General features: G+C 39.8%; 1 protein-coding gene across 1 annotated transcript; it reads left to right on the plus strand.

The window, feature by feature from the left end:
* The first annotated feature begins 46,675 nt into the window (after positions 1-46,675).
* Positions 46,676-121,669, plus strand: cspg4 (chondroitin sulfate proteoglycan 4). The gene is made up of 11 exons (XM_028584677.1): positions 46,676-46,797; positions 84,164-84,327; positions 85,753-89,304; positions 90,816-91,004; positions 91,181-91,456; positions 97,065-97,241; positions 109,991-110,189; positions 111,249-111,380; positions 113,316-113,476; positions 116,538-116,721; positions 117,559-121,669. Exons 1-11 carry the CDS (start codon positions 46,731-46,733, stop codon positions 119,427-119,429), a joined length of 6,972 nt encoding a protein of 2,323 aa, XP_028440478.1. The 5' UTR covers positions 46,676-46,730; the 3' UTR covers positions 119,430-121,669.
* Positions 121,670-126,238: the final 4,569 nt, after the last annotated feature.

A 126,238-nucleotide genomic window follows, 5' to 3' on the forward strand; every position in this document is an offset into this window, starting at 1 on the left:
ACCCTTTTATTAGTCTGTGAAACTTCCATCAATTAAGAAAATAATCTTGGAAATAGCATCTTTTTAGAGATAAACACTCTACAACAGTGATTAATGAAATGCCCTGATACATGCATTTGCTGTTGTATCTACACATTTAAAGTTCTTTTGTGGCATCTTAGAAGTGAAATTTGTGTTGCAGGGACTGAACGATAAGAACAGCGATGTCCTTCAGCACAGCCAAGTAGCACTGATCTTTTAGATGTTTACTCTGTAATCTTCTAATCAGTACAGCTTGGGCACCCGTATTCATTTTGTCTGTCTGTTTGAATGCTGCTCTAGCAAGCAGCAGCGTGGAATTTAAAAGGCTTCCCTTTCATTAGCGATTCTACTTGTCACTTAGCTACCTGTCTAAGGGTTTGTGCATCCGTCACCTGCTTTCTCGTTAGGGTCCAAATCCTTTGTCACAAGACCATGGCTTTATGAGCAGGTATCCAGCTCGGTTTTTGGATGTTGATTTAATGGCGGCGGTGGATATTGATGGGATGTACCCAGAGTCTGTCAGAATTCATTTAAGTCGTGGGTGTTTTGATGTCTCCTCCCGCCGACGAGGTGTGGAGTTATTACCTCCTCGTCACAGGCTGCCCCCCTCTCCCGTCATTGCTCTGCCCCTCTGTCTCTCCATTTGTCTGTCCTTATCAATGTGTCTGCTGTCAGAGAGGGTGTGAAAGGAAGGGGGAGGAAAAATATCTCAATACAAAGTAGCCTTCAAAATCTCAGCTCCACTAAAAGCAATTCCACCATGACGGCAGCAAGGCTGAGCTCTACTGTATCAAAGGTGTCAGTTGAGTGCTTGACACAAGCCGTTGGATTTCTGATGGGGTTATTTTCCCAAAGACTTACTTGACAGTGCCTGTTTTCGCCGTAACATTTACAGCCTAACTAGCCCCAAACTCAGGATTTTTGGTAGGCAGATACAAGAAAGGGCTGCTGAAAACACTTCCTCTCTGAGTTACTTTTGTGGGCATACTTTTCTTGAAGATGTCAGCAAGAAAAAATGGTAAACAATATTTCTGGCTTTTTTCCACCTCGTGTCTTGTACAGGCATTCTCTGTGCATTTGAAACAAATCAAACCTTAAAAACAAATGTATTCCCTCATTACAAAACAATTGTTTTTGAAAATGAAAACAGAAAGAAGGATGAGCTATTATTTTGGCCTTGATATACTATATAATTGCATAAATATATGTGAACATGTCCTAGAAATACTGAGAATGAAGTCCTTCAATCTATTTCACGCTGAACAGCTCTTGCCTTACACAAGCAAAGTGACAGAACATATGTCCTGTGTTGCTCATTCTAATCTTACTGAAGACCATTAAACCGCCTTATATACTAGGTCACAGTTGTCCGTCATACTGGCAGAAGAGAGAGGAAGAAGAGAAATGAAAAATTGAGGGGAGTGTTCAGGATGACTTAGCTGTCCTCGCCATGATGAAGAGACTTTGATTAACTCAAATTAAGACATAGACGCCTGGCCTTCAGTTTGCCACTATTATTTTGCTAAGCGCAAACAATGCCTGGTAATTCCTTTACACAGTGAAACATAATATTGTTGTTTTAGCACTACAGTACTTTTCAGTGTCCATGAAATACAACAGCTCATAATAACTACAGTAGGCGTCACTGGATATGGGCTTTGAAAGCAGTGATTTCCGTCAAATGTTAATCTATACTAGTAGAGTTCTGTGGATATTTATGTTTGTATATACTGTAGTTAATAACAAGTTAACGCAAATTCCTTTTAACGCCACACGATTTTTTAACGGCTGATTAACGCACACATGTTTTGTTGTTTTGTGTCCCATCCTTTGGGAAATCAGGAAGCTGCAGCAGTAACATTGTGAACAGTGTTGCCAACTTGGCGTCATTCTCGCTAGATTTAGCAACTTTTTAGACCCTCTTAGTGACTTATAAATATATTCCAATATATTTCTATTGTAATTCATTTCCATGCATGCAGTCCACAGATCCTCGGTTAAACACAAAACAGCGCAGCTCCCCCCTGTCCACTGCAAATTGAGCTACCACCGGAGTACGTCCTGTCTCAAATACAACTTCAGCATTAAAAACTTGAAAAATATGTGCGATTAATAGCAAATTAATCGTACATATTTTTCAAGTTAACTAGGACACTCATGCGATTAATCGTGATTAAAAAGTGTAATCGATTGACAGCCCTAATATATTGTCAAACATTACCAACAATTGTAATTGGAGTAGACCTTTTAATGATTTTTTACCGCCTATTAAAGGAGACATTTTCCTTAACCGAATCATCTCTTACAGCTGGAACACACCGGGCGCATAAGCATCGTATAAGCGTCCTGTATAGTAGCGTAGCACAGCTTTTTTTATTTCGCCGCATGTTATCCAATCTGTCCGTTCACACCGGGCGCGTAGCGTCAGTATCGGCCTGCACGCTGCAGCGATAGTTTTGGCATCTCCTCTTGAGCAAGACGCGAGCGTATGTGTCAAGCCAGGCAGGTAATCACATACCGGAAGACCACAGTGCAGCCGGATATTTTACAAAAATAAAACATTCAAAATAAAACACCTAGGTTCATGGAGATTTTGGCTGTCTTGACTTCTTGCAGCGAGACTCGCGATCAGGCACACGGAGAGAGAGACCGACGGACAGACAGAGAGAGTGACACACACACACACACACACACACACACACACACAGCCAGTTACAATTACCACAGTTTTCCCCACTCATCCTGTCTCTTTCTATCAGAGAGAGAGAGAGAGAGAGAGAGCCAAGAGGTGACTGGCTCTGAATGAATGGCGAGGCGCACGATCAGGCACGTATTTACGCTCCGCGACACTTACGTGCCCGGTGTGTTCCAGCTCTAAGGATAAAAGGTGTCGTATGCTGTACAGATTGTAAAGCCCCTTGAGGGAAATTTGTAATTTGTGATATAGGGCTATATAAATTAATTTGACTTGGCAAATAAATTCACTGTAAAAGAAAATCTTAGTTTCATTATAGGTGACAGAACTGTGTGTAATTAAGCTGATAAAAGAAGCTCCACCTTTTGAAACCACACTTAATCTTGTGGTTGTTAAGTCTTCTAATTAATGGTGTAGTTAGGAATTGATTTGTGATCAAATCTATATGTAGAGAGCTTGGGTTTACATCCTTCTAAACACCCAGTGTAATAACAATATTTTCCAGCACATCATGACCGTAAACCTGCAGATGGAATGTACTGGAATTATTATAACGAAAACAGAGCTATAAAATTAATAAAGACTGACATATTTATATTAAGCAGTTATAGGGTTTTCCTTTTGACTTACTGTATTTCCCTCCCAGAAAAGGCTGTTGGTCTGCGCTCATGTGTGGCCATAATGAGATGCCATAGTGATGATGGTGCATTTAAAAGATAACACTTTCATTAAGCTTAAATAAATCAATTTAGGAAGACAAAATTAAAATTACCCAGCTATGAACAATTTCAGGCAGTTGCGTATTAGCAATCTGTAATTAAAGTGAAATGTAAAACCAGTTAGTCATGGCTCATTAAAGGCAAGAAACCAGCTTGAAACTTTAGTTCAAGGAGGGTTCATTCTTTCAGTCCAGATATGAGTGTCTAAATACTAAATATTGGCACTGCAGAGGGCATGACCAAGTTTTCAAGTAGCAGTTTTTGATCAGGCTAAGTGAACATGATTTGCTGTGATCTTGATGCAGACCTGGCCAAGCAGCTTCATGATTTTCTTTCTCCAAGAAAGCGTGAAGCTGCGTTTAATTCCTTTAATGCTCTCTAGTAACCACATCTAATCCTGCACTCTTAATTTCATAAATTCTTGTTTCTCATGAATCATTGACTGCTTATCCCTCTGAGCCATTTTGTCAGAATGAAATATATATATATATATATATATATATATATATATATATATATATATATATATATATATATATATATATATATATATATATATATATATATATATATATATATATATATATATATATATATATATATATATATATATATATATATATATATATATATATATATATATATTAAAAAAAAAAATTAAAACGCTGTAAACACAGAGTTGACCCCAGTGTTTGTTTTGGTCATACAGGAAACAAAAGACTCAATTTAGTGTTGAAAAGGGCATTTGCGTATTTGTAATACCCAGGGCACTGCTCTGACTAGCCATGCTGGAAGGACGAGAGCTGGGCAATAAAATGCAAGGACACTGGGCCCCTCCCCACCACCCCCCACCCATCATCCCGCTCTCCCCTCCCCACTCACAATGAGGAGGTAAATGATGCGTTAAACACGGTGGAGCCACTCATTCTATAAAACCGGCCATGAAGGAGAGGAGATACTGCCAGTAAAAAAAAAAAAAAAAAAAAAAAAAAAAAGGCAGAAATGACAAGTTGTTATTCACAGTTCTCAGACACTGTGCCTGTTGTTTTATGACTATGAGCTCTGCAACTGGGCACAATGATGAATCTGCCCACAAATCTCTAGCAGATGTAGACTAAAATCATCGTCTGAGTCGCTGGTCAAAAATTCATCATCACTAATACAGTAAATGGACATGAGGATGTAGCTACTATACTGTAGTAACTATTTCATAATTTATGAAAATGGTCTTGGCAACATCCCCTTGACACACATCCATATTATGAAAAAAGCACGTTTTCTGGGATTTGGGGTGTTATTTTGTGTCTTTGGTGCTTCCACACATACACACAAAAAAAAACTAAAAAAACATCCATGCTGTTTTGAGTGAGATACAGGTTTCTGAATGTATCCTGCCTTCAGTCTCCGGGTGAACTGGTCAAAATCAGCAGGGCCATCTACGTCATTGGCCAAAACATTTGGTGTGTGCTAACCACTTTAATACCACATCAGCTAGCTGTTTCTCCAACTTCAGTCAGTACAAGGCAGGATTAGCCAGGAGACTTCTTCTAAACGAGGGCGCACTTCCAACTTTGCGTGGAATACCTGAAGAACAGGGACATGTAAGTAGTTATATCCAATTTATTTTTTAGATTAGGTTGAACTCATGTGTGTTGCCATTGAGAACAAGGTGGCTAGCCGCTAACCGCTAGTACTTAGTACCTAGCTACTGTGCATGTGCGACTCCCAACAAAGATGGGATATGATGCCTCACTCTGTAGCTAAAACAGAGGCCTGAACACACAGGGTGAAAAATGTGCAGTACATCAAAAATATGGTGTTTTTTGAAAATTAAACCATGTAAACCTATTCTGGTACAACCTCAAAATACAATTATGAACCTGAAAATGAGCATAATATGGCCCCTTTAAACGCAGGTAAAAATAACTTTCAGCTCGGCCTACACCATGTGGTGCTCTTAAAGGATTCAATTGTGTAAACAAGCAATCGTAGCTTAGTAAAAAAGATCCTTAAGAGTCCAAAAGCACCTGGGAAATGCAATAGTATTAAGTGAGAATGTTTTCTACTGCGGTTAATCTTTTTGTTCTGTGGACCATTTAAAAGAATCTCCTGAAGCACCAGGTATATTGCAGAAATCTTCTTCATACACATAGACGTACACACACACAAACACACAACACTAATATGCACCATACCCACAGCGTAGAGAAAGCACAGTTGACATAGAAGAGATTGAAGTGAAAATTGAATTGCTAAACCCTATTTGTCAGCGAAGAAAGAACAGAGGAGGCGGAAGTAAAAAAGAAGTGCAGCACCAGTCTGAGATTCGCTGAAATTCTTCTTCTCCTTGTCTTGTTTTAATTGCTTTTTGCTTCCTTTTATTCCTCCCACTGGCAGATAACAGTCACTTCTCCTACTTCTGTAATATTCTGAAATCTGTATCTCTGTAAAATGGCTGTTGCAGAGCAAAACTATGATGTTGATATATGTAATTTCAACTTTTCCCCGTGCATCCTACATATGTAAAATGCATCTCATTCTAAATGTTTGTTTTGTTTATCAAATGTCCTTTTTATGTACAAGAGTTAAGTGAAACACAGTAACTAGAGATGTTCTGAACGAACCCAAAGATCAGTATTGGGGCTGATCCAGGCATTTTTTAAAGGATCGTATTGGCTAAAATAAAGCCGATCTAAATGTGATCCTTACCAACCTCCACTGTGTTTGCTCCCCCTCATCCTCATCCTGCAAATGTTGCAGCCTCAATCTACTGCCAGCCTCTACAGTATGAGCCTTCTGTGAGAAAAGAATGTGTGAATGTATTTTTGCGGACTGGGATTGGCAAAATAACCTCTGACTCTGTCTTTCTCATGAGCGAAGACATTCAGGTAACAGCTTATTTTAATTGTTAAAATGACAAACGTCCCCAGCAGCAGGTCGTATCAGTTGTTTATTATCAGTAATTCCGTAAGTAACTTCATGGCTGGCCAAAATTTGTTTGTCTGTACTCAGCTAAATATCTTTTGTGAGGGAAGAACCACCACTGTATTACAACCATGTCACGTTAGTTTCAGGAGTGGTATTCTCCAAGTTAAACCATTATTTATATCATATCAATAATTCAAGCTCATCAAGTAGATTGTTTTGAAATAGGACCTTCAGTATTTAGATCAAGTAGTGGATCAGAAAACTGCACATCAATGTTAACTTAACGCTAAAGGACTTCGGGATCTGGACCAAAAAAACTTGATCGGGACACCCAACTACTAACAGTAAATCAAAAAGAAATATTTTGAGTTGATGTCTGGGGATTTGATGATGCAACTGTACAAGGGTCCAACTGGACAACAGGACAAAATGTTATAACTAAGGACCAGGTTGTAAAAACTGAATTTAGTTTTATTCAATACACCACACAGGGTGCGATTTAGATTTTTCTGCAGGATAGCGCTTCAAATTTTTCCTAAGCAACATCAGGTTGTCCTTTGTCTTTTGCTGTCAAAAGCACAATTTGAGCTGAACAAATGGAAAAGACTAATTGCCCTCAGGGCAAAGTAATAATGATCCGTGCCATGCTGTTGTTTTGTGTATGGCACCGTTTTGCCCAAGGGCAACAAAGTCGTCATTCAGCTGTGAACAGACAGCGTTATTAAAAATGTTGCTCAAACACACCAGGCCAGCTGATGAACCTGGTCATGGCTGAACGCCTGTGCAGAATCACAGCTCATTTAAAGTCTGTTTCCTTCATTTGTGCATCCTCCAATTCAGTAGATGTGACATTTAAGATGAAAACAACCTGGTGACCAGCTGCCTGTGCAAAAATGAATCCAAATAATTTGAAAATGCATTGGTAGAGACATTTCATTTCACAGAATTGTGAGTTAGTTTGGACAGACTGTCTGCTGCTTCCAGAAAATACAGGTACGTGAAAACTCGGGTGTTTGTTGTGCACACAGCGATAGCGTCAGGGTCTATTGATTTAGCAGCCAGCTCCAGTCATAATCAAAGCCTATCCCAGAGGCAGCGGCGTCACTGCTCCACTGCACTCCAATCATATTTGCGCTTGATCACATCCCAAAGAGCTTGTCACCTTAGTGTTTTGTGACACTTAAACCCAATAAATACACCCCAAACTTGTAAACTGGAAGTTGACCTTCTTCTCCTCAGGTAAACTGCAGGTTCCAGTGCCCTTTGAATGAGATGTTGTTTCACCCTGCCACCATGTAGCGCTTGTTAACACCATGCATGATCCTACTAAACAAAGAAGCATGAATCAAACCTCACCTGGTGTGGCCAATTTAAGTTTAGTAAGGGCTTGTGGATTAAGTATCTCTAAGGGTATCATCTGGCAGTTTTACTGACTTCACGTGGATTTTCACACACATATTAAACCACAAGCAAGGCAAAGTAATCAACAGCATATTGCGGCATCACTGAACAGACACGACCCTGTTAGGCACCTGCAGCGAGCGGAGAGTGGAAGCAGGAATGTTTGCATTACATTGCCATGGGGTGAGCCAGGCCTGTGAATAAGCAGTGCCTTTGGGGATTCTTCAACTTACTTAACTTAAGGACATTGACAAAGATCGTAGACATGAAATCATGCGATAGCTCTACTTCAACCCCCAGCCTCCTCTAAAAATGATCTTGTGAGCGCCCTGGTTAGTATGACAATCATGGGAAAACAACTTCTTTATTGTATGGGTTAAAATAACAGTGCACAAGGGAATGAGGCTTTGATGTGCTACGCAGTGAAGTTAAGTCAAAACTATATGATTAATTATCAAAGAGTGTTTTCTAGATGTTCTATAATTTTAAAGTGTTCAATTATGAATGTTTACTATGCAACTTTGCATTATACTGTAAACTATTAGGCCTTCACATTTAATATCCGCATGCCCTGGATGCATTCATTTCATTGCTGTATGCCCAACTGTAAACATGAATACATGTCGTCTGGGGAAATGGAAGAAATACCTATATAGTGGAGGCTGAGAAAACTAGATTTGTTGAGAGTTAGCTCAAGCTGTCTGGAGTGTTCAGCATCAGTGCGCTTCAACCAATGGAAACTCCTCAGAGACAAAGCAGTATCTCTCTCCTGTCTATCCAACTGACCTCGACTGGCATTGTTTAGCTTCTGGTCGTCTTACAGTCTATCCTTCAGTCCTCTCTTCACTTGCCTTTTGTAAACCATTCTTTCACATTTATAATGCCTTGTCTCCCAATCTGCATGGTAGTGTATAGGCTTAAGAATAGACAAAGTTTCAGAGGTTACTCAAAGTTTTTCTCTATCTTAAGCATAAAGAAAGGTTTATTGTATTGTCTGGTGAGTCATGATTATGATTTGTTTTTGGTTGCAAAGTCTGGTGTGCTGTTTGTTGGACACTTGCAGTTTTTGTTCTTCAGCATGTTGGCTTAGAAAATATCAATGAAGCAGTGCCACAGCTCCGTAACATCGTTGTGAAATGGAGCATGTCACACACAGGCTTGACCCTGGACAAGTAATTGATTGATATATGGTCGGATGGATTAATGACAGACAGCATTCCACCAGAGACTGGCTGGCAAAAAGACATCTCCGGTAAACTGTGTACGAATCACTATTCTAGCCAACGTGGCCCTTCCTGTCAACCTGCATCTGGCTGGTGGGGCGAGTGATTGATGACAGCTGTCAGTCTGCTACCCGCTCTACCTCGTCACCCCCAGCTGGATGCAACTTCTGCCACGGTAAGAGTCCATCTCCCTCTCCTGGCAGGTTTGACAGAGTAGAGCCACATCGAAACTAGGTCTCATCCACCCATTCAACAACAGCTGCCCTGTCTTTCCCTTCAAAAACCCCGTGCCAGAGAACTGTGGAGAAGTGTCGGGGCTCGCAAGAATAATGTAGATATATTCTGATTGAAGTGATCAGTTTTCTAGGACAAATATCACATTTGGACATTTAGACATGCCCTCACAGCCACCACACTGTAGGGAGAAGCAAGCAACTAACTGGTGGTTTAGCTGCTGGAACTGTAGGAGCGAAAGTAAGACTGACAGAAAAAGAGAGAGGAAAAGTCAGACAGGCAATGTCAAATGAAAACCAGAGCTGCTGATCATTACACACCAAACGTGGTTTGGCTGTAAGTAAATCTGCCAGGATGATGACTGAAAGGCTTTGAATGCCATTAATTAATTAGTTTAAGTAAGATCACAGGCCTCAACAGCTACATCAAAGAAAGTAGCTTTACTTTCATTTTGCTAGCAGTGCCGGAGAACAGGATGCAGCAGTGTGTAAAGGTTATGGTTCCTCGCTAGTGGAGTTCAAACTTACAAAAGGCAGTTCCAGAAAAACATAGAAATCACCAATTTTGGCTATATATCAAGGCACAAATGTGTCGTATAGATTGCAGATGCACTGCATCTTTAATGAGGCACCAGAGGCTAGTGAAATCAACCCTGACCTGGATGGTAAGCATAAAAAAGAAAAACATCTGTTTGGGTGTTAAATGAGGATAGATTTGGTGCATTTATATGACTCAAGAGATCCTTGCTTATTTTGCATTTTATATAGCTTACTTTCAAATAAAAATGGAATCTTCATTTTCTCAGCAATTGCATTCCCAGTAGGAAGTGACATAAGCTCATTCTAATAACAATCTTTATCACATACCTTGAACATTTTGCAGGTATGAATCATGGCACTTGGTTTACCATCTGTTTTGTACCCGCATCGACCTCATCAGCCACACAAGTCCTTTGGCTGCCAGCTGCCCATTGGCTGAGAGCCACAGACACACTATTAAAAGCTCAGCATCTGCATGACAACATACGTTATACTGTATCATAGAAACTATTGTGACGACCCCTCCCAATCTGCCTGCCATTCTGCTCCTTTATCTGCAGGTACTGGGATTGGGCGGGTAGGTGGAGCTGGGAGGGTTGTCTGTACCTGGTCATCTGGGCGTGGCTTACAGAAGGCATAAATGACTGCCCTCCTGGGAGTCTCACTCTCTCTCAGCTGGTCCTACTGCAGCCATCCACCATTTTGTTCTTTGTTTGGTTTGTTGCACCTTACAACACACATCACACCATTCATTCACACATCCACACATGGCAAACATGACTGATGTCTTCTACACTTACACACCCCACCATTACACTTATGTTGAGTTAAGTTGTGTTATTAGTCTATTTAGATAAATAAACTACTTTTTGACTAATCTATCTGTATGTGACCTCCCTTTTGTTACCGTCTGGCCAGCAGTCCTTTATGCCTTCTGTAAGCCACGCCCAGATGGCCAGGTACAGAAGACCCTCCCAGCTCCACCTACTCGCACACTCCCAGTACCTGCAAACAAAGGAGCAGAAGATGACAGGCAGACAGATTGGGAGGGGTCATCACACTCTACACCTGAACATACTGATGCTATCTTCAGAGGTGTCAAAAGTATTCACATTTATTACTGAGGTAGAAGTATAGATACTAGGGTTTAAAAAGACTTCTGTAGAAGTTGAAGTATCAACTCAAGCTTTTTACTCAAGTAAAAGTGTAAAAGTACTGGTTTCAAAACTACTTAAAGTATAAAAGTAAAAGTAATGTAAGGGGAAAAAAATAATATCAATATGCTTTTTCAAATTAGACGGCGAGTTTTGGAAACAATTAGCTCGTGGTACTTGGGTGCGCAGAGCTTGCAGCGCATTCGAAAGGACTTGTTTTTGCATTCAACCATTTCGAAAAAAAAATGTCAGGTACGGCCAGGGATGTAGAAGGGTTGGCTGGTCTTCCTGTCTACCAACCTCCTTGCTGGTGCTTTGTTGGGACATTTCGTTTGAGTTCTCTTGAGTCTCTGCCACGGACATCTTCGTACTAGCCTACATAGGTCTGCTATTTCCTCCTACAGTGTGACATGATTTGTGTCATGTGCGATGGATCGTGTACAAACCAATAGGGTGTCGCAATGGTATATGTTTATGCTTCTCATCCAACCACAATCAAAAAATAAAATAATAAATAAAATGTAAGGAGTAGAAAGTACAGATAATTGCATGAAAATGTATGGAGTAGAAGTAAAAAGTCTACTGTAAAACAATTACTCCAGTAAAGTATAGATACCAAAATTTCTACTTAAGTAAGGTAATGAAGTATTTGTACTTCGTTACTTGACACCTCTAGCTATCTTCAGGAACCTTTCTTAGAGCACAATGTGAGCATATACGAGCAATGATATGAAGGTATCAGGTAGTGTCACTCAAGTGTTGTTGCTCGTAACTGTAATGCTTCAATGAACTTGATGATTCATGAAACTGATGATTGATGAAACATCTCCATATACTCCATTCCTAACTGACTGTAACAGAGCCAGACTGCATCATGATTAATCTACCAGTCTATCAATAACTCATGACCTTCCAACTGTGTGCAGGCAAATTCAATTATGCAGACTTGTATATGTTCGCATGACATTAAGGAAACTTAACATGATATAAATGTGTAAGACATGTCTTCTTAAGTAGATCAAAAACAAGGAGGGCGCCCATCATGGCATATTTATTTATTAACTATTGTAGGGCTCAAATGTGCCATAGTTGAACAAATGCAGAGGAAATGAACACTGTGTGATGTATTTGAATGTTTACATCTATGTTTAACTGTTATACTCCAGCACCTACCTACTACATCACTGTGTTTCCTCTTTTTACTCATCAACACAAATCATAAAAAAACCCCACTGCAACAGTGAATAGTGGCCTATCCCTATTGATTCGGACTATTAAAGATTGACACTATTTTTCAGTTCTAATTTGATTCCATGAAATTAATTCCATGCACAGGCAGCGGTCAAAGAAGAGAGGAAAACCAAGTCTTTCTCTATTAAAGTTGTTCTTGTTTTCTTCTGGAGCAACCCTCGTTTGAATATTCCTGGTGTAGCTTTACCTTTATCAATTATTGAGTAAAACATAATAAATAATACTGTAGACCATTTTTTTGAACTACATTATTAACACCTCATCAGCTCCATCCTCAGATTGCTGATATTGAGGTCAAAACTGTTCTTTGAATAGTTCCATTTCTTCTTCAACATGTTTAAGTGCTTGGCTTGCCATTATCAACACATCATGAGAGATAAAGCTTTGCAGGTAAGGAACAAGTGAAGCCCTGAGGGGCAAAATTATAGGCTTTCATTTTCCAGACGAATGATTATTCAAAATCCTCATATCTTAAGTTTGTCAGTTCAAGTGCTGTGCCGTTTACAGTTAGAGATAGTGACAGTTATATTTCCTGTGGTGCCAAACAGCCATACTCAGGGCAATCTAAAATTAACTGGGTATATCTATGTTTCATGAAGTCAAAACAAACTTGTACAGCTATTTATTTCAAGGCCTCCAGCCGTATTGCTCTATATATCTGAAGGTAAAATGAAGCAGATTCTTACTGGACCCGGTGGTTAGCAGCAGATATGGCTGGTTATATGTGCGTGTTCCCTCTGGTGACTTTTGTCGCAGGGGATTAAAAACATAAATATGGTCGGGGAATCCAATAACCATGTGCAGTGAAGGGAGAATATGCATCATCTACACCTCGCAAACACAAAATGTCAGCAAGCATAGCTGCAGCTGTAACCTTGACAATGACAATAAGGCCTATTAAAATGGAAATAATGATGGCTTTACCCTGCGGGATTACCATGTCTGATCTGTCTGTGCAACACTGTTGGAGTCATCAGTGAGTGGAATCATAAACTCTGTTACAATGTGATCATAATGCCATCGCAACCTGAGATTGATTACCTCGTAAACATAGTTGTGATATTCAGTTTCAACAAAGGCTTACAATGCTAACATGAGGTACAGAGGGACATCTAAACCTACATTACAGTCCATACAGGATGAGCTTTTGTAGTGACCACGCGGAAGCTATATTTAGTTTCTATGAGCTACATCATTAGCTATATCAATAACATAACAATACATTTAAACAGGGGCAACCTCTATTTGAAAAATTACTGTTTCAAAATGTGTATCTAACAAAAGATAATAGTGGAACTTATACACCAATTTACCCCCCAAAAGGTCCAAGTCAATTGATAGTTGCTTAGTTCTGCTGGCTGTTGGCATTACCAATAACTTATTTCTTGTAGTTAATATTGTATTTATCTTCTGTTATGTTGCAGTGGCAAAACCGGACTGATGTTGTTAAACTCTAGCTAATGCAGCTAGGACACATAACATACATCATTTTAATCCAAAAAAACATTGCTGAAAGGTGTAGTTTGCTGATTTTGCTGCAAATTAATAGGAATTTAGAATTGGTCTTGAGATAAATGAGAAAAATATTGTTAATTAATATAATGTAATGGTAAACCAGTTAACAAGACTGTTCTTTATAGCCTTTAATATGAAGCCTTTGATTTGATCAAGCCTCAAGGTCTACTCATCACTGAATTATAATTGGCTGCAGTGTGAATGAAGGGAACACCACTACTTTTAGGTAAACTCCTTCGCTGCTTAATGTCTATAAGTGATTTCTTTGTTTCGGCTCATGCTACTTGTTTAGCTGCTGACAGGATATTTTTGACTTGGATTATAGAAACTGAAGCCGATGATCTGTGTGTGTATGTTTATGTGTGTGTATGTCCAGGGTCATCTGCTAACAAACCAACGATGACCCCTCTGAGTGGCAAGACAGATGAAATTCCTGCATCCGTTTCTGCGGTTTCCAAAATGCTGACTTCTGAGAAATGTACGCTAAGCATGCAATGACGCGCCCAGTGCCCAAATATAGGTCTGTTGAGGACAAGACTAAGAATGCATGACAGGGGATACAGAGGGCTCTTGGCAGACTCTTTGGTCAAATCAATACAAATGAAGATGTCATTTTGAAATAGGGCAATGGGCCCCTGCTTCTTCCAGTTTTGACTCCGCTAACGGATCAATCTGACGGGGTTGTGATAGAGACACAAGTCACTTAAGCATAAAAACTGACGCTGGCTGTGTTCCATCCCAGAGATTTGTTCATTTAATCGCGTCCTCCCTCACAGATCTTAGGTGATTGGACATAAAGCCTTTCCTGTTTTATACCTTATTATTTACACTCAGTACTTCTACCAGATCTCTCAGGGCGGCGGGAAAGTAGGGTGTGTGTGTGTGTGTGTGTGTGTGTGTGTGCGTGTGTGTGTGAAGGGGGGATTTAAGCGCCAGTAGAACAAACAAAGACTGAATCCTGCACATGTTTAATTAGGTGCATCAGCTTTAATGGCAGTAAATATTAAAGCTTACATCAGTTTGAATTTGGATTAGAGGTATTATCACGAGAGGGTGCACTGCGGTAATCAATGGGAAAATCAGTGTTGGAGGTAATTACAACTGCAACATATCACAGAGTTTATGCTTTTATCTGTGAGAATTGCAGAGCTCGCAGTTCATAATGGCATATCATTGTCTCAGTTACAGTAAAAAAAAAAGTCAGTTACTGTTCTAAGTTTAAAAGGAGGGAACACCATATTCTTAAATTAATTAAGTTGTTGTTTGGATCGGACAGTCTAATCAGTTTTTGTGGGCACGAACAAACATATCACATTCAATTCAATTCCGTTCATTGCATCAGTTTACAGACTAACACTCCTCCACTGACATCCTTTGTATTTTAAATGGATAACAAGTGCAGGCAGTTAATTTGTTGGCTCTTTAGTAGATCATATTTGTTGTGGTGTTTTGTTCTTGGTATGTGTGGGTGCTTTTATTTTAAGCTAGGAAAAACAAGGAAAATTCCCCTCAGGGAGCAATGAAGTAAATTTTATCTCAGCCTCATTATCAAACCTAAGTGAATTCATACAATATTGTGTCTTTATCTAGATGAAAAGAGAGTTTACAATAATATGTTTAATAGGTATCAAACTGAAAATTGTACTGTATTATAATACAAAGAAAAAAATCTGCTTTTTTTTTTTAAAACAAATCTGATTTAGTTTTGCAGCCAATCCACTACTGGATGTGTTAGATCAATGAAGTGAATCAATGTTTGGTTTTCAGCTTGTCCTTGTGCCCACAGGAGACTGAAAAACATAATACTGCTTTAAGGTCCCACCTTACATGTCAAAAGTTAGTTTGCATCCAGTTTGAGCTTCTATCAGTGCAGTGTAGCAACTTTGAGAAAGCTTTAAGGTTTGGATGAGTTGGTGAAAAAAGTAACTGAATCCACATTTACGCTTACTGAACCAGCTAATTATTTTAAAGCGACACTAATGAAAATGTTCATATTTATGAGATTAAGTGACTAGATGTATGTGAAAGATTTTTCTTGCACAGTGATGAACTCACAGAGAATTATTACCAAACTCTGCAGTTCCCATCAGTTCAAAAGAAACTTATTTAGGCTCCTTATTTTGTTTTTTAGGACCACAAACTCCATTGAAATGTGTCTGCTAGATGTGTTAGTAGGCAGTTGTTTGCTAACATAGTAATTATGTTACTATTATTACATAATATTGACAATGGTGTGTTTCAGCCTTCTTCCGCTGCCCTAAAGTGCCCAAAACCATGAAATGTAGCTTTAAACTTGGGCTTGCTGAAATAATCGTTGCAATAAATAAGGCACCAGTAAATTTTTTGCTCAAATTTAAAAAATCCCCACCATTGTTGTATTTTACGACTAAAAAAAGCAGTTTACAATACAAAAAAAATGTTTTATTGTAGTTTTTCTTCTTAAAAAGTGTTGTACAGTGTGGATGTATACAGAAGGTGTCACATCCTAGCTAAGACAGCAGTGTAAGAAGTTTTCCGTTCTGACTGTAAGAGGCTACAGAAAATGTTCACTAACACAGACAGTTTTCTTGGAGTGTAAGAGCAACACACAAATATAAAAATCAGTATTATCTCCTTTTTAAGCCCTTGTCAACTAGAGACAAGCAATACTCCATCAAGCTTCAGGGAATTCTAATACTCCCACACAGACTGTGCAGTATTGAATAACAGCCTGATTTAAGTGCCTATCACTGTCCTAATTGGTTTCCTCTGGCTCTGTGTCTACTCTCCTTTCTCAATCTCTCGCTAACGTTCTGACCATCTCTCTATCTGTCTTTCTCCCTGAGGCACTTACAGTATTTTCCTTCTTGGTCTTATATCTTGCTGGCTTGCTCTCCCTCCACAACGACTGTGATTAAAGTGTAGCCAGGTACCACTCACATTGATAAGTCCTCATTCAGCCATTTTTTGGACACAGACCAGCATTACCCAACCGTATCAAGGGCCTATTATATTTTGACGGCTGCTTTAATCACCACAGTTGATATCCCAATGTCCTGTATTGATTTTGTTAACAGGGAACTTAATGATTGAAACTGTGCTAGCAACGCCGAAGAAAAATAAGTTCTGTGTTTTAGTGTACTCTCTTTAAAGGAACACGCCGACTTATTGGGAGTTTAGCTTATTCACCGTAACCCCCAGAGTAAGACAAGTTGATACATACCCTTCTCGTGTCCGTGCGTGTTGTAACGCTGTCTGACGGCTCCACCGGTAGCTTAGCCCAGCACAGATCCTGCAGGTTACTGATTCCAACCAGCCTACTGCTCCGAATAAGTGACAAAATAACGCCAACATGTTCCTATTTACATGTTGTGGTTTGTATAGTCACAGCGTGTACAAAAAACAACGTAACATGAGACACAGCCATCTTCTAACTGTAAACAAACCAGGAACTATACTCTCAGACAGGCTTGCTGCAAAGCAAATCATTCCGCCCAAGTACTATATTCTTCCGCCTGAGAATATAGTTCCCGGTTTGTTTACGGTTAGAAGACGGCTGTGTCTCACGTTACATTGTTTTTTGTACACGCTGTGATTCTACAAATCGCAACATGTAAATAGGAACATGTTGGCGTTATTTTGTCACTTATTCGGAGCAGTAGGATTACTGGAACCATTCACCTGCATGTTCTGTGCTGGCCTGATGCCGCTGGAGCCGTCAGACAGCATTACAGCACGCACGGAGATGAGAAGGGTATGTATCGACTTGTCTAACTCTGGAGGTTACGGTGAATAAGCTAAATTCCCAATAAGTCGGCGTATTCCTTTAAAGCTACATTGTGTAAGAATTTCTCCCATCTAGTGGTGAAATTGTGAGTGCAAATCTGCCGGCAGTGAGTCGCGAGTAATCTTCTCCCCGTCCTTGGCATCCGTCACAGTGCCACTGAGTGTAAAAGCGCAAAAGGCGGAGGTATGTCCCTCTTTGGCTAATGTATTTTAAAGATGGAGGCGCAACATGGCGGCCGTCATTCGAGCAACTCGCTCATAAGTATTCTGAATGATTCTAAATGGCAGATTCTACTTGTATGGGAATACTTTGATTAGTTGGTGGAAGTAATTACACATGAATGAGCACAAATTTGAGAAAGAACAAAGGTTTTTTTTGCTAAGAATCAACTCAAAAAATTACACAATGGAGCTTTAAAATATGAGTTTGACACAGTGACCAAATGAGCATGTAGCCTACATGAATTAAATGCACATGCAGTATAACTATAGTTCCTGTGGTAAGATTTTATCCTTTTGACACAATGTGTCACTTCTGTGTGGGTAGAAAAGGTGACAATAACATTGTATAATTTTCTGGGTGCATGGATATATTTTATTAAAATTAAACATTGGCATATCTGAATTGATTTCCCTGGCCACATGCAGTACAATGCCTGTAAATGGATATGGCTTACAAGACCTATGTATTCCCTCTGAAAATAAGAAACATTGTCATATCTTACATATAAATATGCCAATACTTAAATTAAAGTATGATGGTGTGTGTAACATCAATGCATAGCAGCAGACATTGTGCAACTCACATGCAGTTCAAGAGGGCAACATCTTACTTACAGACATCAATATAATACCACTGCGTGTATTGAGGTAGCATGGCATACAGTGTAAAACAAGCAAATAAAACTCAGTCAAGTGTAAAAAAAAAAATCCCTCAAATAAACCTTCTGTGTCCCAAAAGTCAGTCTGCCCTTCATAAGGGAACAGAAATAGTAACTACAGCAGGCTAAGTCATAATAACCTGAGGTACATTGTAAATATTAACATACATTTCTCAGCTATTACTTCTATCTTTTTTCATCGTAGCTTTAGCATTTCTGTCGCTGGTGGCACCCTAAGGGGCTTATGTGCATTTGCAACCCAATGCACTAATCGTGTTCTCACAATGGTTCTTTTATTAAGATATTTTTTGGGGCATTTTAGGCCTTTAATTTATAGGAAAGCTGAAGACATGAAAGGGGAGAGAGAGAGAGGGGGAATGACATGCAGCAAAGGGCCACAGGTTGGAGTTGAACCCGCGGCCGCTGCTTTGAGGAGTAAACCTCTGTATATGGGCGTGCGCTCTACCGGGTGAGATACCCAGGCCCCCCAATGCTTCTTTTTACTGTGTGTCTGTACCATAGACTGTTATTTACAGTCAATGGTCTGTTTGAAATATATACTGATATATATAGAATTAGAGTTCCAACTAACAGCTTTCAATATTGATTCATCTGTTAATTTCTGACAATTAAATGTCAGAAAATAGTAGAAATTGCCCATTACAATTTCACAGAGCCCCATCTTCAAATGTCTTGTTTTGTCTAACGGCCAAAAATATTAGGACTTAAAACAGCACATATTTACAGATGTCAAAGCCATGGGATTTTTGGCACTCAATCAAGTAGCAATATAGTTGCTTTACAGTTGCTACTTAGAACTATAGCATGCCAAATGTATTCAAAGAATAAATATACTGACATTTTCTTATGTTGTAAGCTTCTAACCACAAACTTTATGTTGTTAAACCTATTTTAAAATGAACTGCTGCTCCAGATAACAAAATAATGAATGTGTTAATAAAGTATGTTATGTCCACATGCTAATAAAGGCTTCCAGTTCTTCCTGTGGGTATCAGGTGATTGACAGGAAGTAGAGCATAACATAATGCGTGCAATGATGTAAAAAAGCTCTAGCACAATAAAACAGCACACATAAACAGCCACAAACCCAAATTTAGGCTTAGTGTTTGCTGTGATGGATTATTTCACTCCGGTGGAAGTTGTTTTTGTTGCTGTTCATACTGTACAAGAATGAATGGCAGCAAAAACATTCTCTACCACATCCAGACGAATATATGCAGATGACAACAGGGAAAATAAGGACATGAGCAGCTTCTCACAATCTTAGTATCATACTATAGTAACCATACTAGTAATATTAGGAAATAATAAAGAGGAAAAATAACATCTTAAAACAATGCATATTAATGGATATTAAGATATAATGTAAAACCCCAACATACTAAGAAAAACTGTGCAAGATTTATTATGAAATAGTAAAAAAAATGGAATATGCCATGGGTACTGTGTGGAAAATAAGAGCATATATTATTTTTGCAAGAAAAGTCATTGTTTAAACATTGCCATTGTAGCAGTAACACTTAGTGATGCCATGCCTTTTCGGATAGATGTTCTTTCTTGCCACTGTCTTTTTAAGTGTGTACGCACTTGTCCTATTGTAAGATGTTTGGTGGACTTTTAAATAATTGCAGATCCTAAGTACCCTGTCTTTACATATTTCATTGAAGTGAGGTTTCCTAACATTGGTAAGAACAGATCCATGGTATTTTTAGAGACTGCACAGAAGATCTCATGGCAGTGATCACAAATAGGAATGCTTTGTTGTAGCCTAGCAGACAAACAATTATGTAGCCTAAATCCAGGGGCGGACTGGTACATAAAAGCAGTAACACCACAGGTGTAACCAATCGTTGTCCAGGTTGCGACAAATCTTGCTGTATTTTGCGTTTGTATTTTTGTATATTGCTTTTTTACGCAATTAATTGGTTATATAGCCTAAAATACTAATGGCTAAATGTCAGTGAAAGGGTAAAGTGCATCAGTTCAAAATGATGGCCTGAATTAATGCCTCTGCTGAATACAGTAGGCTACATAAACGAATGCCAACACACAGCTCAAAATGGATGCAAAACTGAACAGATTCCTGCCAAAGATGCAAGATGAGTGGAGGTTGTAATCTGCGTCTAGCAATGAATACAGACATTCAGCAAAAGAATTCATACACTTCAATTTACGACTATTTTCCCCTGTGTAAAGACACTTAAATGGCAGCCTGGGTCTATGATGGAGAGGTTTCCAGCAGTGCTGTCAGCCATGAATATGACTGTATTTTATGTAGCAGCCAAAACACTATCTTCACATTGAAACGTGGCAGATAAAATGGGATTACCCATGATCACTTCACATTATGGTCAACTAAAGTCATCCTCAACTCTGTGTGAGGATCTCCTGCTGGCTTTACCATCCATATCTACTCATAACTTAGTATTGGGCCTTCATGTCAGATTTATTACATAATGGCAAAATACTGTATATTGAACACTGATCTCTCAGGTTTTTTTAGGTGTTCTTCATCCTCTTAAATCACAATCAGTCAAAAAGGCGTTCAAGTTCTCCTACCTAGTTGTTACATGTTTAAAGTAAAAAGTGGCATTAAAGGATGAATCTGGTTTATATGGGAGATAAAATCAAGAGGAACGGTAAAATAAGTATCAAAACTTAGAGCCTTTTAAGACAGAAAAAGTCGAATGGAGTTTTCATTTAAATTTCATATTGTTATTAAAATTCATTATGTTTTTAATATAGTCATATAATGCCTATACACGGATGTGAAAATGAAAATTTAACTTTAAACTTTATAATAGCCATTTAAATAATGTTTATAGACAGTTTACAAAACAATTATTAACCACTGACAAAGTATTACCTATCTATCTGAAGTTATAGTTATTATTGTATTGTATATGACACTAAATTAATGATAAAATAACATTAATTATAACATTACTAATATTGAGTAAACATTATAAATCATCGTTTCATTGTCTTTTAGCAGTTAAATACCTACAGTTTAATTAACTATCAATTTACCATTTATTAGTGATGGTTATTAGAAAGTGTTACCCAATTTTATTATTCTCACAACAATTTACAAAAAAGTAAAACACAATGTGAAAGGAGTCGCTCATAGTGATGAACCTACAGAGAATTATCACCCAAACTCAATCAATCAACCCAAATCTCCCCCTCGGAACAAGTTTCAGCTCATTGTGGAGCATTTAATAGCTAAAGAGCCAGTGACTCCGTCACAAGTCTGTAGAGACCAAAAACAGAGCTAAAACAGCATAAATACTAGACTTACTTTTGCCAGGTTGCCATAAACACGACTCCAAATGAATGATTATATTGCTCTGTAACTGCTGGATGTGTAAATATTAACTCAAAAGGTGATGTTATGTTTCTGCTGCCTCCAAGTGGCCAAATATATTTAGCAATTGCAGGTTTAAGTTATCCTAGTCTCGCTTTGCCAGACCCTCCTCCAAAGCGCACTGGAAGAGGGTCTGGTTACTCCACATAGCATTCTGGAAAGCTCAAGGAAGCCCAAGACAACGGATATCCGGCCTAAATGAGTAAAATCCGGCGGATTTTCCGGCGCCAACGGAGCAATCCTGGAAGTGGAACATCAAGGATATAGACTAAAGTTATCCTGACTTAGACAACCTCGATTGGTGAGAAGATCTCCAACCTTGTGGTGGCAAATGACATTACAGTAATTATAATGTGACAACTTTATGACAAGAATTAAGCCATCTTTTTGTAGCAGCAATGCATTATCAATTGGGAGTTATGCTGTATATCACAATATATAAGAATGTGTTAATACTTGTTTGTCATATATCTAAGTAAAAGTTTGATAAGAAGTTTTGAAAGCCAGAATCCTGCTGTACCTAAGCAGAAATATTGTCATTACTTTGTCACTCAGACATTATAGTCCTTATTGCTCATGGTTACTGCACTTTCATTAATTTATTAATTTAAAGATGATGTTTCCTAAGTAAGGTTCCAAGGCTTTCAAACTCAAATTTACTTTCTATCATGGAGAAGATGCATGATGGAAATGTGTCTCAAATGGTTTACTTCTTTTTTCCCACAGAGCTGAATATGGAGATGCAGCATGTTGTTGTTGTTCACACAGTAGAATCAGACTTTGACTCAAAAGGACAATCTCCTTGAGACTAAAAGATGGCAGCTCTGTTTTTTTTCAGTCTTTTTGAGCTGTGAAAGAAAAGTGCAATCTGTTTCAGTGATTACCAGCTGACTCACAACAAACTGCCAACACTGAAGTGCTGGTGGTGTCTTACCTCCATTTTACTGGAGCCTTTTCTCCAAAATGTCTCCAAAAAACAGAAACACCCAGGTCTGTTTTGTCACATTTTGTCTATTACTGTACGGTATATACAGAAAAACATGTAATACTCAACTAATTTCTCCATGAAACGGCTTAATAATGTTTACATGAGCTGTAGGAATGAGATGATGTTACATTTTTGTGAAACCACCTGTCATGTCAGGGAAATGGCATATTTGTGGTTTTATTCCCATGCGCAAAAGAAACCCTAATATGTATTTATATTTAAAATCAAAAAATTTAGAATATAATTGAAACTACTACTGAACCAAGTACACTTCCTAAACCAACAAAACCCAGAATAATGGCCAGGTTTTGATGTATTCCACCTTAAGAAAACGATAGATATTGTGATTCAGGGAAACAGCTGTTCTCACTGTAGCATTTCTTCTGTGAAAGTCCCAGGTCCGTGTAGGAAAAGTCACTTGTCATGCTTTGGGACCAGATATTTAATTCAGCTGAGTGGATGAGAAGCTCGAAAATTTGTCATTTACATATTAATTTGCATGTCACAGTAGATCTGTTTCAGTGTGATTTTGTTAAGCTGCAGTGTCTCTGGTGTCTCAGCACACATTGTTAAATGTGAATGTCACTGCCTGTTGGTAAAGGACCTTCGCAAAATGTGTTTCATCATTGGGTCACTTCAGGAGCAATGCCGACTCCTGTTTATTGTTTTATTGTTCTTTCATCAATCCATTCATTTAGGAATGTTGTCTTTACTTTCACATGGAGGTCAGAGGTCAAACTGAGCCACAGGACAGCTCCTGAGAAGCTGGTGGAGATTCAATTCACAACTTAAGGACACAGGGATGGGAATCACCAGATGCCTCACAATACAATATCATCACGATATTATTGCGATTTTAATATTCTGCGATATATTGCAATTTATTACCTTTTTTCCAACCACAAAAGGAAACTTTGTCAACCCTTTTATTTAAAAAGATACATTTCTATGTTTGTTCATCTCACTGACCAACACATATATAATAATAGATCGATACTTGGCGTCTGTGTATCGATACGGTATTGCCACGGAAATTATCGCGATACTATGCTGTATAGATTTATTTTCCCCAACCCTATTCAGCAGCACGGCTGATTCTTGCTGTCACTCAGGCTTCAATCTAAACTGGGTAAACCCAGCCCGATCTGCCGGCAATTTGATTTCTCCCTGCAGCTCAGGCTGGAAACCTGTACCTATCCTGCTTCCGTTACAGTTTTGCGGGGACCAATCACAAACTGGCTTATCCACCTGCCACGCTATTGGCAGGTTTAACACAATGACGATAAGAGAAGCGAGCAAGCAGCTTCTTGTTTACATTCGGCCACCGAAGCGCAGCAACCCGTTGATGCCACTGTTGCTGCTACGTCACCCGGATCGTTGGTCTGATTGGTTGAAGGACTATCCAATTGCGTACAGAGTCATTTAAACTATGCCCATTGATCACAACTCTTGTGTAGTAGAAAATACAGAGCAGACTCCCCAGACTAATCTTAAAAGATTGAGCTTGGTCTGGTGATAGCCAGACTAGCTTCAACCTGAAATAGTATCAGAATTAAAGCAGGTGTGTCTGATTCACTATAACACTATAACACACAGACATTAAAGAAATAACTCCAGTATATAAATGTTTACCACTTTAGAGCAAATCTTTGTTTAGCGTCTTTTAGCTTGTTGTTTTGGTTTTACAGCACGTTTGGTGACTGCTTTAATGGATCTTGTTTCTGTCAGCTGGAGGCGGATGTTTTTTTGTTTTTTTTTTACATTTGTAGGCTAAAGCTTAGCAGACAAGCACAGTTAGCAAGTAGTCATGGAGAAAGTCAAACATCCGACAAGCTCAAGGCCCACAACTTTAATGTTTCTTAATTTCTGCATAACGTTTTGAGGTATATTGTGTTATTTTTGTGAAATATAATTGAAAGTCTTTTCATGTAGGCTTTTCATGTAGTTTTAAGTTTTAGTGGCTCAAATTGTAATTATACAAAAAGTAATTTAAGTGTAGTTGTGATTGTAATTTTTTTTCTTCCTTTTGAGGGCTTTTCTTACATCAACAGATTCATTTTTTTTTTCAAGTTTAGAAAATCAAACAGTTGTCAAATGAGTAGTTTGCCATTTGTTAAAGCGACAAGGCTTTGTATGTAGATTCTGAAAGGCCATAAGTCTTATAGAGGGTGTGGATCTTGTGGTGAGCTGTTGAGCTATCTCCATCAGGTTAAGGGCCTAAACTCCTGACAGTCTGACTGCAAATGAGGTCTGTGAGATCCCATGAGCTGGTGTGACAAACTGTGTCTCAGCTCAGCCAAGGGCAGGGCTAGAAGGGGGTCACAAGGTGGCACTGCCCCCTTGATGATATGATTGGTACCCCCCAATCTACTGGGCTGTCAATCTGTCAAATGTATTTCCATTGGATCAGAGTACTGTCACTTGGCTGCCTGTTCTGCCAATTTTCCCAACCCTTGTCACATGACCAATTAATGTTTCCATGATGACTATCCAAAATTCTGATTTTTTTTAAAGTGGCAGACTGAGCCAATAGTATAGGACATGTGTATTGTATTCAGATATATAATTTATTTATACATGTATAAATGAAAAAAAGTGAAATTAATAATGAATGTGATGTTTTATTTAGCAGAATTACATTGTGTTGTTCTATCCTATCCAATATTTCCTATATTTCTAAACAGATTTTCTATGCTGTATTCTGATAAAATGTCAGAATGCGGGGCTCTGCTGATTACGACGTACAGGTATTGAGCTTTAAGCAACAGCTTCCCCTTCAGAGCATGGTTAGCTCTGAAATTTGTCTAAAGAATGTAGGAGGAAGTAAGGCCAATTAGTGTTACGACTATTGAACTCCACTGTTCAGACGTGCCCTAAGGGGGAATATGGACTGTAATATTCTTCTCTCCCTCCTGAAACAGAGCAGACAGCCATGGAAATCTGAACACATACTACATCTTTGTACTGACCACACAGTGTTAGACAGATGGGAGGCTAATCTGTGTGCAGACTGAGTCTTCAGTCTTTATCTTATTGTGGGCCTGTTTTCTGTAGTTGTGCTCAGATTCATGTGATTTTTAGAAGTTATGTGTGTGTTGATCCTTTAACACATACCAACTACTGTAGATGTCATTACCTCTGGAATATGCTATCAAGTGCAGAGTTAAATTCAAAATTTTCTCAGATGAAAGTTGCACTTTTATAGAGAAAAAATGCCACTAAATGCACACATCATTTAAAGTTGTAATACATTTGAATAATGTTATTGTGCGTGTAAACTGGACCATTTTTTTTTAGCCAAACTCTTATATGGATGAGGTTAAAATAAGTCATTCGGTTTGAATATTGTCATTCTGTTTCATGAGAAGCAGGTGTCATTTGTGATGGCGATGGCTAGGTAAACTTTTTCTGTGTTATGTCAAATATCTATTTGATGATGTGTCATGTATATATGTGTACATATGTGTCAGGGGTTTTGCAGGTTTGGACCCCAAATGTACAGACAGCAGCAGGCAGGATACAGGAAATAAAGATCAAACTATTTATTCTCCAAACAAGGAATACAAACTGGACAACTAGGACAGGCTGGACATGTGCAGCAACGCATGAAATCACAATATACAAACTGACAAAGAACAGACAGGTAATAATACACATGGAGCTAATCACATGACAAGGCACAGCTGGAGTGGGCAGGGAACAGGATTAAAGTGGGAAGCGCTGATTGGGTAACCAGACAACGAGGACTGGCAACACAAAGGCAGGCTGACGAGGCTAGACACAAAACAGGTGTCCAAGGAGAGACATGCTGGCAGGGCAAACACATCAGGAACACAGAGCAATCACAGAAAACTCAACATGACACATTGAATGAAACAAGGAACATGAACAGAAAAGAAACCTTCAAGAAATAATCACTGGAATAAAGGCAACTAAAGATATACCGTCACACTGACACTAAAAGTCAGAAGGCCGCTCGCCACAGAGCAGGTCTGTGACAATATGATTGTTTCAAGAGTATCTGGACCAAACATAGAATAACTTTAACATTGCAGTACAATACATATATATATATATAAATGTAAAAAAATGCCTCTCAGTACACTGCACTTTATGTATTTTAGAGTATAAAAACTATTGTGTGTTTAACATGTAACATACACTGACACTCATTGTTTTCATCCTTAATGAGCAAAGGAAGACCCAAATGGATTTTAGATCCTACTAGCTGTAAATATCAAACCACCGTTTCAGTTCCTAATATCAGAGCAGTTCAGTCGCACGAGCTGCTCCTCCTGAGATACTTATGCTTTAGTCTGCCAACGCTACCTGCCCTTATACGTCCTTTTATTCCTCTGTCTCCTTGTGTCTCGTTCCCCCCCCCTCTCTCTCTCTCTCTCTCATTCTCCCTCCAGATTAAAGCTGAGAATGTATTGTGTCTCTCTGAGCACCTCTCTAACATAATTCTCCCAAACATTATCTCTGCTATCTACTAGTATTTGCCTGATTTATTATTTTGTCAATCAAATGCCTTTCTGAGAATCAATACTATAAATATCATTAGCTTCAGGTTATTGCAAACCACCACGGCTGCAATTTGAAATCTATTCATGTGTTGTTGTCAGTAACATCAATCTATCTGTGTTTATGAACGAACAATTGCTTTTTGTTTTCTTATATCTGTTGTAGCTGTAGCCTTCATATGTGAAATTAAAGTATCCTGCCTCCTCGGTATACTTTTTACCACCTGCTGCATGGCAGGGGTTTGTTTTCGGAAAAGAAAAGAAAAAAATCTTTTTCACTACAGCAACATTTATTGTGCAGTAATGGATTGTGGATGCAGGCTGACAAGGATGGAGCTGCAATCACTTTCAAAGCTGAAAAGAATCGTGTGAGCTTATGTGACTTTGAATTTAATGTGCTGGGACAAGCTTTGCAAAAATCTAGGTGGAGTGAGAATGGTGCAGATAGATGAGTGGAAAAAAACCTTCTTAAGTCTTTATAACATCAAATTTTATTCTGTGCACCCACTGGCATTCAGACATTAGAGCCTTTGAAAAACTCTTTGAATGGCTGCATAGGTGTATGCTTGTGTACATACGACTGCACAGACGTAGCTATTTTATCACCATTTGCAAACAAAATGCTTTTGAGGGATGTAAAATAAGTATAGTCAATAGGGAAGTACTAAAACTAAGCAATCAATACTACTTTGCAGTCATTAGAAAGTAAAACAAGTTCTCCACAGTCTGGATAGGTATTGAAATAGGAGACCTGTGTAGCGCTGTTTGATGTTTGACATGTCTACAGTGGAAAGCAGAATGCCAAGTAAATAACAATCCAGTTAAAAGAATACACAAAACAACTATGGAGTGCAGATTCTTTCACTCCATTCTCAGAAGAGAAATAATCTTTCATGTCCTTCTTTAGAGATCGCAAAGCAAGGAGAGCAGATTAACAGATGAATTATTAACTAGTTTTACTTTGAGCAGAAACCATGTCCATTTGTCTCTGGCTTGGTTTTATCAAGTGCAAAAGTCCAACAATTACTATTCCTCGGGCCTTAGGGATATCGGTAGAAGTAGGCTTCTGTAATCCTTGCTATTGCGCGATGGGAGTGGTGTCTCGTTATATTCACACCAGTTTACATTAGAATTTCACTGCTCATGTTCATGGAGGCCAGTAAGATCAATGCATTTTGAAAGCCTCCGTATGGAGAAACTCAGTCGGAGACATCAGTCTGAAGGGTTTAGCATCTGGTCAAGTCAGTAGTGCTATTGATGTTGTTCAAGTCCAACTTTGTCAGTCCAGTCCAGTTTTTAAATTATTCCTCCTCTATATTAAATGTCACCTCTTTGTATTGACTGGTTTTTTTCAAGCTTGAAATGCTGGCTCCAGAAGGCTCCATATGAGCACTCATAACTGTGCCCAAGATGCAGATCTTTTTTTTCTGTTTTATTGTGGGGCTAGAAGGACAGCATGATGATGAGGGGGCAATGGCTGTTTGAAGTACTCTACAATAATGTAATCAATGGCGTTAATGGAATCTGACTTCCATAATGTTGGTCAGCCTTTGCCACTAATTTGCACGGAGAAGGCTGTGGCGTCAAAATCACCGCAGAGAGCCATCTGGAACTGCAGCCCAATGGCAGCGGCCTGAATATGCCATAAGCAATAAGTACTGCTACTGTACCTAAGCCAGTCAACATCACATGAGGAGCCCACCGTGTGGAGGCGGCTGGCAGTGGCTTGGTCCCAATCTCAGTCTTGGTTGCTCCATCTCTTTCTCTGTCATATCTTTTTTTTCTCGATTTCTCTGAGATTTTAACTCTATTGTTCAAGGACAACAAACATCCAACAGGGTTAAGGGGACTAGAACACATAGAACACACTGCAACCTTTCATTGAAGTCACCAAGAAGTCAACATATTGTGACAGAGGCTCCATAAGAATACTGATGCTTGCCACAATTGGGCAGAGGGAGGGGGGTTATTAGTGGATTTATGTACTTTGGACAGGCCATAAAAAAGCAGGACTTATAGGACCTTGTCTTTGTCCATTTTGACTCTGATGAAGACACAGTAGTGTCCAAACATTAGTCTGTTTGCACAATTAAAGGCTGCAAATCAGTGTGCCTTTTTTCCCTTTCAAGTTTGTTCTTCTTTTTCTGTTGCTGTTGACAGACATATTGTTTGCACATAGCCAATCAAATAATTTCTATTCAAACGTATTTGCATATAGCAGTAAGTCACCATTTTCTATCATTTGATGATGGTGACAGTTTACAAAGCGGCGGTGATAAAACGCTAAAAGAGTCTCGGACTTTGAACTGCAACCCACACTATCCTTCGTCTCTCACAAGCATCAGGACATGTCTTGGCCTCCTGCACCAGCTAGCAAACCAACACCCTGAGTAAAAGAAAACACTGCTAGTGTCAGTTTGCAAGCTGGATAGCTAATTAGCTAGTCAGCTACACATTACTGTAAAAAGCATATACCTGAAAATGTCAACATCGGTTGTTTTATATAGTAAATAATGTGGTTCTTATTCTTCAGCACCACCGTCCTTAGCTTGTAAGCTACAGTAGCGCTTTACATTGGCTTGAAGAGTATAGGTGTAGCAGGTATGGAAAAGTGTTTGTATTCCACCAAATATTCTTCATTTTACTGTGTATTCATTGTTGCTCCTTATTCAATGAAGGGAATGTGTATGTATTTTGCACGGGTAATGCTGGGGCCTGTTGCACAAAAGTAGAATGAAGATATCCAGGATAAATGAAAAAGCGCAGCTTGACTTAGTGTGATCCGCTCAACGCGGCTTAATCGGTTGCACGTTTGCCGAGCCAGCATCAGACGGTGAAGCTATGTCAAGCCAGGTGTAGATAGCTGGGATAAGTGCACGTTCACGGCTTTCTTAAATAGACCACGGTATCGATCACAGATTTACTGATGCAGAACTGGAGAATACGCGTGCGGCACATGTTTCACCCGCTGAGCAGCAACTAATTATGGAAAGTTATGAGGGGGTGAAGCATATAATATGCAGAAAAGGGAAATATGGCTGTTGTTATCAAACGGAGAGAAAAAGCCCGACAGACAATAGCGGACCGACAAAATCTACTTACTAGTCACTCCACATTTTTAAAAAGTCGTACTTTCTGTTTTAATTGCTTTAATATGCTTGTTTTATGTGTTGGTTTTATTGCTGTATCTGTTTTTATGTGCTAAATGTGCTGGATTTATTGTAAAGTGTCTTGTAGCCTACTATGTAAAGCAGTATATAAATGAAATGTATTATTATTTAGCTTACTTTGCCATAAAAGTGAGCAGAGGGAATTAATGTTCCTCAGGAAATTTACCCTAAGGACTAGGCTTAATTTCAAACCCTTATTCATAATGCGAGAATATGTTTTACAACCATATGCACAAATCTCTATGAGCTATGTCTAATTCTAAATATCTTTCTACAATTAATGATCATACAGAACAAACATGACTGGGCAAAAACTAGAAAAATAAGTAAGTGACTTCAATACACACTGTAAGCATATCTGTAAAACAATGTAGCCTATTATTCATGTTTTTTTATTCTCACCCCCAAGCTCGAAGATGACAAGTGACAGCACCAAAATAAAATGATTAAGAAGCTTTGAAAAAATTCTCACTCCCGTCTCGTAAAATACGGACGTTTGGTCAGGTGCCATTGTCGTCGTTATTGACGCTAAAAATCCCCCTGCAGGAAAAGCCCATTTCCTCCGCGTCGTCCCACTTTTTCTCCGGGTGCCAGTGCAACCATTTCTTACCATCTAAACAACTGCAATAGTAGGATTTAAAACAAACTAATGACAGCAATAGTGACAAGTAATGCATGTTAATAAAAATAAAGTGGAACACATTCAGAAGACAACGGAATAACTTAAACGTTAAACACGTTTATTTCGGATCAGAGCTGCAGCTGATTTAACACATAAGACTCCAGGATTAATCTAATCGCCATGGTTACTTGGCTGGGATTAATTCAACCTGCTTTTTGTGCAGCCAAATCAAAGCTAAATTCTTCCAGGATAATTTGAATATCCCGGCTTAATCCCTTATCCTGGTTTTGTGCGACAGGCCCCATGGTCGTTTTGTGGACGTACTGTTTGTTTTCCGGCTCTTGTCAGGCGATGTTGGATCTGGCCGAGAGCGGTGGGTACTTTGTGTAGCGCGAGACGGATGTATAAAATATGATGTTTAATGTGTATTTAAGTGATTAGACAGGCTGATTGTGGTTAGTATAGATTTTTAGCAGTTGGACTGCTTCATTCTCTTCCGTGTATTTTTGTTTATCATTCAGTTCTGAGTGTTTTGGTGAGCTAGCTTAGATGCTATGTTTTCACATGTATCTGCGTTGGCATTCGCCATTTTGTGTCCTTTTTGACAAATTTTGCACTGCGCCCGTATAAGTATATTCTCTTTATTCTCTTTATGTTGTTAGGCGTGTTTTGAGGGCATATGACCAACGCTGTGTTTCTCCTCTCTAAAACACTGAACAGGTATGTTATTTGCACAGGACTTATTGTGATTTAAAATGTGTATTTTGTAATGCTGTGAGGTTGCAGTTAACGTGTGAGTGTGAGACATCTGAGAGCAGTTTTATATAGGCTATAAAGTATTTTTATATTCTTATGTTGTATTTTTGCATTTATTGTTTAATTTAATTTTATTGAGAAATGAAATTATTTCGGAGACAATGTTGGATGTGGCCGAGGCGGCGTGTGTTGAGGGCATATGACCAACGCTGTGTTTCTCCTCTCTAAAACACTGAACAGCTTGCAGCAGCAATAAATGCCCTGTGCCAAAGCCCGAGTCTCCAGTCGTCTGCTTCACACATTAGACACAACGCAGGTAACTGGTATTGAGGCCAGGCCTGTTACACAGGAGTATTATAATCTCCAAAGACCTTTTTATTCATCCTATCATTTATAATTATATTAACTACATATATTGTTTTATTATATTTGACTACAGAAAGACTAACAACATTTTTACTGATCTACTTGAGCTGTGCAATACATTAAGTCAATCATATTATTTATGGATTTCCACAACATCTTATCTTTTTACAGAAATCTCTTTCCCATTTTAGTGAAGTTTTTAATTTTATTCCTGTAAAGAGTTTTGTTTTCTGAAAGAAATATTGTTATTGATCATGTGAGCCCTGGAGCACCCCTTGGGGCAGGTAGGAAGTGTCTTCATATCTTCCTACCTGCTCAAGGAACCTCAAGGAAAAAAAGCAGATGCTTGCCTACATTCTTTAGGCCCACGTACTGCAGCTCTGTAGAAAAATAATCATCATTTGGATTCTTTTCATACATGTGTCCTTCTTCCTCAGATCCAGCATTGTTCTTTACATCTTACTATCTTTATTGGCTTCAAGATTTGTTAATTTGTATTGCATTTGGCTCACTTTTGCTTTCTGATTCCAGCTATTGGCACTCAGCTGAGAGTGCTGAGTGAGTAATAAAGTTCTTATGAAGACAGACATGGGGGAACATATGGATCTTTTCTGGAGCAGTTTAGCAGCTTTGCAGCAGCTAAACTGCTCCAGCAAAGATCCATATGTTCCCCCACACAAAGGACATGGCGTCTGCGTATGTGATGTATACATCCATCGATGTGTTAATATATACATGGGCACTGGTGTCAGCATGGTGGTGTAAGTCTACAATCTTTACAGTCTGCATCTACTTATTCAAGGTGTTTCACTCTAAGAAATGACACTCAAACTACAAATACTGACTCTACATGCTATGTTGTGTATGTTTTGTTCAGCTGCTAACTATAAAATAAAAAGAAAGCTTTCATAATAGTAATGATGCAAACACATATGCACAGCATGTTGCACTTTTAAAATAGTTAGGCCAATCTATAAGCATTTAATTGCCATTAATGGGCATATTATTTTGATAATATCACCCATTTCATGGCACTTCTTTACGTAAATAATAAACATTGTATGTATGTATATATATATATATATATATATATATATATATATATATATATATATATATATATATATATATATATATAAAACAACATGATTGTTGGTTATTACAAACACTGTCACTGAATTCCAGTCTTTCACTCTGAGGTACCAGAACATTTACATATCAAGCAGTGCAGAGCTTTACTGCAGTCTTTTCTTTTGGCAGCATGTGAGGCCTTATTATTGCAACAGAAGCCAGGAATCCTTAATCCACAGGGGTCTCAGTGGGAAGGAAAAGCTTCTTGAACAATCCTCGTTCTTGGAGCCTGTGGTGACTGAAAAAATCAGTCAACCCTGAGCCCCTGAGCCTCCTGAGGGCTCGGGACTCAGGCCAGTGTTTTACAATGCCCCCGGTGGACTGAGGAGAAAGGGAGGAAGAGACATGGAGAGGGAGTAAGAGAAAGAGACAGAGGGCGAGAAAGAAAAGAGACAGAGATGTAGCGATTGAGAGAGACAGAGACTGCCAAGGTCTGCAAGGAAAAAAAAAAACACCATCTATCAAAAACACATAACAAATTGTCTCAACATTGGTGTATTCATAGAGCTGAGTTACAAGGCTGGCGGGACACAGGAGTGGGTGTTGATTTCACACAACACCTACGCTAGTTGACTTTACTTAGAAAATGGAGAAACTGATATTTTTGAGTGAAAGTGATTTGAACTATATTACACTGAAAGTAATCAATACATAAAAAGCCAAATAATTTGTGCTTAATGTCTACAGTAAAACCCACTATTTGCCCAACTAATATATTCAGCATTTTAAGTTACAATGACAAGATAAAACTTTTTTTTTTCATTTAAGTCATGATGATTAATGTTTCTTGTTCACTACACTGTTAAATGCCACTGACATTATGAGCTGTGAAGAGATTTGTATTAATAAAAGAACATGATTTTAGGGATGGAACCAGCTGTCCTTTGCAAATAGTGAGAAATCAACATCAGCTAAAAAAAAAAAAATGTATTTCATTCAGCACGTGTACACTGCGCATGTGAGACAAGATCTTTTTCTCTGATCCATTCAGTTCCCATTCAATCATGACAACTTTCGACTGCAGCTAGCTAATTAAATTACATAAAGATGCATGAATTGATTTGACAAGCATCCTTCACTGTTTCTTTCCCACGGACCCAGAGATAGACATTGCATTTATGACCATCTCAGTTTGACTTTCATGTAAAAAAACATCGGAAATGACTGTTTATTCACCACAATGTTTGTTGACATTGATTCATTCCATGAGCGGGTCTGATGTCCCTCAACAACCCTAAAAGTATCTACTCTGTGAACCGCAATCATTTAATGTAAATTTTTCTTCCCATGGAGCAGAGTCTGGTGAGTCATCCATTAGCCTCTAATATAGGAAAAAACTATCTATTCATTACAATAATTGTAATTACACATTCAAGTGTGTGCAGGGCAGGCAAAGAGGCCTGATGGGTGGTCATCAAAGCTCATTTGATCCTCCACCAGAGGGCAGTGCTAAGTGCTCTCTTGACCTCAGAGCTCTGCTCGACTCCCCAGTGATGCAGCGGCTGCATCTCATCCCACCTACTACTGCGCCTCAGAGCTGTGGTAATTTGTACTCGGCACGCTCAGAATATTGTGCATGATGGGATCAAGTAATAAAACATCCACTAATTGCTGCAGATGTGAAAATTGTCCAATAGATTGATGGCGTTTTCTGTATTCCTGCAACGTACAGTACTATCTAGGTGTTGTGCAGCTTTGACTTTCAGACAGTGTGAGATGAAACTTTTCTTTTTCCTATAAGCCCTTGTTCCTTTTTCACAAAGCGTGGCTGGGAGGTGCTTCGGATGTGTGCCAGCACCTCTCAGAAATGAATACAAGAACAGAGGGATTCGCAGAATCATTGAGAGCGTAGAAAGTGAGCTTTTTTTTAATAATCGGCTCGTCGCACTGTGCTGAGCTTTGTGTTTGAGTGTGTCTTTTGTGTCGGAACAAGCCAGGCCCAAACACAAAAGAAAGAGAAAAGATTTTTTAAGGCTCCCAGCAGGTTTTCTTTAAATGTTTAAAAAATGAATGATACTTGGGCTCCACATGGCATCCTCAATCAACGTTACAGAAAAGAAGGTAATTAAGTCGATTAAGTCTCCTATGAGCACAATGAAGCTCGGAAGAAATTACGAGGCTGCTTTGATGAAGTATTAGAGTTACTTTTTATAGGAATATTAGAAAAGAATGAAAACCCATTCCCTTGATCTCTAGCCTTTTTCATATTTGAAATTGTTTGTTGCACTTAAGTGTATTAATTAAAAACAACAATTTGTCAATAGTTTCTTTTTGAATTGTATAACTGCAAACTTAGTATGGCCAAGACTGTGCACTGACCTCGCCCGACTCGCCCACCCACATCATGGCATTCAAACTGCGCCATCACTTCACATTATGTGATATAAATATGTTTTTTATTCCGGAAATAATAAAATGGAACATTGAAGATATGTTGGAGGACAAATATGTCCAGTTAAATGTAGAATGATGTCTTTCAGAGAGCAATGATGTGCTAATCCACAAAGTTCCTCAACATGGAATCCACTCGACAGTAAATATATAAATCTGAAAAGAGAAAACATCTGTAGAACTGCCAGTCCATATCAAGGTTAGATTTAGTTTCTAGCCAACATGAATTTTAAGTCTGAAAGTCCATCCATCCATCCATCTTCGTCCGCTTATCCGATTGTCGGGTCGGCGGGGAGCAACTCCAACAGGGGACCCCAAACTTCCCTTTCCCGAGCAACATTAACCAGCTCCGACTGGGGGATCCCGGCGTTCCCAGGCCAGGTTGGAGATATAATCCCTCCACCTAGTCCTGGGTCTTCCCGAGGCCTCCTCCCAGCTGGACGTGCCTGGAACACCTCCCTAGGAGGCGCCCAGGGGCATCCTTACCAGATGCCCGAACCACCTCAACTGGCTCCTTTCGGCGCAAAGGAGCAGCGGCTCTACTCCGAGCTCCTCACGGATGACTGAGCTTCTCACCCTATCTCTAAGGGAGACGCCAGCCACCCTCCTGAGGAAACCCATTTCGCCGCTTGTACCCTGGATCTCGTTCTTTCGGTCATGACCCAGCCTTCATGACCATAGGTGAGGGTAGGAACGAAAACTGACCGGTAGATCGAGAGCTTTGCCTTCTGGCTCAGCTCTCTTTTCGTCCTGGCGGTGCGATAGATTGAATGCAATACCGCACCCGCTGCGCCGATTCTCCGACCAATCTCCCGCTCCATTGTCCCTCACTCGCGAACAAAACCCCAAGGTACTTGAACTCCTTCACTTGGGGTAAGGACTCATTCCCTACCTGGAGAAGGCATTCCATCGGTTTCCTGCTGAGAACCATGGCCTCCGATTTAGAGGTGCTGATCCTCATCCCAACCGCTTCACACTCGGTTGCGAACCGATCCAGTGAGTGCTGAAGGTCGCAGGCCGATGATGCCATCAGGACCACATCATCTGCAAAGAGCAGCGATGAGATCCCCAGCCCACCAAACTGCAACCCCTCCCCACCCCGACTACGCCTCGATATCCTGTCCATAAATATTACAAACAGGATTGGTGACAAAGCGCAGCCCTGGCGGAGGCCAACCCTCACCTGAAACGAGTCCGACTTACTACCGAGAACCCGGACACAGCTCTCACTTTGGTCATACAGAGATTGGATGGCCCTGAGTAGAGACCCCTCACCCCATACTCCCGCAGCACCTCCCACAGTATCTCCCGGGGACCGGTCATACGCCTTCTCCAAATCCACAAAACACATGTAGACCGGTTGGGCATACTCCCAGGCTCCCTCCAGGATCCTTGCGAGTGAAGAGCTGGTCCGTTGTTCCACGACCAGGACGGAATCCGCATTGTTCCTCCTCAACCCGAGGTTCGACTATCGGCCGAACCCTCCTTTCCAGCACCTTGGAGTAGACTTTACCAGGGAGGCTGAGAAGTGTGATACCCTATAATTGGCACACACCCTCTGGTCCCCCTTTTTAAAAAGAGGAACCACCACCCCAGTCTGCCACTCCTTTGGCACCGTCCCAGACTTCCACGCAATGTTGAAGAGGCGTGTCAACCAGGACAGCCCCTCCACACCCAGAGCCTTGAGCATTTCTGGACGGATCTCATCAATCCCGGGGCTTTGCCACTGTGTAGTTGTTTGACTACATCAGTGACTTCCGCCTGGGAAATCGACGACAATCCCCGTTATCCTCCAGCTCTGCCTCTAACATAGAGGGCGTATTAGTCGGATTCAGGAGTTCCTCAAAGTGCTCCCTCCACCGCCCTATTACCTCCTCAGTGGAGGTCAACAGTGTCCCATCCTTACTGTACACAGCTTGGATGGTTCCCCGCCCCCCCTCCTGAGGTGGCGAACAGTTTTCCAGAAACACTTTGGTGCCGACCGAAAGTCCTTCTCCATGTCTTCTCCAAACTTCTCCCACACCCGCTGCTTTGCCTCTTTCACGGCAGAGGCTGCAGCCCTTCGGGCCCTTCGGTACCCTGCAACTGCCTCCGAGTCCTCCGAGATAACATATCCCGGAAGGACTCCTTCTTCAGTCGGACGGCTTCCCTGACCACTGGTGTCCACCACGGTGTTCGTGGGTTACCGCCCCTTGAGGCACCTAAGATCCTAAGACCACAGCTCCTCGCCCGCAGCTTCAGCAATGGAAACTTTGAACATTGTCCACTCGGGTTCAATGCCCCCAGCCTCCACAGGGATGCACGAAAAAGCTCCGCCCGGAGGTGTGAGTTGAAAGTCTGTCGGACAGGGCCTCCTCAGACGTTCCCAATTTACCCGCACTACACGTTTGGGCTTACCAGGTCTGTCCAGAGTCTTCCCCACCCCTGACCCAACTCACCACCAGATGGTGATCGGTTGACAGCTCTGCCCCTCTCTTCACCCGAAAGTGTCCAAAACATACGGCCTCAGATCAGATGAAACGATTATGAAATCGATCATTGACCTTGGCCTAGGGTGCTCTGGTACCAGGTACACTTATGAGCATCCCTATGTTCGAACATGGTGTTCAAGTATAGACAATCCATGACTAGCACAGAAGTCCAACAACAAACAACCACTCTGGTTTAGATCAGGGAGGCCGTTCCTCCCAATCACGCCTCTCAGGTGTCTCCATCATTGCCCACGTGTGCGTTGAAGTCCCCCAGCAGAACAATGGAGTCCCCCACTGGAGCCCCATGCAGGACTCCAGTCAAGGTCTCCAAGAAGGCCGAATACTCCGAACTCCTGTTTGGTGCATATGCACAAACAACAGTCAGAGTTTTCCCCCACAACCCGCAGGCGTAGGGAGGCGACCCTCTCGTCCACCGGGTAAACTCCAACACAGCGGCGCTCAGCCGGGGGCTTGTGAGTATCCCCACACCCGCCCAGCGCCTCACACCCTGGGCAACTCCGGAGAAGAAAAGAGTCCAACCCCTATCCAGGAGTATGGTTCCAGAACCGAGACTGTGCGTAGAGGTAAGCCCCACCAGATCTAACCGGTAGCGCCCACCTCCCGCACCAGTTCCGGCTCCTTCCCCCACAGAGAGGTGACGTTCCACGTCCCCAGAGCCAGCGTCTGCCGCCCGGGTCTGGTCCGTCGAGGCCCCTGACCTTCACTGCCACCCATGTGACATCGCACCCGACCCCAACGGTTCCTCCCACAGGTGGTGGGCCCATGGGCTGGAGAGATGGGAGCCACGTAGCTTGTTCGGGCTGTGCCCGGCCGGGCTCCGTGGCAAACCCGCCACCAGGCGCTCGCCCGACGAGCCCGCCGTCTGGGCCTGGCTCCAGGCGGGGCCCCGGCTTCCTCCGGGCAGGGTCACTCCATCTCTACCTTGCTTCTGAAAGTGTATATTGGATATCTTTGATCACATTTTTTACATCCTGAATCATATTTTATATATTTTCTTCTTTGCTCATAGATGTGGATGAGATCGATACCACTCTCATGTCTGTAGGGTAAATACAAAGCTTTTGAAGTGCTGGTTGTCATATCTTGTTAGCTTTGGACAGCAAGCTAGCTTTTCCACTCGTTTCAGTTTTTGTGCTAACCTAAGCGAACCGGCTGCTGGCTGTAGAATATATTTTACCCTACAGACACAAGACACCTAACACAAAAACCACGTGACATAAATTAGCATCTTACGAATTGTGTGGATTCAGTTTTATCAGCAGAAACAAAAGTTTCATGCGCAGCTTGCAGTCTTCTCCTGTTTGTGCTGTTTCAGGAATTTGCTGCAATACATTACTTATTGATTTCAGGTGAGAAATCAAAGGATGTTTCCTTTTACTTCAAACAAAAAAGTCTCATGTGGCTCGAGTGTTTCAATCACTGCCTGGCTCTCTCTCCAAAGGGAACTAGCTGCTTCATATGCTCTGACTACTTCCTGCTGTATGTTTGCAGCTGTTAAGCACTGTGATGTTCAGAGCACAGCAGGGGGACTCAGTGTTACAGTAACAATGTTTGCCACCCTCCCATCCTTCCTTCCATTTAAGCAAGTTCATATGCGAGCATCTCGAACGGCTGACATTCCTCTCTTTATCAAGTGAAACGGCGCGTGAAATTCTAAATTTAGTTTTGTGTGCACGCTGACTGGCACACAATTGATTGTTAGAAAGATTTCTGTCCCACTCTGTCACACTGATGATCTGTTGGCTTTGATGGAGGGAAAATCCACTTTTAGATGATCAGCTGTGAAGTTATGCCTCAAAGTATTATGCTTGTGTCAAGAAATTAGATTGGAAAACATTTTCTTTCGGCAACGAAGCGAGCATATGTTAGAATTTAACCTTGAAATTCTAACAAATTTGGTACCGCTTCAAATGGTAACCTGGTGAGTAAAAACAATTGCTGGTTAGTTAGGCTAGTTAGCTATTGTATCGGAAACAGATGGAACATAAAATGCTTTCAGTTTACTGTCAGATGTTTTGGGTATATGTGCTTAGTTTGACAGCTTTAAGTCTGTTTTCATTAACACTTCTGCTTAGTTATGTGTCCTTCGTTTTCCATGCATCTATGTGTTTAAATTATTTCTGTGTATTTTTCTGCACAAGCATCATTTAATACCTGAGGATCTCCATCTATCTGCAGACAATGCGCCCCAGAGCGTTGCATTAGGGACGGAGATTCAAAGTCACAAAGCTGTCAGGGAAAAGATAAACAAACTGTATGAGGTGAGGATTTAGCCAGGGAGCGCTGTGCCTTTGAACACTACATGCTAATCGAGATTTAGACCCTGAAATGATACAGCAAGTGCCAAAACACAATTTAGGCTGCAACCACTTATTATCAAGTTTCATTGCTTTAAATTGCTCTGGAATTGTTTGATTGGCAAGCTTAATCCTCCCTTCTCCTTGAGCAACCATCTCTAAATAAGTGATTATTTAAAAAAAAAAAAAAAAAACTGCAGGTTAAACAAATATTGTCACATCATTAATAAATACGGGGACACAGCATTACATGTGTAAACATCGCAAAGGAGTCAACTGTTTCCCAGCAGTGTCATGCATTAGCTGAGGTGAGAAAAGCAAATTAAGTTGACACTGATGATGAATTGTCAAAGAAGGACTGTAATAGGCTTACAGCGGGAAGAAAGTACTTCTGACAACTAGCGTCTGTTAATGTTGCAGCACAAAATAGAAGCCTGGAAAATTGTGTTTTCCATGCTTTTCATTATCTGCAAATGTTGGCTGTTGGTCATTGGGAGTCCTTTTGAAAGTGGAAAAATGTGTCCTGTGAGTGAACTGACTTTATCAGTGACTGTCAATCACGGTAAAACATCACTGTGGGTACAGAACATGCATCCTGGACCATTTGTTGATTAAAATCCCTTAATAATGAACTCAAACAATTCTTAGAGCTTCAATTTGCCTACTTGACATTAAACAGGCTACAACATCATAATCTGAGTGCAATCAACACCTTTTGTGTCAGTGTTAGGCTGTTAATCACACTGTAACACCTCTGCATCCGAGGGTTGGGTGGACATGCATTCTCACAGCTTATTTGAAGAAATATATTCCAGCAAAATGTCTCCATATAAGCCTGTTAACATCTCCAGTGTAGGACATATTTAGCTATTTGACAGCGAGCCCACGTGCGAATTATATACAGACGCTGGAACGCTCATCTTATCTTATTACTGTATGTGACACATTCCTCTCTGGACTCAGAGCTCGTTCCTGGACACAAACACTTAAAATTTATTAAATCTCTGCCACGCATCAGGTCACAAGTAGTGAGAGTAGAAAGTTAGTATGACATATGGATTCAGATGCTAAAATGACATGATTTTAAAGTCAGAGTTATTGGTTGAGATTAATATTCTCGAAATAACTCATCTATCATTTGACACTATTTGTAATAAGGCTTATGGTTATCATTAATGATTCATCTGCTGAGTCCAAGGAAACATCTTCAAATGTCTTGTTTTGTCCGACCAACAGTCCAAAACACCAATGTATTGCCATTTTACTTGATAAATTACTGAAATGGTTTATTGGTTATCAAAATAGTTAGCAATTATTAATCCACTGAACGATTAATCCTATTTGTAATTCAACAAACTTGCTGTAGATACCAATAAAAACCTCAGTTTGTAATGATGTGCTAGTTTCCCCTTTCACCACTTTATATGTTAAGGCTATTTTACAATAATAATTGATCTTTACCAGGTTACGTTTTGAAAGTAACCTTCTTTGCCCTGTTTAGAATTGATGTCACCATGAACTTTGCCTCTCGGTGTGCTGCTTTCTCTCAAAGCTACTCATCAAAGTGTTTACCTTTGCAGTTAAATGACAGGGGCTGCAACCTGCAACCTCCTTAAAAATACATTTCCACTCATAAAATCCTCTCCAGCAACCATGCTCGAGGCATATACCGCACGGGGAGTGCTGATGTTATGCAGGTGGTTTCAGTTTATTCTCAATTAGGTTGTCACTGAAAGGGGAAAAAAAAAAATTACTAATTCGTATTATGAATTTAGTCAAACAATGGAGCTAATGAAAAGTGAGCCATTATACTGTACTAACGAGACAAAGAGTGAGTGGGCTCACATTAGCTGAAAAAAAGCATAGAAAAGTGATACCTCTTTACAAAATTAAGAATCTCTTATAATGAAACCGTTCTGTTTTCCCACAGCAGGGTCCTTGCTACTGCCAATGCCACTAAAGCTCTTTGTTCAGGGACCACTTGATTATTACAGCATATTTTAAAAGCAGTAAATCATGGTGATCAAAACAGACCACTGTGATTTTCTGGCATTTGGCTAAAGTTCTTATCCTGACAGTGGGGGAAAAAAAGGTTTAGAATAACACTGACATACTTGCTGCGGTTTAATCAAGTCTGGAGCTCTGAGAGCATAGTCTGGCCAGACGGCTGCAGAAACACACAAAGGTGATATCTGAGACCGTGTGGTGAAAGCTGAGCTTCTTTGCTCTGCCCAAGATGACTTGAGAGGTGATACTTTGGCAAAATGTCCCACGTTCCTGCTCTGTGTGAAGATTACAACTGAGATCTGATAAGAATTCCTTACTGTGATATAACTGCGAGGTAATGTGCTGGGATGGTAGAATCAAATAGTATATATTGCACAAAGAAGTGCACAAATATTTCAACTCAAAGGACAGGTTTAGATTTTCTTTTGTGAAGAAACGTGACAATGTAGGGTGCCTGGGTATCTCACCTGGTAGAGCAGGCGTATATAGAGGGTTACTCCTCGACGCAGCGGCCGCAGGTTTGACTCCGCCCTGCTGCCTTTTGCTGCATGTCATTCCCCCTTTCATGTCTTCAGCTGTCCTGTATGAATAAAGGCCTAAAAATACCCAAAAAATTATATTAAAGAAGAAAGAAAGAAATGTGACCATGTAAAAGATGGGGGATAATCTGACTTAGTCCAATCAAGTGGGCATTCTAATTTATTTAGTAAAAACATTGCCTTGGTGTTTTTTCCGGACAAAACAAAAAGGGAATTTCATTATAAAAAGAATCAAACATTTTGAAGAATACCACCGTTGAATGTATAAGTTAGACTGCCGAGGCCTTGTGTTAGCTTCGTCTTAATTTTGGAAGCCATTTTTGCAACAGGACTGTGGATTTTGTCCCCAATCTGTTTGATTAAACCTATGCTGGGAAGAGATCACTTCACTGACATTCTGGAGAGGAGGAATGATTACAGTGACTAGTAACTCTTTTAGTGTTCATATGGGCATGGGAGTAATGTATTTAGAAAGACTTGAAAAAATGCAAACTTACCTTTTTAAGATTATGCAATGAATTATTTTTATATTAACAATGTTTAAAATTACTAAGTGGCCCTCATAGTTATGAGCCAACAGGGAATTATCACCAACTATGCGGAGCCTTTTAGCCTCCATAACTTCATTGTTATAGTTGTATGGCCTGCAGATTGAGCTCATCAATCTCCTTTCCAGAAGCAACCGGCAGTTGTTTCAGCAAATAAAGCTCGATAGTCTCTTTATCAGTGTACTGTTTGGTGGGCAGGTTGTGTTGAACATAGTGGAGCATTTAGCAACTTGAAAACCAGAAATTTCCCTGAGGAGTTGGTGGACACCAAAGCAGAGCAGAAAATGCAGGCAATGTAGGACTTAGATTCTTCAGATAGACGAAGACGCGACTCCAAATGAATGCCAATGTTGTCTGCTGGATGTGTAAATAGTCAAATGTAGGCTAACAGTTTTGCAACAACTTCAAAAGTCAGATGCATTTTTTAGCTTGTTCTGCTGCCCCAACTGGCCCAAAAAAATCTATTAAAGGTCCCATGGCATGAAAATTTCACTTTATGAGGTTTTTTAACATTAATATGAGTTCCCCCAGCCTGCCTATGGTCCCCCAGTGGCTAGAAATGGCGATAGGTGTAAACCGAGCCCTGGGAATCCTGCTCTGCCTTTGAGAAAATGAAAGCTCAGATGGGTCGATCTGGAATCTTGGGTTACCTCCCCTTTCTCTGCTTTGCCCGCCCAGAGAATTTGACCCGCCCATGAGAGACAAGCAAAGTGGCAGTTGGTCAAGGCCACACCCCCACCCTCCACCTTGCCCTCCCCCCTCCTCCTTAATAGCTACAGACACAGAAATGGCACATCCTAAGGAAAGCTCATTGTGGGACTGGCTCTAGTGGCTGTAATTCTGTAACAAGGCTGAATTTCAGGAAAGATTCTTCAGCTACAGTATTAGGGGACCACTAAGGTCTATATAAAAGCATCCAAAAAAACAGTATGTCATGGGACCTTTAGTCCCATGACATACAGTACAGTGCATAAAGTAAGTTTTAAACTTACTTTATGCACTGTAGTTTTTGACCACTAGTGTTTTTGTAATGTGATGTTTTTTTGTAAATGGATTGTCATATTGTTTTTATCTTGAGTACACACAATGAGGATGCACATGCACAACATGAGCAGGGGCTTAACCTGATACAAAGTTCACAGTAAAATGTAGCAATACAGCTATAAAAGAGGATAAGAAGATTAAGACGTAAACAATCAAGTTTCAAACGATTCAAAAAGGGGTTTGCAGATGTTTCATGCGTTGGGGAATTAATTCAACGTGTTTTTAAGCCTCAAGGATACATATAATATATTTGGTGAGAATAGCTGAATGTAAACAAACCCCTGTTTGTTTACAATAAAGACTCCACAGGACACCTTTAATCAAAGCATGTCCATGCATTATTAAGCCCAAAAAAAATCTCATGAATTGCTTCAACTTTCTTTGATAAAAGCGGGTTCACACACATCTACTTGCATCATCAGATGTGCTAAGGGGGGGCCACTGGTGTTGTGGATTACATAAGACAGCTTGTGCTCTCGCACATAGTGCAGGAGCCCACTCATATCAGCGGGTGACATCCCTCCAGGGCAATTTATGCATCTCCAGGGAGACGAGAGTATGTCATCGGTGCAAGCGGTTGGCTTAGGCTCAGAGGGAGCGTTTTAATTGTAGCTTGTGTCATGCTGAAATAATCAGGGAGGCTATGGTGTCAGAAAAGGTTGCCTGCAATAAATAGTGTTGGGTTACAGGAGCCATGTGTTATTTTACAGGTGTTCTTACAGCCTCAAACACTTTTGCAGGGTAAAGCGATGAGTTGTCCACTACAAATGAATGCCACCTCAGCGTGGGAGCTGTTACGTTATTTGCCACTAGAGGTGCTGTTGAATCAAAGAAAAAACATTCAGATTTTGTTTGAGGGAGAACTTGCCTGCACAGATCAGGTGAAAGCCATATTCCCGTGCGGATATCAGTTTCAGTAAAATGTGATATTTTGGGTGTGTTACAATGTGAAAGTTTCTGAGATAAAAATCTCTCCACTTTTTACGTAAAATGCCCCTCTCATTTTCATGTTTTGGAATGGTTTATCATGCACCTATTTTGAAGATAATTTATGAGGAACTGTTTGCTCAGCTGGAAGGAAAAAAACTCGAATTGAACTGCATGGGCTGCACTCAACAGTGAGTTACTGTTGTAAAGTTATTCCACACCAGAGAGGAAGTCTTTAGAAAATTCTAATTGTATTCCCATTTCAGCTGTCGGAGAGAACGAGAAATAATTTGCCAACCAGCTGACTGTGAGACAGGTGAAATTGAACGTTCAGGCTTTGAGAGTGAACTTGAGGTTTAATCTTAGCATCCAACCAGAAAGTACTAATCCCTGTGAGGAGTGTGTGCATGTTCATTACCAAAAAATAAAAGGGAAAGCCAAGGGGAGAACAATCAGTGACACTAACCACGATGAAAGTCTCTCTCTGAGTGTCTTAGATAACTTCAGCAGTAAAACTTTTCCATTGTCCCTGTCCTATCAATAGAGGAGAGATAGTGAATCCAAAGCCAACACAAACCACCTCTATTCCACGCTAAGATGTGAGCTTAATTAGCTTCGGGAGCAGGTTTGTTAAACAAAACATAGAGAACGAGACATTGATCAAGGCAAAGGCTAGGAAGATAAAGCACCAAGTGAGTTGGGCAACCTGATTTGTCTTTAATTAAAAGCAAAAGGTTTATCCTTGCAGAAGGCAGCAACTGGTCTCCAAAGGCCACTCCAATTACTGAGTGAGACAAAAGGAGGGTGTGTGTGTGTGTGTGTGTGTGTGTGTGTGTGTGTGTGTGTGTGTGTGTGTGTGTCTGCAAATGTGTTTGTATGTGTGTGATGTGTGTATTGCGGTAATCAGTCTTGCGCTTTTGAATGTGTAGGTGCAGGGGCAAGAGGAGATAGACACAATATGATTTTTCAATTTTTGTGTGTGTGTGTGCGTGTGTGTGTGTGTGTGTGTGTGTGTGTGTGTGTGTATAGAGTGCTAAAGCGGGTGAGTTTGAAAGAGGGCGTCCCTCTCATGGTCCCTCCCAGCCCTGCCCCTTACCATGGAGGAGTATCCTGTAGCCGGTCCTAAAACTGGAAACTCATTCAGTCCCCTTCTGAATGGAGTGTCTTTAACGTGAGAGTGGAGGACTTAACTTTCAGCAAAAAAATATTAGAGCCATGCATTTGGTCCTGGTCGCTGCCTTCCTGACCCTGCTGCTCTGCCTCCCCAGTGCCAGTCATGGAGGTAAGTGCCATTACAAATCACTCTGTCCTGATCCCCCCTTTTCCCTTTCTCCCTTCTGTCAGAGATGCACGGGAGGATATCAGATCACTGTTCTTGCCTGAGGCTTCCCTAATGCATAAATCAAAGCATGACAAGCTGATGAGTTAATACATCAAACTTAAAGTAGTGAAACTTTAACCTTCACGAATATTGCATTGAGCGAAAAGTTTGAGTGAACTCTAAATCAGGTTTTCTTTATTTTATTTTCTGTACTTTTTTATTGTTCACCCTCACAGTCCTATTGCCATTTATTGCTCAGCAGTGAAACCTTCTTTTCCTGGATAAAACTCAATACATGGGGAAAAGATGTGCCAAGGGTCTAACCCTGGACCAAGGTCTGAGACAACATCTGTAGGTTTCTGATCTGAAGCAGTTTTTTTCTTTGCCTTTCAGTCTGTGCACGGCTGACTGTGTAAGAGCATTTACCTTGAGAATGTTTGCATGGAAGGTGTGTTGCCAAAAGGCAGGAGGTAGTGAATTCAAGCCCTCTGTGGATAGGAGGTGAGCTGAGGTGCCTCTGCCGGCAGCTATGAATGGCTCTTTCAGGGAAATACACAGTGGCAGGCAGAGCTGCTCCTGATACACCCAGAGAGGTGAGATGAAAGTGTGGGAGAGAGGGGGCTAGTAGGGGACAGAGAGAGGCAGTGTGTGTATTGGGGAGGAGGATGCTGGGAGGCCAAGGCCCATACAATGGCCCCATAGTGCATGAGTAAAGTCAGATACAGATGTACCTTTCTCAGTATGACATGACGCAGCTACTTCTTCTACTTATTCCCCCTGAGTGTGAGTACAGTTAATGTGGGAGCTACAGTGTTTGGGTGAGGCAAATCCGGTATGTGGATGGGAATTTGAAAGTGTTTCCAAACAGCTTAACCAACTCACCTCAGCACAAAGTTATACATATGGCGAGTTGGCAGGATCAGCCTTGGACTTAGAGCAGCTGTTGAGCCCACTGTCTTCTGCCGGCTGTCACATCTTCAAACTCTCACTGCAAATTCCACTTCAATTAAGCCGGGCAAACCTCTCCATGAGTGTCTCATTGGCAGCTAAAGTGAAAAAGTGTCTCTTGATCTGAACAGGGGAGTATCGCTTTTGTTTTAGTGGCACAGAATCAAAGCTCAGCTGGAGAGCTGGACTCAGATCGTCTGCGCTGTGATCTGTTCACCACGAGCATGAGGAGAGTCATCTGCCCTTCTGTTTGCTCATTTATAGATAAACCCCACCGACTGGTGTGGACGGCGACACCTCCGCTAAAAGAATTAGCCGTACACTGAGCAAACAGTGACTGCTCTCTCAGTGTGGTCACGTTGCATTTGCTGATGATTCATAGAAACCTTTGTGCAGTATCTTAATGCACATATACAGTACATACAGTATGATTATAGTTAGTGCTGACTGGCTAAAAGGTGCAGTAGATGAAGTTTTCCACAAACCAAATGTTCCTCTAATTAAAAATGATGGCAGAATAAAACAGGAAAACTGTACGGGGGAACAATTTCTCCTCATCTAATTATCTGCTGGCACAATCCTCACTGCTTCAGTGTGAACAGCACTCACCCACTGACCCAGGAGAACTAATTGCTAATGTTGACCAGATGTACAGAGTCACTGATTAGATTTTGCCCCCCCGCCCCCCCCCATCGCTCCACAAAATGCCTGCCACAAGCTGTCAGGGGACTTTTCCACCAACTACGTAGAACGTTTACAGAGGGTTTTATTTCTTCCCCGTGTTTACATCTTCAAATGTCACAGGCCACGCGCCACATGACGACCAGATCCCTGGGCGTTCTTCGAGTCATTGGCACCTTTCTTTACAGAGGCACTATGCAGTTGTTCTCCAAGTATTACTGTAGGTAGTCTACCTGCACCCACTCTTATTATATTTCTCTACCGTCAGGAAAGTCTTGTTCAATAGCAGAAGTGGTTTGAGCCAAATCATTACCACAGTGAGCCTTACCATATAATAGCTTGTACGCTTGTAAGCAGGCTAAGATGTGAGATGCTCGACGATCAGCCTGTTTAGCCTTCTGGTAATGTCATGGCCCCCAATTCAACATTTGCACCTGTGATTGAACACCGTCTTTCACCTAGCCAAGCTTACTGAGCACCTGCCAACTCTTTCAAATTCTGTATATCAGTGAATATTATTACATCATAGAATTTATAAGGGACACATCTTTTTTGGCATTAAAAGTAGATGACCAGCAGGGTTCTGCATTCAGTGGCCATATGGGAGCACTTTTCTTTCTCAAATCAAGTGATGCTCACTTTATCACGACTCTATCTGAAATTGGACGTGACATGTTCCTGTGCAGAGTCTTTAAAAATGTAGCTCTGTATCTCTTAAGTGGCCATTATTAAGGCTCTCATTTACCACGGTTTGGAAAAATTGGCAGGCCAGTTATTTCCGAACCATACATACATTTCTTTCCAGTGCTTACATGTTGTTTGGTTGGCTTGGTGATAGAGGTTTTTTCCTGTTTTGCTGTCTGTTGAAAGGCACACAAAGTTTGAGGTTCCTAAGGAAGCCAAAGCCACTGTCACTCCTCTCTGTTGGCCAAACAGTGTGAAAAGTTGATGACATATTTCATATACCAACCTTTTTACTTTCTCCTATTTGTTATTTTGTTTTGTCTTGTGTTGTCTGAAAATCCATTTATAACATATTGACGTTTTCTACAATACAAATAAGAACCAACAGATGAAGAGACAGGCAAACAGACAAAACGGAGAGAAAACAAAACTTCTGTCCAACTCTGTTGGCAGAACTAATCATGTATGATGTGAAAAAGCTACCAGATGACACTAAAAGAGCATCGATTGAATTACCACATGCCTAATTGCAAATGCTAGTCTTAAATTGCTCAAATAACATATAATAAGCCAACAATGTCTACTACAAACACTGTCTAATAGTTTATGCATATTTGTAACTGTTTTAGAGATGTCTTGCTCCTGAATGTGTTTGCATTTTCATTTGCAAAGCTTAACGAGAGCATTTGCATCCCAAGACTGCATAGAAGCCCGCTATCTCCCTAGAGTATAATGTTACTATGGTAACAAGAGAAAATAAATATGAAATTTGCCTGGGCTTTTTGAAGTGTCTGTATACAAGGCCTCCATGTGTTCCTTGAGAGTTGGCAGGAGAATGGTGTGACAACAAGTGTCTGCACAGAAGATTAATAAATCCAATATTTGCAATGGGAAATTGATGAGATTAGTGTTCTGCTGCTTGTGCTGGTCCCACAGACACACTTTGTGACCCTCCCCTCACCTCTTAGTTTAAACACAACACAATGTTAGGACAGAATAAAAATGGGGCATTTGGAGTAAATCCAGACAAGAAAACCAGAGTGTTTATATATGCAGAGCAGAATGTGCAATCCCTGGCCTGCTTTCTGTCTATGGAAATCCCTCAAAAAGGGACTGAATTGTGGTCACTTCAGCTTTTCAATTACTTCAAGGTACACTTCCAACACAACATCCAAAATAATCTGTAATCTCTAACAAACTAGACATTCCAAAAGGAGCAGGAAGATGAAAATAATTAGTAAAACAATAGATAGTTTTAGTGAACTTGCAAAAAATATGCAAAAAATATGCACAAAAGTAACGTATGTTGTTTCTTTAAACGAGAATAAACTCTGGTTCTGCTGCAGAACAAGTGCATTTCTTCACTAACTTGAGTGCAGTCCGTGCGTCATTCTTGTAGTCTGGAAGACATCCTGCGCATTGACGAGCTTGTCCTTGGCTTCATGAAAATGAGACTCTCACAACTTCTCTGAGCATGGAAGACGATCAATATTGATAACGCTTCTAATATGATATAACCTCCCTCACTTCTGCCTGCCTGATGTTTTATCCTGGCACTTTCACAGAGAAAGTTTCAGTGAGTCATGATTTATTAACTATTTTTGGGGGGATTCTGGCCCGAGGCAAACATCATTGCAAGAATCTAAAGTTAGCTGTATTGGCAACCTGCCTCACTCCGCTCCTTTCCTCTCTATACCTTCATCTTGTTACTACAGGTAGAAGTTTATATCTGACCTGCAGCAACAGGGTGGGCAGCATGTTGCCCAGTGATTACACTTGGTCGGTCCCATGATGGAAATGTGAGGGGTTTGACTCCTGTAACAGCAATAACTCCTCAAGGTGTCCTTAAGCAAGACACTCAGACATGTTTTCACGGGTAGCTGCTGTAAGCATGTCATAATACATAATAAAGCCAGAAATTTGAAATGCAAAAGAGTGCCTAAGAAAAGACAGAATTCATGACCATTTCATCATTTGTTTCACTGAACATTATTACTTAATCTTTTTTGCCATCATTTGTATCAGTTATGAATACATACTCACCAAAGTAACTCAGTGACATCTCTACAAAAAGAAAGCAACACAGGGCAAAAGATTCTGGTGGTCTAATATTCAGACAGGGAGTAAATAAGACAATATTTTATCATGATTATCTAAACAACTTTATTTGGAGGTAAAACTGAAAGCAAACAAGCCCAGAATGCACATGGTTACGACTAGAATGGTAGGTCAAAGTTGAACTAGTAAAACGGTCTGTAAACTGTGATGGTTGTTTACAGCCGACAGTTTGGGGAATCATTTTACTCTTTGTCTTTGCTTTCTCTTTCAAATAAATTTGGCTACCTTTGGGACAAGGCTAGATAAATGATTTGGCAACTGCCCGGAGTCCCAGAATCTCAGGAGTCCCAAAGGCTCCAGGTTCACTGTGTGCTTATTACTTAGTGGCAATTTGATAGTTTGATAATAATCCATGGTCCTTTAAAACACAATAATACAAGTGTATCATTACGTATTCTTAAGGCACTGACTTGTAGATGGGGTCCAAATAGTTATAATCACGTTTAACACCTTTATTATTTTCATTTGGATTGTAGTTATATAATATCATACCTTTAAGTAATTGTGTTTATTGTTTTGTTGTTAATTGTGTGTTGATCAATAGGGGCCCACAAGCACATTTATACCCCAGGCTCCCATAGTTAGTAAATCCTGCCCTGCCTATGGGTTTCTTTATAGCCAGTCTGATTATCTGACTGCTCATGTTTTTTCTCCTTTGTTTTAGCCTGCCACATCTAAACAATTAACTTAAAGAGTCATATGGAATAATTACTGACAGGAATGAGGGCCAAACTACGAAAATAGGATCCAAGTTTTAATAAATCATCAAATCAAGAATCATTAAATCAGCAGAGACATGTGATGAAGCTATCAAGTTGTCCTTCACAGGGCTACAGATGCGCCTGATGCACAACCCTTCCAAAATAAAATTCTGCCTTCCTTTGAATGTATCACTGGCATTGTTGTCACACTTAAAGCAGAGGACTTAGTGACTTCAAAGCACATATCACAACTCAGTTTACTCTCATTGTGATGCAAGAACAGTAAAAATAAATAAAAATAAAAACCATATCCCGCCCTTGAGGACTCTATAGTCCCCTGGCAGATGATCTTTCCCACATTGCTCTCTTTGAGGTTGCTGGCTGTCAACGGCAGGCTGCTCGGATTATATTTTAGGGCCATGATCTGCTTAGAGCAGGCAGACAGCCCACACACAGACCTCATTTAGCCCTGGGTGTGTACACAAAAGAGTTTCTGTACATAAACACAGGCCCAGATTCTCTCCCTATGTGGAAGGTCAAAGGCCATCTCACCGTGTTGTTTTAGCCCTTTCAACATCAATGAGATAAGACAGTGGAAGGGGTTTGTTGCAATTTTGTGACGAATGGCCTACACCCAGATATGAGTTATGTGTAAGTGGCAATTTGGGGATTTCAAATTGTTGTTAAACTGTGATTGCCTTGTCGCCATGCAATTTTAGGCAATTCTAAGGACACAGTCTACCTACAGCAGTAGCAGCGTGGGGTTAGAGAGCTGTGTGGGCGAAGGAGGAAAATAGTCAACATTTACTCCGGAGGACTGCACTGTAAAAAAAAGAAATCTTTCTCCTCACATTTGTTAATATTTGAGTTTTACAGTTATAGGCTTTGGGCCAGCCAGGGTTTTTCATGTTTTTTGTGTCGGTCCACTGAACAGCATAATAAAGTTTAACATCTGTTTTTTTTTCATTTGCCAGATTGTTGTGTGGACACAGAACAGAAATAGCTACTGTATGCTCATCATACTTCTCACAAAGATACTTGAATCTACTTGAAAAGTCAGAGGATCACCAATATTAATAGGAGTTATGATCTGGGGATGAAGAATGTCATTGAAAATTGAGAAATTTCATGGAATCCATCCAGTAGTTTTTGAGATATTTCAGTCGGGACCAAAGTGGTGAACAGACCGACACTGCTAGTCATAGACAAATCAAACAGAGTGCTATTACATTTGTGTCCTTGACCAAAAGCTTGACATCCTGGGAAATCTGGAAAGTGGATTAGATTTGGTTCATGATGTTTTTGAGGATATTGGATCTTTGCAACAGCAGGCAACAGGATATGGATTAGAATCAGATTAATGTCAATTACTGAACAAAAGAAAGAGTAAATACTGTGAAATAAAAGAAATAACAATAAAACAAACCAACAGCGCTGCAAAAAAAGATGAGAAAGACAAATATTACCTACCCAGGTCCACCATCATGCACATAGGATACCTTTCAGACAGCAAAGGAGCCAAGACATGAAGGGGAACATTTAAAATCAAAGTGTGTGTGTTATGACCCTGATAATCACAGGCTTATATTCCTCCCCCACTGCAGCAACTGAACTGTGCATGTTTATTTCTGATAAGAGCTGCTGGGGAGTTTAGTGCCCAAAATGAAAACTCCAGAGAAAATGCTCATCATCACAGAACTGCCAAGTTTTCAATAAGCAGGAATTATGCATGACCAGATGTCTCGATATGAGTGGCCTCTATGGGTTTTTTTTTTTTTTAAAGAGAATAGTCTGTTTTATCATTTTTGGTTGAATAGAGAGGGAATCAGTTATATTCTGACTGTCATTGTTTTACTTATTCAGTGAAAATAAATTGAAAGGAAAAAGGAAAAACAAAATGTGTCCTTACCCCAAAACACTGGAACTACTCAGTCAGTTTACCCCCCCAAGATCAGCTCTCAAGATCCTCCCTTTCTGTTTATCGTGAATGTTATCAGCTGGTAATATCATCTTACGTCATCATATGATATATATGAATACCTATATCAGATTATCAGTGCTTTGTTGTACCCTCTGCATCATATGTAACTCGCATTCCCTGATCAGTGGAATCAGACCGATGTGGCCAGTGCGGTAACAAAAGGCTGCTCAGGCACTGGAAAAGCAGCGTGAATCATGGGAAATGTTTCCAGTGTTGGGCTGACTCATCTGAGACGTGTTAGGAAAAGCCTAAGGTTTCCACTCCAACATCTGGAGTCGGCTTGGTCAGTTAGTAGCACGCCAAAGCTGGAGGCTTTAATCATATTGTCCCTCCGCTTCTTTTACCAAATATAGACAAAACAACTGCGGTGAAAGAATGTGAGCGTGCCGCAATTAGCCAAGTTCGGAAGAATGCTCGGTGTTAGATCTGAAGTAGTTCTTACAACATGCACTGAGAGTGCAGTTTGTTATCAGATGTGTTTCATGTTTGTTCTCTCAGCAATCCTCAAACTCCTGAAAACTTATTTATAGCAAGTTCTAAATACAGTAAGCCCCATACAGGCGTGACTAAAATTAAATTAAATAAAATAATAAAATAAAATATCTTTAATATTAATACGTTGTATTTTGCATTTTACATGTGTTAAGTTTCATTCTACATAGCACTATCCCTTAGAAACCTAAGCACATGAATATGACTCACTATTTTAGACAGGACTCCCTCCAGTCCAGAGGGTGCATGACTCATAAGCACAAGGCCGCTGTGGTTAATCATAAGACATCTGACTCCAAACTAATAGTTTTTTGTGCTTTTAATTAGTTCTCGACTCCGAGATGTTATTAGCCTTTGCTCCAATATCGGGATTGAGCTTTAGGAAACTAGCTAGCAGTAGCATGAAGCTGAGAACAGCTGCACAGTGGAGCTGAAGCACACGTAACTGTTCTGCCAAGCCAGACAACCAAGCTCCTTGTGCAATCATGTGTCGAATCTTTCACACAGTTGTGGCAAAACAGATGCTAAAAAGTTCTGCGTAGTTTTCATAGAATATTGTGAAGTGAGCACAGATTCAGATTATGTGTTGTGGGCGTCACTTTTATGAGAATTAAATTATTAGAATCTATTATCTGCTGTTTGTCACATAGAAAATTGAATTCATGAATCCGTTTAGGCATTTATAGGGTTGTGGCTGAGACAGGACATAAAGTAATCAGCGAAGAACTAAGGGAAACGATACATATTCTATTAAAGTGCACAAGTAGCCATTAAAGGAATAGTTAGACATTTTGAGAAATACCCTTATTCGCTTTCTTGATCTTACACAAGCAGGCTGATAACAACTCTCATGTCTGTCAAATAACAATGACGCTAAAAGCTACTCTAGCCAGTTAGCTTAACTTAGCACACACACTGGAAACCGCCTAAAGGTAAAAAATTTGCCTTAGCTCACTATATCTCATCTGTGTAATCCTTTTTTTTTTTTAAACAAAGTGTAAAACCGGTGGATAATGCCAGGCTAGCTGTTTTTGCGGGGATTGAGCTTTAGCCGCAAGGGGCTATGATATGTTAATCTGCTGAGAGAAATAAAATATTTCTACTTAATGCATTTGGTCACAGACAAAGTTTCGACACTAACAAAGTTTTGAGATTTGGCAAACACCTGACAGCTAACGTCACCAAGAAAATTACTTTATTGTCTTTATTTCACATGAGGATGCTTTTGGGCTACGTAAAAAAAAAAAATATATATATATATATATATATATATATATGAACATCCGCGTTTTGTTTATCCAAATAGCTAGTTTCCTTCTCTATCATTCCCACAACATGGCAGTGCAAGGCTGCAGTTAGAAGGGCCAATTTATTTTCTCAGCATGTTGGCACTGATCAACGCCAGCTTCCATCCTGTTGAAAATCTTCATCAGCAACGCAGAGGGACGATAAAGTGTTGGGAGTAATTTGACGCCAGGCGGCCTCATTACAGGCTGGGTTCAGACAGAATCAAGAGGGCTGGGGGTAACACCAGGCCTGGGATCTGGCAGATGACAGTCTGGAATAGCTTGCACCAGATAAATATAGCTAGACGGGAGAACCAACAAAAGAGTATGTTGCTTCACATGGGGTTGACGAAAGAGGGAAGGGGGAGGGAAGGGGATCCAGGGTGGGGCTTTTGTGTGTGTGTTCATCCATGTGTGTGTGTGAGGGTGTGTATTGTGTACGTGCTGTGGTTCACACAGATCCCAATGTTAGGGAGCCCGAGCAAATGTCGTCATCCGGCTGGTTACGAAGGCTTAAAATAACCAGAGGAAAGGATGTGTCCCATGAAGTTTGGTTGGACTGACTGTACGGCCGCCTGCAGTAGCATGAAGCTGAGAACAGCTGCACAGTGGAGCTGAAGCACACGTAACTGTTCTGCCAAGCCAGACAACCAAGCTCCTTGTGCAATCATGTGTTGAATCTTTCACACAGTTGTGGCAAAACAGATGCTAAAAAGTGAGCACAGATTCAGATTATGTGTTGTGGGCGTCACTTTTATGAGAATTAAATTATTAGAATCTATTATCTGCTGTTTGTCACATAGAAAATTGAATTCATGAATCCGTTTTGGCATGTATAGGGTTGTGGCTGAGACAGGACATAAAGTAATCAGCGAAGAACAAAGGGAAACGATACATATTCTATTAAGGTGCACAAGTAGCCATTAAAGGAATAGTTAGACATTTTGAGAAATACCCTTATTTGCTTTCTTGATCTTACACAAGCAGGCTGATAACAACTCTCATGTCTGTCAAATAACAATGACGCTAAAGCTACTCTAGCCAGTTAGCTTAACTTAGCACACACACTGGAAACCGCCTAAAGGTAAAAATTTGCCTTAGCTCACTATATCTCATTTGTGTAATCCTTATTTTTTTTTAAACAAAGTGTAAAACCGGTGGATAATGCCAGGCTAGCTGTTTTTGCCAATTTCCTGTCTTTGTGTTAAACTACTGTAAGCTAAGCAGCTGCTGTGGTATCAATCTTCTCATTTAACTCTAAGCAAAAAGTAAAAAAGCATCTTTCACAAAATGTTGAATCATTGCTTTAAATGATGATGCACTCTATTTATTTTGGATTCTATGGATCAACGTTTTCGACCCTTTATGATAGAAGTGCAGAGGACAACATATGCTAATATCTTTTGTACACTTATTTATTAATTTGTAAGTAAGTATACAAATGTTCCCTTCTTTTTCAATTTTTCCTTTTTCTTAGAAGGTGGAAATATTTATGTTTTAGGGCTTTAAATGATCTCTCTCTGATTTTAAACTCCAGTTGAACACAATTTCAGTCCGGCTTTTATCCTGAAGGAGACAAGATGTGCTGAAACACTGAGCCACAGAAATTAAAATATAAAAACTCTATCAAACTTATCAATAAATTAAACTAAAACATCCATTTACCACTCTTATCTTAAAAAACCTGTTGCTTTGTCATCACACTTCTACCTGACTATATGAGGGACACTAGTTGAGTCTGCCTCATACAATCTTCCTTGAAAAAAAACATGTCTGTCTAATTTTTTGTGCCTCGCCTCCACACACATATTTGCATTTCCAGACAATATTCACATTATCATGGCCTTTGGGGAGACCAAGCTCAAAAATGATTACATGCTTGATTAAACGGCGGATAATGTGAACTATCTTGTGCATCAGAAAAAAAAGATTGTGGGAAATGAGAAAAAGAATTGGAATCTTTGAGCAACTGACAACAGCAGCTGAAGTCAACAAATGATCGGCCAAACCAGAAGAAATGCAGATGATAGAAGATATGAGTGCACACCGAGAACAACTAGTATTTTTGTGGCCAACTATGCAATCTGACGTTTCATAGTGTGCCAGACTAGGCCACGGAAATATGCTCTGGGGAATGTAAAGATACGGAGTAGAGAAGCTGACCATGCGTGACCCCGGTGCATCTTGTCACTTTACAGCCAAAAATGCATTCCCAAGCTTCTCTTCTGACAAATCTCTATTGTATAAGTGACCACGGAGGAGACACTCTAGATGTTTTTAACATTGTTGTTCAGTTTAGATTTGGTGAGCTTAATTGCAATTCTCTCAGAGTGTGTTTTATAGTTTTCTGAGGGGGAAAGTACTGTAGATTTTAACACCCCAACAAAAAAACATCCCTTTCTTCTTTTCAAGCAAATCAGTGATACACATGGCCTGTTCAGGTATTCCAATATAACAGAAATAATAATAATAATAAATTGAATTTATATAGCGCTTTTCATGGACTCAAAGTCGCTTTACAGGGCAGGGTAGATTAAAAACATAACAAAACAAAACGAACAAAACAAAACAAAACAAGTAGAACAAAACAAGATTCAGATGAAAAATGGAGGGGGGGCAGGGGGGCTATGGGTAAGAAATGTGCCCCAACCCTTGTTTAATAACCTCCAGAGGCTGTATAGCTAATTTGCAGTGTGAGAGAGCGTTTTGATACACATAAGGGTACCAAAAACAATTGGATGGCAATTAGCTTAAGGCCAGCCTGAGGGGAGGGGCTGTGGGATGGTAATGAACTTGCTTTTTCTGGCTGCCTGATTCTTTAATGTATATTCATTTATTAGAAAAATGAGCATTCTCCTGGTGTTTCTTTGCCCTTTTTCCATTAAATGCATAAGAGAAAAAGTTAAAACATGGTATGTAACTGCAGGGCCATTTAGTGAAAGTTTATTTAGGGGAATGTCTGGTGGAGTGGCATTTACTGTTACATACTTAAAATGGTTTAGATCCATGAGGTGTTGAACTAACACTTAAACTCACTATTTTCCATCTGTGAAAGTCAATATACTCCTAATATTAAGACCATGTGCTCTTTTCACATCAGCCAGTGGATCCAAGTGAAAGCTATGATCCTTAATTGAGTCAACTAATTATCCTGAATTTAGTCTCAATTGGAGATGTTAGTGAAGAGAAGGAGACCCTTTTAATCAGGTTTAAGTTATGACTCAATTGAGACATGATGGATGGGGAAGCAAGTTTAAGGAGGGTGGGTCACACACACACAGGCTTCTACTGTAGCAGACAGTGAAAGAGAGGTCAGCAGTTTAAAATAGCAATATCTGATCCCTTGAAAGTGTGGTCCAAACTTTAAAATAGGAATATCTTCCCGTGATTAAATTTCATTCTCATCACGCTCAACACACTTTATCTAAACAAAATGTATGTTTCCCACTTTGCAACTAGACATTATCAAACCAGATAGCACATCAGTTTGTTGAGGGGTGGTGGTGATAGGACAGAAATGAGATTTGATACAAGCAATCATAGTAAGAGAAAATATGAAAAGTTAAAAATAAAAATAACCGCAAGATATTTTCCCATCTCTGCACAAGTAAAGATTTGCTTTCGGTAATTTGTCATATAGTGTATCTTGGTGGAAGTCTTAACACTAACTCGCTCAGCAGCTGTTGTTGCAGAGAAATCATTGTGTTATCCAACATGCAGCTACTTTTTCCTGGCCACTGGAAGTGGAATAACCGGGGTTCACTGCCTTGCCAAATTGTGGATTTCATTTCTAGACGTAATTAAACATGGTTGTCAAAGGTAGAGGAGACTGTCATGTTATTTTAAAGGTTGTATGTGTTGTATTTCTGCTTTCCCGATGCATTGACATGACAAGTAAACAACAGGGATTGCAATTATCCTGGTAATTGAAAGTAAACATCCTATGCCAGTAAAATTAATCAGCTTCATAACAATGACTGAAATTGCTCACAATCAAGAATAGGCCTAAATAATATATCGTTGATTAGGTTTAATCACAGACATCTTCATTAGAGGCTGCACAATCTGAACACAAACAGGACCACTTCAGGCTACCACTTCTGCTTGCAGCTCATAACAAATTACAGTATGTTCATGTTGGCATCGCTGTAACCTTCCCTTCTCCTTTAATGGCGAAAACTTCAGTCTCTCTTATAACTGACTGACTTTTTGAACGTACTTTGCTGAGCAGCCAATTGTACCTCCCCAAAAAATGTCTTCACAATCTTTTACTGGGAACGCTGGCCTCCATATAGCACTGTAGAAGAGGCTGGTTTCAACGTGACACCTAGTGCTGTGCTGAAAGGTAAAATCCAGAGCACATTCTAATAAAACATGATGTGGTTGTTTCTGGATATTTGAAATAGTGCATTGTTGCCAGGGAATGTTCAGACTTTACCTGACATCTGTGTTGGTGATGCAGACCAGCATTCCTGAGCCCGTTGATGAGTTGAGTTTGGAAGCTGATGCAGGGAATTAGCTCAGAAGTACTTTCAACAGCTGCATAGAAGTGTCAGTGAAGTTAGGATTTTGATCTGGCTGAAGAGTTTGTGTTGTACACAACATTGAAGCAGCTGTTTCTGAAACTTAAAAGAGAAATAAAAACTATTACTACTACTACTAGTTGTCTGAGTTTTTAAGTCTATCTTACTGCAAAACAATAAGTATTTACTTGTAATAACATTGAGGCAAATACTTAGACTTATTGGGCCCCGTATGGTTTCCTGCATACTGGAATAATTAAAGTGATTTCAATGTAAGAGATGTGGGATGAAATCCACAGTACTTGTTCTGTGCAAAAAATGTATTCTTAACTGAAAGGAGGCTGTAAATAATTCTTAAATGATTTATGTTTCCGCCCCACTATGGGGCCAAAAATGTAACAGGATGATGAGGTTAGCCTGTCCAATACTTTGGTCCAGAGCAAGTTATCTCTATGACTACTGGTTACATCACCATAATAACTTTGTATGGATATTCAAAGTCCCAACAGTTTCTACAGATTTTTAAGAATCTTTGACTTTTTGTTTAGTGCCACCTTGAGGTCAAAATTTCCACTAAGCCACTTTGAGCTGAATCCCAATGTCATCATGCTACCACGCTACCAATGGGAGTGCCCCTGAAAGCTGATAAAATATTAACTCAACCTGACCATGCACTTTTTAGTGATGTGTTTAGTTATGCCGTCGGGTCAGCACTACTATGTTCCTGCACGGAAAACAAATCGGTATGCGAATTCTTTCATTCCTTCAGCCATACTGAACACAAATTGTTGATCTATTTCTCTTGTTGTCACTGGCATATTGATGTTGATGTGGATGCTGATTGTTGTCGTTACCTTTGTACTTGTTTATGACATGGATGGAATAGACTGTAAAAGTGAATTGCCCCTTGGGGTTTGATAAAGTTTTCTGTATCTCTATCTGTATGGTGTAATGTAAAACGTTCATCAAATTCATTTTCGTTAATTGTGTTAGCAGGCTAACATTTGCTGCTTAGCACTAAACACAAAGTACAGCTGAGGCTGATGGGAATGCGTGATGATGGAGCTATGTGGCATATAAAAAGTTACTTTAATCGCAAAAGTCACATAAGGGCTTTACTGCATGACCTACATTTAGTCACAAATTCTATTTGCCCCCCTTATATACTGAGATAATACACCGCGACACCGTGATTATCGTTATTATCGGACGGCTTTTTTCCAAAGCATATGGTTTCTGACCTGTGTGGTGGGGTTATGTGAAGTCTTACTATCAGATGTATGATTCATTCACAGACCATAGTGCTTTTACCTTGACCAGAACAGACCTCTTTCAAATGCAAGTCATAAACTATAGATGGTGGTCTCCATGTGAACTCACTGCTGACTCTTGAATGGCTCCACAGTGAGGTCACTTGGAAACAAACTTAGTGATCCCAAAACAGACTGTCTGTGGAGAAATAGAGGAGTTGACTAGCATGTACTGTAACAGGCTGTTGTACTGGATTTATGAATGAGGCTTTAATTGTGAGCAGGTGTGTTGTGTTAGAGACATTATATACTTCCTTCCTGTGAGTCATGAGCTACAAATATATGTTGTTTAGAAAAAAAAAAGTCCCATTGCATTGTTGAGTGAAATATATATATAAATGATGTTAAACCACTGAAACTCAGGCGTACCAAAGTCCCATACGGGCACATGGCATGATTTTAGTCAATCACTGTGAAGACATGGAACACACATTGTGTGAGGTGGATGCTGTGGTGGTGCAGAGCTGGACGTTTTATTGCCAAATCCAACAGGAGCAGCCCTGCCGTCCCGGGCTCCACCCTGCCTCGCCCTTCTGTGTCAGCTCTTCTCTGCCTCCTCCTCACACGACATGCAAGTCAACATATATGTGACAAATATGAATGCCGTGACTTAATTTTATAGATAATAATAACTATGACATACATGATGAAATAACAAAAATACAGCTTTGACAAAGTTTTTCAATTCAAAGAGGCAGACTTCATAATAATAGCTATCTCCTCTTTTCTCTCTTGGCTTTTTCACTACACTTCCCCTCCATCTTACTTATCCCAAAGTCTGTGGTTGTATGGCCTCATCCAATAACATTCCACTAAACTAACTGAAATTATTTCCTTTCATGGTGTACAGTTAATTCAGTGTACAGCAGCACATCCTTATACAATTTCACCAGAGCATGTAAATACATAATGTTTTCCAGAAAGATTACATTCTGGGACATAGGTGTTTAAATATGGTTTTCTCTCATTTCCACTACAATATACACGGTGGATATTAACAATAACAAATATGTTGAAAACATTGGTCACCTCATTTGACTTTATGGGGCATTGCATGAACCTGCGGAACCAAGACACTCAACAACAAAAAGACTATTGTATCTCTACAGTGTTACTCATATCCAAACTGTTGGCCTGGAAGCCACACAGCTAAGTATGTTTATGAGAATGCATCATTCGCACATTCCATACTGTGCAGCGCTGCTTTCTTGATGCATTAATATCCATGGGCCTTATTCTTGGTGAATAGAGCGCATCCGTAGAACATCTGAATGCCAGCTGGATGGCATTGGATGCCTTTGGCAGGATTATCGAGAATCAGTATACATTTCGGAACAGCGTTGATTAGTAGTCAGAAATATATAGGCAGCTTCATTTGGCCTGCGGAATTCAATTCCTCAGCCTAATTTCAATTCTAATAAACAACTGTGAATATGTTTGTAACTAAAGGCCAGAACTCATTTACATCGGATTCCCAGGTCGAGTGTCATGAATTTTTAAAAAGCTTCCACATATACTGCGTTACATACATGTTTCAAATCCATTATAATGTAATATCTAGGATCCTGACATAATACAACATCATCAACAGAGGCATATCAAACAAAGGCAGTTACAGCAATGGCTTGATTTAGATATGTTTTGATTTCACAAGCATGCAAAGAAGAAATGTGAGAACTTTGAGTGAACTGCATTACAAAGTGAGTGATATTAATTTTCAAATGGATGTCTGTACTGGGGGATTCAGCACGTCTGTATATGCTTTTAGGCTTTGGTAGGAAGTATGGCTTATTGTATGTTCATGACAGCTCTTAGAACATGTTGTTAAGTGCTCAGAGCACCAAAGGCTTGAAGTTACACGTATATATTTAGTTGTAAATGGCTAAAATGCTTTAAAGGGGTTTTTCTGTAGTCGCTCGGTTACGGCTGACAGCATCGATGTCCATTCGTTGTTCAGCACTGCAGCAAAAAGAGAGGTGCTCAACATACTCGGGTTTGTTCCCCATGGATAAACAGTACAGCACATTTCTCCATTGAGTTGTCTGTCAAAATGCACTCACACTTGTAGTTTGTGTGTGTTTCAGTTTAACTACAGCTTCTCATTGAACATGACTGTTGCAGTTAGCGCTGCCACATCAGATAACTGCGGCAGTTAAAAATAAAACACATTATTAAGGTCTTGAGAAGCTGCTGTCGCACAGAAAGTGACGCTATTGGAAACAAGACCAACGCCCTGACACAACGCCAAGGCCTTATGGTGAAACAGCGGATCAGAAGCCTACAGAAGGAGGTCTTTTGCCCAAAATACATCTTTTGCTGCTCACCAGAAAATCCCCTCCTCCCCCTGGGTATACTGCATATTTTTTTCTTTGAGTCTTTCTTTCCATTTGTACTTTCCTTTGCTGCATTTAGTCAAGTGTCGGTTGGAGCAGATTTTTGAGGACACAAAGACTGCTTTTACAGTAGCCATCTGAAAAATAACTTTCAGTGCCATTTCTTTTGTTTGCTTTTTTTTTGGGGGGGGGTCTTCGCAGCCTGGGTTAGATTGCCCCTCCCTTTTGCAACAGAGTCGCCCTGCAGCTTATAAATGTTTAAAAAAAGAGTCTTCTTCTCGATCCAAAACCACCTCAAAGCTTGGCATAGCTAAAGGACGAACGCAGTAAAAAGGAGCAAACACATTCCATGTCATCAGCCACGCTAAACTGTGCTGCTTGTGCTTGCAAGGCTGTGTGTTTGTGAACTAAATCCATGTGTGCAATTCAGTTTTTCAAAGGTTCAACTAACTGTAAGTCTCACACTATATGTTTGCTCACCACACCCTGTATGAACAGTATGTTTGTTCATCATGCAGCAAAACCAGTAATGTTGATTTTTTCGCCATACGGCAGGTGTATACGGGGTTGAGGATTTGAGAGATGAGTAAGTTTTCAACACTTATCAACACCCGGCTTCACATTCATATCATTAGGCACATTTACACTGGGGAGCCACCAGTGTTAACTGTGGCTTACATTTCTTGCTCAAAGGCACCTCAGTGGAACTTTTTAGTGGGAGGAAACGGCATTACTCAACCCCCATCTCATTTGGGGATTCAAACTGACATCCCTGCAGTCATAAGCCATCCTCTATAACCTTCATGCCAGCAGTACATGTTCATGCTTTCTCTTAATCAGGAGGTCCTTTATCTGCGTCGAAGGCTGTGTGTTTGTGCCTGTTTTTGCCTGAGTGGATTGAATTGAGCGTGTCTGTGGCTCATTGGGAGGATTCTGTGAGAGCAGGAAATGGGGATCCCTCTGTGTTTATATGTGTGAGTTTTCATGTGTGGCCATCTGAAGCATGAAGACAGATGGATGAGTCATACATTTTAAGCTTCTCACTTTTGATGCTGCCAATATATTCAGTTCCGTTGTTTTATTTTTAACTATATTTATGTCCTTTGTTGTTCTGTGAAAAAGTTTTATAACAAACCAGTTTCTACCCAATAATGAAAACCATTATGCATTTGGTGAAAGCAGTTTATTGTCGTTACCAGTTCATCTGTGCATACACTAGGGACCACTAGAGCCACAAAAAACACAACATCAATATATCAGGTAATGTTTAGACAGTGTAACTGTGCAGTTGATAATAACAGTTATAAAATGGTACACTGACATCATGCAGCGTTAACAAATATAGTCAAATAAAGAACTTATTATCTGTGCCGGATCCAGTACCACACCCTTCATATGACTCAAAGAAAGGAAATAAAATGTCTTGCAGCTTTTAAAAAAACCTGCTGACCAAACTGCCTTAAGCACCCAGTCTCATTTGTCAGAGAAAGAGAGCCACATACGCAGCCAACTATTTGTAGTGATGGCTTGTTAACCATTAATTACCCTGCCATTGCTGAGCACTTGCACATTATTCAATTAATTCAAATGTAAACTATCTCTGCAGGTGGGCTGCCAATTGTGCCAAGTGCGGCTCTTTATTTTTTAGCAGTTTCATTTAAAAGAGAGCATAAAGCAGTATTGAAAAAAGAAAGGTATTGTTGCCTGACATCAACATATATATTGCTTGGCATGTTATTTGCCTAAAACAGCAGTGTGAACTGTCCAAAAATAGCGGGTTTTAATTAGTCAGAAACCATCTTATCTCAACCATCTCACAATACCTCAAAGTAAGTTCGAATGGAACCATCTGAACATTTGCAACATCAAACCAGCCAAGAGAGGCTCTCGGCCTTTTTGTCTTTTTGGTTAGACTTTTGCTTGTTATTAAGTTTGGGTTATGTTTGAGTGCAAGCTCTCAGTGACTTACAAATTGGTTCAAAGGGACTGAGTCACTGGAATCAAAGCTGCACACATCAAAAGAGATAGAAATGATATAACCCACACACATGATGGGAAAAACTGTGTGATAATGAGTCTTTATGAATGTCTGACCCTAATAACAGTATAATCGCATTATGAGCTGTGAAATCCATGTGTTCACCCATTAGCAAAAGGAACACTCTTCTCAGTCGCTCTGATTAGTCCAAGAAGCTCCCAAAAGGGCCGTTAGCATGCACACTCGAGAATGTATTTAAATCCAGAGGAATTTTAATTACACTCAGATAGCTTTTAACTGGGTTAGCTTGTGTTGTTTGGATGGTTAATTAATGGTTTTGTAAGCTGTTTTCATTTCATACCCAAACTCCAACGGGAGTAAACAAGCAGACAACATCACAGGTGATGTCGGTGTCTTCTTTTAATCATAAAAAAACCAAACATTTAAACATATTTACCATATTATATTAGCCAGTCAAAGGACTTTGAGTACTTGAATCCAGTCTCGATTTTACACATACTGACGTCTCTTCATGTTTCAGTGGTCTTAGATGAATGTCTGCCACTGGTAATGATCAGTTGACTGACTGGTTGGTTAAATGATTTCAACACGTCACTCTGTTTTTGTCTTTCTTTGATAGAGGCATCTTTTGAGAAATGAGTGAAATATTTAGTTTTTACTCATTGACTTAAAAAAGAAGAATCTACGAAGATAACATCTAATTTCTCCATTCATCAAGTGTAAGAAATGTTGTGGGGGATCTATTTTATATAATGAAGCAAATTTGTTTGTCTGTTTGAGGCTGTGAAAGACTTTTTTACAGGAAGCGTGTTGCCAGCTTTCCAGATAATCAAAAAGCTAATCCTCGCATTAATGATTAGCATGTGCTGGCATGGAATTTGATCTCACTGTGAGGTATGAGATGCAATGTATGCATGCTCAGAACATGTGGTGCATCAGTTCTCACACATATTGACATTCTACAACGTTTGCTTACTTAGCACCTAAGCGGCAGTGAACACATCAGCAGTACTGTAAGAGGCCTCCTGTCCAACTTTCCCGCATGTTTTACAGGTGAAAGTATATCATATTTTGTTCAATGAGGCAAACAGAAAAGTTTAATCCTCACAAATTCTTCCTTTTCCCAACTGCGCCAGATGGAACATAAAGCACGATAATTCCCTTTTTGGAAAAAGTTCAAGGAGTTTTATATGCGGCCAACATTCAAGTAACAGCTAATGAATCACAATGAGCGTTCCACATACTGTAGGTGCGCAAGGGGGGGTTCTGCAGGAGGTCAAAAGAAGAGCGAGCATAACAGAGAAAGTCTGCCTGTAGCCTTTTAAGCCCACAAAAAATCTTACTTAAAAAAGAATTATCGCCATTTTCCTGACTTTTGGATGTTTGTCTCCATGATTGAGATCAAAGTGTTTCTTGAACAGGTTGAAGTGCTCCTCTGTGCCTACTAGCAGAGGGAATATAAAGCCAATCAAGTTTATTGGAACAATCATTTATTCTGTATTACATCTTAACACACACACTGATTATGAGTGAACTGAGGAAGTTAAAAGTCATACATCAATAAACATTGATTAAAGTGAATCACTGTGAAATCGCTTTATTGTTTAAGGCTACATTAGGCAAGTTGTCACTGTATATTACAATTTCAATTTCTTATTGAACAAATGTGACTAAAGTGGGACCGTAACAGAGAGAAACATCACTAACTGCAGAAGTAAAATTGTGATGTTGGGTATACAGTATGGGACTTTGCTCTACTGTCTTTCTGATGTACTGTGATGCCACCCACTGTTTTACTCACTACAATTGTTCATAAGATTAAAATGTGGGAAACAACGAAGGAACCATGATGGAGTTCAAGCTTTTGTCATAACAGGTCATAACTACCATGGTTCTCAGTTTAATCCTGGAAGATCTTTCAATCAAGTCCACACGACCAGCAAACATACCCTCTACACATCCTGATGTCATCTCAATGAAACAGCAACTGTCAAAAATGTCATCTTGATACACACTAGACAGCATGAAGTTAGCAACTGAGGCCATCACTTCTTGGGAAAAACTTAGTTAACTTTAGTATCGACTAAAGAAGAGTCCTCATTAATTTCCTGCATCTTAAGACACTGTACGATTCATGGTGGTTGTCACTTGATTGAAACTTAAGAGAAAAATAGAATCAATGAGCAGTCTGTCCAGAAAACGTTAGATCTTTGGCCGCACGTCATCATTTTCTGGCATCCTTTGATATAAAGCAATCACAGACTAGTTGGTGCAGCTTACTGATTTCTGAATACCAAAGTTAGATCTTGACGTTTAAAGCACCCGTTACTTCCATTTGTAGCCGCTTGTCAACATTTAAAAGCTTTCGATATAAAATAAAAATGTTCCATCAGAAAGGCGATCTGTTGAACATACAGTACTGTGTAATTGACCTGCAGTCTGTTAAACAAGACATGTGGGCAGAGTGTCAATGTCTGCCAAATTGCAGCATGTTAAGCACATGTTCATAAAACATTAGGAGGGAAATGGAGAAGAAAGAAGGTGAAGGACAGAACATTTGCTCCAGAAGGGGACATTATATGTAATAGCACCATTATGACATACTTTCACTCATCCACAGTGAGCAGGAACAGAGAAGTAGACTCCTTCATTAAATTCATTGGCATATTTTAAACAAGGTACACAATTTGTTCTTAGTATGCTGCTTGTAGACTAAACAACTCATGTGCATGTAATTGCATTTCACAGTACGCTGAAATTACAATCACGTTCATAAATTTAACTTTTGTTGGCTGCCCAAGGGTTTTTCCATAGTTACCCAATGATTTAAACAGGGAATATGTTGTGACGAAATAACAGTCTTACATTACATGTTCCTTATCATACTGTACTATAACTCTTTTTATTCCCATGTCTTTTACATGTATTAACTGGTGAGGATGCTGACCTTTTTTTTGCCTAGGACTTGCTTTTAGCAAATGTATGTAGCCAAGAAAATGCATATTTAAGACCATTTTACATGGTTCTTATCTTAAAACAAGATTCAAATGTGCTAGCAACAGTTGCCATCACATCCGGAAAAACACACGGTCACCAGCTAGAAACGAGACGCCAGCCTTTGGTCTATTTCTGTCTGAAATCAAGGACACATTGTTTATTGATTTGCCAAGATTTTTGAGTGATGAATCTGCAACCATTGTAATTATAGAATGCTAAATATAGTGCTGGGATGGAAAGCTTGATTGGCATAGCAACAGTAACTACGGGGGACTGTGTTAAGGGAAGGGTTAATTGCTAGTAGCTCTGCATTTACTGCATATTAGCTTAACATGCTGTTGATTCCAACAGTTTTTTGTTCAGATAATTTTGTGACAAGTCTTGCAGTACATAAATGCAGGGGAGGTGTATGAAACAGGAGTGAATTATAGACTCACACTTAACAAGTAAAACCTTTCATACAATCAATATCTGGATTAAGGAATAGACTTTTAAACCCTCTGGGGTTTGTTTTTATGTTTTTCTCCACAACATCAAGGTTTACAATGGTTGCCTCTATCCGGTTCTGTTATGTTGTCGGCTACAGGGTCTAGTGAAGGCAAGCATTGATTTTAGTCGTCATGGGCTTTGTTTTAGTCTTCAGTCAAGACAGTGACTCTGTTTCAATGGAGATTCAGCCTCAAGCAGTGAATAAAAAACACATTCCTCACATCCCCTTTCACCAGTGCTCAGTTCACTTGTTGACGATTTGATGATCTCTCTCTCTCTCTCTCTCTCTCTCTCTCTCTCTCTCTCTCTCTCTCTCTCTCTTCACACCATGTTTCGACACTGCGCTCTTCCAACAACAGGATTCATCAAGGTCTGAGAGCCTTGTCAATATTCACCACACAAAGGGGGCAACAAGCCATCTAGCACCTTGATGAAATGAAAAAGTGTGTCTTCATATATCCAATTATAGCCGAGGAGTTGTTAGCATTGTATGTAAAACTATGTGTAGCGATTCGGGTGTTATGCACAAAATCTGTGCAAGCCATCTGTGCCTATGGCCTGTCGCACCATCAATTGTGCTGTGGCAAGATTAAAGAATTGTCTCACAGATGATGGATGGCTCACAAGATGCACACAGTTTGGATTATCAGATACATTTTAACACAGTGTACACAACAAAGTTAATAAACAACAACCCTGAAACATAAACCATGTAAATCTTAATGGATGCTATGATAGTTTGTTGATGAAGCAACCTTGAGATACAAAAGTCTTGAGACAGTTGAGAAACGAAATCGGCAGAATGGCAAATCTTGTTCAATAAACACAGATGTGGAGAACTAAATTTCCATCCAAATTAGCTTATGTTCCACTAGCTTTTTGTAACTCAGTCTTGTTGAAGCTTTATATCAGCTGTCTTTCCAAAATGCTGAAACATGCCCCTGTTTTGGTTTCTTTTTTTCATTTCTAACACTGTGGTCCATGATGATCATCGCAGCCCTTAAGGTGCAGGGACACCCAACATCTTCCTGTTTTTTATCTAGCCATTTCAAAGCTAAATGGATATCTATTACTGTACTGGGCAGTAAAAAATTATAAAACAATGATTTTATTGTTAGCACTTAACCGTACTTTTCATGATATTTCAACAACCTATGGCTAAGATTTATGGAATATATTGTTTGTTGTATGTTGTTGTTGTTGTTGAACAAAATATTTGTCAGCTTATCTCAATTCAAAATGCTTCCTTTTTTGCAAAAACCCTGCACCATAGTAGCTGAGTGCATGTAATGGACCCAAAATCCGGGTGTTTTATACAAATCATCCAAGCCTTCCGAGTAATCCAACTGCCAGTCACCTAACATTATCTATGCAGATAATTAATGGGAATTCTACATCTAGAAATCCTAGACCCCTGAAATAACTATTACCATTTCCCTAATAAATGTCTTGATCAACATAAAAAAGTGCAACATGTTCACAACTTCTTCTTCTTCTAATAACCAACCCTTTTAGGATCACGGGTATACGCGTTATAGCTTTTGAACATACCTGAAGGCTACGTTCAGCTGTCACAGATGAATAATCCTTGTATCCAGTGTTCTGGCAATTTAGACAGATCTGTGACTGTGGTACAATAGTTTCACTTTAAGGACACACACCTCCATACAGTAGATCAGTCCCTTGGCTGAGAAGCAGTCAACCTCTAACAATAGCTGTGCTGATCCTCTGTCATGCTCAATATGGGTGGCACAATATGGGAGGAAGTTTTATTTCTCCACAGTCGTCAAACACCGTGATGAGCATTTAGTTGAATCAGCCATGCACATTCGGGGGTAACATAAAAGAAGATTATGAGCAACTTATCTCAGATAAAATGAAGAAATAACACTGTAATCAGTCAGAAGTAATGAGGTGCATTACTCGTAATTACATCTCATGGATACTCTGTGAAGTTGTTGGAACAACAACCCATTCAAACTCCCTTCTCTTGTTATCATCTAAATGCAAATTGGGTGTAATAAGGACCTTGTGTTTCTATCTGCTGATGTTCTGTGCCAGGAAAAAGAAAAAGACTGTATGAAGATGCAGCTCTTCATTTTTCGCTCCCACTTTTTGTACTTCACAATGTTTTCTTTCCAGCCTCCCAGAAGCATGTTTCTCAGTTTCTCTGGGTCTTTTTTGTCATTCTTTTCACTCAAAACATTTTGTCTATCTAAATTTTTCTGAAGGCTTTTGTGCTTTCTGTCTTTGGGCCATCCCTGAGGTTCAGCAAAGCTATGATGCACATGAACTCGTGGCACTGTGGCTTCAAATCTGACTCATGACCCGTGTCACAAGTTACCCTTTCTCTGAGGATTCACACATTCAATCTTCGCCAGAAAAAAAGACGACGTTGGTTGTTCGTTCAAGTGCTTAGGACAATCTCTGTTCGCGTTTTCTTGGTGAATGTTTTGCAGGTCATGCAAATAATGACTGTGCTGTCAGCAGCAAAGAGGGATGTAGAGTCACTTTGTATACAACCAAAAAAATGTTTATCTTCACCTTCCTGTCTCAAATAACACCTTTGCAGTTTAGGGAGGATGCAGCAGCCAAAGTAGAACTTTCCCGCCCTGCTTTTATCCTGTGCCTTCGTGGCCAAGATGGATGATTCTGCCTCAAATGTTGCAAACTATAAGTGAAGAAAGTGCTTCCATGTGAATTAATAGCTGGCAGCCATACCGGAGCTATTTAGACCTTGAGTAAAAGACCAAAAAAACATCTAAACAGAATTCAGTAGGCATCGTGACATTTTGTGTGGTTTTTGACAGGAGACACATATATGGTGAATTTGTTATCAGCAACAGCAATGCCTTTGTTTTGAAAACTATGACAGATGGCTGTAAAAAAAAAAAAAAAAAAAAGTTTCATTTCTTTTACCAGCAAGGTGAAGGTTAGTGCAACCATTGTAGATTACACTGCTGGACTTCTTCTCTTGCTACATCTGTACACAGCACAAGCTGCCAAAGGGCGTGAGTTATGTACCATAAACAGTGGCTTGTGTTAGCGGATGCATGTTGCCAGGACATCCCTCCAGGCCCACTGCGGTGTGCAGAGTGGCTGCTGTCAGTGAATGATTTGGCAAAGACGCAGAGTTAGTTTCCCCCCTGGGACAATTTTGTCACCACATGTTTAAACCATTACCACAGTTGTGGCCTGAGTGTTTAGGCCCAACAAGTCCAGTGTTTACATTAAATGTGTATTCTATGTTGAAGCCGTATATGCCCTGTGAAGGCAGTGATGACTTCATAAGACAGATGGCACAATTCTTTTTTGGACTGAGGCGATTCAGACACAAAAAAGACTTGTGACCAGAAGTTTGCCGGTTTGCAACCCGGACCAGCTGAATAAATCCAGGAGAGAGACGGCAAAGAGCAGTGATTGCTCCTTCGTCATTACCCACTATAAGGAGCTCTTGAGCAAGAACCGTACCCCCCATTGTTACCTTCCAGGTGTGTGTATGTAACTGTGTGGAACAGGGCGTTCCTGGAAAAAGTAATTCACGCTCAGTGAATCTACTCTGTTTAAAAAAAAGGTTAAATAAACAAAGTACAAATTATTCACATGGCTCCCAATCCCCACTTTTGCCACTTAGTGCCTTTCCAAATAATCATTACTGTTTTGACTGCTTTGGTTTGAGTCATACTTTAGATTGGTAATTCACATGTCACTGCCACAACCAAAATAAACTAATATGAAGCTCAAAATCACATAGATTGTTAATAAAGCACTTCTCTCTTAATTTAAAAAAAAATTATTTTTACATATAATTACATTTGTTTGTGGTTAAGAGGAGAGAGAAAGGAGGCTGTTTCAAAATTTAAATCTCCAAAGGGTTTCACCCATGGACCACTTTTTTCCACTGAAAGCAGAGCTATCCATCTTCAAGTCCGTACTTCAATAATGAAACCAAACTGTACAAACTGTGGAAAAATTAAATGGATATACAAGTTGCAGCTGGAAGATTAGAGTGCTGTTTACATGTAAGTTGTTTCGCAGCATTCCCAGGCTTTCCATCTTATAGGCAGTTCGTGGGGGTTGAAAGTGGCGGGTAGAGGAAGATTGAGAGCAGGATAGAGGGACGGGAAAGAGAGATGGAGGGGGGTGGAGAGCACTACTTACTTCTCCTGTATGAGAGTTGAGCTGTTGTTCAGTGAAAAGTGGCATTATGGGCTGGGTGGAGCAGGGCGGGCCTCCTCAACAGTAGCCTGGTGGAAAACAGTTGTGTGAATGGTGAAAGACAGTGGCTGACTCAGCCAGCAGGCCGTGGAGAACTGACTGCCAGGTTTGGAGACGTAAAAAAAAAAAAAAACTCATATTAGAGAGAGAGAGAGAGAGAGAGAGAGAGAGAAAGAGTGTGTGTGTGCGTGCATGCGTGTGTGTGTTTGTGCAAGGGTGAATGTTTATGTTTGCACCATGTACCTCTGTCTTTGGGTGTGTGCATGGAATAGTTTAGAGTAACGTGGGTTGATGGAAGGGTTTAAGAGCAAGCATCTGGATAAAGCATTTATCTGGACCTATGCAGAGTTAGTCGAGAGAGAGGTGTCTCCAGGGTTTGGGGGGAAGGGGTGAGGTGGGGGGGTGGGGGGTCAGTCTGAGCTGGATAGGGTCAGTCTGGTGGTGTGTGTCTTCAGCTGGTTCTTATTATGGGGCTAATGTGACGCTCTGATCTGAAACACACACTGACTTTGCAGACCCAGGTTAAAGCCGGATATGGGTTTTGGGAGGCCCCTTCACTGCAGCTTCTGTATCACAGTTTCCCTCCTTGGAGCACAGCGAGACTAAGAGCCTCATTTATAGAAAGGCCTCACTATAAAATTTGGTCATGGAAAAGTGTGTAACAATGACGCTTGAAAGTGATGTGACAAAGAGTATCTAGTTTTATATACAGGTTTTTTATGCTTACTTTTAAAATTGAATTCAACAGAAAACTAAGGCTACTTTTGTGAAACTGCCTGAAATATGTACCAAAACTTGGCATTGAATGCTTGGTTATATTCAGACACTTCTTTACTTATTGTTGGACCAAACATGTATTCAACACTTTGATTTAAATCATAATTATGTCAATTTGAGGGGCTTTGTTTTGGTATATGGACTGCTTTACTACCTTGGCAGACAAAGTGCTTCACACATTGCCTCTCATTCACTTATTCACACACATCAATGGCAGTTAACTGTAACATGTTGACTGTTAAGTCAATGGTGGATACATGAGAATCCAGGGATGAATCTACTATTACTACCTAGCTTCATTACTACTAGCTACCTTTACCGCTGGAGCTACAGCTGCCCAATATAGTTTGGCAGAAAAGCATTGTTTACATTTCTCAAAGTAAGTATCCAAAAAGTATTTTTGTAGTTAGGGATGCACTGATACCACTTTTTTCAGACCAAGTAGGCTACAAGTACAAGTACAAGTGCAAGTAATTACATTCAGGTACTTGCAGATACCGAGTACAGATATGAGTAGGCCTACTTAATAATACCATTACCGTTCTAAAAATGTATTTGAAAACATGCATTGTTTGCACTTTAATGCATAATGACTTTCCGAGGTGTCATAAGCACCATAAGTTCCATCGGTGGGTTGTTTACATGGGGAAGGCAAAATGTTGCCACGGGTGACTTAAGGGAAGCATGAGGATTTAACAGTGTTGTTGTTTCCCCATCATCTCCGACTCTGGCAGTGGTCATAGTGTCTGGAAGAATGAATCTGTAGGCTACCGGGTAAGCTACGCTGTGTCATAGCTATAGACTGTTGCACGTCCCCTTTCAGTGAAATACAGCCACTCTTTAGACCGTTTGGCTTTAAGATTATTTTAACCGTGTTTAAGCAAGCGATTAGCCAACGGTAGGTTACTGTTACCTGGTGCCAAGTAGTGCTAACTAGCGTCACAAGTGGTATCAGGTCTGGTCGAAGTAGTTTTATGAGTAGGCAATGACTAGCCTACATTAGCAGTGAGCACAGTATCGGACCCAAAACCCGATACTGGTATCGGTATCTGTGTGTCCCAATTTGTAGTAGGCCTATCTGTTCCAAAACGTATTAGCACAGGTATCAAAATCTACAATCTACAAATCTTCTAGCATTTTTGAGAAATGAGACCCTAATGACAGATAAATACAAAAATTGGGGAAAACAGAGAAAAAGAAAAGAGAGAGTCTGTTAATTTATGAGATCTGGCTGGGAAATATTTGAAGCCTCTGCAGCAGCCAAGCCCAACTTAAACCCCATCTCTATCAAAAGTTCCCCTGCATCGGACCCCAGCTGAGCAAAGTTTCTCTGGGTCCAGGTCTTAAATCTCTTCCCCTGTGCTGACGTCCAGGTGGAATGATTTATGACAGTGAGCTGCTACTCAGCAAAGTGTTTTCCAGCCCACTGAAAAAAAAGCCAATGTCATGCTGATAATTAGTGGTGTAGTGACTGATGCCTGCACTGATTCGCATAACTGCAGTCAGAGGGCACTCTGAGCGAAAGCTGAATGGATCTATTGATATATCCAAAATGACTGTTAACGGTGAATAAGGCAGACCTACATAGAATCAGGATGAGAGCAAACATGTAGACATACCTTTTCAATACCCACAAAGAAGTGCTAAGGTGGAAAATAACGACTCTGACGATACTTGAAATTGTGACAGTGAAAATAATGCCTCAGACCCTCTCAATAGTGTGCAACAGTGTACCGGTTGTATGTATGATAGAAACATTAAAACCCACAAAAATACCTCAAGAGTGCAGTATGCTGACATTAAGTGAAGTACCAGGAATTGTTAAGGGACGTTTGAGTCACAACACAGGAACACAGGCTACATGAAGAATGTGTTACATGCTCACGTCAAAGATTGCCAAAAGATAGGTAAGAAGATCAGTAGCACTCTCACGCCTCTGCACTGTATGTATGGAGATGAAGCCTGAAGGCTATTAGCTTAGCTTACTCTGCCTGGCAGCTGTTTTCCATTAGTTAGAGCATGTAACTCCACTGAAAATCGGTGTAAAATTGCGTTTACGCTACAAAAGATGTGTGGTGGTGAACGTCTCGGCAAGAGGTACGAGTCATCGGATCACAATGCATCTTGGTGGTCATTGACACTTGTATTTAGGGCTATTCACTTGTGATCCGATCGCCCAAGACACATTTTATAACCAGGTGTAAACATTGTCAAATGTTATAGGACTTCCATGCATGCAGTATAATCCACATTGATACTCACAGTGATAGCACATAAGGAAGTCATGTATTTAGCTGCTGATGTTGTGGAGAAATAAATTTGTGTTGCTATGAGTGAAGGGAAAAAAAGGATGCAATTTAGAAGGACACAAAGTGTACAGGTCATAAAAAATAGAAAGAGTCTTTAACCAAGTGGCATCAAATAGGAAAATGAGGGCTTCAAACTGGTGGCCTAAAATAACTAATATTAAAATAATTTAGTTTAATTATCCGTACTAATCAGTAGATGTAGCAACAGGACACAGACCCTCTTTGCTCTCCCATTTTGTGTTGACATTGTAAATATTAGAAATTTAAGTGGCTGTACTTAACTGCTGTCTAATTTCCTCCTGCAATTAGGCTACCTTGGACGGTCACTGCCGTGGAACAAAGCCAGAGCAGTCTAGCCAGTCATGCGTTAAATGCAGTGTTCTCAATTTTAGGATAAAGTACAGTAGGATAATGAAAATCCTTTATTGACCTTTAAGTAGTACAGGGCACTTTGTATTCTGCAAGATGACAGATGTATCATTGTAAAAGTCTAATAGTCTGTATGTGATTTCCATCGCTATGTGGCACTACTTTCTACCTTCCTGTTCTCTCCCTCGACACACTTTCCACATGGTGAGATTTCACACTGGATTTCCTTACCGGTGTGTTAAAATGTACTTCAACTCAGTCTGTAAACAGCCTTGTCTTATCTGAGGGGAAACAGAGAAAGTCACAGTTGATGTATAAACAATCACTTGTTAGAATGGTGCTTGTAGTGCATGAGTATTTGGCAAAAGAAAGTGCGTGTGTAAATGGGTGTGGTGGGGGGTTAGTTGGTGTGAGGAGGGATATAGGCTGAAACAGTATGAAGGGAGTGTCAGTCCTCTGATGTCACGGGGGGATCATTTTAAACGGACCCACCTACTGGGACCTTGGCGGTTGATGGCTTCCGTAGCTCGGCTGGGCTGACAGAGGCACGCTTTGTGTTAGCCAGTCATAAACTACAGCAGAGCCCTGAGTCACTACAATGCTTCTGTTCACCGCTGTGTTTGTCTTACTATGTTGTTAGGTGAGTGAGATCATCAGTCCAAAGTCATTATGACCAACAAGTCTGTTAGTTGAGGGTGATGAGCCAACAAACTGTGAATTCGTCACACGCCTTATTCGGCTGGAATATTGGGTTTGAGGAAAGATGTTTACCTTGTAGCTGAAGCCCGACCTGAAAATTTGAGAATGTCCCATTGTGAAGTTTTGAAGTAGCACACTATTTCTTTGTTCGCTGTTGACTTGAAATACAGTATATATAGCAAAGTTAACATGAAACTGAAATGCAGCCAACATTTGAAATGTTTTCACTGGCAGCTGTGCAGGAGAGTGTACAGACCGCAGAGAGGAGTTCATGGCAAGTTTCTGAATTATTCCACAGTGATTTCCAATGATATGATTGGATGCTGTGTGGTCTTTAACTACTCCTCCATAAACTTCCACATCTCTGATTTCCTGTTCTCAATCTCATCTCGATCCAGTGATAAAGGAAGAAAATGGCAGCACATATAAAGTCAGTCATCCTCAACAAAACAAGTTTGCTATAGAGGAACAAGGCCCTTTCCTTTTTTTCTGTGTCCCTCTAAAGAAAGTGGGCTTTCGCTATTCATTTTGTATAGAAACCTGGCCTTTCAGAGCCCCTCTCGCATTAACAGCACAAACCCAGACAACACTGAGTCTTTCACATCCTTTCCATGCTTTCCCTCCCTTTTTTCACAGGTCCATTTTCCTAAACTGAAATTACATTACACTGCCATTCTCCTTTCACAAGGAAAGGTCATAATTTTTCGTTGCTGCTGCCACCCCTTGTCTGTTGTGTAAGTGCGATTTTTACAGAGAGGGAGCCTGAAAAGTTAATTATTGCCCTAGAGGAGGCCACCCGCTGAGGCTCCACAATCCTGTTTTTTTTAATGTATTGTACCTCTTCACTCTGGCTAGCGCTGGAGTGTCTCAGAGGGATGCAGAGGTAGGTGGGGATTTGAAAGAGGACCAAAATAATGTTGTGTTTGCTTTCACACTGACATAGTCTGGCCTGAGAAATGGCTTTGTAAAGCTTGTAAAAGTGTGTCCCTGGGGACTTCTGAAAAGTCAGCGGGGAAGGGGGGGTCCTTATAAAGCAGCGCTGTCAAGGTATGCAGAGTTGTGGCTCTGCTCTCGCTGTTTAACAGTGCTGGAGTTAGCAGTATGTTTTATACAGACTGCTGTATTCAGAGTCAGATCTGTAAACATGTTGCAGCTAGTGTGCTGTGATCATTGTGGGAATATTGATATTGTTTTGTTGGCTTTCTAGTTATTCATTTCATTTCAGTTCATCGCATTGTTGGTAGCTAAAGTTAATTGGTAGCCACTTTGGCATTTTTCAACGTGCTTAGTCGGGACTCTTGGCGTCACTTTTTGACACTCTGGGTTGGGACCGATTTGGCGTCAATTTCAATGTGCAGGGTAAAACCACTTAGGGTTAGGGAAAGATCGTGGGTGGGGTTAAAAAATGTACATTTAAGTGACAAGTGGGACAAGAACGGGACTCAAACCCCGTCGCTCTTAACACAACGTCATCTTACAGTGCAGCGGTGGAGCTGCTGCTCTGCCCCGTGCGTTACATAAAGATGCTTAAGGGTGATTTTTGCGTCAGTATCTGACGCTGAGAGCCACTGACCAAGCGTCAGTATTTGGCGAGTTGGGAATGAGAACGGGTTGACTGTCCACAGGAATGCTCTGACAACTCTGTTACCTAAATAGATATACTATTCATTTTTTTTGCTAATTATGTCATTGCAACATGGATTATGTACAGTGGCAGTATTTTTTCAGGTTTTTTCAAAGCATGCAAGTCAGAGGGAGGTGGTCGGGATGGTGGGAGAAAAAACACCGGGTGTCTTGATTCCCAGGTATTGTTCGATTTAGGCTACAAAAGTGCTTTGGTTAAATTTGAGGAAAAATCGTGTTCTTTGGTCAAATGGTAATATAGTACAACACGTTCATAATTCAAGTCACTAACAACTTAAAAGTGACCATATTATGAAAAAAAAAATCACTTTTTCTGGGATTTGCGGTGTTATTTTGTGTCTCTGGTGCTTCCACACGCATACAAACTTGGAAAAAAAAACAAACATCCATACTGTTTTGAGTGAGATACAGGTTTCTGAATGTATCCTGCCTCCAGTCTCCGGGTGAGTTGGTCAAAATCAGCAGGGCCATCTACATCATCGGCCGAAACATTTGGTGTGTGCTAACCACTTTAGCTAATACCACATCACCTAGCTGTTTCTCCAACTTCGTCTATGGTCAGTACAAGGCAGGATTAGCCGGGAGACTTCTTCTAAACGAGGGCGCACTTCCAATTTTGAGTGGAATACCTGCAGACGAGGGACATGTAAGTAGTGATATAGTGTTGTAGCAGTGTTTTGCCATTGAGAATGAGGTGGCTAACCGCTAGCAGCGCTAGCTTCTAGCTAGTAGTCCTTACCTAGCTACTGTGCATGTGTGACTCCCAACAAAGATGGGATAGAATTGTAATGCTTCACTCTGTAGCTAAAACAGAGAGCTCAACACACAGAGTGAAAACAGGAGCTGCAGCAATGTGCAGTACAACACAAATATTATGTATTTTGAGAATTAAACCATGTAAACCTATTCTGGTACAACCTCTTATATACAGTTATGAACCTGAAGATGAGCATAATATGGGCGCTTTAGCAAGACCTCAATCTTTGCTTAAGATAACCAGGTGATTTGTGTGGCTAAACATAATCATACTGTAAAAGACAATTTATCACATTCCATTGCTTCAAGATTTTCCCAAGTCTGCTCAAAAGCAGCACATTCTGAGAAGTTTGAGAAGTTGAAACTAGCAAATATTTGGCACTTTTGTTTGATATGTGACAGTGAATCAATTATCAAAATTGTTGATCAATTGTCTTAATTGACCCAGCACCTAGTAGGTGTCTGATATATAACTATTCATAATCCATGTTCTGATAGTCCACTGGGTTGCTATCTGCAAACATAACTGGAAAACTAATGTTTATCGCAAGCACAAGTGCTGTTGACCCTTGTGAGTGATGTAATTGCTTATCATGGTTATGGCCGTGTTGCCATATGGAGATAAATGTCTTTACTCCCTTAAAAGCTGTCCATTTCTATTTATGGTTAACAGCACCCTATCCTTCGCATAATTATATCCAAGAGCCAATATGTACTGTTGTAACAGACTCAGCCCAGCAAAGGAAACAAATGACCAACATAGCCACTATTTATAGTAAAGTTAACCGTGGTTTAACCATAACTTACGCAAGTAGGTGGTTTGTTTGGATTCCAGGCAGTGTTACCATGGCAACATTGGAATAGAGGAACAACTTTACTTCTGCATAACATTTTAAACATGTAAATCATATTTTAAAGAAATGTGCCTACTCATAATGATAAATCAAACCATTAGACATAGTATTGTGCTTGTGATTTGTATTATTTTCTTTGGTGACAATACAAGCAACAAGAAAGCATCCCAAAGTCCCAAATCATGTCTGTGCATCTTCACACTCATTTAAAATTACTCTGACTCATCGGCACAGTCAAGTCACAGGACACAAAGTCGTCTGAATGTCTCCAATCTTCCTGCACTTGTGGTCAGCGTGTCTCCCTTCCCTATAGCTTTTCCGGACATGTGTTTCTAGATTGAGACCAAAAGAGGATGGAGAAGAGTAGGAGGAGGAGGAAAGGGAAAGAAAGACAACAGGGTAATTCATTCAGTCACTGGTGAAAGAGAGGAAGACTTCCTCAGAGCATTATAAATACAAGCGCAGTCAGTCATCAAATTATAGCCATCTGCATTGGCCTGAAACCAGGATTCTGCTTGACACACAATAAAGTAGTGTGATGTGCGGTGTGGTAGCTAAATGGGATCAGAGGCTGTCCTCTTTGGTGGTTAAACCTCCACACACAGACTGACACCAAGTGTGGCAGCAGCGTCACAGCTCCAGCTCACACTCAGGGATGATCCCTTACAGATAATGATGTCAGCAAAATCACCTCAGCTAGTTCCTATCTACACCCAGCCCCAAGTCCCTGGAAGATGGACAATATAGCTGAGTGTTATGTTGTGAGTCTTGTGATGCTCATTCTCAAAAGCACTTCATGTTTACGTTTTTTTTTTTTTTTTTTTCTTTCATCCTGTAGGTGTGAGTAATCTTTTGCATACCTGTTAGACAGTGTGAACACAGCAAAGGTTTAAGCAAGAGTGCAGAGACAAAGGAAGTGTCACAGAGCAGGACATTTATACAGATAGACTCTTTAAAATGTACTTTACCTCCACAAAGCCTATTCTGTACAGAGCTTTACAGAGCTTAGCTGGGGAACTAATGAATTCCAGGTCCAGGTACACTGCAGAGAGTAAAGCTATTGTGTGTATCATTAGAAAATGTGCTCCTTTTCCTGAAGGCAACAGCAGCAAGCTGAATTTGAACCAGAAAATCCCCAGGCAGAATTGTCTTGGCATCGCTTTCTCCTTCAGCTTTTTATCCCCATGCTCAGTGAACAAGCCAGCAAAAGCTCGGATTTAAGAACCATGGAGCGCATTGCGATTTTCTTTGTTAATGCAATTGCCTGTAAGAAAAGATTCTGTTCCCCCATTTTTCAGTTTCAGCCTGAAGGCTTCTGTGCAATTAGCCCTAGTGTTTCATTTGGAATACCTTAGCCTTACCAGAAACTCTCTGAACTGTACCATAATAGCCTCTGGCACAGTCAATAACAGCTAACGACAATATCCTCCGAAAAGGGACATTTTTAAAATGGATAATGTGTAACTTTGATAATTTCATGTGATTCAGTAATACAACTGGTATTTGCATGTTCAGCTCCATTCTCATTTTGCATTGCCTGGAAGGATCTCATTGCTTTAGTTTTGATATTTTCTGTGACATTTATTTTTCAGAGCCACCAACATGGTATTTCTTAGGCTGCAGGAGACTGGTGCTGTGCTGCAGTGTATAATTGAATGTCTCTGTGTATTTGGCCCTGTGCAGACCGTTCATCACTGACTTTGTTCATGACAGAGCAGCCTTGGAACCAAAAGCAAACGCCTCGTGGTGAAATCACAAAAGCATGGGCACCATGATAAAAGCTTTGCTTTTGTCCTTGCTGAAATCAAAATGATTGTCTTTGTTCACATTTCCCTGTGTTTGTTGCAGATCTGGGATGGAGGGGTTCATTTACAGGATGAGAAACCAAAGGACAAATGTAGCCGTCAGTGTTTTGAAGTTGGCAGCGTGGCATTAATGTAGATGCAACACAGACAAAAGCTGCCTTTTAAAGGCACACATACACACAGACGACCACCTCCTAACAAAGTCTTGAGAAAATACTTTTTCCATTTATAGCTATCAATTGGAATGTCTTATTTTCCCTGACTTAGTCGTGTCTGAGAAGTTATTCTGTGAGATGTTTTGCCTCGTGGCATTAAACCCACCGTCCAGCTAGGCTACTGGATGCTACTGTTGTTAAGGAGGGAATAGTTTGGCCCTCATGATCTAATAGGAATGTTCTAACTTTGACACAGCAATATCTCTCTCTGCTTCACTATTCTAAATATTCCAAAGCATTAGCATTGTGTAATGAGAAGACTGCATTCTTCGGTGTGTTCCAATGAGTTTCTGTGTCTTGTCCATTGTGAGGGCGAGTGAGTGTCTAATGGAAAGCCCCCTTTCCATGTCTCATGGCTAAGGCCATGGAAATCCCATGCTGAGGAAACAGGGTTTTTGGAGGTGGTCCAGTTTAATTTCAGAGCACTGGGAAATAATTGACTGCCTCAGTAGTTTACATTTTGTCGAGGGCCTCGCAGAGCACATTCTGAGGCATGTGGCTGAATTTGCATATCATTGGAAACGAGACCGCTCAAGCCTGGGAAATCCTGCACCCCAAGATTCTATATGCCCGGAAAACCTCCGCAGGGGTAATGACTGAAGTCTCAGCGAGAGAATCCCTTTGAGGCAAGAGGAGCTCCTCTTCAGCCAGGAGCAGCTGGAGGACACCTGATAATAGAAATCAGTCCTGAGCAAGTTGCACTGTAATGTGAGACTGATGAGAAAAATGCTCATATATAGTAATTAGTTTCTCAATCTTCCAAATTAGAATTCACAGAGTTGCCATCTACCAGTTGTAGGATGAGTTTATAGCTTCATATGCAGGTGCCTCTTTGTGTTCTTCCTTTGTAGTGACACATGTTATGTTGTCACGGTGTAGAGAATGCAACTTGTGAGATCAGGCTATTTTATGTCAAAAGGGAATATGGAAAAAGTGGCATTATGTCTTCAGAAGTGCACAGTCAAAAAAAAAGGAATATACATAATATACAAATATACGTGTATATAATATATAATATATATGTGTGTAGGGTGACATATAGTGAAAATCACTGATTGTTGCAGCATGTCTGAGTTCTAAGCTGACATTATGCCTCTTTCTCATCTTTAAATGCAATGTCTTATTTTCACTCTTCACAGAATCCTACTTTGGGGACAGCTACTGCAATTTACAAGCCTTCCAAGATATCTCCTCCTTTCACCTGTCACTGCAGATCAAGACAAATCGGCGAAGTGGGCTGCTGTTTTTGGCTGCAGGAATAGAGGACTACCTGTTCCTTGAGCTCCAAAATGGGAAAATACAGGTAAATGGTTAACAAACTGTGAAGAAGGCTGAAATATTGCACCCTTTGAGTTTAGTAGCTCACATGGTGCAGCCAAGGCTTGCTATGCTAACATTATCAATTTTGTCGTTCTTTAAAGTTACTGGAATGAAAATAAAATAGAAGATAAATATTATCACTAAATGTGCTCAATAGAGGACGCAAGACAATCATGGCTGTACTTGGGGCTAAAACAACTCAATCCAAAACCTGCATATCTTTCAAAGAATGGCCTAAAATACACAAAGAGATTCAGTGTTGATTTTAGGGGGGGAAAAAAGTGAGTCGTGTTTAGGGTTGGGTATCGTTTGGGTTTTTAAACTAAAATCTTTTAAAAAGTTTAGTGCCTAAACGGTGCCTGAACAGACACCTTTAAAAAAAAAACACACACAAAATGACAGTCAGCAACATTAAAGAATGGCGTTTTTATGGTTAAGGCCATATGGTCAAATTTAAATAATTTATTTAAAATGTGATAATAACATTTGTTTAAAAATAATGTTGTTTGAGAGACATTCCGCTCCAAGACATGTATATGACACATTCCATAGATGCCTATATCTGAAAACAATCTGAACAGATTTAATTGTTCTGTTGCCTCCTCTAGTTGTACTACTGAAATGAGGAACTGTGACATTTTACATCTATAATTAAGTGTTTGACAAAAGCATTGAATAACATCAGGTGTGCGATGAAAGAGATTAATTTCCCCAGAAAGCACAACATGTCTGCATCTTCAATAAGGTGAAGTCTCAGGGTATGTGTAATAAAAGGAATAATTACCTTTAGTCTTCATTCTGTTCCTCAAAATGATATGAGATGCACTGAGCAAATACATTTAATGCCTTGTAAAAACTGAAATAGCCTTATCGGTTGTGCATGTGTAGGAATCATGTCTTTTAACTTTATTGAAACAAAATGCAGATCACTGATGTTACCAGTGAAACTGCTTAAAACTAAAAAATGTAAATACAGCTTAGTCAACACTTTGAGTATACCTGAGGAATTCCCTGGGGTTGTAGATACACTGCCTAGATCATAAATGGAAATATTACAATAACATTAAGCCTAAACTCAAGTGTTTTATGTGTCAGCAAAATAGCCCACATAAATGTTAAGTGAGAGGATCCAGAAATGAGCATTGATAAGGATATTTGGGTTGTTATTTGTTTATTCAAGAGAGAGTTTCTTCATAAATATTGACAGGATTGAACAAAGTTGTTGTAACCCGTGTTTATTCATTTTATGAAAAGCATTCTCCTAAAACATTAGTCCTGAATCCCATCCATGTGCTGCCCGTTTGTTATATAATGACTCTACCAATGGAATACACAATAATGATTACAACCATATGACACAATAATACTACACAACTACAATACATACAATGTTTTTGTTTTCCCTTAGGCACGGATGAAAATGGGTGCTGGCGAGGTGACACTGTCCTCATCCCAAGGAGTACAGCTGAACAACCTTCTGGACCACAAAATCTCACTCACACTGCAAGATGGCAAACTCACAATGACAATTGATGAGCTATTCCCGACATATTTTCCTGTGGATGACGATGGCGAACTGCTCAATATTGACCGGGGCATTTGGCTTGGAGGAACAGGAGACCTGGATGTTGCCTACCTCAGCAATGCCATTCCCCCTTTCCGCGGCTGCATGACTCAGCTCAAATTTGAGTCCCACCAGTTTGATATTCTCAGCAAAGCGTTCAAACAATGCCACGACACGAAGGAATCCTGCAGCAGTGAGTTTGAGGCTGGTGATGGGGAGGCAACTAGTTTCAGCACTCCTGATTCCTTTGTGTCCTTCCCCACTTGGAGCGGGGCAAGTGGTGCGCCAAGGGTCTTAGAAGTCCTAATGAAAACCACCATTGAGGATGCGTTACTTGTTTTCCACCCTGGCCGAGATTCAGACTTTATTGCTATTGGTGTTGTGAATGGCTTTCTCAAAGGTATGCTGGATACCGGCAGTGGCTTGAAGAAACTGGAGAATACCCATGTGCAGCTGGATGATGATCAGTGGCATAGAGTTAAGGTTCACATCAGTTCAGATTATTTTGTCATTAATGTAGATAGCCAGTCTTCCTCCCTCCCTCTTGACTCGTCACAAAAATTGGACTTGGTGGGAAACTTGTATTTAGGAGGTATCCAGGGGAAAATGAAGGATGTCTTTCGTGAGAGTGGGTCCTTAATTCACGTAGAGGAGGATATGACAGCCGAATCCTTCATCGGGTGTTTATGCGAAATCAAAGTAAATCAAAAGGATAGAAGCCTTCAGGATGCTTTGGTGACCAAAGATGTTCATGTTAAATGTGAAGGAGAGGATTATGACTACTCAACGGACGATTACACAACTACAACATCTCCACCTGTTACAATCCGATACTTTGAAATCGACATCAACAATCAGCATTGCTACCCTACAGATGACATTCCAGAGATGTTCAAAAATGTGACAAAACTTCTTGATGTCACCCCATTGCTTGTGCCCGAAGGTGGGGAAGCTTCTCTTGATATCAACAACCTAAGTCCTACATTCGACCTTAGTGCTGCAGGAATGCGTCAGTCTCAGATAATCTTTACTCTTCAGATTAATCCCTGGTATGGCTTGATTGATATGAACACTTACACAAAACGCACACGAAAGTTCACTCTTCTCGATGTTGTCAATAAGAAAATTAAATATATGCATGATGGAAATGAAAGGCATGCAGATCAAATCCAGCTGCAGGTGGTTGCTCAAAGTGACGACTACCTTCCAGAATGTTTAAAAACTCCTCAGGATTATGTTCTCCCAGTTGAAGTTCTGCCCGTCAATGATATACCACAACTTGGCGGAGGAGAAATCACCATTACAGAAAACGGCAGAACTCGTTTGAGTCCCAGCTTAATCAAAATCATGGATTCTGACACACGCTGTGATGAATTAGTAGTAACTGTAACCTCAGAGCCTTCCATGGGAGTTGGTTACTTAGAAAATGGTCAGCAGCCAGGAAGAAGCATCTCAGAGTTCACTTGCAGGGAATTGAAAGATGGAAATATATATTTCATACACAGAGGGGGTAGTGCTGCTGAAATTACCTTGGAGGTCTCTGATGGACAGTCAGTAAGCCATTCAACTACATTTAAGTTATCTGTGACCCAGCCACATATGACTATTGTCACCAACACCGGCCTTCTCTTGTCTCAAGGAAGCAACGCATCCATAGGTGTTCAAAATCTAGCTGTCATCGCTCATCCTCGTAATGGAGATATTATGTATAATGTCACACAACCTTTGATGTTTGGAGAACTCCAGATAATGACTAGTGATAGAATGTACAAGCAGGTTACAACATTCCATCAATCTGATCTGGATCAAGAACGCCTTAGATACGTCAGCACAGACTCGAGCGACCAGGAAGATATTGTGAGCGAGCGTATTCAGTTCAACATCCACCTGGGACAGTTCTCCATCTGGAACAACACCTTCTTGGTCAAGATCATCCCTTCCCAAGTGAAAGTTTCTAACCTGGTCCCACTGGAGATGGAGGCCGGTGAAGAGCAAACAATCGGACTCACAGAGCTTCAAGCCCAAGTTAAAGGGAAAAACCCAGATCCACAAACTGTAAAGTTCATCATTGTCAAGCCTCCAACACTCGGTAGTCTACAGTTGTCAGACAGGCAGTTGGCTGAGAGTGACATCTTCACACAAAAGGACATTTTGAACAGTGCTGTTAGCTACAGTGCTTTGCGTGTGCAAAGAGCTGGGTATAGTATAGACCAGTTCCAGTTCAGAGTTTTTGCTGATGATCAGTATTCCCCTCTATACACCTTTCCGATAACCATCCGCGATAATGCAGATGCTCCTTTTTTGACCAATGAGAGGCTGGTTGTCTTGCAGGGTGGTGAGCATACTCTGAACAAAAACAATCTTTGGATGCATTCTCCAGGTTCCACAGATTTTGTGTACCGGGTCACACAGGGGCCAAAGTATGGGCGACTGATTAGGGACTCTCCACCCGGGCAGCCTAGATTTGAGGGGGCAATAAGAGTATTTAGCAATGAAGACCTCCAGTTTGGAAGGCTTATTTACAAGCACGATGGCTCCAAGACAAGCAGTGATGAGTTCCATTTTTCAGCATTTGATCAAGCAGCGGAAAGTTCAGACAATGAGGAAACAATGAACGGTGTTTTCAGAATATCTATCCATTCCAAGAACGAGCATGCTCCTGTGAGGGTTGAGGACAAAGTCTTCAATATAGTCCGCCATGGTCAGCGTCTGCTTACAACAGATGTCATCCAGTTTAAGGATGACGACTCAGGTTTCAATGACACCCAAATTGTCTACGCTCGTGAGGGAATCCTCTCAGGCAACATTGTCTCAACAACTAATCCCTCTCAGCCCCTTTTCCGTTTCACACAAGCCGACCTACGAGATAAGAACATCCTCTTCATTCACCACGGAGCAGACCGGGAACGCTTCTCACTGCAGGTGTCAGATGGCTTCCACAAGACCACCGCGCTGCTTGATATCCAGGCAGGCGAGCCCTACCTGCGAATAGTAAACAACACAATCATTGTCATCGACCATGGAAGCACCAAGACCCTTAACACCACTCTATTGAGCGCTGACACCAACATGGACATCAGAGATGACAGTGAGATCAAGTTCCAGGTCATATCGCCACCCGGCGACGGCAGGATTATTGTGAGTGGGATTGAGGCTTCAGAGTTCACCCAGGAGGACCTGAAAAAAGGCGTTGTCTCATATGAGCATAATTATGAGAGTATGAGGTCCAAGGACTCCTTCAGCTTCTCTGTCCAAGCAAGAGGACATTCTGAAGAGAGCACATTCAGAATTAAAATATTCAAGCAAGGTTACTTCTCTGAGCCTGAGGTGTTAACCAATGAGGTCATCATTTCCTATGAGGGAGAGCACACCGTAATCACCCAGGATAGTCTCAAGGTAATGCTTACTGACTCGAAATTTTATATTTTTGTATGTGCTCAAGAGCTACAGTTCACAAATCTATCATTCATTTGGTTTGCTGACACCTAATCTTTAAAGGCCACATTTGTTTTTATTTATCAAGTAATTATGTGACAGAACATTGTCTTTGTCTTTTTCAAGTTCATTTTCTCTTTGTGAAATAGATAGTTCACATGACTCATTAAAGCATACTGTATTTTTTATACCCTCTCTCTAATCTACATTATAGCCACATGAAAGCAGGGCTAAATATGACTGTGCAGTTGCTGCTTTTAATCTAGTTTATGTACTAAATTACAGTCTATTAAGTGTGGAAAACAGAGCACTAAGTATCCCCAGAGGAGCTTCCTGAAGCCTACTGTAATTTATAAGATGAGCCTGCCTGCACTTCATCTTAAAGGCAATTAATGAGGTTAAAATTTTCGGCCATTCATAACATGGCATAACATAGATATATATATATATATATAGATAGATAGATAGATAGATAGATAGATAGATAGATAGATAGATATATATATATATATATATATATATATATATATATATATATATATATATATATCTTGACTTTTAAAATAATGACATTTCTGAAAGTAAAATGTTCTTTTATTTAAACTTTAATTTCACCACACATTTTAAATCTGCGGTCTTGACTAGAGAAGAACCCAGACACCCAGTACGCATACTACTTAAATATGTATTGAATATAGCCTTGACAGCATGGCTTTTACATCAGGTAAAATATTGACTTGGCTTGTGGGAGCTTTTTTCAATGTGTGTCCTTACTAAGAAATGGAAAGATCTTCAGAAATATTGTGAAATGCAAGATTGACTGCTAAACAACCCATGGCTTCAGGCTCCAATGAGTTTATTAAAGCTTCTCAGTAGGGAAACCATAAATCTGCCTGTGTGTAAATCTACAGCATGACTTTAAACGTTACCAAATGTCATGGATGTCTTTTTTTAAGTTTCTGTTTACCATACAGTCACAGTTATCCAATTAAATACTCCTATGCATGTATATTAGGTATAGGCAGTGCTCTATTTTGGTGGTTAATATACAACAGATGAATATAGTATGCTGACGATCACATTACTAATACTACAATACTATTCCTGTACTAAAAGGAAATGAGAAAGGGCATCCAACTCCAGATGTTTAATATACTAACTTTGAAACACTACTGCCAATTTTAAATGAAAACTGTTTGTGTGTATTTGATTTGTTTTACCAACTGTCACTGAGGCAGTTGCACAGCCTTCTGCTATTTTTGTCAGCTATGAGTAGTTCCTCTATTTCCATTGTGCATGCAGCATGCACTGGGGGACAACAGTGTCTGTCATCAACTAAAAGTCAAGCACTTTTAGTATATATATATATATTATTTATTAGCCAGAAAGCTGAGTAATGTACGTATGTATGTATGATCATTATACAAAAAAAGGATGAAATATTAAGATGTTAATGTACCTTTGTTTTTTAGGTGGATCAAGCTGATATTCTTCCTACAGAAATGGTGTTCACCATTAAAAACCCTCCTCGTCTCGGCCATGTGGTCAAGCTGACAAACAGCTCGGACAGCACAGCCTCGCCTGTCCTCGACTACATTCACTCCTTCACTCAAGAGGACATTGATCAGGGACACATTCTCTATGTGTCTGCATCCATCCAGGTTTATTGTCATTCAATGTATTCCGTTGACGTTAATCATATGTGGCAGCTTGTTCTCTGTCATTTTCACACTGAGAGTAAAATCAGACAAAAGACAACCTCAGTCTCTGATGAGTCTAAGGTTCAAGGTCTCTTTTTAGTATATCAATAACTTATTTGAACATCCATCTCTTTCAGGGCAATGACGCCTTCACAGTTGATGTCAGTAATGGTTTTACGACAGTGGAGGACCTGCACATCTCTGTGAACATTGTGCCCCAGCTCATCCCCATCCAGACCTTCAACTTTACAGTGAAGGAAGGCCTCAGCAGAGCAATTAACGCAGAGATTCTTAACATCTCGCATCCCTTCTACAGCTTAGGAAACATCGACTTTGTTGTGGAAGAGGCACCACAGCATGGGGACATCCGTTACCTGGATGGAGACGAACTTACTTACTTTACATGGGAAGAGGTACGTAATGATATAATAAAAGAAATGTAGAAATTATCAATTACGTTACATATGCCAACAAAAAAGATCACCAAAGATCTCCCTTCCTCCTTACTGAAATAATAGTTCTTTTTTTTCTCTTGTATATCACCATTGGTTTTAAAGTGCTCATATTATGCTCATTTTCAGGTTCATAATTGTATTTAGAGGTTATATCAGAATAAGTTTACATGGTTTAATTTTCAAAAATTACCATATTTTGTTGTACTGCATATTGCTGCAGCGCCTATTTTCACCCTGTGTGTTGAGCTCTCTGTTTTAGCTACAGAGTGAGGCATCTCACTTCTGTTCCATCTTTGTTGGGAGTCGCACATGCACAGTAGCTAGGTCAGCATTACCAGCCAGTCAGAAGCAGAGTATGAGGGCGTGCTACGCTAGCAGCTAGGCGAGCATTATAACGTGTGTTACAAAGTGACGCACGTTCGTCTCTGAAGTAAGCGTATGAGCACTTTAACCTTTGTATGATCCCTCACTAAGTATCAAAGACTTGTTAATCAACAATCAAGTAAAGTGTCTTTGTTTGCCAATATGGTGACATGCTATACTACTGTTATATAATGAGGAAGGTCATTGGGTATTTGCCTTTGCCAATGATCCAGCTCCTCTTCTCTTTTTGCGTTATTTTAAAATATGATATTTTCTGTGTATGCACGTACCAATCTCTATAACTGCATTCAATTAGCATATTTTGCCACTTTGAACTACCTGCATCATCACAAAATACTACAGGAGTACCTGCAAAAATATGATAATCTTAAATCATAAAAAAATACCTAACATTTGTTTTTGCGCTGGTTATTGGCAGGAAAATGCCTTGGGGGGAAAGAAAAGTTAGGCTTTTTATGTACCAAATGTTTAGCAAATGTGTATCACATGTATTGCCAACATACCCGAAACATTGGGTCCTTTAATTAACATTTTTAGGATTAAGTTGATTTGATTAATCATTTCTTTAAAGCGCCTAGATTTTCTGTGGAGAGAGATTCTTATACAGTGTTTTTGTCAGTCTGCGACCAAAACCTTCCCATAAGACCCCATAAAACCCAATAATCCATATTTGATCCTGTTTTAATAACTCCAGGGAGTATAACATCTTCCTCTCACAACTAGATCACTGTGGCTGTTCAGGAGGATTACCACTGCAGGCTTCACCATAAAGCTTTCCCCATTTACTTCTCAGTGCTGTTTTGGATGTGTTTTGTTGTACCAGATAGAGAGGAGAGGGAGAATCTAGGAGCTGTTGCAGCACAGTTACCTGGTCTCTCTCCGTATGGTTCAGAAGCCCCGGTGTTCGGAAAATATAAAAAATGCATGAGTAGTTACCGGTGAAAAAAACCTCATGCATTCTGTATTGACCACATAGCTTACTGGAGATGGTTAGACACATATGTTATAGCTCCAACATCGAGCCCGGGTCTGCCTCTACTCCTCTCTACTTTGCTGAAGCGTTGTGGAAAAACTGATGATGCCTTTGGACCGCCTGAAGCCAAAATAACTGGCCCTGTATATTCCTATAATAATGTGCACACAAGCTTCCCGCGCTTTGCTACTGCCAGACTCAGTCATACTGTCGCTCAAATATCCCAATGTGCAACTCGAATGGGTCTAGTGCATAGCAACGATGAACTGAGCCAAAATGAACATAGATATCATCATCTGCCAGGATGGAAATGTCACAGAAAAAAGCTTTTCTTTATACTGCTTTTTTTATGTGTGCTTTGTGTACACTTTTTTCTGTTTTAATTTACTGTTATACTCAGAAAATGAAACACAGTCAGTTCTCCCAAATGAGTACCACATTGAAGAATACATGTCCAAGCCTCAGTCGGCGCAGCATTTAAACCAGACCATAATTGTTTCAAAAGTAAAGTTGGATGTGTGTGTGCTTTTCTGTATTGTTGTTTTTTTTCCCTCTAAGTTCAATGCTGTTTCAAGCAGACATTTGACTAACTGTGTAATTATGCGATAAAGTCATCAGTTGGGGTAGTTCACTGAGGTCATGGTACAGTTTTTGCCAACTGCTTACACACAAAATCTTTTCATGTCACACAATTTTTGAAACCTCTCACTCAAAGTGCAAAACTACACAGCAAATCTTCAAAACCAGAAGCTATTTCTCAGCCTTTCACTAAGTTTTCAATTGCATAAAACACTTTTTTCAAAACATTAAACCCAATTCTCTACCTAAAACACAAAAATCTAACAGGAAGTGACTTGCTATCCATTTCTAAGCACAACCAATCAAAATGCTACACTTATTTACAAGGGCCCACACACACTCCTCACATTTGCAAAAACATTATGTCATAACTGAACACTAACCAATTACTATTTTAGTATAGGCCTATACATAGGTCAAAGGTCAGATTACCTGTTTTGGACAATGGATGCTAACAATAGACAGAGACCAAGAGGAGGAGAAGGAGGAAGAGGGAGAGAGAGGGGACAAAGAGGAGGAGGAGGAGGAGGAGAAGGAGGCAGAAGGAGACCCATCTCTGATGAGATCAGGGAGAGAAGCCCATCTTGAGTAGCTTTAAGGTGGCGTCCATACTGCATTCAACTATCTAATGACTATTTCAGCATTACAAATCAATCACACTTTGTATACAATGCATACAATCCATTCTCATTTCATGCTACTGTATACAACACTGAGCTACTCTTACTAATGTGATGTTTTGCCCAATAAATAGTTTCTGTTTTACTGTAACATTACATTGTTTTTTACAGGTGCACTTTTCCACCACTTTCAGCAGATTTACTTTCTCTCTAGAACATTGTAAATGTAGATATAAACCTATGAAAGACCAAAGAGCTTTAGATTTAGAACAACAGTGTGTACATGGTATATCCATATATTTACTATTATGAAAAAAGTGTTTGCCATTTGATGCAAATGCTTCATTTTGAGATGTGTTTATGGTATTTTGAATGCAGTGTTTCATTTTGAAGGAGATGTGAGGCATTTAGCATTTTGTGTGTGCAGTTTTAGGAATTGTGTGTAGAGTTTTGAAAAAAGGAGACATAGTTTTGAAAACTTGTGTAAGCAGTTGGAAAAAACTGTAAGTGTACAGTTACATCTAGGGTAAAACTGAGATTGCTCGAGAGTGTCTACATGAAAGCCAACCACAAAAATGTAAAGCTACTCTGTAATCAAAGTGCTGATATACTCTGGCTTTGAACAAAAAAGGCATGAACACATTTAGTAACCTATGCAATGTTGAGTGGGATCAACTTGAGGAAAGGTTGGAAATCTGAAACACTACTCTACCTTTTGCTTGAATCAGGTTAAGCTCCATCGGGTCTAAATTAGGTCTTCCATCTGTGGAATCCTATTACAGTCCACACGGGCATCTTTATTTTTCACATGTTTTTGGAACAAAGTGAGCAAGCTTACTGTATACAGTTTATATTTCTAACTTTCCAAAATACAGTAGGCGCACAGAACCTGAGATCTTACATCAATCAAAACTGAAAATAAAATAAATATTGACACCTGCATTCGTCTTTCTCTGAGTAAATCTGAAGGCCACATGTCCTAAAACCACCCAATGTTTATTGTCCCAGCTAGCAGACTGATTGTCTCGCTCACTTTCCCCGATCAGTAATGATGATGGCGGTTGTTATTCCAGAAGGATGCCCGTCATATGGGATCCATTTGGCACTTCCTGCTCTCTGAAGCAGGTCCTCCCTTCACAGCCGTTGACTGGCTTTCGTCAAGACAAAGTTCCAACTGTCCTCTTGCAGAGAAAGATCCTGAGTCTCTAGAAATTTGTCAGAAAGTATCTGAAGATGAAAAAAAGTTATGTAGGCAGATTATTTGATTCAAACTACAGGACTCTGAAACAAGAACACAGGATGCTGGGTGCTGAGATTCCTCTTCTGTATGCAGAAAGTCAACAGAGTTAGCTTGGCCCGGCGGCAGGTGCTGGTTTCCATCTAACTCATGACACTGGATGATGGATTCCTTTGTGCATCTGGTTTCCCTCAAGGTTTCGGACTACAAGGGAGATTCTCCTTGTTCATGTGCTGCTGCCAGACTTTCAGAGACCTGATTATTAGTCTTTATCGCAAAACTTTGAAAACCTATATTAGGTTTAGGACAACAAGGTTCCAGGCCTGGAATTTTATCATTTTAGGGACAAGGCCACTTGGCCTTTGTGGTCATGGTTTAAGTCGGTTTAAGTGTACAGAATGATTTTATTTTTAATACAAAGTATAACTATCAGTTGGGGGGAGTCAGGGGGAATCCTTATTGTGTTATTATTTTTCTAGGCTACACAGCATTCTGTATAAATGTCAATCTAAGGCAAAAATTGGATTTGATCATTCTTTTTATTTACATTTGAGCATGATCGCCCTATGTAAACTGCCGTGGAATTCCTGCCCTGGTGTATACTGTACAGAAATTAAGGTCTGTTAGAACAGAAACAATGTTCGTATCTCCTGACAACATAAAGCCTTAAAGGAATAGTTAAAAGGAACATATCTGTCTGTTAAATATGAGGCTAAAGTCTGGAAGCAGCTCGCCTGGCTCTGTCCACAGACATTTATTTATTTATTTATTTATTAGTGCACATTAATGAACAATCTAACATTACACCAACCAGCAGCTCTAAACACGTTTGTTCCTGTTTGTTTAATCCATACAAGAAACTGGGCAACAGAAGACCAGTCTTATCTCATGCTAAGCTAGGCTAACTGTCGCTTGGCTAACTTTCATCTAACTCCAGGCAATAAAACGAAAAAGCATAATTAGATACATGCTTACATTATTCATGATTATATTAGGTAATACCGTGGTGTTGAAAGATCAAGCAAGTAAAAAATCCGAGTGAACCAACTTTTGCTTTAAAGAATAATCCTCAAGTACTGTATATGGAGATAATATGGGAGAGAAATGGGTACTTTAGCGACTTACTGTTTTCCATAAAGTTGGTGGGCTCACAAGAGACAGATTTATAAAATATTGGTGGAAATTCAAGCAGCAGAAGCCAAGATATTCTGACTTTGGGTATGGGTCAAGGTCCAAACCCTAGATCCATAGCTTTCCCAGCAGCATCTTTGTGTTAGATACTCCCTGTCTAGTAAACGCCCATGTGACAAACTCCACTTTAACACAGACTTTCTGTTATACATTTGTAGTCTCCAAGCAAAAGCTGAGATAATAAGTTCTCCCAGAGACACAAAGGACAGAGTAGAGTAGTACCCCAAATGATTAGTAAACTGACTATTTTGAGTATATTTATTAGAGTTCAGGCGCAGGACAGCTATCTGAGAAGATCATATTTTGCTCCAAAATATTTAGAATTTACACTGGAAACAAGTCATGAATTTGAGTTTCTTCTAATTCTTGGTGGAGTTTGTCCAGGTTAACCCACATATGATGGTTTTGTGGTTTCTCAAAAACTGTTTTCTTTGGATATGGGCATTAAGAGACACAGTCACACTGTAAAATTGTATTCCACCTTTTAGGCCCACCCAGGCTCTGCCTATTTTATGATGTTTCCTACCATTCAGGTCTGATTCAAAATTGAGTGACAACAGGATCCTTTTTTGTTTTCTCCAGATAAAACTTGGACACATCTACTACATGCATGACAGCACCGAGAGCAAAGAGGACAGTTTTACACTCTCTGCCTCGGCTTATGAGATTGAGCGCCGGAGCCTCCCTGTCACCATTGCGGTGACTGTCATACCAGTCAACGATGAGCCGCCACAATTGACACGTAACACGGGACTGGAGGTAATGTTTTGCTCTTTGTGCATTTGCTCTTACTTTGAGTTTCCCTCCAACGGTAAACGTTGTTGCTGTAGGACAATCTTTCATATCTATTAAAAGTACACGTTTAGTTTGTTGAATACTTTTTTTCCTTTAGCACATTTCAACTGATGAGAATTCAAGCTGACCACAAGCTTCACATTGTGCGGAGAGGAAAGAGCAAACATTTTATTGGACCTTTTAAAACAAGGGAGTATATTATACGGAGAGACGAAACTGTGGAGGAAAAATAACTTCAATGTCAGTTAAAATGTTCACTTCATGTTACCTTTGTGTATATATTTGCTTTTCGCTCCTGCAATATGCTGAAAATAACAACTAGTCCAACTCCATATAATTGACAGGCTGTAGGTATTCCCACATGCTACAGACTTTGCATGATTGGTCTGATGCCCAAGCCACACGAAATATAAAAGAACGGCAGACAAATGGCTTTACAATAATAATGATGATTGAGATTCTGAGATGTTGAAAAGGGGTAATTTAATTTTTCTTAAACTACCTCGTAGTGCTGCTTGACTGCTTTATGTTTGCGTGTAACTGCTAATATAGAAGTCCCAAGAAATACAACACTCAAAAGGCCTTGTGTTGGAAGGATTATTTTCATTAGAGGTTCAAGCTGATATGAAAACTTTGTATTAAGAATGAATGGACTCGGATTGATATATACTGTATAGCTTCAGCTGGAGTTACAGTCCGCTGTCATGAATCCTGGATGAAGTGAGAATGAAATTCACTTACAGTTTTTACCAACTGCTTACACACAAAATCTTTTCATGTCACACAATTTTTGAAACCTCTCACTCAAAGTGCAAAACTACCCAGCAAATCTCCAAAACCATAAGCTATTTCTCAGCCTTTCACTCATCTTTCAATTGCATAAAACACTTTTTTCAAAACATTACACACAATTCTCTACCTAAGACACAAAAATCTAACAGGAAGTGACTTGCTATCCATTTCTAAACACAGCCAATCAAAATGCTATACTTATTTACCAGGGCACACACACATTCGCAAACACATTATGTCATAACTGAACACTAACCAATCATTGCTTTAGTATAGGCCTATACAAAGGTCCAAGGTCAGATTACCAGTTTTGAACAATGGATGCCAACAATAGACAGAGAGTAAGAGGAGTAGGAGGAAGAGACAGGGGATAACAACGAGGAGGAGGAGGAGGAGGAGGAGGAGGGAAGAAGAGTAAGAAGGAGAGCCATCTCTGATGAGATCAGGGAGAGAAGCCCATCTTGAGTAGCTTTATAGTGGCATCCATACGGAATGCAACTATCTAATGACTATTTCAGCATTACAAATCAATCAGACTTTGTTTTGCACAAAGTGCATACAATTCTGTCCCTCCCCCCCACACACACACACCCCCCGCCCGACACACAAGCAGGCACAAACACTCACAACACACAAACATACACACACACACACACACACACACACACACACACACACACACACACACATTCTTTATTCTAAAAATGATACCTTTGGTTTACATATGTTTATACTTTTGTGTTCTTGTTTCATGCTACTGTAAACAACACTGTGCTACTCTTACTAACGTGATGTTTTGCCCAATCAATATTTTCTGTTTTACTGTAACTTTACATTGCTTTTTACAGGTGCACTTTTCAACCACTTTCAGCAGATTACTTTCTCTCTAGAACATTGTAAATGTAGATTTAAGCCTATGAAAGACAAAAGAGCTTTAGATTTAGAACAACAGTGTGTACATGGTATATCCATATATTTACTATTATGAAAAAAGTGTTTGCCATTTGATGCAAATGCTTCATTTTGAGATGTGTTTATGGTATTTTGAATGCAGTGTTTCATTTTGAAGGAGATGTGAGGCATTTAGCATTTTGTGTGTACAATTTTAAGAATTGTGTGTAGAGTTTTGAAAAAAAGGAGACATAGTTTTGAAAACGTGTGTAAGCAGTTGGAAAAAACTGTAATGCTGCAAGTACAATAAATGCAGTGATTTTGTTCTTAGACAATGAAGGATACTGACCTCGAAGACGATGAGAATAGCAGTGGCCTCCACAGCATGGTTGTTTTTATAAAGAGCCATAAAATAGAAGTGAATTAGCATATTTTCAGCTTGACTGCTCCATAATGTTGCCAATGAATCATGTAAGCCCTACAAGTATAAGAGGGCAGTGATTCAATACTGTATGCACTCAATGCAGTGTCGAGCTGTATTTTAGGTACAGTATAACAGTGCTGTATGCATTTCAATACAGTCTTAGTTTGCAACAGAGGGAACACAATATTAGTATCATAGTACCTCTTTATCCCTCTATCTCAAAGATAACTGTTATTGCATTATTTGCAAAATTCCATACTGAAAAGTCAACTTTCATAAAATGTGAAATATGTAATATGTAATCTGCAATTGACATTAGTTTATATTTTTGTGATTTATATTTGTCTTTTTTACACAATACAACTGTCTATAACTCTAACTTGAGAGTATTATTCATCACATTAATCTAAGCCACAAATTCCGTCCGTCTCCGAGCAAGCAGCACTCGAACAACGTGTCAAATTTGTCGGCACTCAGTTTGAAAGAGAGACTGAATAAAGTAGCCTAGCAGATATTAAACAGATACCTAGTAACTTTTTTTACTGGCCTCCATGCTGCTTTCTAATGTTTACTGTTTGCTCACTCTGTTTTCCGGCACGTTCGTGACGTCGAACTTGACGTGCCAGAAGAAAAAACAGGAAGGCTCACTCGTCTACTGGCAATAGCAGTAGTCCATTGCTTGTTTTTAGCGGGTTTTTCCACGTTTACAAAAAAATATTCTTTGTGGAAAAAGGGTCAAATGAAAGTTGTTGTTGTGATCAGGCTTCAAGTAAAATTACCGCATAACGATTTAGAAGTAAGCTAGATTCTTAGATATGATCATTCTGATAGCTTTTCGACTCCTAACTCATTTATTGAAATAGACAACATTTGAGTCCCAGTTGGATATTTGTCAGTTTAGAAGAGTAAACCACACTCATATCAATATGCCGGTGAGACTGATAATAAACATCTCAAAATAAGTACACACTGAAAGCTCTAATAAAATTCCTCAATATATCAATCCCCAAAAGTGGAAGCACAGAGACATAATAAATTAATCAAGTTGATCAAAAAGATACATCCAAAATAGCAAATAGTACATGAAAGAAAACATCTCACTTATATTTCCTCTCTAATTAAATACGCTCAATTTCATCCCAATGTACTGACTATTAAAACAGAAAGGTGTTTGTTGAATAACATTTTTATGTAATTGAGTCTAGTTTTAGAGTGTGTTTGGAACTCAACTTCTAACTGATTTACATCAGAAAGAAAAGTTTTAGAGGATCAATTAAGTAGAATCTACTGTAGGAGTAGGCAGGCAGTTGGAAAAAGCCAGCAGTAATCAGCTCACAGAACTGGAAACCAACTGTGTCATTCAGCCCTCCCTGCTCTTGCCTGCGGCTCCGCGTCTCCCTGGCAACCCGTATTTTTGGAAAACCAAGATGGTCGATGAGACCACGGCTTTCTGGCACAGTGAGGGCGGCATCCAATCCCTGTGCCTCCTCTGCTGCGGCTGCAGAATGTAATATAATGATATGTGGATGTCTCCCCACACAGAGCCAGGGCTAGCCCAGCAGCGGCACTTGGATTGATTTAAAGCAGGAAGTGTGTGTGTGTAGTGACCTCTGCAGCAGATGATCAGACATGGTGACTAACATGGCCATGATCAGGCTCTGTTTAAGCTCACCATTGATCCCAGTCGGCCCAGTCTATAGGATACAGCTGGTCTCGATTAGTGTTTACCCTAGTCTCTGTCTGTCTCTGTCTGGTTCTACTTGACTTAGCTGTATCTCAAATGTTGTCCCTCTGAGTCAGTCCAACTTTTTCACAGTCTGTTACCATCTATCTATCTATCTATCTATCTATCTATCTATCTATCTATCTATCTATCTCTATCTATCCATATATCCATCTATCTATCCATCCTTTTATCTATTTCACTCTCTCTCTCTCTCTCTCTCTCTCTCTCTCTCTCTCTCTCGGGTCTTTGTGTCAGCCTTTCTGCCATTGCCGTCTCTCGTCTGAGCATTTTACATTTTAGCAGAATTATATAACTACACACACTTGTGCTTTACATTGCCTGCCTTATCCCCCCTTGCTATTTGTGAACATGACCAGTGAGTTATAGATGAAGCACAGTATTTTTCTTTTATCCCCCATCAAAACACAGAGCAGGAGAGGTGTCACACCAAGTATTTGGATAATTAATTTGTTTCTCAGAGAGAAATACCACAGCTGCAAACGGGGGAGAGCTGAAATCAAAATGGAAACTCCCTTCTTTTCTTCACGGCCATAGAATACAGTTTAGGCATTGAGAATAATTGTTGCCTTTACTTCCCCAGTCCCAAATATAGAGTTGGAAACACACTGCTGTCCCCTGAACTTACTAAATCAGCCAAGATTTCAGATGCCCGGGCACTTTGGAATACAGTTTCAGACATATGGCGCCCTTTAGAGTCTCAAATTTAAAAGATGGCGGTATCCTGTTGAGTGATCAGCAAACTAAGTCATTGGCCAATGGCAGCTCCTTCATTACTGCCTCCAAATGAAATATCAGCCATTGTGTCCAATCAAATTGAATTTGCAGCCCATCCTCTTAGGTGCTATATGCATCGATTGTTATATAAACCATCAATTTGCAAGGCCATTTTCAGATTAACTGCCCTAGATTGCCTGTTGCCTCCCTGTAGTGTAGAGTAGGCTGATGGGGCCATCTAGTGTCAGGCATTGGGTTTGGCACTGTAAAAGAAAAACATCAGAACTAGTACTGATGAAACCTTCGTGATGTGACCGCATTTACAGTTTTGACACCAGTGAAAGTCTGGTGTATAAAGTTGCATTTCAGCATAATAGGTAATTAGTGTACATGGTGATTATTATCATCCTCGTCATGGACATCACAAGCCAGTATAATCATGTGTGTAGAAAAGAACCGTGAGAAAGTACTGTCTCACATCAGCTTCTCAGAGACACTCATCACATGTTCTTTTAAAAAATGCACAAGTGGTTTATAAATGGAAAGACAAGATAACCAAAGGCCTTTTACTGTAACTGCAGGCATTTTAACATAATTAGCGCTGTTTTCTATATTTCTTTGTCTTTAGCTTGAATGTCAATTAATTATTGACACATTATTTGTGCAAATGTAAATAAAAAATAGAAACAGATGTAATTTGCCACATGTTCTAAACAGAAGATTCTAAAAATGTGTTTCTGAATTAGGCTACTGTGCAGTCATCAGCTAATTAAAACACTAACTGAAAATGCCTGTGGTAGATCAAGAAAGAAGAAGTGAATAATAAGAAGAATAAGAGCTTTTCTCAAACTACTATTTATATCTCACACGTCTTACTAAATGCAGAGTTCCCCATGTGGCTACATACTGTATGTATACTCAGAAGTTGTGGTGCTGATGTGGGAAGTGCTGCTTTTTGATTCTGTGCTCGATATATTTGGAACAAATTGCAGCATTTCCTGAAGATAAAAGAGTAACTCACTGTAACACCCCCTGAAAATCTTGTTTTTGCTGACCATGAGTGATTTAACTTCCCACCTTCCTGACGGGATGTACAGGTGTTCTCCAGGAACACATGGGTATCACTGGTGGTAGTGGTTACAGGTGGGACAGAGCACACTTCTGACCACACCCAAACACTCCCATCAGGGATGCCACATGTGGTCAAAGGTGAAACTTTCAACCAAAGATAACAGCGACAAACTGCTTTTCAGCCTTGTTTTATGTTGCTCTCTGATTAGGTCTGTGAATCTTTTAAAATTGCTCCAGTTGGCATTAAACGGTGATACCTTTTGACACTGTAAACAAATAAAACCATGGTTGAGATGACGAGAAGCTTTTGTCTCGAGGCTGCGGTATTGTCGGAGCAAATGTTTTCAAAATGAACACCATATTTTCTGTTGCCTTTTTGTAAGGAGATTGTTCCCACCCTCATCAAAAATAAATATTTAAAATATTTTTGTTTTGTTGGGTTTAGTAAATGCATGCATATTTTCTTTTACTGTAAAGTGAAAAAATGAATGACCCATGTCAGAGTAGCTTTATAGAATGTACGGTTTATGAAAAAAAGGAGATAGAGACAGAATTGTCCTGGTACTCCTCTTCCTCTCCCTCGTGAAGGCATTTTTCTTATTTTCTGTGTTCATCTACAGTATATTGTTCAAATAGGTCCTCTTTTACTGTACTACCATATGATCATGTGATTGAAAGAACCTCAACACCTGAGTGTGTTTCCTAGAAGGGAATCAGCTGGGATTGATCTACGTATTTGCATAACTTCAATCAGCTGTTTCCAATAAATCCATGTATAAAATGCAGGGGATATATTTGTGTTTCAATTTACAATTTGAACAGCTGTTCACTGACTTTGACTTCAAGTTAGGTTTAGAACATGATTTTATCTGTTCTGACATACAGTGTGAAAGCATTTGGAAATTTGGCAGTAAAGATCCATTGTTTTGGTTTTGGTGGAGCTTGTGTGTAAAAGAAATTTAAGCACTTTAAATTTGTGTTAACTGTATGCATTTTGTGTCAAAGCAACAAGAAATGTGTTAATTGTATAGCCTACACAGACGGATGTTGTGCTAACTGTGTTAAGAGTTTAGGAAAGTTGTTAAAAGTATTGAAAAAAGTGTCATAGCGATCGTGAAAAACTGTAAGTAGTAGGAGTTGCTATACACATTCAGGGGAGCGCAAGGACGGCTGGTATTTGTGATCTTACGTGGTGTGCCGGTCTGGGCCAAAATGCCAGGGCCAATTTTTGGTCCCAGTGTTTGGTTTGTTTAAAGAATATGAGGATTTTTCGACATTCAGTACTTTCACTTTAACTATTTCAAGTACGTTTTCCTGATGATACTTACATACTTTTACTTAAGTAACATTTTCAATGTAGGACAGTATGGTATTAATACTTTTACTGAAGTAAAAGATCTGAATATTTCTTCCACCACTGGTAGTGATGTTGTGATTTTGTTCTGCACTGATGCAGATCCTGTAGCCTACCTGTTGACTTATAAAGCTAAAAGTGATTACCAGCTTGCTGTTGAACTTTGACTCCAGGGAATTCTGCTGCTTTGCTGTTTAGTAGGGCTGGACCCAATTATTCGAATATTTGTTCGGTGGGTTGGTATTCGATTTTAAAATTTGACATTCGAATATTCTTTTTTCATTTTTTTTATTTTGGTTTATGTATTTTCTGCATTTATCTCTCGTTCACACTCCAGTCCAGTTGGTGGCGGTAATGCACATTTAAGTTGGTTTGCCAACCGCCAATAAACTACAAAGAAGAAGAAGAGACTGTCGGTCGGTACACGATGACGCCCACTTCGAACATTTAGCAAGCTGGGCAGAGAAGCGATAACAAGTGCGGAAATGGAAAACTGTTTCGCGTTTTTCCGTTGTGATTCGGCCAGAAACTTCAACATTGTGAGGCGAAGAGATAATTTTGGAATATAAAGCTTACATTTCCTCAGACTCTAGGGGATTTATGAAAATCAATTTTTGGTCAAAATACCACTTTGTTGCTGACAGGACAACGATAACAGGTATGCATGCACGGCTGAGTTGTTTTATTTTCTGTTACTTTGTAACAGTTGTGTACATGGCTGTATATTTTGAAGCTTTAATGCTTTAAAGTTATAAAAACGCTCATGAGTGGAGGTTTTATCGAGCGTTACAGCGACGCCCCAGTCAAGTGTCCTGTTGACGGGACGGTGATCCTTGAGAGGTTAAAAGTTTATTAATTCTGAACTCCTGTCTATCTATATTGCACCAAATACAACACTGCACTTCCTTGTGAAGTCGTTTGGATGAAAGGTTCTCAAAATAATCAAAATGCAAACAAACAGACAGACACATAAAGATTCCTGCCTTTATTAGAGATAATAATATGTTCAGCCCCCTCTCTCCGAAGCTTCGAATATTCGATGCTCATTACTACCGAAGCTTCGAAGCTCAAAAAATGGTATTCGGACCAGCCCTACTGTTTAGTTACATTTCCATTGTAATTGTTTTGGTGCTGTTGTGGCAGGAGGCATATCTGGTATTCTTTCCACTTACATCTCTGTTGATGTAAATTTTACCTATGTGGTATGGTGGTAATTGGTGTGTGTGCGTGTGTGTGTGTGTGTCTAAATACATTTTTCTAGTAAAGCACAATGATTAAGGGGGGGGGAGGGCTCACACAAAGAGCAGCCTAGGGGTCCCTGACCACCTTAATCCGCCCCTGTATGTATATATATATATATATATATATATATATATATATATATAGCCTCTCATGTCTCTTTTTCGATAAAGACAGGGATACAACAGAGGGAAAGGAAGGCATTTAGCATCTGTGTTGTTTATGATGCATGGTGCAATAGTGGGTGTCCTGCCTTAAGACAAACAGATCCACTTCCACCCTCACTAACTGAGTTCAGGTTTGGCTCAAAATGTTTGGGTTCAGTCTCCACTCCCCCACCAGGGGTGTGTTCCCAGACAAAATATCAGGCTCTGCTTTCTGCAGCCCTGAGATAAACTGCCCCGAGGAGGTAGTGATTCTCTAAGGCCTGATATAACAGGTTCTCTGCAGGCGTTAACAGCAGGATGGATAAAATGCTGCCCCGTTTGTTGATGTAGGCTGCCGATATGATGCTGCTGTCAGTTCTACCTGAAATATCCTTGCAACCTATCAGTGGCTTGAAGTGAGCCAGAACCCTCATTTCCAGTCGGATGATGTGACTTTCTTCCTCTGAAGTGACACGCCACCTACCGAGTTCATCCAGGCAGGTTACCCTTATTCTGTTATGGAGGTGTCTGACACATGGAAGGTTATTATCCCGAGAGTTAACAAGTCTCTGACTGCAGGTATCTAATGTGCAGCAGTCCTGGTGGGACCAAAGGGGGTGAGCTGCCAACTTCTGGTATCAATCCATGTTTCACAAAATTCCAGCTGAACTCTTAATATATACTGTATACATATGCTGTACTTTAGGGCTTGTAGCAGGGGGCCTCAATCTCCTCCAAGTTGATGGTCCAAGGATTATCCCAAATTTAGCAACCTGCTTACTTCCAAACATCAGCACCTCTGCTCTCCACACACTGGCACCCAAGGCAGCCCAGTAAGAATTTGAATGACTATATTCAGAGTGAAACAGGGATAAAGACTGAAGACTGTCCTCCCCCAAAAATGAAACCATAGGTTGTTTGTACAAGCAGCAATTATCACCCATATTTACTTTTTATTGTTAGGCATCGCCTTCTAGTGGCCGAAGTATGACAGAAGTCATGTAACATGGTATTAAGACCTAGAATGTCTGTTAAGGGTGGGTGGGATGGGTGGTGTGTATGTCAAACAAACATAGGACTTTCACCCAGGAGACTGGTGTTTGTGTTGCACTTTTTAAAGTTAATGGCGAGTCATTTTTAACTTTATGGAGCAAATGGAACGATGTCACGTTCTCGTTAGAGCTGGGCAATATATCGTTATTATATCGATATCGTGATATGAGACTAGATATCGCCTTAGATTTTGGATATTGTAAAATCGTAATATATTAAGTTGTTGTCTTTTCCTGGTTTTGAAGGCTGCGTTAGAGTAAAGTGATGTCATTTTCTGAACTCGCCAGACTGTTCTAGCTGTTCTATTATTGCCCTTTACACACTTTGTCATTTAATCGACATTTCTGATGATTATTTATCAAAAATGTCATTGTGTAAATAATATGTTGTTAAAGCACCAATTGTCAATCCTACAATATCGTCGCAATATCGATATCGAGGTATTTGGTCAAGAATATCGTGATATTTGAATTTCTCCATATCGCCCAGCCCTAGTTCTCGTGCATAATTCCGTTGTCATGTAAGTACACATGGAAGTGAAGTAACATAACAAATGTACTGACATTAATCCAAACCACGATCTTTTTCTAAACCTAACCACAGTTTGTGTCTAAAGCTTATCAAAATGCAACCATTTCATAACGTTAACATTTTTAAAATCACAACCGTTATGTTTAGGTATAAGGACAGAAAACACACAGGGAATTGATATTTTGACCTGTAAATCAGTGCTCATCCGATTTGAACAAGCTTGTACACAATAGAAGATCCTTATCCTTATAAATTTGCTATAAAGCAAAACAGCACATTTACAACCACATCCATCCGTTATTTCCCATTTTTTTGGATCAATAAAAATCTATCTATCCAATCAGAGGCCAAAAAGTGTAAAATGAAGTCTTCTTCAACAAGATTGTCTTTGTCCTGCAAAAATAATTTTAATAGTTTGCATATTGCTTATTCTTTATATCTTACCTATGTCTCTTTTGTATGGAAACTCAGCACACATACATGCAATTCTGAGTCAGGAACTTCAAATAGAAAATGAGAGCCTACTTTCAATTACCTCTGCAGTCGCTATACAAGCAGCATAAATTGTGCCATGAACATGAACAGAACTGCTGATTTCACTTCAACTCAAACCCTACTTATCTGTGAAGTCATCGCCAGTTGTTAAAAATTATAATTTGAGAGGAACAATGATGCAATGTACCAGCAGAAATAGCACAAAGTGTGTTATGGTGGATAATGGCTTTGAACTGTTTGGTGATAGATCTTTGATGGAGTGTCAAACTGAATGGGATGTTAAGTGGACTGCAAGGCAACCAAATTATACACTTCACAACACATTTGTTGTATTGAAACAGTTTAGATGGGTCTAAAATACCAGAAATGACATAGAGGACTGAAAGAGACAGCAATTGTGTTAGTTTTACAACAACTGTCTCAGAGAATTTAACTCACTTTGAAAGTGTGAAAAACAGAGAAATAGAGCATATGTTTTGTAGCCACTTTAACAGGATGTCGGCTGGTCATTCAGTCCACCATTTTGGTTAAAAATGAAATTTTGGATTGTGGATACCTCAAATATTTGCTAGATTGCTATGAAATTTAGTACATGCACCCATGTCCCCCTCAGTGTGAATTGTAACAACTTACTGTAGACTTCCATCATCTGTTCAAAATGTAATAGTTTCTTTTAGGACCACATACCTGCAACATGCCCATTACCCCTAGCATTGTCATTGTGAGCATGCTGGCATTAGCATTTAGCCAAAAGCACCAGCTGTGCAAAAGTACAGCCTGTACGTTTTTGGTCTTCTTTTGTTTAATGTGTTATATTTGAGTGACTACGCACTTTCTGCCTTAGTGCTGTATTGTTTTCAACTTAAGTGTCTAGATCTACATTTGGATTACATAGCCTACAGTGTGAATTTAAATACTAAATTTGGTATTTAGGCTGCTATTACAGTCAATTAAAAAGAAAGCTCTCCCTAAAGCACTTAATCACTGTTGAAAACAGTTATAGCCTAGTTAATGTACCATATGCCTTCCTGGCTCGCTTGCATTATTTGGTGGTGCATTTTCAAATTCCCATGGAAAACTGTGAATATGTAGACAATGTCACATCACACAAATGTTTATATAGCACAGCTATGATAACCGCAGGAATAGCAGCAACATATTCTGCAATTTAACATCAGTTTTTTTTTTAAAGCAGTAGTTACTTCCATTTTTCTCAATGGGTAATATCGACAGTAGACCAGAATGCAACACAGGTTGAATTTTAAGTTGTGCACTTTCACAGCTGGAAAACGTCTTGCTCTCATGCTTTATCTATGTTATTTCTCTCTTTTCACTCTTTATTTACACATGCAACCCACAAAGTGAATGCCACAAGTTCATGCTCACTCTCTAAGGTCAGTGAAAGTAAAGAAAAAAAAGTTAATTACACCACTTCTAGTACTTCAACTCTTATATACTCTGCATATGTTTTATACGTAGATGATACATGCTTATATGTGCAACATATCATAAATTAACTTCTAAATATAACTGACTCTCAGTGATTGACACCTAAAGCTTTAATGTCCACAACTGAGACTTTTTTTTCTCCTCTCCATCCTGCCGGAAGGCTTCTTGCTCTTCATTTTGAGTCTTGAGAAAATGGCAGGGAGAGAGGTATCAGGGGCGAATGGCTTTCAAGATCGATATGTGCTTCTTACCGCAGTGCACCCTGAGCTCACTCTCCCAACTGAATCCGGCTATTTAAGAATGTCTTTCTGGGGATCTGGCCCATTTCTTTCAATTAATGTTCCTTTCAGCCAGCCGACCATTAGAAGTCCATTAAAGCCCCTCCACCCAGGGAGAGTCATTCAGCCTGCGCTGCTGTGCTCCATCTTCTGATAACAGGAGCGACCAGACTGCCACGGAGAAATAATTAACCTTTTAAATTGTTTCTTTGGAGGTGGCTGTTTATAGGACAGCTTTTGTACTTATTTTCCTTTTATTTCTTTATTTATTCATTTCTTTTGTTACTTTTGTTACTTTTGGTTGGTTTCTTTGGAAATTACTTTGTTACTCTTTGGATATACATTAATGTACAGCATCATATTGTCTTTTATACACAAAGCAATCTCCAAAAATTTTCAAATGAACTCCTGACACCTTAAATTACCTTGAATTACCTTCCTCCAAACATAACTCAGACTGGGTCATCTGAGGTGTCTTTTCATCTCTGTTTCTCTCTGTCTCTCTCCTACTGTCTTTGATATCTCACAGGTTCTTGCTGGAGAGGAAGCGGACATCACCTCCAGCATGCTAAACACTGAGGATGCTGATACCCCTGCAGAGGAACTGGTTTACCATGTTGAGGTGCCAAACAATGGGATGGTGGCGTTGAAAGAGGATCCCGAGGAGAGCATCCTAAATTTCACACAGGCTCACATAAACAAAGGGGAGGTCATCTTCATTCACGAGGGTGAGGCCACTGAAATGTTTTTTTCATGTTACATTGGTATACTGTATATTAATCTATGACTACTACTGGCCTCTATCTTAGACTGCTGGTATTACATAGCATTTTTTAAACCTATCACAGTGTCTGAGTGTCTAAGCAGAAATCTGAATACCCAGAGGTGGAAAGTAACAAATTACAATTACTCATGTTACTGTAATTGAGTACATACGTTACTGAGTAAAAAAAGTAAATAAAAAAGGTCTCTAACGTTGTTTTGCGCCGTTGCTTTGGCAAAGTATCTGTCAACAATCTAAAATTGAAATGTCTTTGTGCCCTTTTCAAATCGCAAAAGACTACAATTTAATTAAATAAGTATTAATAGGATATTAAAGCAACACTAGGTAACTTTTCCCACTTCGTGGGATTGTCCATTACATTACATTGTCCAGTTCATTCGAACTACAGATCCGCTCCCCGATCTAGCAAACTTGCATAATGTAATGTAATGGACAATTCCGCTTCCAACCTGTAGGGGGACTGAAGCGGGAAAAGTCACCTAGTGTTGCTTTAAATAAATATAAATATATAATAGTATAAATAAGTATCTTCCCCAGCTGTTAAAAAGCAACTAAGTAACTTTTACTCTGAGTAAATCTTAAATGAGCTACTTTTTACTTTCACTTGAGTAGATTTTTATACCGGTAATTTTACTTGTACTCTTAGTAAATGTTCATCAAAGTAATAGTTTTACTTAAGTAGACTATTTTTGTACTCTTTCCACCTCTGTGAATACCTGGCAAAGTAATCAGTAAGTCACTTGTATTGATCAACAACCCTATTAAAAAGCCAGAGACATTTTTGTGCCTCATGGGACAGTAAAAAGTGTACTTGAGGTTAATCTATTTGCCCCTTTATTGTGCCAAATAAAAGTGTAATTTTAATCAAGGCTACAACGGTATAGCAAGTTTTAAATTACATTCTGTTGTATAATTAGTAATATAATAAACATATAATAGATATAAATTAGTATCAGTATCAGTATGACCAGTAAGCCACATCCAAACCCTTGTGTTCCTCCAGGTGAGGAGTCCGGTGGTTTCAGTTTCACAGTGACAGACGGAGAGCACACATCTCCTCTCTACCAATTTGTTGTCACAGCCAGGCCTCTCACCATCACCATGGTAACGCAGGAGGAGCTCATGGTATTTCCAGGTAAGATGCCAAAATCCTTCAGATTTTAAGCTCTGAAGAAGGCAGTGATGGAAGGATTACCACAGTGACGGGTGTGTGATCACTCGTTCAACAACCCAGTCACTGCAGCAGTATAATAATAGGTCTTTGTTAACGGTTGTATTTTTCTGTTTTGTATCTATGTTAGACATACAAAACATGGTCAAAAGAGAAAAAACTAAAAATGATGTACAGTTTGTCCAATATTTTTTAGGGGATTTTTCCGAAACACAACAATTATATATTCAGCGTGCAGATAACAAAAAATATATATATATACATATTTTTCTTCTCACTCCAAAAGTTACAGATAGTAGGAATATACCAAGTAAACATATTCAGGACATAAAGGAAGATCATAATAAACAATACAAGAAACAAAATACACCTTTCTTCCAAATATCTTTGATTACAAAACATTGATATAGTGTCCCTCTATCCTTCTTGAGTTGGTCTGGGGTGTTAGTTTTGATCTTATGTTACACTTACAGTACATGGAGTAACACTTAACTGTATATTTTAAAACTCTGATAATGCATTGTAAAAAAAATAAATAAAAACTTTCTCTCTATTATAAATGCACATTTGGCAGACTTTAACTCAGACGTTGTGTTAATTTTGTGCCAAAGTAAATGTACCAGTGAATTTTTCTATTTTAGTTACCTTTTATACTGAAGCTGTAGGAATTTGATTTGAGACTTACTTTTGCTAAAGAGCTGCTATTGTGTGGCCAGAAGTAATAATTACAACATAACAGCACAATTATTTTGCTTAAATTTTGTTAAGATTCTCTTCAGTCCGTTGTTTTCAAGAAATTAAATATGTTGCACAAACTCAGCACAAACTCAATGATTAATGTCAGTTCAACGGTGCCTATGCTAACATTAGCCACAAGCTACTTAGCAGCAGACCAAGGAAGCTTGTAGCTGCAAAAACCCTGAGTGTGGTGAATACAACAAGGATGCATTTTATTTCATTCATAAGAGGAATATTGTCTATTTGCGTCTTACAAAGGTGATATAGTCTAGCTTTAAGTGTACTCTTCCTTTTACAGTCCAAATTTGATTTAAAATGTTCCAGTACACCAAAGAGAAGTTGTTTTTTTTCAAGCCTGTTAAAATGTCGCTTCACTAGCAAGGACTATGCCACAACAATATGTAATTTAAAGATTGAATGAATGCTTTATTATAATGATTGTTAAGAACATAGGAATAGATTTGGATGGTGGGTGAGATTGAAATAAGATGCCCCCCCAGACGTTACCTAGAATGAGAAATGAGAGAGGAATGCACTGGACTGAGTAGGAAGGCAAGAGTGTAGGAGGGATGAGGGGATGAAGGGATAAGGGGGAAAGTGAATGGATGAGAGACGAATGGAAGAGCGGATAAAGGGATTAGGTAGACGAGTACTCGAGGCGCCAAATGCGAAAGGAGGGTGGGTATAAAATGCAGAGGCGAACTGCACCGAGTGGGTTGGTTTGGAATATAAAGGCTGGTCAGTGATTAGAGGTGAGGTTGAGGCTTGGCCCTGCTCCCGAACCTAAGTTAATTCATTAATTTCATTTTACTTTTGAGAAGTGAATCTATTTAATTATCATAAGTGTAAGCACAGACAATAACCTCAGCTCATTCATAATAAACTTTTGTGCATGACACAAGATAAGTTGTCATATTTTTGAACGCTTGTATAACATTTTGGAATGAAACTCCCCATCAGGAAACTCTTCTGCACGGTATTTGCATGATTTACTGTAAGCGCTACAGTTTTAAGCAAGTGTGTGTGTGTGTGTGTGTGTGTGTGTGTGTGTGTGTGTGTGTGTGTGTGTGTGTGTGTGTGTGTGTGTGTGTGTGTGTGTGTGTGTGTGTGTGTGTGTGTGTGTGTGTGTGTGTGTGTGTTGTGTGTGTGTGTTTTTCACAGGAACAAGGCAGTCTATCACAAGTGCCAATCTGGGGGCTGTAACCAATGAGGATGGAAATGAGATAAGCTACTCTCTTATCCGCCCACCTCGTTTGGGAAGGCTCATCCTGGCCAGTGACAGGAACCAGTATGAAGAAATTACCCGCTTCTCACAAACACAGGTAATTACTTCTTCTGTGTGTGGTTTTAATTTGTTTAGTTTTGTTTTCTTTTGAAACATTGTTGATTGTTATAAATTTATTGTAAATAATAAATCAAAATCAAATTATAAGTAACATTAAAAAAAGAAGCAAACAGTAAAACACATTAAAGAAGAAAAACAGTGAAAAACTCTCAACCTTTGGGTTAAACATTGCTATTAATAGCAGGTTTGTGTTACTAAGCAGTCACAGCTCTTTGAGGCACTCCAGTCGTCTGCTGCATAGACCATCAGACAGACATGAGAAGACATAATGCTGCTTTAATGCATAGAAACACAGCTAATCCTTCTTTCAACACAGTCTGCTGCTGTGGAACTCACCCCTCTCCCAGTGGAAATAAAGTCATTTAAATGCTTGCGGTTGCAGCTTTGGTCTGCTCAGAACTGTGCTGTTATTTCGTATATTTTACTCAGCATGCAGGATTTTTTCTTTTATATTCGAAAAGTCAATGCAATACATTTGATAGTAAAGCTCACTCAATCTAGACTAAAACAACCAAAACGTAGTGTTTGTTGGCATGACAGAAAATGTATGACTGTAAATAATGTCCTCACATTCTTCTGTCTCACCTAACATCACATAATAAAGTGTTTTCACTTTTGAAATGTACTTAAAGGTACTGCAAGTATGCACACAGACACGTTTTTATGTTTAGTTAAGTTCACATACACAAAATAAAATGTTGTTGTTTTCCATAAGACAATTTGTACCAAACACTAACACATAATCTATAACTGCAGTCCTTTTTGTACACGTGTCACCATTAGCATTTTTTTTTTCCTTGACAATTTGAATTGTATGTTAAGACTGTCTTGCATTAAATTGTATCATTGTTAAAAAATAGAAATTTCTCTGTCAAAGCTAGAGGATTTAAATAGACACTGGAGCCATAGGCACAGAATGATACTTTTAGGAAATCTATTAGCAATAATCAAGTAACATGCAGGCACTCTGAGTCCTGAAGTATAATAAAATGCCTTAGGCTTTTACAGTAATGGCTTACACCTACGTGCTTAAGAAAGGAACCTTTCATCAGGGTGTGGCCCCTGATTTCAAAGAGCTCCTTTGTTCATTGACCGTGATTTATTTACTTTTAGTTTACTTATTGTCTGTAAAACAAAGAGGCACTTCTCTTTTCAGTTTACTCAGATTACATAATCAAATATCCAAAGATTTATCTCTTAAAATATTACTGCTGGTATTTTTTGCATTTACTGGATTTGGTTATTTGGTTAAAGGGGTGATAGAATCATTATATAGGGTATTTCACGCTGTTGCTTAAGGTCCCCTAATAGGGTATGTAACATTGATTGGGCTGAAAATTGCCGGTTGCTATTTTATGGGCCCTTATGCATCCCTGTGTTTTGGCCCTATTTGGAACGAGAGCTTTTCTTCCAAATATGGTATGCTCATGAATATTTAGATGAGCTGCGCGCTGATTGGTTGACATACACATACATTGGAGACGAGACAGCAGGTCTCCTATTTCAGACACTGCAATGTTTTGTTACTAAATTCACTTCTGAGACATTTTTATACGAGAAATCAACTATATAAAGCTCAAATATGGGCCGTTTTAAGAAAATTGATGGCTAATTGCAAATTTGGTAAGACGTGTCAGACTTCAGGAGGTCCACACAGTCTGACGAGACAGTGGCATCCCCACTGCGCTCCATACCCAGGAGAAAGTCACTGTTTCTGGGTTACTGGACAATCGGAGCTCGGGGCTCCGTGGAGCTGGCCGGCTGCTGGCATAACTATTAGTATATTTACAGTTTGAATTTCGTCACGCCACTTATATTACAGCTACCCCTAAGGTCTTACAAAGCTAACGCTTGTGTCTGATTTCAATTTAATGCATTTTTGTGAATATGAGAGGTTTCGTTAACTGCTAGTGTCCCTTCAATTCTATGGGTAAAGATCATGGCCAGCTGCAGGCCCTGGAGCTCCATTAGGGCCTCTGCATTTGGTAGTCCAGTAACCCAGAAACGGTGACTTTGCGCATAAAAAATATTGCATAAAAAAGTCTCAGAAGTGAAGTTAGTAATTAAAAAGCGGATGAACAATGTATAACCTTTCTGAGATCTGCGTGAACTAGATTCAGAAGACTAAGCTGTCCTCAGATCAGTGTTGTAGCCTATGTAAATGTTGGGGCGTGACAAAGGTAGAGACTAGAGTTGATGTCAACCCGGTGGTTCGTTGAGATTTGACCGTTTTCATAGGCAGTTTCAAATTGTGAGATTTGCAGAGGAAAAAGGTGTCAATGGGATTTCGAGGTACTATGTATGTCCTTTTTACCCTCCAAACTGTTGTTTTTCAACTATGACAGGGTCAAATCGGTTTTGCATTCTATCCCTTTAAGGATTATGAGGTACAGGTAGACAACTTGATGATGTTGTACCACCCATGCACCGTAGGCCCAATGTTTGTCTGTGACAGTGTGTTCTCGCTCCATCTCTGTCTGATTTCTTTCCTGACATCTGACCGTGCTTGGATGAGCATGAGAACACTTTGAGAACTGCTCTGTTTAGAGTGTGACGGAAAATCTAACACTACGTCGAGCTGAAAACATGATGACTTTAGTTATTCAGTTATCCTGTGTGTGTGTGTGTGTGTGTGTGTGTGTGTGTGTGTGTGTGTGTGTGTGTGTGTGTGTGTGTGTGTGTGTGTGTGTGTGTGTGTGTGTGTGTGCCCAGTATACAGCTGAGCCAAACCACTGCTATAGCCATTTGAGCTCCCATTTTACTGTGGTTTTTACAAATGTCAGAGGGGAAAAAAGAGCAATATATATTATTATAATATATATTTTAGCAAAAATGTCTTTCTCTTTAAAATCCCTCAAGTAAAAACTAAGTCAGTAACAAGTGACTGCAAATGGGAGGTCAAAAAGAAAGCTCATATTGACAGATAAAATCATACTGTTGAGGATATAGTAGATACTTAAACAAAATACTCAGTGTCCTATAGGTATTTTAACATAATTAGTGATTTTGAATAATATTTGTTTCCCCCTGACACACAGCTGGAGTCAGGAGCAGTCTACTATGAGCACCAGTTACCTGAGGAGCCTTTTTGGGTGGTGAGGGACTCCGTAGAGCTAACTCTGTCATCCCAACCAGCCCCAGATGTCCGTCACATTCTGCCCATCACCATCTCTTACTATGCTGCTCACAGCAACATATCCTCACAGCTGTGGAAGAACAAAGGTACAATCTAATATCTAATTTCACAATCTAAATAAATACCACTCTAATTTAACCCACAATTGTAGTTATTGTATGAAGATTTCCGCAGATGTTGAAATGCAGAGATGAGTGGTTAAGCCTGTAAAGCCCCTTCATAGGGCTCCGTCTAAAATAATAGCACAAGAGTTACAATGTGGAGATATTGTTTACACCAGGTGCGGCCGTGGTGACATTGTATGTCTATTCAATTATTTATATATTTAACCTTTATTCATACAGTGTAGATTTGCTGAGCACAAATACAGCAACACCCTGTTACCCTGATACAGTACAGTTTGGGTTGAGTATCACTTTAAATTTGTAAATGTCTAAAGTAGGCTAAGTGTTGTATATTGTTCCATGTTTTTTCAAGACTAATACTCTATGTAGAATTCTCATAAAAGGGTTCAAAACAAATCTGCTGTCAACAAGTTTCTATGGCAGCTTGATCATTCATTTTCAATCATTTAAAAAAATCATTCCATGATCAAACATGTCCATTCTGGTCAAATTCACAGTGATGTACATTTATGATTAATCTGCCATTATGCTTGTTCTTCAATTTAGTTTTAATAGAGTTTTAGAATAACTTTGGTATCATATTGCCTGAATAGTCTAAAGCCATTAAGGGACTTATCACCTCTGCTTTTATTACTGTCAAAACAACAAGCCTTTCTTAATGTGCTAACAGCAGAAATGTACTGTGCTGTGTGAATAAATATCGACATGTGACAGCTAAAACTGTATAGAAAGTATCTTTCAAAACTGAATTTGATGACATTTATAAAATGCCTGTTTGTTTTTATTGTTTCCTCTCAGGTTTGGAAATTGTGCAAGGCCAGAGGGAAGTCATTGACGATTCAATTCTTGATGCCTCAAACCTTCTGGCTATCCTACCTGAAGTTAAGCAAGACGATGCGGATGTGGTTTTTGAGATTAAGCGTTTCCCTGACCACGGTCGTATCACCCTGGGTGGTCAGGACCTGCCCCGTAATGCCCCATCCTTTATGCAGGAAGATGTAGGTCAAGGAAAGCTGGAGTATCTCCATGATGACTCAGGGGCTTCCTTTGACAGCTTCTCTTTCAGAGCTCGTCTAAAGTCTGAGGGTCAGGGTGTGGCCTCACCTGCCGAAGCCGTGGTCCTGGAGGAGATATTTAACATCTCAATCAAACGGCGGGGCTCTGACTCCCCCGACCTAGTCACTATAGACATGCTCTTGGAGGTTCTTCAAGGTTCCATGACCATTTTGACCCAGAAGCATCTTAACACTCAAGACGAGGACAGTCCGCCAGATGAGGTGCACTTCAAAGTGACCAAAGCCCCTATCAACGGTCGACTGGTTGACTCACTTACAATGGACCCCATCTCTGAGTTCACACAGGAGATGGTCAATCGCGGGCAGGTGGGCTTCATCAGCGATGGCAGCCTTGCCGATGGCTTTATGGAATTCATTGTGTCCGATGGAGAACACCAAACAGAGCCATACACGCTCCACATCGGCGTCTTAGCTCGCAACCTGTTTCTAGACAAAGCCCCGGAGATCAAGGTGAAGCAAGGCGATGATGAGACCCTGGTGACTGAGGAGATGTTGAGGGCTACTACCGGGGGCCCTGTTGAAGAGGACATCCTTTACAAGATCACAAGTGTCCCTAAGTATGCAGCTGTCATGGTAGACCGGCAGCCTACATCCGCCTTCACACAGACACAGATTAAAGAAGGTCGAGTCAGTGTCCGCTTTGTTAAGTCCACTTCACCCCGAGACAGCGTTGCATTCATAGCCCGTAGCAAGGCTGCTAATGTCTCCTCTGTCCTCAACATTACAGTCCAGCCTCTGGCCAACATCGCTCAGGATCCTCTCTTACCCCAAGGGGCTCTTGTCCAACTGGACAGGAAACTTCTGGATGCTACTCCCCTGGCAAACAAGACCAGAACCTCCCCCACATTCACTGTCATCCAACAACCCCAGGGGGCTCGTTTTGTAAGGTCTGGAGGTCCTGGTGCAGGTCAGCCAGTGGACACATTCAGCCAGAAGGAGCTGGACGAGGGCCGTGTAGCTATGGAAATCCTAAATAGTGCTTCTGGATCACGAGGTAGTGTGAGTCAGGATGAGGCCCGCTTCCTGCTCAAAGCCCATGGGGTTCCTCCTGCAGAATGTGTGTTTTCCTTCCAGACAGGCCCCTACAATGCCTCTGGGGTCTACCCTGCCACTCTATTGAGGATTCCCTCAGAAGTCCCATCAAAGGACAGTAATGACCTCCCTGATGTGACTGGGTCTCCTCGTTCCACCCCAGCTAGCCCCCGCTGGCGGGGCAACATGGACTGGCCCAATGGAGGTGCACCCACCACAACATCTTCTGGCTCTAGCTCCCATGGGAAACCACATGTTTACCGGCGCAGCAACTTCTGGTCTATTCTCATCCCAATCCTGGTAATCCTTCTCCTCTTGTTCCTGGCAGCCATCTTGGCCTACTACCTGATCCGTAAAAACAAGACAGGCAAGCACGACGTCCAGACAGCAGCAACCAAGCCCAAAAATGGAGAGGTAGCCAGCGCAGAAACCTTTCGCAAAACTGACCCGGCCAATAACATCCCAATGTCCAACATGGACTCCAAAGCCACAGACCCGGAGTTGTTGCAGCATTGTCGGACAACAAACCCGGCCTTGAAAAAGAACCAGTACTGGGTCTGAGACACTTTGAGATAAGACACAGATGGAGGTGGATCCTCAAGTGTTTGGAAGTCTCCTAAAATCTTTCCTTTCAGTATTAAAGACCTCTTGCCACACCAGTTTAAATGAAAATAATGTTTTGAAACCATTGGTTATTTACTTATCTCAGCATAACTGTGGACAAATTCTCAGGCAATGAAACACTGAATTCTTATTGGCAAAGAAAGAGGCAGTTTGTTATCTAAGGAGGCTCAGGCCATGTCTATTTATTTTAGTTGTATCATTCCTCTTTGTCAAAGGGCACAAATGAAGACATAAACACCTACCATGTGTTTGCAAAACGTATCTTGGGTGTGCTCTGTCATTGTATTCCATATGATATCATAGGCCAATATTATTCATTTGAGTGGATAGGTGATTTAAAGTCGTTGTGATGGATTGGTTTTAGTTTTTGGTTCATCAGGATAGTTGATAAGCCTTGTACATAGATGATGAGGTAAATATATGCTGCATTATCAAGAAGATCAAAAACTGCCTCTTTGTGTTTACTCCTTTAATTTTCAATGTTTTTAAGGTACCGTTGTATTGTGTTTCTCAGGGCTAAATTCAGTTTAAAGGAACAGAACAAGGTTTTGGAAAATATGCTAATTCACTTGTTTTCCACTCTAATGTCTGAGAGTGGTATCTATCTTCTCTACTAACTCTTGGTAAGAGAGCGAATAAGCTTAATTCCCAAAATGTCAAACTTTGACTTTAATGTCGTCACACGATAGTATTTCACTTTTACTTGTGTGTGGAAAGAAGATGGTTTGATACTAAAAACTGTTTAAAATGAAGAACTTGTTGCAACAACTTGCACAGGTTTGATTGAATTTAGCTCAAGAGTTATGTCATCGTCTGCCATATGTTATTATTTCTGCATGCTTCCAAAGTGCTTGTAAATATTCACTGGACTGGCACAGCACTGACCGCACTACCACACAGTTTGTAGACCACAGGCAGGAGGTTATTTCAGTAGTATTGGTCTTTAACACATCCTTTTTGGCTGACAGGCAGGAGTGAGGTCATCTCTGACTGGGACGTTTTCAGTTTCCAAATCTGCAATTAAGAATTCATAAAAACTGGTTGGTGCTGGGATGGGGATAATGAATAAAATGCTCAACTGGTTAGGTTACATTGTTTTAAAATGAAGACATTGACAGTTTGTTTTTCTTCACAGCTATTTTTGATTTTAAGCATTCCATATGTAAGCTAAATATAAAGACTGTCATGAATTGAAATCATGTGATTTATTTTACTCTTTAGAATTATTTTGTATATTGAAACTAGGAAGAGTGTTAATGTTAATCAGACTCCTTTTGTTCCAATTAAGACTTCATTTATCTGGTTGTTGAATGTTGAATGAAGTACTTTAGTGAATTAGAAAGTGTACAATGAGAAGATCAGATAACTTTTTTCATCCACTAAAGAAAAGAAAGACTCAACTATTTCTTTTCTAAAAAGTGTTTGACTATTTGCTGTACATTTCTTTTCTCAAACTGTATTACTGATGACACCTTATTCTATGCTAGTCATATACTGAATATACAATAGTTACTTTGCAGTATTTGTCTATTGATCTTATATTTTTGTAATGTTTTGAGAGCAGGAAATGTAGGTTGAGATTTTACAGACAGCACAGAGCTCAGGAAGTGATGCGTTTGCAGGAGACTGTGTATTTCCAGTGACATCTCTTACAGATAGCTGAAATAAAAGTATTGGTTTCTCCTTCAGGATATTACGTCCACATCTTACCAGTTTTATGTGTAAATATTTAGTTTTTGAGTAAGATTTTTTGGGCTTGATTAACTTTTTTCGAAACATATATATCATGTTTTGTGTCAAAGGTACATGTAACTACATTTAATTAGATTGATCAACCACAAAGTATGCCTGTGTCTGTTTGTGCTGTGTGTTTGTGAAGGTGCCCATCGTGCCACTCTTCTGTTTTCTGCTTACTAAAGGCTGAGTTCATTGGAGTTCATCACCACCCCTCATTTTTCATTATTTATTATTTCTGTCACTCCCCATACATCAAGTCATACTCAAGTTATGTGCTTTGTCAGAGATTAAACTGTAATCTGTAAACTGCAGGTACCTTTAAAAAATAATAATAATACAAAGCAATGTTCAGATTCTGGAACAAGAGAAATGTCTATTGCTGCGGAATGCCTCTGAGCTTGTTCTCGGCACTAATGGAAATAAAAACATTAATGCAAGAAGCCTGCTTTAATTGTTTTCAGTCAGTGACTTGATTGTTCTTATGTTAAAAGCACATTTAATTACACATTTCTCAATGTCATTTCTCAATTTTCGTCCAATTAAATGTTTGAAAGTGCTAAGAAATGCATCCATGTTTGTGTGCCTTCATGTCTAGATTTAGTTATTCATCCTTCATGTCTAGATTTAGTTATTCATTTGAGCTGGAGGAGCACATTTCTACAGTTATGACCTGTTTTAATCGCCTCTCAGTAAAGTTTAAAACTTAATATGACATTTTAGTTATTACTAAACAGCAAAGCACATTTCTAAAGTAACTTAAAGTCTCTCATGTCGGTTAACAAGTGTCACTGGATGTTTCCAGAGCCTGACTTCAAATGAAGGGAGACGGTGCATTTGCTGTCTTTGCCACAAAGTTTTGGAATAGTTTAATTGTCACTATTAGATCTTCCAAAATCCATTGACATATGCTTTTGCTTTTCTGAACAGATGTTTTGGCTCTTTAGTAGTATGTCATTTCTGTTTTAGTTCTGTTTTGTTGCTCTTGTGCCTGTCTGATATTTCATGCTAAAGGCTTTTATTGTGAAGAACGCATTAACCTTTGTTTCAAAATCTTTACTCACATAATTTTAGCCAGAAAATTGTAACATAGGCTGCCTGTCTTTAAAAAGAAAAAAAATTATCTTTTTCATTTTTTTTCAATTTTATTTCCTTAATTTGTGGTCATAGCAGTTGCTGCTCATGATGTGAATAATATCATAGTATATTTAGAGTTGCACTATATATTTTATTTACTTTCAGAGCATGTTTATTCCAAGGAAAACTTGTGTATTCTGGTCAAGGTGTTAGGGAGGGTATTAGGATTAATTGTCATGTATTTGTAGTTTATTTTACTTTCAAACTATATTATTTAAAAATTTGAGACAATACACTGTTCATTTTATATAAAATACAGTTTCCAAGACAAAGACATAGTATTGTCTATGTTTTAATGATTTATAATAGAAGATAGTGCTGCATCTTTCCCAGGGGAACATCTTTTTTGTCAACCTTTCGTTGTCTGCTTTTTATAGATGCTATAAGTGCTTTTGACCACCAGGTGGTGTCAGGGTGCAAACAGGCCAATGAAGAGACCAGAACAGTTCTTGCAGCCATTCATCAGCATTTAACAAGGTTCTCTCCATCCGTCATTCTTTCCAGTGAATGACCTTTGCTTTTCAGTGTTTCTCTGAGCTTTTTACATTTTCCTGCTCTCCTGTCTTCTCCTGGTATCACTGGTCTGCCTCTGCTCATCCTGCAGCTTTCATAAGCTGCTGGCACAGCTGTTCCTCCACATGTGTCTGCTTTTGTCATCGTCTCTGATTAGTCACTGTGCTGTGGATGTCAAAATGAGAGAAAAAAAAAAACAAACAAAAAACTGCATCTTCCAAAGAATGCAAATAAAACTTGTAATTGAAGCTAAGCTGAAATTGAAATTTAATTAAATAAAGAAAATATAAAACAGATAGTAATTGTACAACTCTAGCAACCATAATGAATATCTAAACAGCACAGATGTAATGTAGATTTCAGTTCAAATTAGGGCAAACATGTATCTTGGGGGCACTGTGAGTATGTCAAAGCCTAAATGCAACTTTGTTTTCCTTGAATTCGCCAGAAATAAAATATTATGTAAAAGTGTGTTATTAGCTGATGTGAATGCCTGAGCTGATCAGAATGAAAAGAAAATCAAAATATAAAAAGAAATATAGAACTCTATTTTGTTGCCATGCCTTGTAAAACCTTGTATTAAGAAGGGTTAAAAGCAGCTTGAAGAAGGACTTTATGTTCTGACATTGAAATGTTTGCGGTGTTGGAAATCTCAACTCTGTGTAGAGACATGGACAATGGACATCTCCCACTGTGTCCACTCCCACAGATGTGCTTGTATGTCAGAGTTGGACATTTCTTTATGACCACAGGCCTTTTACTCGATCATTGAGTTCTGCTTCAGATTCCCTTTGGATGGAAATGTGTTTCTTAACGCAGGACAGCACTCTTACGCGTTTGGCCTGGTTAGAAAGAAAGAGCCACTGATTGGCTGATGTTATCCAGCGTTAGTTTTGAACAAGCTAAATCCTCCTTATTCCAACAGGAATGAAAACACACAAAGCAGGGAGGAGAAACCATTCTTAAGATCCCATTAATTCATATCTGATTGTTTTGGCTTTCATTAAAGTTTGCTGTTGTTCTCAACATGTCAGTGAAGAAATATATTATTATCCAGTTGTGTTTGAGGATTACATATTTCTAGTTGAGGATGTAGAGCCAACAAAGGGTGTCAGAATTGCAAAAGAAGGTATCATTTTTTGGCAATCCATTTTTAATAAAACTGCCAATAAAGATACCAACTCTTTCAGATCTTTCACCTTTCACCTTATCTGTCAAAAACTTCACTGTGCAGAAAATGTTCTAGATAACCCAAGTTACTTTACAAGCAAAGCATCAAGCAATTAAGTCATCATTATTCTCAGCCTCTTTGAGTTTTAGAACATCAGTTTGCTTGTTAACCTTCAATATAGGTCTGAGCTGGGCTGTGTTGACATTGGCTTTAGCTTTTAAAGACAGGCTCTGAGTAAACCTCAGTGGAAGAGAAATGCCTGTTTTCTTTGGACTTTACTCTGCTATATGATCTACAGACTCCATCAGCTCTTGACCTGCAGTAAGTGGCATTCAAAAAGGACAAACCTCCAAATCTGGATGTGTTTCCGTGCATGCTGTTCCCACCTTCACCTTACATCTCTCACATCAGTGCAGAAGTCACGACCGGAAAATAAAAACCTCTCCACCTTATTAGTGCATCACGGCTGTCAAATAATCCTCCACGGAGTCAACTTCTCTCTAATTGATGTGGCTATCTACATGTTTGAAAAATAGTTGGTGTTAGGCTGTGTAGTTGCTGCCCTGCAATTGATGAATTTCTGTGGGTGGTATTCATCTACAGTATTTATTTCAATAAAACAGATATTTCTGCTGTAAAACAAGCATGGTATGTGCCAGATGATTTTTCCCAGAGCTGCACATGTAAAAGCTTCCATGTATTTAGGCACTCACTGGTGACATCAACATGAGTGTCATCAGTGTAAATTAATATTCCCTTTAAGAGCCATTTTGGTTCATGTTTTATTGTTTTGTTTTAAAACCTGCCACCTGGGGCAGTAGTTTGCTGTCCGTTAGACAGAAGGTATTATAATCAAGAGGTAACCGCACACTAGTCTAGATCCACAATGTTCCATTTCCGGGATTGCTCCGTTGCGATAGAAATTCTGCCGGATTTCACTCATTTAGGCCGGATATCCGTCGTCTTGGGCTTCCTTTGTGTTGGCATTTTAAACTCCGGTGGATTTATGAGGATTATGGTTAACTGCTTCTCAGATCTCTGCAAGGTAAATTGAGACCTAGAATATCTGTCCAATCTGAGTTTTCTGTTGCACGACTAAAACAACTTTTGAACGTACACGTTCCACCAAAACAAGTTACCTATTTTGCAGAGGCACCGTTGCTCCGTACGGCACTTGGCGCCACCCAAGATGATTGTGATTGGTTTAAAGAAATGCCAATAGACCAGAGCACGTTTTTCTCCCTTCCCAGAATGCTGTGTGCACTAGCCAGACCCTCCTCCGCAGCGCTGTGGAGGAAGGTCTGGCAATGCCAGACTACCGCACATGTTGTTGTTGGTGTTGCTGAATTTGTTTTGCTAGTTTTTTGAGCATGCTGTAACAATGATAATTGTATGTTACGTTTTATTTGTCTATGATTTTGAAATAGACTAATAAGAGACAAAGTGGCTGTACTCAGTTGATTACGAACGATAAGAAATAAATTGTCTTTGTATGGAAAACACTTGAAATTTGGTCATCTATTGCACGTGTCTTAAACAAATAGGCTATCAATGAGGAACCGTGGTGGCCTTATAGGCAAAAGGGATCACTACATTGCCTATTTCATTAATAAACCAGTTAAGAGACTAGTCAAAAGTTATATGTAGACCCACCATCATGTTGTTGACATTATGGGCAAATATACTGTTTATTTGTCCATCAAAATGTACTTAATGTGTATCTCATGGAGTCTGAAAGAAAAAGAAAATGTGTAGTAAAATGTTTTCATGCAAAAGAAACCAGTAAAACAACAGATTGTGATGTTGTACTGGCTAATTTTACTAAAGCAGGTTTCTTCATTAACTAGGTACAAAAAACATATTCTGCGCACATACTGTAAAAGTATTCACAGTCATATCGACCACATGTTACTTAGCCTGTGGTCACACACAGCTGTCAGAGAGGGTTGGAGGTGGGTCCCCGGGGCCATATGTTGGGGTCAGGGGAGCAGTGTAATGTGCTGGGCTAGGGCCAGGGTGAGAGTCAAACACAGCCCTGTCGCTGCAGTCGGTCCTAGAGAAAGAAAGGCCTTTCAGTCAGAAGGACACACAGACAGCTGGAAGAGGGATACATGTTTCTTTTTTATGTGTGAACAGCCTGTTGCCCACTGTACAGTGTGCTTGTGTGTGTGTGTGTGTGTGTGTGTGTGTG

This window comes from Perca flavescens, chromosome 8 (assembly GCF_004354835.1).
Source record: "Perca flavescens isolate YP-PL-M2 chromosome 8, PFLA_1.0, whole genome shotgun sequence".
NCBI classification, from domain to species: Eukaryota; Metazoa; Chordata; class Actinopteri; order Perciformes; family Percidae; genus Perca; species Perca flavescens.

Bases quoted from the DNA above. Each gene is read 5' to 3' on its own strand.
- cspg4 (XM_028584677.1), top strand. From the start codon at position 46,731: ATGCATTTGGTCCTGGTCGCTGCCTTCCTGACCCTGCTGCTCTGCCTC. The intron at 89,305-90,815 runs GTAATGCTTACT...TTTGTTTTTTAG, and splicing joins TCACCCAGGATAGTCTCAAG to GTGGATCAAGCTGATATTCT. The intron at 97,242-109,990 runs GTAATGTTTTGC...GATATCTCACAG, and splicing joins CACGTAACACGGGACTGGAG to GTTCTTGCTGGAGAGGAAGC.